The sequence below is a fragment of the Conger conger genome, chromosome 8 (genome assembly GCF_963514075.1).
Source record: "Conger conger chromosome 8, fConCon1.1, whole genome shotgun sequence".
NCBI lineage: Eukaryota > Metazoa > Chordata > Actinopteri > Anguilliformes > Congridae > Conger > Conger conger.
In genome coordinates this window covers 61,293,352-61,410,686 of record NC_083767.1, presented here as the reverse complement: position 1 = coordinate 61,410,686, position 117,335 = coordinate 61,293,352, and the positions used below count along the sequence as shown (strand labels likewise).

The window sequence follows — 117,335 nt, the reverse complement described above, 5'->3', positions numbered from 1 at the left end:
TATTTGTTATTTGTGTGTCATCATTAATTAAACAAAACAACTGAAAGAAATATTAAACAATACAAAAACATACAACAGAAAGGACTTAATCCTTTGACAGAATAACACAATCTTACAATATTGTCTAGTCAGCAACATGGTAGCCTTTCCGGATAGCATGACCCAAATTAATGGGTCAACAAGCAGCTGCCCGACTCTCCTTGTTGGCGTGGTGTAAAGTCTCAAAAGGTCAGTCAAAGACAAACCTGCTAATATTCATACTACTGCTACTGCCACCTTTAAGACGTGGACATGGACGCTGTAAGAACTACACCAGAGATGATCTCTGCCATGATGGCAGAACACATGAGCTTTATGCTAGCTTTATGTCTTTGTACAGAGCAGCCTGTAGGAATTTCCCCACTTAGCACAATGTTTTCATGTTGTAGAAAGTTAGGGGAAATGTGTGTTCTTCTGATGCAAACACATCCTTAACACACTTGCCAGTGGAACATTTTTTATATCGAGGAATGTTGTTTGGGGTGATTTAAAAAAAAGGTTAAAACATAGCTGAAGACTAATATTTGTTTTTACTACAACCTTACTACAACAAGCACATGCAAACTCAGTCATGATCATTGCTATTTGAAGTCACTGGTCACTGTTGCATTTGCACAATTGCCCGTGTAAAATATAAAATTCACTGATTTTCCAACTGCTCCTTAATTACCATTAGGAGTTTAGGAGGCTTTTTGGAATGTTTTTCTTCTAAATCAGTGTTCTAGAACTCCACTGCTTTCAGTTGCCAGTAGCGATTGTTATATCAGCAGTAGAATGTTCAGTTAAGAACCTTCTAATCACATCATTTGAGACCCAACACCTTGAAGGGTTTATTAGCAGACACGTGTGGTCAGAACCATGCGGAGATGAACAGCTCCCACCCCACCCCTACCCCCCCACTCCGGCCGACAGTGTGGGAGCTGTCCAGTGCTGAAGCAGGGTGACAGCTAAAGAGCATTATAGACTACATTACCCAGCAGTCTCCCACTTCCTGATCCCCAGTGCTGACATGCAGGGAAATGGCCAGTCTCTGCCATATACAGAGCTCTCTTGCCCTGTCTCCAGTCCTCTCTCAGACAGGAGCCACTGCTTCAGAGGTGCGAGGTGCCAGATCTGTGGGTGCACCCACTCTCAGTAAAAACCTGAGCTACATGTAGAAAGCAGAACTCCTTTAAAGTGCATAAATAATCATAAACTGCCATAGAAGAGCTACAGGTGTGTTAACCCTGGTCCTGGAGAGCTACTGGGTCTGCTGGTTTTTGTCTTCACCTTAACCTTAACATCAGCACCCTGTTAAGACCCAGGTAACCAGGTGAGGTGAATTAACTGTGTAATCAACTGCTCTAGTTGATTAAGTGCTGAGTTATGCATAGATATTTGATTGCAGAATGCCTGAAGTGTCCAATCAGAATTGAGCATTCAGCAAAGCTGTGTGATCATTTGTGAGGGTTATATGTGATTGGCTGATTACAAATTTTTATTAACAAGCTGGTGTACAGGTGTACCTAATACAGTGGTCACTGAGTGTATTTACATAACCATGTTATGTTGTGTTATAACCAATTAAGAGAAAAATAGTGTTGGTGGAAAATTGCTGAACTTTACAGTACTGTGAAAGGGTGCAGATTCCTTATGTCAGCTGCCTACTGTGGACAAAAGCTCTATTTCACTGTGTGTGTGTGTGTGTGTGTGTCTACTTAACCTCTAGGTGTGGCTCCAAATTGCTTCAAATTTTCAATCCCTTTGAAGTGAACCCTGCCACACAATGTTCCACACAAAAAAGAAAAAAAACAATGGCCAAAACTCAGGATGAAATTGCGCTTAATCGAAAAAATAAAGCTGAGGGCTTATTTTCTGTAAAATAAAGATTCTGTCTGAGTGAGCATTGGGATGGGCGGTCTGCACAATGGACAGTGATGCCACTCTCCAGTCCGCTGTGGAGTCTGCACTGGGTCAGGGGCCACTTGACAAACTCACACACCCAGTCCGCCCAGTCTTTCCTATGCAATACAATACCAGCTGGATAATCTTCTCTGTCTACACAGAGCATGTGGGTTGAGATGATGTAAGTGATAATGGCGTATAGCAGACCCCTGCCGCTGTTATTAATCATGATCTCTAATGGCAGTTTCTGTCAGGGGTGCTCTGTCAGGGGCCCCTGTTAGACTTTCCCCCTTCTTATGGTACATGCCCTTGGGTATGGCACCCCTCTAATGAAAAGACGGACAAACAGACAGACAGACAGACACATGCAGGCAGACAGACAGGCAGGCAGGTTGGCAAACAGGCAGAGAGACAAGTAGGCAGATAGACACAGACAGACAAAACAGACAGACAAACAGATAGACAGACAGACAGGCAGGCAGACACAGACAGGAAGACACAGACAAACAGGCAGACAGTCAGACAAACAAACAGACAGACAGACAGACAGGCAGGCAGAGAGACACACACAGATAGGCAGAGACACACACAGACAGACGCAGGCCAACAGACACACAGACAGACAGACAGACAGACAGACAGACAGATGGACAGGCAGACAGACAGGACACAGACAGACAGACGGACAGACAGATACAGACAGACTGCAGAGCTACAGTAGCTGCTCTGTCCTGGCTAGACTACAGATACACACCAAACAGACATAGGGGCACAGGAAGACCCTCCCTCTAGGGAGGAAGTACCTGCCTCTGCTCAGCCAATAAGGACGGAGTCAGAGAAATGGGAAGGTGAGTGGACGATTGGATGAGAATGTCTCTCTTCTCTCCCCAGAGCCAGTCATATTCTTCTGCTCTCTGGAGCACGAGAGTGGCCTTCTGGACTGTGCTTTAGAGCATCTGGCTCCTTGTGACACCTCATTCCATTGTCTCCTCAAAGACCAACGAGACCTTCAAATGGAAACATCGCATGCATAATGTTGTTTGCATACATTTTATGATCCTATGACATCCTTTCTTTATTGACTTTTTTTTCCTCGTGTAGATGACCTAGAACTTCTGAAAAATGTTAACATGGCAGAAAAGGGTCAGAAAAAAGAGCATGACAGTATTTTATATATAACACATGTTAAGTGATGTATCAGCATTGTAGTAACTGCCAGCCCAATGGCATTGATGGATGGCTGTGTTGTTTTACTTCTATATAAAAATCTAGTGGGCAACTTGTATTCGGTGAAAGAAAATAAAGTTTATTTTTATACAGTGCCACAAGGCATGACAGAATGCTTGAGTCAGAACAAAGCAACTTGCGTCAGCATAGTACAGTGTCCTCCACAGCGCACGGGTTTAAACCAGCGGGGTCTTCTCCAGCGGGGTCTTCTCCAGCGGGGTCTTCTCCAGCGGAGTCTTCTCCAGCGGGGTCTTCTCCAGCGGAGTCTTCTCCAGCGGGGTCTTCTCCAGCGGGGTCTTCTCCAGCGGAGTCTTCTCCAGCGGGGTCTTCTCCAGCGGGGTCTTCTCCAGCGGGGTCTTCTCCAGCGGGGTCTTCTCCAGAGAGCCCTGACTGCACTGCTAATGCTAACCACTTTCAGCCAGATGCTAGCTGCAGCAGACCTGGGTCAAATGCTTAATCGTTTTTCTACACTTGACTGAGCTGGTGTAATACTCTGGTATTTCACTGGTTGCAATACACCTTCTGCTTCTTTTGGTCAGCTCAGTTGCACCAGGAAAGATCAATCGAACACAGAAAAGTATTTGAATCCAAAAAATGTTGAACCCCTTATGTTGAATTATGTTTCAACATATCTTTGTAATATTTTTGATATTTTGATATTGTGCAGGGCATGCCATTCAAACCATCTATTCATTGATTGGTTAAATGGCATGCACATTTAATTTTCTGAATGTGCACTTTTAATAACTCTGCCGAACCAATCAGGCCTGTCAGTAGGTGGCGCTGTGGGACCATGTACGCAGAAAGGGCACACCCTTCAGTTCCCACAGTACAGCGTGTCCATTAACACAGCTCAGAGGAGTACAAACATAAAAGCAGATAACATGTCTTCAAAAAGTCAGAGACAAGTTAATGTAATAGTGCCTGGGCTCTGAAACGACAGCCAAGCAATGAAAATGGTTGGCATTTATATAGCGCCTTTATCCAAAGCGCTGTACAATTGGTGCTTCTCATTCACTCAGTCATACACACACTCACACACCAACGGCGATTGGCCGACCAGCTCGTCAGGAGCATTTGGGGGTTAGGTGTCTTGCTCAGGGACACTTCGACACAGCCCGGGCGGGGGATCGAACTGGCAACCCTCCGACTGCCAGACGACTGCTCTTACTGCCTGAGCCATGTCGCCCCCCTGTGAGGGAAGGGAGCAATCAGCAAAGAGCCCAGCCTGTTAAAGCTCCCTCGGCCTGGGAGCAGGGCTGTTAAAGCTCCCTCTGCCTGGGAACAGGCCTGTTAAAGCTCCCTCTGCCTGCCTGGGAACAGGCCTGTTAAAGCTCCCTCGGCCTGGGAGCAGGGCTGTTAAAGCTCCCTCTGCCTGGGAACAGGCCTGTTAAAGCTCCCTCTGCCTGCCTGGGAACAGGCCTGTTAAAGCTCCCTCTGCCTGCCTGGGAACAGGCCTGTTAAAGCTCCCTCTGCCTGCCTGGGAGCAGGGCTGTTAAAGCTCCCTCTGCCTGGGAGCAGGGCTGTTAAAGCTTCCTCTGCTTGGGAACAGGCCTGTTAAAGCTCCCTCTGCCTGCCTGGGAGCAGGGCTGTTAAAGCTCCCTCTGCCTGGGAGCAGGGCTGTTTAAGCTCTCTCTGCCTGGGAGCAGGGCTGTTAAAACTCTCTCTGCCTGGGAGCAGGGCTGTTAAAGCTCCTTCTGCCTGGGAGCAGGGCTGTTAAAGCTCCCTCTGCCTGGGAACGGGCCTGTTAAAGCTCCCTTTGCCTGGGAGTGAGCCTGTTAAAGCTCCCTCTGCCTGGGAGTGAGCCTGTTAAAGCTCCCTCTGCCTGGGAGTGGGCCTGTTAAAGCTCCCTCTGCCTGGGAGTGAGCCTGTTAAAGCTCCCTCTGCCTGGGAGTGGGCCTGTTAAAGCTCCTTCTGCCTGGGAGTGGGCCTGTTAAAACTCCCTAAAAGCCCCTGAAACATAGACCAGCTGAAACGGCAGCAGTGGAGAGACCAGTGGACTGGTGATGTCAGTGGGTTGTAGAATAGATTGCAGGGTTGTAGAATAGATGCAGTTATAATGTATTTAAGGGCAATGCAACCAAGTATTAGACTGTATTGCTATTCCACTAATGTTCTGGCACCTAAGAGTGCTGTTATTTGACTGCCGAAAAAGGAGATTCTTACCATTTTTCTGACACCTCAGAACCAGGGTCAGTGAAAGCTTGATATCACCCATCCAGAAACCTCTATTTGCTTGCCTTGTGAAAATGCCCTGACGGATGTTGAAAATGGCAATAATATCTTTGGGGACTTTTCTTTCACTGTAGGGAGCAGGGAGCTTGAGGGAGATCAGTGTGCGGACCGCACAGTGTGCAGAGGGAGGTCAGTGTGCAGAGGGAGATCAGTGTGGGGGCCGCACAGTGTGCAGAGGGAGATCAGTGTGGGGACCGCACAGTGTGCAGAGGGAGATCAGTGTGAGGACAGCACAGTGTGCAGAGGGAGATCAGTGTGCAGAGGGAGATCAGTGTGAGGACCGCACAGTGTGCAGAGGGAGATCAGTGTGCAGAGGGAGATCAGTGTGCAGAGGGAGATCAGTGTGCAGAGGGAGATCAGTGTGCAGAGGGAGATCAGTGTGCAGAGGGAGATCAGTGTGAGGACCGCACAGTGTGCAGAGGGAGATCAGTGTGCAGAGGGAGATCAGTGTGGGGACCGCACAGTGTGCAGAGGGAGGGAGATCAGTGTGAGGACCGCACAGTGTGCAGAGGGAGATCAGTGTGAGGACAGCACAGTGTGCAGAGGGAGATCAGTGTGAGGACAGCACAGTGTGCAGAGGGAGATCAGTGTGGGGACCGCACGGTGTGCAGAGGGAGATCAGTGTGGGGACCGCACGGTGTGCAGAGGGAGTTCAGTGTGAGGACCGCACGGTGTGCAGAGGGAGTTCAGTGTGAGGACCGCACGGTGTGCAGAGGGAGTTCAGTGTGAGGACCGCACGGTGTGCAGAGGGAGTTCAGTGTGAGGACCGCACGGTGTGCAGAGGGAGTTCAGTGTGAGGACCGCACGGTGTGCAGAGGGAGATCAGGGGTGGTGCCGTCCGCATGCTAAAGTAAGACACGGGGTACGGTGTTTTGTGTAGGTTTCATTGTTACAAGACCATTGTAAATCTCCTATTATTGAAAACGGCCTCTGCCTGTGTTTATAGTCAATGGCGTTTCAACGTCAGTGCCTTCACAGAGAAAGGGGTGGGATAAACAAGGTTGTGGTTTGAGGGTGTTTGCTGCTGCAATTCCTCTCTTGACCGTCCAAAATTACCCATTGTACCTTTAACTCTGGCACACCTTTCAGATCTGAGGCTATGTAAGAGATGTCACATGATTTGCTGGTGGTGGGGAGTGGGGGGGTCATTCCTTATTGTAGCATCTACAGCTGCAGTTTGAGTCATTTTTTTGAAAGTCAAATGCACTCCTTACACACCCTGTGCAGCCCTGTGGAGAGTGGAGACCTCAGAATGCTGACATGGGCACTCTCTGGTGCCATGCTGATGGATTCACTCGCTGTAGTCCTGGCTGTATGTCACTCACCCTGGAGCACTGAGGGTACTGGGCACTGCACACTGCACACTGCGTACTGTACACTGCATGCTGTACACTGCAAGCTTCTGTGCCGTCTGCCTTTGTCTCTATGACATCATGTGAACTCCAATTTTCACATGTGAAATCAAAACGTGTGACTTTAAATGGCATACGTTAAACTTATAAATGAGATCATTCTTACAGTTCACATACTCTTCACATGTTGGGTGTTCACATGTGGTTTTTGGACATGGGACTGCTTAAGACAGGCCTCTAATTGGCGTTGTTTCCTTCCCTAGTTCTGAGTGTCAGTATTTAGTGCGGGAGGGGAGCAGGCCTGTGGCGCATCCACACAGCTGTCAGTTTGGTTTTGGGGGAATCACAAGCTTGTTAACTGGCATCCATGACTTCAGGACTTTCCTTTCAACTTTCAAGTGCAATTTTTTCAATCATTGCACTGCTCACGTCCATTACACAACGCAACATCTTTCTGTAGCCTTAGAGTACAGCCAATGCTCACTTCCTGCTCAATACATGAACCAATAGCTGGTAAAGACGGGCACCCACAATGCACCAGGTACTATCCACATTCAGTTTGCTACAGTCACCTGCCAGGTGACTGATGGAACTATTTCCTAGCACAGCATGTCAAAAATAACCAGCATGTAATATTCTAATGTGATCCATAAGTGTGCTACCTAACAGCAAAGATATATAAAAGTGTTTCAGTAAAAGTGTTTAAACTAGTCTCTCAGAATGGCCTCCAACAGGACAAAAGCATACAAATGGTTGGCATTTAGATAGCGCCTTTATCCAAAGCGCTGTACAATTGATGCTTCTCATTCACCCATTCATACACACACTCACGGCGATTGGCTGCCATGCAAGACGACGACCAGCTCGTCAGGAGCATTTGGGGGTTAGGTGTCTTGCTCAGGGACACTTCGACACAGCCCTGGCGGGGGATCGAACCGGCAACCCTCCGACTGCCAGACGACTGCTCTTACTGCCTGAGCCATGTCACCCCAGTATGCAGTATGCAGTATGCAGGACACAAGAAAGTAGTGTATGTCTGATTTGGAATAATGGAAAACATAACTGGCACTAAAAGGGAAGTATTGATACGGCTAGGAGGTGGCAGTGGATTAATAATTCAGCGATTTTGCTCGGAGCGGTGTCAGTCAGAGGAAGACACTCACGCTGTATTGTCAGGGGTTTCAACTTTCAAACAATAGACCGAGTGTGGTGGTACTGAAGGATCAAACGCTAACGCCACACAGGTGCTGCGCTGCAGATGGGTCTCCTCAGGACGTAGTGTACAGTAGGGCACGCGAGTACAGTGGGGACAGGTGCTGCGCTGCAGATGGGTCTCCTCAGGACGTAGTGTACAGTAGGGCACGCGAGTACAGTGGGGACAAAGCGACAGAGGGCCTTTCGGCCTGCAGGTACAGCTTTAAGGTGTTAATGAGAGGTGACACCACCACTGTCGCGAGGGCCCGGCACAGATGTGTGTATTCTACCTGCAGGGCTTACCTCTATTTTCTATTTCTCCGATGCGCTTTATTTTCAGAAGGAGTGCCGCCCAGGGCGACAGCCTTGTCTCATATGCACACAAACAGCGCCAGGAACATCTCTTCTTCTTCTTCTTCTGAAGACGCCGCTCGTGTCTGTAGTCAATGCTGAAGACTGCTGTATATCTGCGAAGGCTGCATTAAAAAGCCTGTTCTCCTGTCACACAACTGCCCTTTGGCACAGAAAAGCAGCGCCACTATTTTAAAGATCCGGATGAGGCAATGGATGTGTAAACTATAGTCTGAGATAACAGTTAAAAACATTCATTAAATATGCACACACTGAATTCTGGATTCCAGAAATGACATTTTAAATAGCAGTAAAGGCTAGGCCCACAGTTCCAGTGTTTTGGGGTAGGCTGGAATCGCAGGAGATATTACCAGCAGTGAGTCTGTGTTGTTATTGTCACTGTCCTATTGTCCTTATCTCGTCTTTAGTAGTAGCATGGAGAAAAAAAGAAAGAAAAAAAAACATTGTAAATCAGTAGCCTAAATCAATGTTTTGTGGGATGTAGGTTAACCCTTGTGTTGTTTAGTGAAGGTGGGTCATTTTTTACCTTTAGGACAAGGGGAGTATACAGAATGTTAAGACTACACAAAGGTTAAATAAGCACGGACATAATCCATTCTATTGGCCAATTCGAAATGTCAAATGCAAATGTACTAGGCCCACTACTTCCTAAATAACATGCTATTTGCAAAGGCAGCATTGTATGCAATGCAATAGGCAAGGCATGTGCAATTTTTATAGCACTATGAATATCATTTACATACGTTTGCATTTTAGAAATTTATTCTAATAGCCTGCAAACAATGTTTATAATAAATTAACCGTTGTGCCCATGAAATGCATTTAAGACCAAGACTTTTAAACACATAATACTGGGTGGTTTGCTAAGGCATCACGACCATAGAAGATTTGACTAGTCTTTGCTGGCACAACTATTTTGTTCCGCATGTTTTAAACTTGCAAAATCAATCAAGGAACTACAAATGCATTATGATTAGTATCCATAAATAAATAAGGACAATAAATGTAATTTCTGCACACTCATCAGGGTAGCCTTGTGTTTAACCATGAAACAGTAGCTTAATATATTTCGACAGCTAACATAATAACTTTTTTATTTTTGTTCCAGTTTTCTGGGAAATGTAAAAGCCATCTCGTGTCTGGCTTCCCTTGTCTCTGTGCAATCAGGCGAACTGCAAGGGACGGCCGCGGAGCGAAGAATGAGATAAGCATCTCTCCACTCAGCGAGAATCCGCACAGCAGCTGCACCTCCCTCTCTCTCTCTCTCTCTCTCTCTCGCTCTCTCACTCTCTCTCGCTCACACACAACACACACACACACACACACACGCAACGCAAAGCTACAAGATCCCATTCCAGCCCTCTAATTTTGCTGGAATTTATGGTCGCGAGCAACCGATGTTAACTTCGCGCACACGCTAACGGGGCTCGTCGTGCTACAATGGCGTTACAGCTCCGCCACGTAGCCTAATGAAAGCGGAATAAAATTCGATGCGGATTCACAACGAGGAGCTGTCCACGGTATTCGAGGTGCTGATGCGGGTCTGAGCGACGATAGCTAGCTAGCATGGCTGCCGGGAGACTGCTGCTATACGCCGGCCTCTTCCTCTCTCTGTGCGCCCTTGGGATGCTGGCCGTGGCGATCTGCTCGGACCACTGGTACGAGACGGACGCCCGGCGGTACAGGGACCGGTGTCGGAGCTTCTCCAGCCGCACGAACAAGATCCATCCGGGATTCATCTACATCCCCAACAACAGTCTCCCGTTGCGTGCGAGCAGGTCGAGGCTGGACCGCTGGGAGGAGAAGCTACCGCTCGCCCGGAATCAGCGGCAGCTGTTCGCCATGAGCACGGCGGATGAGTGCAGTCGACGGTATAACTCCACCAACACGGGGCTCTGGAGCACATGCCATCGGCTGGGATTCCACCAGGACATCGAGGACCTCATTCGGAAAGGTACGCGCGAATGATTGCCTTTGATTGATACATCAAAACACCGCTGCACAATAGTTTTTTTTTTTTACGGTTGTTTTTCTCTTCATAAGGTAGGATAAATAGTAAAAAATAAATAAAATAAAAATACGGACGGAAATGAAAATTTTGTGTCTCGTACATTTCGGGCAGTTGCGGATGTGTAGATATGGAATGAAAATGTGTTTTTCTAAAGCAGAGCGGATAGTCCCGGTTATGTAGTTTCCACTTAATTCAGACGAGCAGAGAGGCTGCAGATAGACTGGGATTAGGCTACAGCAATAGCGTGCTATGGCGGAGAATCAAACCACTGGCCGCGGTGGAGACAGCTAGCGTTTCTGTACGTGTACCGCTGTACAGACTGCGCCACGCGGCCTATGCTCTTAAACCTGTTGTAAATATATTTTCGTTTGAAACGTTGATGGGCATCCCCGGGTCCTCTAAGTGAATCGGATGATTTGGACGCGGCTCACCAACAAGAGCCGACTCTCTCGGCTCCCAAACGGCTTTTGGTTCAGTAGCATTTCCGGTTTCTCCTAAATAAGCCCAGCGATAGTTTGACCTATGATCTATCTTTTCGTTGTTGATGCATAAATTAGTATGCGTTTAAATGAATTGTACACGATAAACAGGGTGTATAGATTGAACCGTTCAAAACAAGTCACACATTAAATTAGAACATAATATTGTATGAAGAAAAAAAAATTGGCAATGTGCAAAACTGCAGCATCCAGCTAAATTGTCCACCTTCTTCTCTCCCCCTGTATAACGGAATGAGGATTGTTGCTGTATGGTCCAAAAACTTTATCTGCTGAGCACATCGTGTATCTCTCAGGGTGAAAATGTGTTCTCTGATTGATTGACGGGTTCCTGTATGAATCCATTATGGATTTGTTTTGCTTCATGCATATATATCAGATGAGAACACGTAACAAATAACAACATGTTAGATTTGGTTCCTCGTTGCTATTTATATAGATGTAAATTAGTATTTTTATCATGTCAAAGGATTACACCAACATTTTGGGAAATAAACCTTTTTTTCTGACTTACCCAGATACCTTGTGTAAATAAGACGGCTTCGGAGTTGCTGTAAGGTGTATTCCCTGACTTTGAAGGAGGTAGGCTCCTGACTCCTATAGGCTTCAAGTATTTCTGCTAAGCTAAAACGGGATGCTAAGCTGACATGGAAACTGAGCCGGTGAATGCACAAAGGTGAAAATGAAATTGAACATCTCGGCTGAGTCTGGGTAAGTCGGAAGAAAGGTATATTCCCCAAAGTGTTGGTGTATTCCTTTACAGGTATAAACATATAGAAGAGCACAGGTAAAGGTAATGTAGGACATGCTCAGTGGTATAGGTGTTCCCCATGTCCTGGCCCTGACCTGGATCCCAGGACTTGCAAATAAAATGCAAAACAAAATGCAGGACATGCCGCAGGTTGCTAGGTAGGCCCTTGCTATTATGCAAATACTTGTAAATGGCCCATTGTATTCTGTCTGTAGAACCAAACACCCCAGTCAGTAGTAATATTTGGTTTATATAACACTGTAACCAAGCAACTCAGCATTTTAAGAGTAGGCCTTTAAAAAGCAGAAGCAAAAGTGCTGGAATCGGCCAGTCATGGTACAGTAACGGTCTAATAAGCATAAAATGAACATGCCACTGCACTGCGCTTTGGGATGACTGAAGACGGTTCATTTTCCATCCAAAGCAGCTGATGCTTGGCAACAACTTTACCATACCGACACAACCTGCTGGGTGAGTGCTGAGCACTGCATCATGGGTACTGAGCACTGCATCATGGGTGCAGTGGAGGAGGTGGCTTTCTGCAGAAAGCGTGGCAGTTAAACGGAGAGTGTTCATGTCTGTGCAGTGATGCAGTGGGAGTCCTGCAGTGTGCCTTGTGCAGTTGCTGGTGTGTCTGTGTTCTGATGACTGTGCAGTGATGCAGTGGGAGTCCTGCAGTGTGCCTTGTGCAGTTGCTGGTGTGTCTGTGTTCTGATGACTGTGCAGTGATGCAGTGGGAGTCCTGCAGTGTGCCTTGTGCAGTTGCTGGTGTGTCTGTGTTCTGATGACTGTGCAGTGATGCAGTGGGAGTCCTGCAGTGTGCCTTGTGCAGTTGATCAGAGGCCCTCATCCACAGCAGCCTCTGTTTTACTCCCACCCTTCAGAGCACGACTGCAGTGCCAAGTTAAGGACTCAAGGACATGACCCCTGGCCCTTGTGCCCTTGCTGCCCCCCGGTGGCCAGTGAGGGAATGGCACCACACGCTGCACTTGTGTGAATGTGTGTGTCAGGGGCACGGGATCAGCCGCTGGAGGGCTGGGGGCAGGAGAGAGAGGAAACCTGACCCCCACCATCCCCATCCTGATGGAGGCCCATTAGGCCAACAAGCAGAATGACTTTAAATGCACAGTCTCTGCTACAGTGGGGCGAAGGGCACGTTGGTCTCTGCAGCAGCTTGGCTGAACGTGTAGAGCAGTTAAACGGATGCAGAATTACTCTCCTCTCCTGGGGGCCCTGTCTCCCTGGTGAGGGATAAACCATGCACCGTGGGAGGATGCTTGGAGGTCTTCCGTCTCCGAATCTTCCGTCTCCGAATCTTATGTCTCTGAATCTTATGTCTCTGAATCTTACGTCTCTGAATCTTATGTCTCTGAATCTTACGTCTCCGAATCTTATGTCTCTGAATCTTACGTCATTGAATCTTCCGTCTCTGAATCTTACGTCGCTGAATCTTATGTCTTATGTCTGATAATCTTACGTCTCCATAGCAAACCTCCCTGTGCGACCCATCCCACAGGGAGGTTTGCTACGGAGACATAAGATATATATAAATAATTGTTTCACAAAGCTGACTGTATTTGAATGCATTGCCTTCTGGTTTAGATCCAGATTAATTGACTTTGTTAATACATACAGGACTGAACACTGAGTTCAGATCACGCTGTGGGTTAGACTAGGAAACAGTGATACAGCTAAAATCTGCATGCTTGTGTACCTGGGAGAAATGATAAAAATGTAGAACTTCTTCCATGAGAAAGGGCTTGTGTAGAGATTTTGCGTCGATGGTGGGATTTTAATCCTGGCCTCTCAGGACTCAGGAGTTACCAGTCGGCTAAAGGTGAAATCTCCCCTAGCCAAGGCAATGACCTTATTTTGAATTTCAGGGCTATGTCATCAGGGAGCGTTGTCGCGGTAACCTGCTCGGAGCCTTCACTTTCCCGCACTCCTCTGTGCCTTTAGTAGAGAACTAGAACCAGGCGAGCTGATGCTAACCCTGCTACGCTCAGTCTAGTGCACTCTCAGGATCAAGGTTTGCTGTAGTGTCCGGGATCCTGGCTTGCTTCGGTGTGGTAGATCATAGTGTTGAGGTTGAGCTTTGGTGTGGTCGCGTTGAGGTTGAGCTTTGGTGTGGTAAATTGTGGTGTTGAGGTTCAGCTTTGGTGTGGTAAATCATGGTGTTCAGGTCCAGCTTTGGTGTGGTAAATCGTAGTGTTCAGGTCCAGCTTTGGTGTGGCAAATTGTAGTGTTGAGGTCCAGCTTTGGTGTGGTAAATTGTAGTGTTGAGGTCCAGCTTTGGTGTGGTAAATTGTAGTGTTGAGGTTCAGCTTTGGTGTGGTTAATCGTAGTGTTGAGGTTCACTTTCTCTGCCACTTAACTGCTGCCGGAATGGCACAACACTGTGGGAGGAACATTTCGAGGCATCCTCTGGCAGAGCTGACGAAGGTGCCAACCTGTCTCCACAGATCATTCCGGAAGATAAACAAGCTGCCCACAGCCGCTGATGAGAGTTTCTCCCGTGTCAGCCAATGAGGTGCAGCTCACATCGTGTTTATTAACAACATTGGGGCGACATTGGCTCAGGCGGTAAGAGCAGTTGTCTGGCAGTCGGAGGGTTGCCGGTTCAATCCCGCCCTGGGTGTGTCGAAGTGTCCCTGAGAAAGACACCTAACCCCCAAATGCTCCTGACGAGCCGGTTGGTGCCTTTGCATGGCAGCCAATCACTGTTGGTGTGTGAGTGTGTGTATGAATGGGTGAATGAGAAGCATCAAATGTAGCGCTTTGGATAAAGGTGCTATATAAATGCCAGCCATTTACTATAACGTAGTACACGGTGTTAACTACAATATCACAGAATTGTTCCAGAGCCTCATGATGATATTATCACCAATATTTCACTTGTTGGGAATTACCTTCAGTATGTGCATATATTAATTCATCTCGGAAGATACTGTATGCCATTTGGAAACAAAACTGACATGTCATTGATCTATTTATATCTGTTTCCGACCAGATGGTCTAGATTAGAATTCTGGGCCTGACTGGGCATATTCATATTGTTTTTCCCTTTGTAGTGGGTGTCGACAGTCATTACTGTACACATTGTGTGAACTGTCTCTAAAATACACATTAGTGGGACAAACCTCCAATTTGAAAAAATAAGAAATTGTTCAATTGTGATTCCGCTCACAGTTACTGCACGGGATGAAGCCTCCGTCTGTGCGGTAATAACTGAAATACAGAAACAGTAGCAGGCAGATGGTATCAGTTCATGATGTGAGCTCTATGAAACTCATCATTCATTTATATCATTTATATTCTTAATGCGCAAAATCTTGTCCTGCGACCAGGTGTTTGTTTTTTTAAATGTCCGTTTTTCATTTATATAGCGTGTTATTTGGAAGAATACAACCGTGTACTCAGCCTAATGAAATCAATAAAGCCACCAATGGCAATGAGGGGAAATAACAATAATGTTATTTAAGTGTCCGACAATAAAGAGCCATAATGAAGCATAGCCATCGTGTTTAGGATGGACGCTGATGCAGTCCATCCTCTGCCATCACCTGAGCCTCACAACACAATAATCTTTATGATTATTATCGTTGGCATAATTACTGCAGACGCATTGTGTACTGATTAGCCAGACCACAGTGAGGGGTTCATGGAGAATGAAAGGTTCATGGAGAATGACAGGCTCATGGAGAATGACAGGCTCATGGAGAATGACAGGTTCATGGAGAATGACAGGCTCATGGAGAATGACGGGTTCATGGAGAATGACAGGTTCATGGAGAATGACAGGTTCATGGAGAATGACAGGCTCATGGAGAATGACTGGCTCATGGAGAATGACAGGCTCATGGAGAATGACGGGTTCATGGAGAATGACTGGCTCATGGAGAATGACAGGTTCATGGAGAATGACGGGCTCAGGGAGAATGACGGGTTCATGGAGAATGACTGGCTCATGGAGAATGACGGGTTCATGGAGAATGACGGGAAGCAACATGTGAAATGTAACAGCGTTTGCCTTGGGGGGGAAAAAAGGATTCACTTAAAATTGTGTGGACTGTTTGTTTTTACGGGCGTCACGGTGTAATGAGGTGTGCCTTGTTCATCAGGGCTGACAATGCAGCTGCCATGTGGCCAAGAAGTCACAGAACGTTTTTGTGAAGTCGCCAGTGTGACTTCGGCAGTATACACGCATTGCATGTCATTTGTCAGCTCGAAACGTACGGCGGTGTGCTGGGAGGTCTTGAGCGGTTTCTTACTCTTTAAACCAATGAAGAGCAAAGAGAAGAATGACCCACAGTCACGTCAGTTTCAGAGTCACTATCAGCTGGAGTAACATTGCTGACAGATGGTCTTTTTATGAAATGCAAGTACATACATATATATTTATTTGTTCTTCAATGAAATTTGGCAAGCTCAGCAGAAGCCAAAATGAATGCCCAAGTTAAGTCATTGAATCCAGGTGAGAATCCAGGTGAGAATCCAGGTGAGAATCCAATCATTCCCTCATCCCATCTTCCGACTGTATTTTTGACACTTTATTCCAGCGGGGGAAATGGAGAGGGATACAAATATAGGATGTTTCACCGCCAGAAATGGAATCCCACACAGGGCCACCTGGGAATTCGTACGTGGCTACAAGACATAAGGAAGTATTTTATCACACAGAGAGTGGTCACTGCGTGGAATAGTAGCTTGCCAGGATATTTAGTGGAGGCAGGGGGGATTTCAAGACCAGGCTTGATACGGCTCTATGTACTAATCTCTTTTAGGTAAAATAAGCAGTAGGTACACTTTAGTGGTGGGAAAAGGCGAGCATTGCTGGGCTGAATTACCTTATGTTATGTCAGATAGAGTGGACTGCCCATGGACTGTGACACTGTTTCGCCAATCTGCAGTATTTTCAATGGTTTACCGATCACTAACATAATGCTCACAGCTAGGTTAGTTAGCAGGTACATCCTGTGTTTACTGCTCTGCAGTCTCACTGGAAGATTAGACATTCACTGGTTTTAAATGCACACTGGCTAAAAACCGTGAAATGGCTGCTTTCAATCCCGACCCGATGTTTACCGGTTAACTGAACGCACTGTGGAAGCTATCGTCGACTTCACACAACTGCGAGTTCACTCCACGCCCTATGTTTTGCCTGCTGTCACGATATTATGTCAAAGGACGATGACGTTTCTAAAGATGAGAAGAAGGACGTGAGGTGAGGGTTGGAGAACAGCGGTGATGATCTGAGTACAGACAGGAAAAAGCGCGGGAATATTATCTCAAAGCTCGCGTTAGTTTTATGTAGCCCGCTGTCCATGTTCACACAGAGCAGCCAGCTCTTCAGAACGTACGTAGAGTTTTCCCAGAGGTCAACTGCAAGGAATTACCACCTTCAATCGCCTCCATTCAACCCATCAAAGACTGTCCACTTGTTAAGCCCAGCAAGGACAGAGTGTCCAACTGGCATTTTTTAAAATGGCGGGTGCCTTTGCACAGTGGGGGCTTTGAGAAGCTGGCTACTTACGATTCAGGAAGGCACTAAAATCCCCTGTGGCCAGTTGATGCTGAATGCTTTCATTGACTTAAAATGGACAGAAGTCATTGTGCTCTATTTTATTTGCATTCTGTTACATCTGATGTAGGTTTTAATTTCTTATACCGTCTTATAGTGTCAGTTACATGTAATTAACCATGATCCAGCAAACCTGAAAACATTTAGCTGATTTGGGTATTTATACAAACACCATCCAGTTCAACCCCAAGAACCAAGATATGGTGAAGTAAGTGTGAAATCATCACATGAATGGCCTTTCTGTAAATGCGCCAGTGTTAGCCAGGAAGGCTAATGTTCATCTGTAGTCCTGGGGCTACATGTAGTATTTGGCTGTGGGAGGAAAGCGGAGTACCTGGAGGAAACCCACACAAACACGGGGAGAACATGCTAACACTCCACGGACACGGGGAGAACATGCAAACTCCTTGTAGAGAGCCGGGACTCAAACTCAGAACCTCCTCGCATGGTAACTATGCTAACCATGACCCCACGGTGGCATATAACAGACCCCCTGTACACACAGTGGCATTTAACAGACCCCCTGTACACACAGTGGCATTTAACAGACCCCCTGTGCACACAGTGGCATTTAACAGACCCCCTGTACACACAGTGGCATTTGACAGACCCCCTGTGTACACAGTGGCATTTAACAGACCCCCTGTACACACAGTGGCATTTAACAGACCCCCTATGTACACAGTGGCATTTAACAGACCCCCTGTACACACAGTGACATTTAACAGACCCCCTGTACACACAGTGGCATTTAACAGACCCCCTGTGCACACAGTGGCATTTAACAGACCCCCTGTGCACACAGTGGCATTTAACAGACCCCCTGTGCACACAAGGCACTCTGTGTGATGGAGGCTGTTCTGTGTGATGGAGGCTGTTCTGTGTGATGGAGGCTGTTCTGTGTGATGGAGGCGCTCTGTGTGATGGAGGCTGTTCTGTGTGATGGAGGCTGTTCTGTGTGATGGAGGCTGCTGTGTGTGATGGAGGCTGCTCTGTGTGATGGAGGCTGTTCTGTGTGATGGAGGCTGCTGTGTGTGATGGAGGCTGCTCTGTGTGACAGAGGCTGCTCTGGCCCCCCAGGTGAAGTGTTACTGCTGCAGCTCTCCCTGAAGCAGCCGGTTTGTACAGTCATCGTGCTCAATACTTCGCTTTCATCTTCAGTTTCCAGGGGTTCCTCCATGAAGTGCTGACGTGCCCAACCGAGCTCCATCCATCTGCAGAAAGCTTATTCGTGTTGCCCTGTGTATGCTGGTTCATGAAGTGTGTGTTGCCCTGTGTATGCTGGTTCATGAAGCTTGTGTTGCCCTGTGTATGCTGGTTTATGAAGCGTGTGTTGCCCTGTGTATGCTGGTTTATGAAGCGTGTGTTGCCCTGTGTATGCTGGTTCATGAAGTGTGTGTTGCCCTGTGTATGCTGGTTTATGAAGCGTGCGTTGCCCTGTGTATGCTGGTTTATGAAGTGTGTGTTGCCCTGTGTATGCTGGTTCATGAAGTGTGTGTTGCCCTGTGTATGCTGGTTCATGAAGTGTGTGTTGCCCTGTGTATGCTGGTTCATGAAGTGTGTGTTGCCCTGTGTATGCTAGTTCATGAAGTGTGTGTTGCCCTGTGTATGCTGGTTCATGAAGTGTGTGTTGCCCTGTGTATGCTAGTTCATGAAGTGTGTGTTGCCCTGTGTATGCTGGTTCATGAAGTGTGTGTTGCCCTGTGTATGCTGGTTCATGAAGTGTGTGTTGCCCTGTGTATGCTAGTTTATGAAGTGTGTGTTGCCCTGTGTATGCTGGTTCATGAAGCGTGTGTTGCCTTGTGTATGCTGGTTTATGAAGTGTGTGTTGCCCTGTGTATGCTGGTTCATGAAGTGTGTGTTGCCTTGTGTATGCTGGTTTATGAAGCGTGTGTTGCCCTGTGTATGCTGGTTTATGAGGCCTGTGTTGCCCTGTGTATGCTGGTTTATGAAGCTGGTTATCTGGTGCAGAATCACTTTATTCCCCTCTAAGTGAAGACCCAGAGACGGAAGACGGATTGTGACGTGTCTGTAGTGACAGGGACGTGGAGAGATATGTGGCCTTTAGCGAGGCAGAGCGTGGCTATTCGCCTGCATGTCGTTCGCAGAGTGCCAGAGGTTATGTGTGCACAGCTGAGGCTATTTCCCCCGCGGCAGCTACAGACCTGAGCCTGTTATACGGCTACAAGCAAATGCTACAAGATATTTCTTATTTTTCATTTGAATCATCTGCTAACAAGCAGCTTAACATACTTTAGAATAGCCAAAGGAGGGCACAAACAACAAACAATAACCAAGCACTTATCTGTAACGGTTCAATGTAGGGGTGATCATTGTGCTCTCACCAGCCTCAGACAGTTGTGTAAGGTGAGACCCTCTCCGTTGTTAGGATTGTCAGGATCATGTTTGGATTTTTAGAGCTGTATATATATATATATACACACACAAGCCATACGGTGCATGCTGAGCAAATATGCTGTAAATGGTAAATGGTTGGCATTTATATAGCGCCTTTATCCAAAGCGCAGTACACCCATTCATACACACACACACACCAACGACAATTGGCTGCCATGCAAGGCACCGACCAGCTTGTCAGGAGCATTTGGGGGTTAGGTGTCTTGCTCTGGGACACTTCGACACAGCCCGGGCGGGGGATCGAACCGGCAACCCTCCGACTGCCAGACGACTGCTTTACCTCCTGAGCTAATGTCACTGTAGCTAGCTGGCCGTAGAACTGAGCTTCGCTAACTCTAATGAAAGTGCCAGCAGTCCTGATACTTTATACTCATCTACAGCGAAAAAGAACAATCTCTCTTGCCCTCAGGCAGACGGTATAAGGTATCTAGATGGAAGCTTAACCGGTTTAGATATTCGTTTGTGCCCACTTCCATCAGAATTTTAAATACTGTATAGTAGTGTATTAGATAGTGTCATGTGGGTTTGTCAGATAGTGTCATGTGTATTCAAGAGATGGTGCAATATATGGGATGGTGCAATATAAGGGTTGGTGCAATACAGTATATGGGATGGATGGTGCAATAGAAGGGATGGTGCAATATATGGGATGGTGCAATATATGGGATGGTGCAATACAGTATATGGGATGGATGGTGCAATATAAGGGATGGTGCAATATATGGGATGGTGCAATATGATTAACGTGAATATGCAAGACTGTTGTTTGTGATTGTATGTGTTCTTCTTGTAATTTGTTGTCTGTTATCTTCTTTGTAGAGCCATTGATAAGCTGTATGTAGCCATGAGTCCAAGACAAATTTCCCTAAGGGGCTTTAATAAAGTGTATCGTATCGTATCTTATCGTATCGTATACAGGGAAGGGCAAAAGCAGTTTTCTTTCATTGAGTGCAGGGAGATTTCAGTTTTGTGCTTGCGTGAGTATACAGTATGACAAAATATTTAGCATAACAGAAACAGCAGGTCGTGACAGAGAACAGGACCACTGGCTGTTGTTGAGTTCAAACAAGAGTGAATAAGAGAATCTAAAAGCGGACACACTGAATCAGTGTTATTTTAGAGCATACCTCAATCTCACCCTGAAAACAAAATCCTCAAATTTGTGTGTGCAAGAACAAAAGACAAGTGTGATCACAGAAAAATGAGCATCGACTTCAGTTAGATCTACCAAACCGAAAATATCTTGCTCAGAGCTAACGCATGTATTTATGTTTTTCACAGTTCTGGTTAAGGTTTTCACCCCTCGATGCAGACACGTGCATTTATCTCCAAATATTTCCTTCAGCCCATCTTCAGCGGTCCTGTAGCACTGCACTAGAGTTGTCTAGCAGTGGCAGACAATTACAATTCATAATGGTTTTGGATGGCGGCACGGATGGTGCAGTGGGTAGCACTGCCGCCTCACAGCAAGGAGGTCCTGGGTTCGAATCCCCGTCAGCCGGGGCCTCTCTGTGCGGAGTTTGCATGTTCTCCCCGTGTTTGCGTGGGTTTCCTCCGGGTACTCCGGTTTCCTCCCACAGTCCAAAGACATGCACGTTAGGCTGATTGGAGAGTCTAAATTGCCAGTAGGTATGTGTGAGTGTGTGGTGTGTGTGAGTGAGTGAATGGTGTGTGTGTGAGTGAATGGTGTGTGTGAGTGAGTGAATGGTGTGTGGGTGTGTGTGTGTGAGTGAATGGTGTGAGGGTGTGAGTGAATGGTGTGTGGGTGTGTGTGTGTGAGTGAATGGTGTGAGGGTGTGAGTGAATGGTGTGTGGGTGTGTGTGTGTGAGTGAATGGTGTGAGGGTGTGAGTGAATGGTGTGTGGGTGTGTGAGTGTGTGGGTGTGTGTGTGTGAGTGTGTGAGTGTGTGGTGTGTGTGAGTGTGTGGTGTGTGTGCTGACCCACTGAGGCTGAGCCAGTCAGCTGGCTTGTGTGGTACACTGATATCTCCAGGAGGCCAGAGGAGTGCACAGCCCATTTCAGATGGCTTTTACGCTGTTATGCTGATTTATGCCAAACTGGGATGTTTTTAATTAAAAAGCTCCACGTGTGCAGAGAGTGAGCGGTCACTGTTCGGGCGTTTATAAGACATCCATCTCTCCGCAAATAATTGGATCAGAAACAACGCCTCCCCCCTCCCTCCTGACATCCTGTGAAGCGCTGCACTTCTGCCCTGCCTTACCCATCACCCGGCAACGGCATTTAAAGCACACAGAAGGGAACTAACTCAAATGAGCAAAGATGCCGCCCCTCCATTCAGCAAAGCAAACTGAATGAGATCTGAGGCAATCAAACGTCTTTCAGATTGCACAATGGTGACTTTGAGCTGTGCAGTGAGCAAAAAAAAAAGAAAATAAAGATTTAATATGTTCAATAAGTGTAAAACATTGAATATAATCAGAAGGGGTATGATAAGTAATGTAAAGGTTTGCGTTTTGCCAGACTATTAAAGCAACCAGACTGCTCTGGAGCCTGTGTGTGTGTACTGAGATGAAGGATTGAATCTTGCCAACAATCATCGACCAATAACTCATAAAACACACTACCTCTAGTTTGAGGAAATGTTTTTAGGGCAGCACGATATGAGGAAAATGTGTGATATGCGATAACGTTGTTGAATATCGCCATGACGATATGGCTGGCGGTAAATAAACAAATATTGAAGTGTGCGCAGTTCTAATGTCTTTCTGATTTAGGTGCACTGCTCACCTAGACCCCAGACCATGAATAGCCCATGCTCACTGAATTAAACTAATTTAATACATTATTTCCAACATGCTTTTCCACAGAGCTCCTTCTCCTGCCCCCTCACCCCACTGCCACCATTTTGAGAAACAGCCCCCCTCCCCATTGTCACCGTGTGTTGCCTCTCTGTCTCTTTGCTGAAAACAGCAGAAGGTGTAATCCTCACAAAATGGCCCCTCTTTGAGCACAAGCAGTGCAGGCCTCTCTCAGACACAGTGCTCACATACCTGTAGGTTTGCATAATATCCTCGCTCCATTTGTGTGAGGCGGGCGAGTTATGTTTATGAGTCGTGTAGCCCTGTCACAAGCCTGTGGCAGAACGTAACGCAGGGGATTTTTACTGTGGTCAGCGGAGGATTCAGCTGTGCTGTAAGGAGCTATTTTTCACGTCTTTGTGGAATCTCGCCCAGGTGCTCGTGATCCACAATCTGTGAGCTCTGTCCGACGCCAGCACGGGGAGTTACAAACCATCGATTTAACATGCATCAAAAATCCAGACAGGGCACTGGCCATATGCTAATGTTATTATGGATTGTGTTATGGATTTATCGATTTTTGTGTCGGCGCGTTTGGGGCGTGGAAACTGAACTTGGTTGAACTGCGGCCGCCTCTGGTGATCCTCAGAAGCGTGTGGATCTGGGAAGGGGACGGTGACGGGCCGTGATGGCGGGTCTCCCCCGTCAGACGCGCCTGGTTCCTGCGCAGACTCTGCGCTCCGAGCCGCCTGCCTCTTCCCCGCCTCTGAGTGGAGCGTTCCCCGGCGAATCAGATCACACTTCCCCTTTCTACCGCCCTTATACATTATGAAACAGATTCTTTTACATGAAATAAGTCCATATATATTCTGCACAGCGCCTTCGGTTCAGGCGTGCAGGCGTGCAGGCTGCGTGGTGCGGCTTTATGGACGTGGGATGAAACAGGTGCACAGTCTTTTTTATTTTTTATAGTTTTTTGTCTTCTTTATGGCGACTTAATGAACTAAAATAAAACCAGGAGAGATGAACAAATGAGCCTTTTAAAAATAATTTCCACATTGAAAATCGCTATAAGTGCGCTCTTGAATAATTTATTGAAAATGATTTGTGGTGTGAATCGGCCCAGCGGGGGGGGAGGGAGACGCCGACGTGGCGTTAATGTCACGGGTAACTAACGGTTACGCTGCAGTGATGGACCGGGCGAGAGAAGTCGAGGGAGAAAGTGTCTAAATACTGAATCAACAGCACAGAGGAGCTGAGGCCCTGCTGGACTGAGCCACACTAAAGCAGCGCTACCCACACTGGTATAACCTTTCAGAAGTGGGTGCAGTACTGTGGCACGGGAAGAGAATCATTCACTGAAACGTAAAGCAGGGTGGGGTGGCACGGTGGTGCAGTGGGCGTCACACTGTCCCCTCACTGCGAAGGTTGTGGGTTGTGGGGACCGGGGCCTCTCAGTGTGGAGTCTGCATGTTCTCCACGTGTCTGTGTGGAGTCTGCATGTTCTCCCCGTGTCTGTGTGGAGTCTGCATGTTCTCCCCGTGTCTGTGTGGAGTCTGCATGTTCTCCTCGAGTCTGTGTGGAGTCTGCATGTTCTCCCCGTGCCTGTGTGGAGTCTGCATGTTCTCCCCGTGTCTGTGTGGAGTCTGCATGTTCTCCCCGTGCCTGTGTGGAGTTTCTGCATGTTCTCCCCGTGTCTGTGTGGAGTCTCCATGTTCTCCCCGTGTCTGTGTGGAGTCTGCATGTTCTCCCCGTGTCTGTGTGGAGTCTGCATGTTCTCCCCGTGCCTGTGTGGAGTCTGCATGTTCTCCCCGTGTCTGTGTGGAGTCTGCATGTTCTCCCCGTGCCTGTGTGGAGTCTGCATGTTCTCCCCGTGCCTGTGTGGGTTTCCTCCAGGTGCTCCTGTTTCCTCCCACAGTTTAGACAGAAAGTATTCCTCCCATTTCGCCAACACAATCAATACAAAGCAAAAAAACAACAACAACTTTTAAATGAGTAGACATCTCTCAAGTAAAAGTATTCATGGCCCCTCGAGTCTAAAGATGCTGTCGATCTTTGGCAGCCATTGGAGCTCTGAGTCTTCTTCAGGAGTGACTTTGTTTGGCTCTTTCTCAGAGATGACAGCCACCCCCCCCAAAGAGGCGAGATGGGTAAAAGGCTTTCTCCCATGTCAGCCCGTGACCTCTGACCTCTGACCTCTGACCTCTGCATCTCCGTCAGTGTCACTGGCCTCTTGGCCACTTCTCTGATGATTGGCACTAACTGCTGAATTTTGCTGAGATGGGTTTCAGATATTCTGTACCTTATAGTTGGATCAATCCTCAAGATAATTTAAATTTCAATTGTGGACTTTAAACACTGAAGTCTGAATGTCTGCTCTACTTTTGATTTGTGTTCCACCTCTGTCTCATTCCTCATTCGATGTTTTCAGTGGAGGTTTTGATGTTTTCAGCGGAGGTTTTGTGAACTGTTCTGTTCTGTAACTTTGTGTCCCCCTTGAGGAAGAGCTCTTGATCTCAGGGGGGTTTTTGTGGTTAAATAAATAAAATAAATAAGACTTGCCCAGTTTTTCTGTTTTGTATGATGGCCTGATCTTGGTGGTGTTTAGTATTTTCCCCGTTTTTGCAGAGTGAACAGTATGGTGCTCTGAGGTTGGAAGCTTTGCGAATCTTTTTATAGGCTCCTAATAATTAATGAATAGTTCCTTGGTCATCAAAACAGTATCTGTGTCAGTTGTGAGACATATTTACTCTGCAGTCGTGTAATTGAGAGCGTGCATAATGGAAAACCAACATATAGTAGGTGGACCTTTTAGTATGAGCTCTGACTAAAATGGAATAAACCTGCCTTAATTTAGGTCATTAATATCAATTTGGCTATTTTCAAGTATTTGATTTTAATATTAAATTCTCACAAAGGGGGTAATGGGAAATGTAATCAGGAGCTGGAGGTTGGAATGTTGGAAAGTTCTGGGCCGTTGGAAGCAAGCCTTTTCCTGGAGAAGTAGAGAGTCTGAGTTTTATTTTTAAACCCTGATCCGTGGGTGTAAAAGCATGGCTGTGAAATGCAGTAAATGAGTGAGATACAGCCGTGATACGTTCACACAACACTCTCTGGGGCTTCATTTTCAAATCCATTTTTACCCTGCTCTTTAAATGCTCACCCACGGTTACATAAACACTGTGTGCTGTAAATACACTGCATGGCTGAGCCCTTTCTCCACTGCAGTCTGTAAATACACTGCAGTCTGTAAATACACTGCAGTCTGTAAATACACTGCATGGCTGAGCACTTTCTCCACTGCAGTCTGTAAATACACTGCATGGCTGAGCACTTTCTCCACTGCAGTCTGTAAATACACTGCAGTCTGTAAATACACTGCAGTCTGTAAATACACTGCAGTCTGTGTCCTTAAGTGAAGTGTGTGTGACACACCATCTTTACAAGTGAAGTAGATACTTTCACATCTTATTACTGTGCCATCGTAACGGTCTTTTAAATAATTCATTAATTCATGTATTTATTTATTTCTTTATTTCTTTATTAGTCATTCATTCATTCATTCATTCATTCATTCCAAGGAAACAGCATGGTAATGTTCTGTGTTGAGACATTGTTTCAATAAGAGACTAAAACTCTGTTTAAGAGTTATCTTTATTTATATTGATATTTCTCTTATACTGCATATTTCTGGTTATAAACTATAGGGCAGGTTTCACAGACACAGATTAAGTTTAGCCCTGGACTAAATTGAGTTTTGAATGCAGAATCTCCATTCAACCTGTAGCGTGGTCTAGAACTGGGCTTAATCTTTGTCTGTGAAACTGGCCCATAATCTGTGGCAGGAGATGCGGATGATAAGAGTGTTTTCACCGAGCATCGCTCTCAGTGAGAGGCGTGAATAAAGGGACGCACATTACCTGTGAGCAGGGCCACCTTTTGAACTGCTTGTGTACTTCCATTGCTCATCCATATCAGCTGCATGTCTGAATGTGCCACTGACTTTAAGAGTCCTTTTAAAGGGGCTCTGAGTCACGCTCTGTTTGAATTCTGATTGCATGCACGCACGGTGAACACACTGCTGCAGGTCGTACGGTACCTGTGTGATCAAACAGTTTATTATGTCACCTTGGTGCGTGTAATAATAATCATAATAATAATAACAATTTAGCTGACGCTTTTATCCAAAGCGACTTGCAGTTGATTAGATTAAGCAGGGGGGCAATCCCCCCTGCTGTAGTGTAGGGTTAAGGGCCTTGCTCAAGGGCCCAACGGCTGTGCAGATTTTGTCGTGGCTACACCGGGCCTTGAACCAGCGACCACCCGGGTCCCAGCCCTGTGCCTCAGGCTGCCTGTGACGCTGTGTGTGAGGTAACGGGATTAGCTCTGATTTGTTTTGCAGCACGCAGTTTTGTGTGAAGCTTATGCAGGAGCAGTGAGTCACCCATATAACTGACTGATCTGAACATATTCTTTAGGGTCTTTAGGGTACCTCAGTGGTGCTGTCATTTCAACACTCCACCTTCTGTCTCCCAAGCCTCTTCCTCCTCCTCTCTATCACTCACACTCTTCCTCCTCTCTCTCACTCACACTCTTCCTCTTTGTTGAGCTGTAGTCCTCCTGCGATTACACACTGTTTTTTTATTTTATTATTATTATTTTTTTTTTTTGTAAAGTGTTGTAGTCATTGACATTGGCACACATCATAACATGAACATCCTCTGCTAATTTGAGAGGCTGGAAACTAGGTTTCACACTTTCTCCAAACCACATATTTTTGCTGTTCAGCCTACTGCCGTAAAGTCGATTGCAGGTGCTGGATAGATAAGAGATGCTGGTACTGCGATATGAGGTGGAGGGGGGGGGGTGATGACAATGAACTGAATCCCTCCCCCCCCCCCATGACTGAAACCAATTACCTCTCCTCCCAGATGACAGGCAGGCAGAGCAGGCTGGGGGCTGCATCACTGCACTGAGGCCCTGCCTGCGTCTCTCTCCCAAGTGCAATCCAGAGCAAGGCACTGTCTTTACTGGGGAAAAAAATAACATTGAACCCAAAATGCAGAGAGTGGCGGACGGAGAATATCTCTCATCCTGTCTCCCGGTTTTGTTATTTACGTGCTAAAAAGCGGTTTGTTTATGAACACAGCAGAGGAATGCACTTATGAGACTGCTCTGGCCCCAAAGTGTCAACGCCGTTGACAGTTCTTGGGGCTCTTCCCAATCGCCTATTCTTTTACCTCCTGGCTTTCCTTTCCTTGCATTCGCTCCTCGCCTCACCCACTGGAGGATGGAAGGAAAGGACAGGAGGAAACGAGCGATCGAGGAAAGGTGAATTATGCAGACGGAGCGCCCTCGCGCTCTCAAGCGTCCGTTTAAAGCCACGTCAGCTAGTGAGGCGGCAGTTGGAGGGAAAAGGAAATATTTCCACAAAGGATATGCCTGTGTGTCCTTGCTCAAGCATCCTGTTGAAGCCTCCTAGCTCCTTCAAGGAGCATTCAACGGGTTGGAATCTGCTTAAAGGTGGTGGACCTCGATTGATTTCCGTAGCAGAAGACTACCGACAAAGACAGATCAAATGAGCCCCTGGTGGAACGAGCAACTGGTATCCACGGGCGCATGTTTCACTCCCCGTTCGTTCCGGTCAGGGTTCCATTTTAAGATAAGATGAGAAACGTCATTGCCCCCACAGGGACGTTTGAATGAAGTTGCTGCAACATGAGATGCATAACAAGTATTACATTCAACGGTGCATACTGCACATATACACAGTACATTCATATATATATATATATGTATATATACATACGTACATCTATAGTGGCAGTAGTAAGAAAGTGAACTGGCACACTGCTGTCTTCACACATTGCACGTCCCCTTAAATAATCCTGACACGACGCACCACTTGTACACATGTGTAGTCTCATACAGGTTAAAACTACATCTCCCAGGGATGACCTTGGGGGTCTGAGACGAGTGCGGAACACCAGCGACAGTGCCATCTCTATTAGGTGGGAATCTGCAGTTTACCCTATCTTCCGTTCGCCTCTATTGATTTCCAGATTACACATAATTGAATTTATGATAAGCGAATTACTGAGAAGAAGGGCAATCGGTTACGCACCCCCCCCCCCCCCCACCCTTCCCCCTCGAGGCTACATGAGGAGAATTTAAACCCCAGGTACAGAGAATGCCTGCTCATCACTTATTTGGTTGTCAATCTTCTTTGCTCCGAGGTCCTCGGGTAAGTTAATCGACAGAACAATTAACGCTGAACAATAGCTATCCCCCCCCCCAATGCCCTGCATATAAAGCCTGCTCATTGAATTATGCAGGTCACTGGCTGTTCTGTTGGAACTATAATGGAGTTCTGTTCGCAGTGGAGAAGTACCTGTGTCCGTTTTGTCATTCGAATATATTTGGCGCGATGGAACTGAGTCAGCTAAAGTCCATCCCTGCGACTAGTGCTCCCGCTTCAATTAGGAGTGACCTCATGGACATGAGCTCATGCACTCTATTAGACTGTGCAGTAGGGAGACAGAGAGAGAGAGAGAGAGAGAGAGAGAGAGAGAGAGAGAGAAGAGAGAGAGAGAGAGAGAGAGAGAGAGAGAGAGAGAGAGAGAGAGAGAGAGAGAGAGAGAGAGAGAGAGAGAGAGAGAGAGAGAGAGAGAGAGGGAGAGAGAGAGAGGAGCACACATGAAAATCAGGAGAGATAGAGTTTTGTCTGTATTGATATTACTCGTTGTGTGTTTTTCAATTCATGAATTTGATGTTCGTATTCTACAGAGGACTAGGACCTGCACCAACCACTATAGATGCTGTTGAATTAAAAACAAAATTCTAAATGACAAAAAAAAGATACTTTTGTTTTTGAAAAGATACTCATTCATCTAGGAGAGAGAGAGAGAGAAGAGAGAGAGAGAGAGAGAGAGAGAGAGATGAGAGGGGCAACAGAAAGGGAGCTACCTGTGGTTCCTGGTCAGGTCATGAACATGTGTGGATAATGTGTCCAGCCCTCCCGTATAGTCCTCTCTGAGTCCGGAGGGACATATTAGGCTTCCAGGACAATTGCCCTAAGATGAACGATAACTCAGGCACTACCACCAGCTCATTCATAACGAGCACTGCTCTCCTGCAATGCTTGTGGGGATTTCCCATGATCTGAAATGTAAACATGTGCTATTCGAAGATGACAACTGTGACTCATTGCATCATCTTTATGTTCAAATATGGAGGTGCGGCTGTATTGACTGTAAAGGTTCTGTATTAACTGAATATACTCAACTCCAGTAGTCCACGTAGCTCATGTCATGGTTCAGACACCTAGCTCTGCCTGCTAGTGCAGGTCACCTGCATAAGCTGTTGTTTTCCCCTGCATGGAACATACATATTGGCATGTTTAAATACTTCAACGAGGTGCGTACGCATTTATTTAGGTTTTATTACATTACATTACATTATTGGCATTTGGCAGACGCTCTTATCCAGAGCGACGTACAGTTGATTAGACTAAGCAGGAGACAATCCTCTCCTGGAGCAATGCAGGGTTAAGGGCCTTGCTCAAGGGCCCAACGGCTGTGCGGATCTTATTGTGGCTACACCGGGATTAGAACCACCTGCGTGTCCCAGTCATGTGCCTTAACCACTACGCTACGGGCCGCCCAACCTCAGTAGAAACGGCAAATTACATGTTAGCCGCTTCACCCATGAAGCATTGCAGCTGAGTCTACACCTTTAAGGCTCAGCGGAGTGTGATTATGTCCTCTGTGTGTGTGTGTGTGTGTGTGTGTGTGTGTGTGTGTGTGTGTGTGTGTGTGTGAAATCCTATGTGTGTGTGTGTGTGTATGTTTAACACAGAGGCTATATATACAGTCTCATGCGGTGTGTCACGCCAGGGAAGTGGACAAAGAGAGAAGCAATAAATCCAGTTTTCCACAGATATTTATCCACTTATTATTGCGAGCGAGAGACAGCGCGCTAGGACAGTTTGAAACAAGATACTGAACTTACGCACTCACCCTCACAGGATCCTGGCTAAGATAATAAACTGGAACAACAAAGTAAAAAATAAACCAGAAACAGAATGAAGGCTTTCCAGTAGGGCCTTTCTCTGGGTGTTGGTCTCTCTGGCTCTCTGCAGGGGAGAATCCTGGAGTTTATTCCATTGGATAACTGTGCTGAGTAAAACCCACAAAGCAGGATTACTGAGTTAGCCGGATAACTGCACTGAGTAAAACCCACAAAGCAGGATTACTGATTTAGCCGGATAACTGCACTGAGTAAAACCCACAAAGCAGGATTACTGATTTAGCCAGATAACTGCACTGAGTAAAACTCACAAAGCAGGATTACTGACTTAGCCGGATAACTGCACTGAGTAAAACCCACAAAGCAGGGTTACTGAGTTAGCTGGATAACTGCTCTGAGTAAAACCCACAAAGCAGGGTTACTCAGTTAGCTGGATAACTGCTCTGAGTAAAACCCACAAAGCAGGGTTACTCAGTTAGCTGGATAACTCCACTGAGTAAAACCCACAAAGCAGGATTACTGAGTTAGCTGGATAACTGCTCTGAGTAAAACCCACAAAGCAGGATTACTGAGTTAGCTGGATAACTCCACTGAGTAAAACCCACAAAGCAGGATTACTGAGTTAGCTGGATAACTGCACTGAGTACAACCCACAAAGCAGGATTACTGAGTTAGCTGGATAACTGCACTGAGTACAACCCACAAAGCAGGATTACTGAGTTAGCTGGATAACTGCACTGAGTAAAACCCACAGAGCAGGTTTACTGATTTAGCTGGATAACTGCACTGTGTAAAACTCAGAACAGCTCTTTTTACTTCAGTCCAGGCTCCAGATTTATGCTTTGTGACATGGGCCCCTGGAGTCAGAAAGTACTGTGAAAAGAAGCACTCTTTTAAACCCTTGAACTCATTCGGTCCTCCAGCTCAGGTGTCCAATAACGGTGGCCCCACTTTCCCTCGATTTCCTCTCCTAGACCAAGGCCACACACACACACACACACACACTATCTCTCTCTCACACACACACACACACACTATCTCTCTTGCACACACATACACACACACACACACACTCTCTCTCTCACACACACATGCAGACACACACACACACACTCTCACACACACACACACGTGCACACACACACACACACACACACACACACACTATCTCTCTCTCACACACACACACTATCTCTCTCTCACACACACACACTATCTCTCTCTCACACACATACACACACACACACACACACACTCTCACACACACACAGGTGCACACACACACACACTCTCACACACACACACACATATTTCATACTTTGGTGATATCCGTTGCTCCTGGACGTTGAACTGAACGGCCAGTCATGCAGCGCTTGTAAGATAATGAATTTACATTTTTTAAATCATATTATATTGATATAGTATACACTCCAAAAGGCCTAATGTGACTGTATAAGCACTGGCATAAAGGCAGGATTAAAGCGCCCACGCGCAGACAGAAATGAGATCACAGGAAGTGTTGACACATGGGCATGCTGACCCAAGCTTTCCATGTGTGGCGTACAGATACAGCGCTTCTGAATATTGTTACAGGCAGACCCCACACTATGGCAGGAAGAGAAATAACCTGATTAGATGAATCATGTCATCGCAAAAGGGGAAAGCACGACACTAGAATTATATGGCTGCACCAGACATGTCATTAAAAGTGATGCAAGAATGTGCAACACATGAAAAGTTTTTCATATACAATCGGTGAGCACTTTATTAGGTATTTATTAGACGTATTAAATCTTCTGCTGCTGTAGCCTAACCACTTAGAGGATTGACGCGTTGTGTGTTCAGAGATGCTCTTCTGCACAACACTGTTGTAATGTGTGGTTATCGGCATTGCTGTCACCTTCCTGTCAGCTTTGACCAGGGCTAGAATTGGGGTCAGGATTTCCTTTTTACCCCCCTCTGCTTGTTCTCGCCATCTGCTGTGTTCTTTTCTCTGTGACCGGCTGGCCTTGATTTAGGCGGCCGTGTTTTCTGCCTGTTTGGGCCTCCTGGGATTACCGCTCGGACCTCGGTCGTTCGTCCGAAGCCCCCCCACTCTATTTCAGTTTAGATTTCTCTCCCTCTTTTTCGGGGTTGTTTTTGTGTTGGCAGTTTGCCGGGGAGTATTTTCCTTTTTAGTTTCACTCCATTAACGAGAGGTTACCTCACGGTCCGGGGGTAACTTTTAGATCCCCTTCACGGTCGCACCTGGTCCTCCGACCCCACTCCCTCACAAATAAGTAGGTGTGCAGGTGTTCCTAATAAAGTGCTTAGTGAGTGTACATATTTAAAAACAAATGTTTGGATGTACGTCTGTGTAATTCAAAGCCAATCTGTGAACCTGTGGATTTCTGTGTTTAGATGGATGGTATATCTGTAGGTATGCCTGCACAGCGATGGCAGTAAGGTGTGGAGATGTGACCGGTGGCCCTGGAGGATGGAGGGGGAAGGTAAATCTCACTGTGAGGTGGAGGACAGGAAGCAGCAGCGGGTTTCCCTGGAGACCCGGCTCCAAAAGCAGCCTGCTTTCTGCCAGCCGTTATGGGATTGATTGACCAGTCAAGATCTCTGCTCCAGAAATCTGCAGAAATCTGCCACTGGGTCGATTAATTAGGCCTTGCCTCTGGGTGCACCGGCGTCAGGTCAGTGAGTGTGTCAGTTAGGTCAGTGACTGTGTCAGTTAGGTCAGTGAGTGTGTCAGTTAGGTCAGTGAGTGTGTCAGTGAGTGTGTCAGTTAGGTCAGTGTGTGTGTCAGTTAGGTCAGTGAGTGTGTCAGTTAGGTCAGTGTGTGTGTCAGTGTGTGTGTCAGTTAGGTCAGTGAGTGTGTCAGTTAGGTCAGTGTGTGTGTCAGTGAGTGTGTCAGTTAGGTCAGTGTGTGTGCCATTGCCCCCACCCCCGTGGCGACGTTATAACATTGACGAAACGTTTAAACGCTAAATTAGCGTTATGATAATATTTTTTGTTTGCTGGGCAGTGGCCCTCAATTCAATTAAGTGTTATTTGTACAGCGCTTTTTATAGAAGATCGTCACTGAGACACTTTGCAGAAGGACAGAACGGCGACAAGGAAAAGGGCGAACACCACGCCAGAGCCCCAGAATGTCCCATACATGAGGTAGCCCTGACTTCAGTGTAGGGGTGGGACCATGCGCTTAACTCACGATAGGATACGATATACGATGTTGGTTTCACGATACGACATGGTCACAATATTAATAATGAAGTTCAGATTAAGATAATGTATAATAGAATAAGATTGCTTGTTTATTCCTGAGGCAGAAAATGTACCTCCCATGATGGGATGAAGTAAACTTTCAGTCCGGTTCAGCCATTCTTTGTGTAAACATTGTGCTCCTCGGACATTTACTGCCCCAGGAATAAACAAGTAATCTTGTTCAATTATACATTGTCTTCAACTGAACTTCATTTTATACACTTGATATGTGGTCCAAGCCCGCTTTCGATCTAGAGTTGTTTGTCCTTTGGCTAATTTGAAAATATGTGGTTATGCGGTTATGTGAATTTGTGAGTAGTGAATTCATCGTTTCACAGTACATTTTTAAGCTCCACATTTTCGTATTGCGATATATATTTTGTCGCCACGCCCTACTCCAGCGGATTCAGTAGCACTCCAGCACTTTTCTACCAGGGAAATATTTCGCTGTTTCACGTGAAGGGTGAAAATCACCCCCCCCTCCCCCAATCTAATCTGCAAACGCACTTTTCCTGCAACCGTTTGAAAGCCTTTACCCGTGTGGAAATTGCTTTGCGGAAAGGCGGGCTGAATTTATTGGAGGAATGTCATTAGCCCCCTGACCGGATCCCCCGTTAGCAGGCCTCTGACTGCCTGCCATCAGCCTGCAGCCTGGCCTTTCTGCTCCGCTGCGTTTCCATCACAGACGGGTGTGTCCAGTCGTTTAAATGCAGGGGACTCAGTCACGTTTCCATCACAGACGGGTGTGTCCAGTCGTTTAAATGCAGGGGACTCAGTCACGTTTCCATCACAGACGGATGCGTCCAGTCGTTTAAATGCAGGGGACTCAGTCACGTTTCCATCACAGACGGATGTGTCCAGTCGTTTAAATGCAGGGGACTCAGTCACGTTTCCATCACAGACGGATGCGTCCAGTCGTTTAAATGCAGGGGACTCAGTCACGTTTCCATCACAGACGGATGCGTCCAGTCGTTTAAATGCAGGGGACTCAGTCACGTTTCCATCACAGACGGGTGTGTCCAGTCGTTTAAATGCAGGGGACTCAGTCACGTTTCCATCACAGACGGATGCGTCCAGTCGTTTAAATGCAGGGGACTTAGTCACGTTTCCATCACAGACGGATGTGTCCAGTCGTTTAAATGCAGGGGACTCAGTCACGTTTCCATCACAGACCGATGTGTCCAGTCGTTTAAATGCAGGGGACTCAGTCACGTTTCCATCACAGACGGGTGTGTCCAGTCGTTTAAATGCAGGGGACTCAGTCACGTTTCCATCACAGACGGATGCGTCCAGTCGTTTAAATGCAGGGGACTTAGTCACGTTTCCATCACAGACGGATGTGTCCAGTCGTTTAAATGCAGGGGACTTAGTCACGTTTCCATCACAGACGGATGCGTCCAGTCGTTTAAATGCAGGGGACTCAGTCACGTTTCCATCACAGACGGATGCGTCCAGTCGTTTAAATGCAGGGGACTCAGTCACGTTTCCATCACAGACGGATGTGTCCAGTCGTTTAAATGCAGGGGACTTAGTCACGTTTCCATCACAGACGGATGCGTCCAGTCGTTTAAATGCAGGGGACTTAGTCACGTTTCCATCACAGACGGGTGTGTCCAGTCGTTTAAATGCAGGGGACTTAGTCACGTTTCCATCACAGACGGATGTGTCCAGTCGTTTAAATGCAGGGGACTCAGTCACGTTTCCATCACAGACGGATGCGTCCAGTCGTTTAAATGCAGGGGACTTAGTCACGTTTCCATCACAGACGGATGCGTCCAGTCGTTTAAATGCAGGGGACTTAGTCACGTTTCCATCACAGACGGATGCGTCCAGTCGTTTAAATGCAGGGGACTTAGTCACGTTTCCATCACAGACGGATGTGTCCAGTCGTTTAAATGCAGGGGACTCAGTCACGTTTCCATCACAGACGGATGTGTCCAGTCGTTTAAATGCAGGGGACTTAGTCACGTTTCCATCACAGACGGGTGTGTCCAGTCGTTTAAATGCAGGGGACTCAGTCACGTTTCCATCACAGACGGATGCGTCCAGTCGTTTAAATGCAGGGGACTTAGTCACGTTATCATCACAGACGGATGCGTCCAGTCGTTTAAATGCAGGGGACTTAGTCACGTTTCCATCACAGACGGATGCGTCCAGTCGTTTAAATGCAGGGGACTTAGTCACGTTTCCATCACAGACGGATGCGTCCAGTCGTTTAAATGCAGGGGACTTAGTCACGTTTCCATCACAGACGGATGCGTCCAGTCGTTTAAATGCAGGGGACTTAGTCACGTTTCCATCACAGACGGATGCGTCCAGTCGTTTAAATGCAGGGGACTCAGTCACGTTTCCATCACAGACGGATGTGTCCAGTCGTTTAAATGCAGGGGACTTAGTCACGTTTCCATCACAGACGGATGCGTCCAGTCGTTTAAATGCAGGGGACTTAGTCACGTTTCCATCACAGACGGATGTGTCCAGTCATTTAAATGCAGGGGACTCAGTCACGTTTCCATCACAGACGGATGCGTCCAGTCGTTTAAATGCAGGGGACTCAGTCACGTTTCCATCACAGACGGATGTGTCCAGTCGTTTAAATGCAGGGGACTCAGTCACGTTTCCATCACAGACGGATGTGTCCAGTCGTTTAAATGCAGGGGACTTAGTTACGTTTCCTATCGGGTAAGAGCTGGAAATGAATCTTTCTCCACGGACATGCCTGCTCTCGAAACAAAACCCCTTCCCAAAAAAAGGGCTGAATATAACAGACAGCGCAGGTATGCAAATGAGTCTGGGTAAACCTCATGATGCAGCTGGCCCCTGTGCTGAGGATCGGCCAAATGTGTAAACACGATAAACTGAATCCCCTCATTTCATTTCAAACAATCAGTAGAGCCAAGCTTTATTGGACATAATGAGGATTTAAATAATTATGAATCTTTTTACTGATTAAGAGGGAAGGAATCATGGAAAGTAATAAACTAAATAGTGAACACAATGAAATGAGAACAAGTAAATGATAATTAGGTGTGTATTACACAGCTGGTGTGTTTGTTCTGAAGGGAGACAGTGGTGACAGTTGTGTTGTGGAGTGGGAACGTGTGTCTCAGAACCAAGAGCAAGAGGAGATGAATATTATTCATCCATCCATCCATCCATTACCCTAACCCGCTTATCCTGAATAGGGTCGCAGGGGGCTGGAGCCTATCCCAGCATACATTGGGCAAAAGGCAGGAATACACCCTGGACAGGTCGCCAGTCCATCGCAGGGCACACACACACACACACACACACACACACGCAATTTAGACTCTCCAATCAGCCTAACCTGCATGTCTTTGGACTGTGGGAGGAAACCGGAGTACCCGGAGGAAACCCACACAGACACGGGGAGAACATGCAAACTCCGCACAGAGAGGCCCCGGCCGACAGGGATTCAAACCCAGGACCTCCTTGCTGTGAGGTGGCAGTGCTACCCACTGCACCATCCGTGCCGCCTATAAATATTTATATATTAATATATTTCATCTGAGTTGGGAATAAGTCCCAAGACCTCTGAATTTTGCTGTAGAATCCAAGTCTCAAGACCTCAGAGTACTGAGTCAAGTAACAAGTCCCCAGACCTTGTGCTTTCCCATAAACTGCTGGTGCTGCTGCCAGGTTTGGACTGTGAGATACGCTGTAGGTATGATGCCCAGCACCAAAGCATACGCGTCAGCTTTCCTCTCCACATAAAGAGTCAGGTATTGTCTGGTGGTAGGGTCTTCCCTGTATTCGCACACAAACATTCAGGTTACGGCTTTTGAATATTGGGGGAGTCAGCTAAACTTGTTTGGGAAAAAAAAAAAAAAAAGTGTTTGAAAAAGTGTCAGAGCAAAGTGTGAAAGTTTTATGGCTTTTACAAAAAGAAAATGACAGAACCTTGGAAGGGGGTTAGAGGGTCATATTTTGGTAGCGCTCTGTAAGTGCCTGTGATTGGTCTATCATCCCGCGGGAGGTTCCTGGCTGCCAGGCCGGGGATGTGATTACGGCGCTGGGGCTGTGCCAGCGAGGCTTTTGAGAATCGGGCCGGGTTAGAGGGCAAAACCTTCACAAATTAATTAGTGTTTGATTTCTGTGGGGCTGCAGTAAAAAGCAAGGCTAATGAAAGGCCCATGGGCAATGTGGACAGGCATTATGGGTGACTGGGTTCCCGAGCAGCGAGGCGCGGTGGGGGGTGGATGGACGGATCCGTGGTATCGATTCTGCAGACCGAGCGGTCAATTCCACCTCTCTGCTGCTCAGCCGCTCAGGAGGTCTGGAGGTCTGGCCTTGGAGAGCGGTGAATGGAGGTCTGGAGGCTGTGCCTCGGAGAGCGGTGAATGGAGGCTGTGCCTCGGAGAGCGGTGAATGGAGCCTGGAGGCTGTGCCTCGGAGAGCGGTGAATGGAGCCTGGAGGCTGTGCCTCGGAGAGCGGTGAATGGAGGCTGTGCCTCGGAGAGCGGTGAATGGAGCCTGGAGGCTGTGCCTCGGAGAGCGGTGAATGGAGCCTGGAGGCTGTGCCTCGGAGAGCGGTGAATGGAGGCTGTGCCTCGGAGAGTGGTGAATGGAGCCTGGAGGCTGTGCCTCGGAGAGCGGTGAATGGAGCCTGGAGGCTGTGCCTCGGAGAGCGGTGAATGGAGCCTGGAGGCTGTGCCTCGGAGAGCGGTGAATGGAGGCTGGAGGCCTGGCCTCGGAGAGCGGTGAATGGAGGCTGTGCCTCGGAGAGCGGTGAATGGAGCCTGGAGGCTGTGCCTCGGAGAGCGGTGAATGGAGGCTGGAGGCCTGGCCTCGGAGAGCGGTGAATGGAGGCTGTGCCTCGGAGAGCGGTGAGTGGAGGCTGTGCCTCGGAGAGCGGTGAATGGAGGCTGTGCCTCGGAGAGCGGTGAGTGGAGGCTGTGCCTCGGAGAGCGGTGAATGGAGGCTGGAGGCCTGGCCTCGGAGAGCGGTGAATGGAGGCTGTGCCTCGGAGAGCGGTGAGTGGAGGCTGTGCCTCGGAGAGCGGTGAATGGAGGCTGTGCCTCGGAGAGCGGTGAGTGGAGGCTGTGCCTCGGAGAGCGGTGAGTGGAGGCTGTGCCTCGGAGAGCGGTGAATGGAGGCTGTGCCTCGGAGAGCGGTGAGTGGAGGCTGTGCCTCGGAGAGCGGTGAGTGGAGGCTGTGCCTCGGAGAGCGGTGAGTGGAGGCTGTGCCTCGGAGAGCGGTGAATGGAGGCTGTGCCTCGGAGAGCGGTGAGTGGAGGCTGTGCCTCGGAGAGCGGTGAGTGGAGGCCGGTCTCAGAACGGAGGCGTTGGCCCCTGATTGCGGTTAGACGGCTGTTTAAACGACGCCTGAATTGTTACGGCGGCCTGTGTGCGATGGCGCTCGCCTGTGAGCTGAAGTGATGACCGGTCGGCCGTTTTTGTGCAGGACTCATGTTCTGGAATAATCTTCACTCACGAGAATATAAATTGTTATTTTTCCATACACCCGGTGTTGTGCTACGATACTCCAATGCTACTACGGGATCCAGAGGCTCTCTGATGGTGGAACAGTCTGATCATGCACTACATACTCCTGTACAGTTGCTTTCATTCTACGTTTTTGCATGTCCTCTAATAAATACTTATGTTTTGATGAGTATGGACTGCTTCAACCCTTTGAAAGTAGCTATTTGGAATGTTGTTGGGGTTTTTTTTCAGTGTTCTAGTACTCCATTTCTTTTCATTACAATCATTTAGCCAACACTCTTATCCTGAGCGACGTACAATAGACTGCACATCTGAACCAGGGACAAGTGCATTGAAGACCCTAGAGGAAAGTCCAAGGGTCGCCCATGCTAATGTTGCCCCATGAAAATATCGCCCATGCTAATGCTGCCCCCATGCTAATTCCGCCCCATGCTAATGTCACCCCCATGCTAATGCTGCCCCCTTGCTAATGTCGCCACATGCTAATGTCACCCCCATGCTAATGTCACCCCCATGCTAATGCTGCCCCCTTGCTAATGCCGCCCCATGCTAATGCTGCCCCCATGCTAATGTTGCCTATGCTAATTCTGCCCCCATGCTAATGCCGCCACATGCTAATGTCACCCCCATGCTAATGTCGCCCCATGCTAATGTATTTAAAGAACTATACGGAAGCCATTCAGGAGTGCGTCATGTTTGCCGTGGCTTGGGCGTGTTGTGGAGAGGTTCATTACTGATCTCCCCCAGTATTTCACAATCTCTACATCTGCCTACACTCAGCAGAGGAGTGCCTTCCAGGCAGCAAACAGCGCTGCAAAGCAGAGGGGCGTTGTAACGCGTTCCTGTGTCTCGATAATGCCCCGGGATATGTCCACGAACGCGCAGCTGTGGGAGATTACCCAAAGAGAAAATCACAAACATATCATGCGGGAACTGATTTATGCACTCCAGCACACAATCAATCATTAAGGAAATGAAAACTGAAAAATGCGTGCAGAAATGATCATGCATTTAAAGACAGAACTGGTGCTCGCTCTGTGGTGTGTGGGGGCTACGCTAGATCCATTATAGCTGTACTCCTGCCCTGTCTAGAACAAAGTACTGACAGCCAAACTTTTCACAATATCTCGTAGACCTCCACAACCCAGAAATGTCTTTGGTATTGCACAACACACGAGTAAACGCACCTGCGTTGAGGAAAGTATTAAAGGATTAATTCACGCAGCAGGATCATATGGCAGAGTTGAATAAACCAGATTGGAAACTTGGCCAACAAAAAGTCCCCTTATTTCTCCACGCCGCCACTTCTGTTGCGCTCCAGTCCAAGACTGCTGTGCTCCAGTGGGGTTTTGTTGACGAGACTTGGACATGACCATTGGCTACCCGGGCTTGGCTTTGACTTGAGTTTTTAGAGAACGGGCCGTTCTAGTCCTGTGTCTGTTAGTGTATCACGACTGGAAGTTGGAAAAAGTGTTTATTTCAGCAAGCTACAGCCAGAACTAATGACGTTAGCCAGCTATCTCTCGAGCGGCGCGATTTAGCTGGCTAGTCACATAGCAAACATTCTGATAAAATAAGGTGTCAAAAACAATACCAAGCCTGAAAGATACTGCTTTCATGCTAGGGCGGCCTGTAGCGTAGTGGTTCAGGTAAATGACTGGGAGACGCAAGGTTGGTGGTTCTAATCCTGGTGTAGCCACAATAAGAGCAAGGCCCTTAACCCTAAATTGCTCCGGGGGGTGGGGGATTGTCTCCTGCTTAGTCTAATCAACTGTATGTTGCTCTGGATAAGAGCGTCTGCCAAATTACTATTATACAATACTATTTTAAATTACTATTATACAATAATGTAATGTAATGATTGCTCGATAAAAAGTAATGCTAACTTAGCTAGAGATGCTGTTTTTTTGGCAGGGCATCAACCAGTAAAGACTCAGTAGCCTATAGTTAGTAAGTAGGGCAGCCTGTAGTGTAGTGGTTAAGGTAAATGACTGGGACACGCAAGGTCAGGGGTTCGAATCCTGATGTAGCCACAATAGGATCTGCACAGACCCCCCCCCCCCCGAGCAATGCAGGGTTAAGGGCCCTGCTCAAGGGCCCAATGGCTGCGTGGATCATATCTACACATCGCTACACCTATTTCCCCATGTCCCTGTTGCTTAGGGTCTCAGAGTTATGCAACGCTTGTCCAACATACAATACAATACAAATATTTCCACTACGGTCAATTTTACCATTAGGCGATATCTGTAATGAACACAAAGGGAGTTGATCTTGTGTTGATCCAGGTGATGTTTTACTGACATTAAATGACCTTTCTGCCGTTTAAAAAAAGCAGGCTTATCCTGTTAACACACCGCTCTAGTGGACTGATGAGCCCTGTGGTGTGGTGTGAAGTCTAGACCACGTGAGTGCTTAATGAGGCCAATAGATGTAAACAGTGAGCTTAATTTAGCATTCTCGAGATGTTTTGCTTTGGTTTCATTCATTTGCATTTTACATTTGCCCTTAAACCAGGGGTGGCCAATCTGATCCAAAAAGGGGCCTTTGCGATGCCTGATCCAATTAATTAACTAATCCCGGTCTCAAATCAAGACTTTGATCAGTATAATCCAGGTGTCTTAGTGCCAGGCTAAAACAAAAACCCACTGCACCCACACTGGCTCATTTAGGATAAGATTGGACAATGACTGCCTTAAAGAGACAATGAGCCAGATATCAATCAAAGCTGCCGGTGTGAACTGCCATTCAAAATGGCTAGAACACTCAGTTCAATGTTCTCCACATCACAGAAGAACTCAAACTGTGGGAAAATGGACTGTTGCTATTTCAAGATGACTTTCTATCATCCTGGTAATGCAATAATAAGAATTTAGGAGATAATGAATTGATTTACATTCATTGGTTGCATTTGATTACATCAGAATCACCAGGAGAAGGTCAGCTCTGCTCGCGCCTGTTACAAATATAACTTCATATTTAAATTTATGACGGCTTAAGGACACAGATTTGTATTTGCATTTCATTGCTGCAAATTCTGCAGCTTCATAAGCAGTTTCATTTACTCCCTGCAGTGTTTTTTCGGTGAGGACCAACCTGTATGACATGTAATGTCAGATCAAACCGCATAGTTTTATGTTTTTTATGTTTTTCCTTGTTCAGCAGCTGCCACCATTCGTAACCTTTAATAACCTCTCATTACAGTGGCTGCCCTCGCGCTGGATATGATGTAACAGAATGAAAAATGCATTGGCTTGGTTTGAGAGTGAAAGTGTGTGGTGCTGGTCGTGTGTGATATGTGTGGGTGTTGGTGAAGTATGGGAGCGAAAGCCGTATACTTTGCATACTACTCGAACTTCATCTCAATGAAAATCCACCTGAAATTTAGAACGAGTATGCAGCCAGTATGCAGTTTCAAACACAGCCTTGGAGTCAGGCTGTAGGGTGGCTGACCTTTGACCCCCCCTCTTTCTGAGCTGTGATTCCTCTCTATCACTACACCACCATGCCTATTTATTTATCTTTATTCATTTATTTATCTATATTTATTTACCTATCTGTATTTATTAATTTTTTTATTTACCTATCTTAATTCATTTATTTATCTATCTTTATTTATATATCTTTATTTATTTTTTAATCTATCTCTATTTATTGTTATTGTTTATCTGTATTAATTTATTCATCTTTATTTTTATTTTTATTTTATTTATTCACACATCTTTATTTATTCATATATCTTTATTTCTTTTTTTGACCTATCTTTTTTCATTTATTTATCTTTATTAATCTTTTTATCTATCCCCCTGTTCATGTGGAGGTTCCATGTTCTCCCCGTGTCTATGTGGAGGTTCTATGTTCTCCTTGTGTTCATGTGGAGGTTCCATGTTCTCATCATGTTCATGTGGAGGTTCCATGTTCTCCCTGTGTCTATGTGGAGGTTCCATGTTCTCCCCGTGTCTATGTGGAGGTTTCATGTTCTCCCCGTGTTCATGTGGAGGTTCCATGTTCTCCCCCTGTCTGTGTGGAGGTTCATGTTCTCCCCTTGTTTGTGTGGGTTTACTCTGGTTTCCTCCCACACTCAAAGACATGCGTGTCAGATTAGGTGTGCTCCTTGACCAAGGCACTGGCCTTAGAACTGGAGTTGGCCCTTGGGAACTGCACTGTGGCTGCCCACTGCTCCTAAGTAACTAGGATGTCGTCTTTAAAAAGGGTTTTTTAATGACATTTTGAGCGAGTATGAAAAGTATTTGGCTGCACTCCGCTGTAGGTGTGGAACCCGCAGTAGGTTCCCTTGTTGGGAGGATGCCACTACTGCACTGGTTCGTTGAGATGAACAGAGGAATTCAGACAGAAGATCGAGTCTGCAGTCCAGGTTTATCACAGCTGGAGGGAATTTAAGTGGCTTTTGACCTCTTACCCAAGCCCCCAAATGGAGGGCAGCCACTCTATAAAGAGCCTTTTGGGAAGACTTTCTGGAAAGCCAAGCTGTCCGGTGGTTTGGCATTGTGGCTAATCTGCTGTGTGTTTGCGGCAAAATTGTTATGTCCAGAAAGCAAGATTTCCGCCTCTTCGAAATCCCCTGCTCAGCGCTGACTGAAGTTTGTGTTCTGAAGTGTGGATATGCCCACATGAGTCATGAGCGTGGGGGACACTCATCCGAGTGGGATGCAGCCAATCATCCGGGGTAACTCAGGGTCAAGTCATCCGGGGTTGCTTTGGTTACCGCTGCATCAGTGAAGTCATCCGGGGTTGCTTTGGTTACTGTTGCATCAGTGAAGTCATCTGGGGTTGCTTTGGTTACTGCTGCATTCGTGAAGTCATCCGGGGTTGCTTTGGTTACTGCTGCATTTGTGAAGTCATCCGGGGTTGCTTTGGTTACTGCTGCATTTGTGAAGTCATCCGGGGTTGCTTTGGTTACTGCTGCATTCGTGAAGTCATCCGGGGTTGCTTTGGTTACCGCTGCATTAGTGATGTCATTTGAGGTATCTTTGGTTACGGCTGCATTAGTGACGTCATCCGGGGTTGCTTTGGTTACCGCTGCATTAGTGATGTCATTTGAGGTATGTTGGGTTACGGCTGCATTAGTGATGTCATTCGGGGTTGCTTTGGCTACATGGTGTCATCAGAGAGATGGTCCGGTCCTCCTGCTGGTGTGAGCTGTGTTGTAGTAGCACACGGCCTGCAGAGTGGCTCACAGCCAGTGGCTCCCAGGTGAGCGTACAGGTGAGTGTTGGCCCTCAGAAAACACCAGCTTAACCCAGCTGGTCAAGTTGAACTCCACTGTGTTTTCAACACTTTCAGCTGGTAATCCAGCTCACCAGCCTATATAGTCAGCTCGTCTACCAGTCGACCATCAGCTTACTCTACCAGCTTTGACCCGCTAGAACTGTCAAAAACAGGGTAAACATCTTGAGAAGGATCGTGGTTAACAGCCCCAAATTCAACTGAGAGTGAAAAAACGACATGCCTTCGATCTCTAAATGTCACTTGTGATGCCGATGCACGAGGCATCTCCTTCAGATCGCCCCCTGATTAAGTGTACATTATAACCCTTGTGAATATATTATAATATTATATGCAGATATGGGACAGAGCGCATTGCCGTTTGTTATATGACGGAAAGGAAGTGCCTGACTATGCGGCCTATATCCGGCCCTGTCGCACACTAAACAGCCAACAGCCCTCTTACGCACAGATGCCTGAAATAATATATTCGACATTGTGCATAAATTACACAGATGTACGTGGCAACATCAGTACATCCATCCATCCATCCATCCATTATCTGAACCTGCTTATCCTGATCAGGGTCACAGGGGGGCTGGAGCCTATCCCAGCATACATTGGGTGAAAGGCAGGAATACACCCTGGACAGGTCGCCAGTCCATCGCAGGGCACACGCACCATTTACTCACACACTCATGCCTACGGGCAATTTAGACTCTCCAATCGGCCTAACCTGCATGTCTTTGGACTGTGGGAGGAAACCGGAGTACCCGGGGGAAACCCACGCAGACACGGGGAGAACATGCAAACTCCGCACAGAGAGGCCCCGGCCGACAGGGATTCGAACCCAGGACCTCCTTGCTGTGAGGCGGCAGTGCTACCCACTGCACCATCCGTGCCGCCAGAACATCAGTACATGTTCGAATAATGTAATACATTTTCAGGGAAGACTATTTGAATGCCTTTGGTACAAAGCGTTTGGGCAGTTCTGTAGCTTATCACATTTACTGCTGTAGTGATAGGAAAATCTATTCATATTTTTTCTTCTTTTTTTCTCAGACCGGTTCACTCTGGTTGTTTTATTTAGATGATTCCGGAGGCTTTGCAGTAGGTTATGTGAACTGAATAAGCACTTCTTAAACACAACATTGGCTAAATCTATGGTCTAAAATGGTGTCCAGATGTTTCGTTGAGCGGTGGGGAACCTTCGGGAGCACGTTTCCTTTGCATTAGTGATGAGAGCGAGAATTTCATTATGCCAGTAATGAAACCATGGCAAAAAATAAATGGTTTGCATTCGTAATGAAATGTTTGGTAATTAATGACGGTAATTCAAATGAGTCAAGGTAGAACTTTGTCGAGTCCTGTATATGGAAACAGAGAATACATTAATATTTTTTCATTAATGCCTAAAAATGTGAATGTTTACAAAGGAAGAAGTTTCATACTGTGTTTTTATGTCCACAAAACATTAATTATTCTCATACGGGTGGGGGAGCAGCAGTCTGCCTGCATGAACACACTGCCTGGGGTTTCATATAAAAAGTCTGAACTTCACCCAGAAAACTTTTTTATTTATTGGCTTCAGCTTGGTCTCTGGCTCCATTAGATACACAAGTGGATTTATTATTTAAAGCTTTTTTTCTTTTTTCTGAAGATTAGCTCCAGGCACCGTTTAGGTACACTACGACATTAATAAAAACAAATCAAATCCAACAATAACATCCAACTCAAATTAAAATGTGAAATGACACCAGTGCACTGCAAGGCAAACTAAAATATGGGATGGATCTACCTAAGTGGATTTTTGTGATCATTGTTTGCTAACAGCAAAGGGTGACCAGGAAGTGTAAAAAACAAAACATCCTATTAAACAACTCGATAGCCCCCCGAAGCCGACAGCAATTAAGGAAGGGAATAGAGTTCTGTCTTTTCCGTTTACTCCTCGGAAGAATGTGGGCGCAGTTCGCCATGGGGTTGTTATTGTCTCATAAATCATTTAAATAAATAAATAAATAAATAAAATGAGATCCACAAATATTTCTTGTGTCTTACAAACAGTATTGTATTTGGTTCTCAAATCCTGTATGAGTTTTGCACTCGGAACAGATCTCTCCTGAACAGACGCATCTAAAAATAAATTTTAATTTCTTGACAAATAATTTGGGCGTTCAGCTGACGCCGCCTCGGCGTGCAGTGCGGCTGGCATGCGCGGAATCGCTTGCACTAATTAATGGATTTCTGAGACGTTCCCCACAGCAGGACGTGCACGTTCATCCATAAATAGTCCACCGCAGCCAATCAGATTTAAAGGCTGACTTTCACTGACTCCCACGTTACTCCGACCGAACTGCGAGTGTACACCAGAGAGCCAGACCTCCATTACCATCAATACCCAGTGCAGTATGTTCACCTGCGGCTCTCTGAGCAGGAGAAAAGGACACAGCGTTCCTGGAAGGGACAGAGTGAAGGGCCGGCCAGGTGAAGGCCCGTCTCCTCTGCTGTCACGGGGCTTTAAAGGTACGATAGGTCATTTCAGACTTCTGACAGTCAACAGAGGAATAGCAGCAACAGACACGCTGAAACCACAACACTGTTTATCCCTCCCACTCCTCTGTGAATGCGCTGATGTTGAAACGCCATTGGCTGTAGCGATTTGAACCAATTTTGAACCAATGAGCTTGAATTATTGTACAGCTATGCTGTGTTTTGCTACAGAGTGTCGGGCCGTCAGCCGCATATTTTGAAACCCGAATTTAAGGACTATAAACACAGACAGAGGGTCAGTCAACATGTCAGTGAGCCTTTTTCAGTGATAGGAAAGGATTTAAAATGGTATTGTAACAATATTTTAACGTAAAAATCTTACCTATTGTGCCTTTAATTAAACTCTTATATTCCCCAGACCCAGACACAGCACACAGGGCCTTTAGGCTGTGTTAGCTCGCTCATGGGGGTTATGCTAATGCTAATATTTTATGTCTTCGCATTCAGCGGCAATGCCACACCAACACAATAACAGTGAACAGTCCCTGTTCCCTGACTTTGCCTGTTCGTCATGACTAGTGTTTGGAATTGAACCTGAGCCAGAATCGATTGCTTCTTTATGAAACTTTAACGGACGTCCCACGCGTCGCGTGCCTCCTTGCTGTGATAACGGGCGAGTACGCGTGTGCCTCGCCACTTCAATTACTCATTAATTACTCACAGTGCGTCGTAGTCAGAGACGCACCACAGCATTGTCTACAACACAACATGGGAAGTAAACATCGTTAGTAATAATAAGGAGGAGACAAAAGAAGAATAGTTCTTTTATTTCACGGAGGGCAATCGACATTCATGCATCACAGTTTACTGAGAAATGGAAGATTATTAATAGTAATATAATAGTTGTATTAACAAGCCGGTGTACTGGTCTACCTCGTAAAATAGTCACTGAATATACGTATATCACCTCGCGTGTGCATAAAGAGTATAAATGGTCTAGAATCCCAAATGAAAAAGTTTGCTCTTCATATACACGAGGTATTTCGTTATGCGTTTTTCTGCCGCTGTAGCCCGTCCACTCCGAGGTTCGACACGTCGCGTGCTCGTCTGCATGGCACGGTTGTAACGCTTGATCTGCAACACCGTCGCCTTCCTGTCAGCTTGAACCACGTGACGCCCGCGTAAAACACCTCCACTTTCTTCCAGTAACGCAGCAGGTGAGGGCTTATGACCCCGGGGGACATTTTGTCTCAGCGTTGTCGCTCCTGTAAGACGCGGTGTGACAGGAGCCATTTTCCTGTGATTCGCATGTAATCAGACTGAATCAGAGAGCCTTTTGACTGCAGGAAATGCTGTGTTACGGATTGCTGAGTCACTGGGCCTATTTGAGCAGCCAGTCATGTGCACAGTGTATACACAAGTACATGTAGACACTCAGTGAGCACTTTATTCTGTATTTATTAGACTTTTTTTTAGACTTATTGGTCCTCTGCTGCTGTAGCCCATCCACTTAGGGGCTTGATGTGTTGTGTGTTCAGAGATGCTCTTCTGAATATCACTGTAGTCATTTGCGTTACTGTCACCTTCCTGTCAGCTTTGACCAGTCTGGCCCTTCTCCTCTGACCTCTCTCATTAACAAGGCTTTTCTGTCTGCAGAACTGCTGCTCACTGGATGTTTTTGTTTTTCGCACTATTCTCTGCAAACTCTAGAGACTGTTGTGTGTGAAGATCACAGGAGATCAGCAGTTTCTGAGATACTCAAACCACCTTGTTTGGCACGGTGAACAGCTGAACCTCTTGACCACGTCTGCATGCTTTTATGCATTTAGTTGCATTATTTACATTAACAAGGGGGTGTACAGGTCTACCTAATAACGTGCTCAATGAGTGTATATATGATTAGGTAATGTAATGATTAGGTATACACTCACCAAGCACTTCAGAATTCAGGATTATGAGTTAGCTGGATAACTGCACCACATAAATCCTGGAAGGACCTGTCCATGTTCCGGTTTTACTCAGTGCAGTAATCCTGCTAGCTCAGGAATAGGCCGCTGTGATGAACCAGAAACCGCAGAGAATCAGGAAATATGCAGGATGTAAGAAACGCTGGATGAGACCCAGAACAGCTGTGAGCTGTGACGCTTCATTTTTTAACTCGGATGAACTCAGATTCAGTAAACAGAACGTTTCCAGTAAGCAGAGAAGTACACTGTTGTTGCGTCACATAGAGAAGAGGTCAAAAGCTGGGCTTGTTTGCGAAACAGACGACTCCAAACCATCTTCTCACGGAAGAGTGTGCTTCAAGCACTATTGGTGCTGTCAGACGGAAAACTAAAATAACATCTGTCCTAATGGAAGATGAAGGAGGTGTTTCAGGAGAGAAACGTGATTGGCCAGAGTGACTGGCGCAGCATAATGCCCGCCTTAATCCCACAGATGATCTCGCAATATGGGATTATGCTAATTCTCCACCTCCACACACACAAGAAAGGACGTGAATAATGGAGGACTAATGACGCATTCGAGAAAGGACTCAAACACTAACGCTGAGCTACAGTACTGAAGCAGTGGCTGATGGGTCTGAAGATACAGCAGTGAATGGGGATACAGTAATCTGGAGCGATCCGTGCTGCCAGAGTGACAGATTATGTTTTTGCTCATCTGCCCAGTGCTGACAGTAAAAGCCACTTCATAAGAGTTGTGTAAAGCGTTCAGTCCTGTTAGGCATACAGTACCCAGAGCTTCCCCCGAACAGAACTCCCATCTTCAGCTCGACGACCCATTCCTTCTCGTGGTGGGGGAGGCACTGAATTTAACAGACGTGTGTGGAAGTAACAAAACGCAACACACCTCTTGTTCCATCACATTATTCATATGTGCTGACATTGGTAATATGTGCTAATAATAAATGCAGTAGCATGACTGTACAGCGACCGTTAATCTTTCAACATAAATAATTGAGTGTGCCTCTGTCTATCTATCTATCAAATATCGTATACGATAGATACATACAGATATAAGATATAAGATAGATAGATAGATAGATATAAGATAGATAGATAGATATAAGATCCTATAGTAGAGGATCTTCTCTCACTCCTGGCGGGCTTGATATGAGGAGTCAGCCAATGACGGACACTTTGTAGAAATAGCCAATAAGACTCTCAAAAAAAACTGCCCTCAGGTAGTCTGAGACTACAAGAAGTGACACAAACAGGCATTTGGGGAATTTCGAGGTCTGGCACATGTTGTCAAACAATAAAAAATGAGAGAATGCATTACAACAAAATGGACGCTTTACCCGGACTCCCCTGTAGCTGTGAGAATAGGTTTTCAGATCGTATTGATTGCATCTAAAGCAATGCAGTACACCTTTTAGGGTCAATTATACGGTTCAAGTATTGATCTCAAGAGAATCAAATTTGATCATCAAATAAAGGGCTTCTCTCTCCTGTTTGCATTGTTTTACAGGACTTCTTGGTTGAGAGTCGAAGCAGACCTGCGGTCTGTGTCTGCCTTCAAACCCCAAACATTGGAACTGTGCCTTCTGTGTAAACAGTTGTTCCACAGCACAAGCCCTGGAGTTAGGGAGGCCTTGGTGTAATCCAGGAGTTATGGCCAATCAGGGGAGGCCTTGGTGTAATACAGGAGTTAGGACCAATCAGGGGAGGCCTTGGTGTAATACAGGAGTTAGGGCCAATCAGGGGAGGCCCTGGTGTAGTACAGGAGTTAGGGCCAATCAGGGGAGGCCTTGGTGTAATACAGGAGTTAGGACCAATCAGGGGAGGCCTTGGTGTAATACAGGAGTTAGGGCCAATCAGGCGTGGCCCTGGTGTAATACAGGAGTTAGGGCCAATCAGGCGTGGCCCTGGTGTAATACAGGAGTTAGGACCAATCAGGGTATCATACCATTCTGGTATTTAATGCGCTCTGAAGTCCCTGCAGCGGCGTGAGGAATCCATGTGTGGCACGTCTGGAGGGGTTAAAGTGCACAGCAACATTCAGACAGACTGGGGCACAATGCACAGGTGAAGTGGACCTGAGAAGAGACTGGATGAACTTAGTATAGGGCAGCCTGTGGCCTTGTGGCTGAGGTACACGACTGGGACCCAGAAGGTTGGTGGTTCAAGCCCCGGTGTAGCCACGATGAGATCAGTACAGCTGGTAGGCGTGTGTGTATGCGTGTATGCGTGTGTGTGTGTGTGTGTGTGTGTGTGTAGGGCAGATCTGGGTCAAATATGTAATTGTTTTGGATTCAAATACTTAGCACACTAAATTGGGCTTGTCTGTTGTACTGGAACCTAATACTCTCAAAAAGTGCAGAGTCTGCCTTCTGTGGCCACAGAAAATAATTTGAATCCGAAACAATTATGTGTTTGACTCAGGTCTGGTGTGTGTGTGTGTGTGTGTGTGTGTGTGTGGGAGGGGAGGGGGGGTTGGGGCTGGGTGTCATTATTCTAATGCAATTACTGTGTTCCACCTACAGGATGTGACACAGCAATTCAGTATTTTTATTTTTTATTTTTAAATCAACAAAATTCACGCAATATCTCCGAGGAGCTGAACGTGACGCAGCAGGAGTTGAAAGGCAAATTAAATGAGCTTTGGGTGAATAAAGGGCGAGTTCTCAGCATCTTTCCTAAAAAAAAAAGTGACGGTCACTCCTCGGGGAAATCTAAGCGTGAAGGAAGTATAGCCTCCTGGGTTTCTGGTTGCCGAGCAACGGCGGGGGTGAGGTGAGATGTTTTGGGAGGTGTCAGGCTGACAGGTGGGCTCTGCACTAACACTGACTAATGCAATCACACACGCACACACACACACACACACACACACACACACACACACTGACTAATGCAATCGCACACACACACACACACAGACTAATACAATCTCACACACAAACACACACACACACTGACTAATGCAATCACACAAACACACACACACAGACTAATACAATCACACACGCACGCACGCACACACACACACACTGACTAATACAATCACACACGCACACACTCACCCTCACACACACACACACACACACACTCACTGACTAATGCAATCACACACACTCACACACACACTGACTAATGCAATCACACACACACACACACTGACTAATGCAATCACACACACACACACACACACACACACACACACTGACTAATGCAATCTCACATGCACACACACACACACACACCGACTAATGCAATCACACACACACAGACTAATACAATCACACACACACACACACACACACACAGACTAATACAATCACACACACACACTCACCCTCATACACACACACTCACACTGACTAATGCAATCACACACATTTACACACACACACACACATACTGACTAATGCAATCACATATACACACACACTCACACTGACTAATGCAATCACACACACACACATTCACACACCCACACTGACTAATGCAATCACTCACACACACACTCACACAATCACACTTACTAATGCAATCACACACACACACACACTCACACTGACTAATGCAATCACACACACACACACACACACACACATATACACACACATACACACACGATATTGTACATACCTGTGGTTCTCCCAAACTACCAGGAATTGAATTGAATTGAATTTAATTGAATTGAATTGAATTGAATTGAATTGAATTGAATTGAATTGAATTGAATTGAATTGAATTGAATTGAATTGAATTGTTCAGGCTTACTGAAGCTGAGCTGGCATGTCACCCTGGTGGTGTTTAGGAAACTACTCTGAAAGCATAGTTACCAATTACTTCACACAGAAACTATTTAGCTGAAGTCAAAATTGTATATTTTAAACATATTTGTCATTGGGGAATTAGCCTTGCTGACTTTTTTGACATTGAGTTATGAACTTTGAGAGGGAGAATCAGAGACTATGACAAACCACAACCTTGGTCCAAGGTTTGCCTGGTTGATGCTTCCTTTAACAATCTACCGTATTTTATAGTTTAATTCAAATAAATATGAGAAGATTTATGGCCTTTCATCTATCTCTCCTGTTGTGCCACGTCTCTGGCTCGACGATGTGTATATTCCTTAGAACCTAGAAATTGATGAAGGACAGATTATTTAAGGCAACAACATTCATCATTGTTACAGCTAATTTCATTCAAAATCAAAATCAGGGGGTGCCCAGTGAGCAAAAGCCTGGCTATGTATATTTTGCATTGAAGTGTACGTAATTTCTTTCCTATGCAGGTTCCATTCCTAGATGCTCCTTCATCAAATACCATTACTCCTCGGCAGTGATACCGAAGAATCTGTCCTACAACATCACAAAGACCATCAGACAGGACGAGTGGCACTCCCTCCGTAAGTGCCACTTACTTATTCATTTCCCTTTTCCTTCAGTCACCAAAGAGCCCAGATGTGCCTCATAGCTTGCATCAGATCCAGTCGCTAGCAGACAAGGACATCCCTCAGGACGTCTTCCTGTGAGACCTGAGGGAGGGAGGTCTGTGAGGCTCAGGCCGTCTTCCTGTGAGACCTGAGGGAGGGAGGTCTGTGAGTTCAGGCCGTCTTCCTGTGAGACCTAAGGGAGGGAGGTCTGTGAGTTCAGGACGTCTTCCTGTGAGACCCTGAGGGAGGGAGGTCTGTGAGGCTCAGGTATCCTGGCACACGGCTCTTACCCTGCTGTAAAATCCAGCTCTGCCAGCTTGACCACAAAGCTGGTCTACCTGGGTATGAGCTGGTCAACCAGCTAGTGCTGGTAGCTTGTCTGAGCTGAGTTTCAAAACATAGCTTGAGCTGGTCAAACCATGTCGAGCTGGGACATGGTCTGAACTGGTCAACCAGCAAAACTATGTTGAGCGGGGAGCTAGTCTGAACGGGTCAACCAGCTACCACCTGTTTCAAGACCTAGCTTGAACCGTTTTCTCAGCAGGGTGTGTCAACATCTTTTCCAAGCGCATATGTGTTGGTAAGTTGAGTACGTTTTGAGCACACTAATACACTAATGTTGACGTGCAAAGTATTTTTCCAGTTAACAAATCCTGCTAAAATGGAAGAATCCCAAATGGAATCCCTGCGGACGACAGCTTAGTGATGGCAGAACTGTAGATAAAAATGAGTAACAGACCGTAGGGCAAGCAACTGCTTCTTATTTGTGAATTGGTTGTGCATCGTTGGCCTGTGTGTGTGTGTGTGTGTGTGTGTGTGTGTGTATGTACTTGTCTGTGTGTGTGTGTGTGCGTGTGTGTGTGCATGTCTGTATGTGTGTTTGTGTGTGTATGTGTACGTGTGTGTATGTGTGTGTGTGTATGTGTTTGTGTGTGTGTGTGTATTTGTGTGTGTGTGTGTGTGTGTATGTATGTGTGTGTGTGTGTGTGTGTGTGTATTTGTGTGTGTGAAACACAAACTGTCAAAGTGGCATCTCATCTGTATGACTGAACATGCAAATATAATTGAATTACTCTGTGTTCTTCTTGACATTTTCTATTTTAGTTTCAGGAAATAATATACAGTATATACATTTCTAATATACCTACACATCCAATAAAGAGCTTCAGTACGAATACTGAATCTATAGAAATATGAAAATTCTGCACTACCTGAAGCGGGTATTATGTCCTGCATAAAATATCATGATATTTGCCATGAGCATACATAAATATTATAACCAGCTCATATGAACTGCATTTCATGTAAGATGTGTAAGATGAGGGTCATTTTCATAATGCTTTCATGAAACACTTCTGTTGTAGTGTAATGTAATATAATGCATAGAAAATCTTATTACAAGAGGTTAGGCCATTGGTAACACTCAAAAAAGGTGTAATGAATATCGCGTTGAAATAAAATGTGTTTAGTAACTGTGTAAAACCTCAGGGTCCTCGGTGTTTTTAATTGCTTTCTGCACCTGTAACTGCAATATTTACCCGCGTTTAGTTTCATCAAAAGCAGCCACAGAACACAGAAAGGGTGCTGTTTTCCCCGACGGCAGGCTAGCTGTGCGTCCTGATCTCAGCAACGAGCGCCAGTGTAGCTCAGCGCTTATAAAACAAGCGAGCAAGAGTCGCCCCTGAATAAGATTTAACTTCAAAATAAAGCAGAAATCTGTGCGCTGAGATTAGCGGCCTTGCCAGGATTGCTTCTTTTGAAGCCCGGAGACGGGGAGTTCAGGCTTTCTTTCCCCGGCTCTGGGTCTAATCCCCGCGGCCGGCTCGTCTGCGTTGCCGTTCTTACCGGTACCGCAGGCGTGGAAGTCTTATCCCCACAGTACGAAGAGCGGGGGCCGGCGTCTGAAACCACACACGAGCACACTACCGCTCGCGCTGAATTTCAGGCCGATGCTCATTGGAGCATAGTACGAGTTGTGTGCTAATTATAGGTTTTTTTTTTTTTGCTCTTTCAAAATTCTAAGTGGGTGTCCTAGAACTCCGGCGCTGTCAGTCACTTGTAGTGACTGTTACATCACCATTGGAACGTCCAGCTTGGAATGTTCAGCTTGGAACGTTCAGCTTGGAACGTTCAGCTTGGAACGTTCAGCTTGGAACGTTCAGCTTGGAACGTTCAGCTTGGAACATTCAGCTTGGAACGTTCAGCTTGGAACATTCAGCTTGGAACGTTCAGCTTGGAACGTTCAGCTTGGAACGTTCAGCTTGGAACGTTGCAATGGCATATTTGTCACCTCACCTTAAAGGGTTAAAAGGCATGTTGAACAACAGCCCGACCGCTTTGCGGTCATCAGTAGCTAGCAGGCGGAGATGAAGACACTGGCCGTGTTCGAAACCGCATACTTAGCACACCACTCGTACTACATTTCAATGAACATCCGCCTGAAATTTAGTACAGGTGGTATGTTAGTGTGCGGTTTCAAACACGACCGCTGCCTCCAATACGCTTCAGCAGAGCAAATCGCTTTGAATGCAGGGCTCACAGTAAGCAGAGCGCTAATGCTAACGCTAGTGCTAAATTCTGCGCCCGTGTGAAGCCTCCCGTTCCTTGCTGCTGATTGGCTTGCCACAGTGGATATGCTCAGCCGTCTCTGGGCAGATCAGTACTTGTTTCCCCTGCATGTTAATAAGCTACACGAGGTGCACTGGATTACACCTGTAAGTACGTACGGCTGCACCATATTGTCCAGAAATCATAACTTTTCTCCCCAGCATTTTCAGGCAACCCAACCCTCAGCCTCTGCACGGAGGCCAGACTACAGGATGAGCCCTGCCCCACTAAAACGCACCGCCTGCCCCTGACCTGACAAAGTAGACTGAAGATCGGAGGATGTAGCCCGGCTCACATTCTCAGTCCCCCGCGACTGACATAACCGCTGGAAAGTCCTGTCGAGTCTTTTTTAAAAAAAACCCTTTTCATCGCAGCCTTACGTGAAGAACATACGGTGTGTCCATGCAGGACTCTGGTACTGCAGGAACGGCAGAGCGGGAACGCCGGTGCGTTATTCCCGGGAATGGCGCGGTGGCGCATCACGCCCTCTGATCACGCTTCCCGCCGGAGAGCGCAGCAGACATCGCACTCCTCCACCCGACGTCCGGCCTCCTGACGAGAAACAGAGGAATAATTACAGGCCCGGACATCTCAGTCACAATCGCTGTGAGCTTCTGCTTTCAAACATGCCTCTCCTGCCCCTGCCTATCTACCCCCCCCCCCCCCCTTACCCACCCCCATCTCCTGGGCCTTCTCTGTAAAGACAGGGGTCGGCAGAAATCGAAGAACACAAGGTTATTAACTCAGCGTCATGGTAGTGTTCTTTCAGGGGCATCAGCCGCACTATTCCGTGCGAATTGATTACAGTCCCTGGCTCGTTGTCAGCTGTAGGAGATGGTTTTTGTGCCAACTTTCCTCAAATCAGCCCCATTACGGCAGGGGGGGGCTGGTGTAGGGGCAGGGTTCTGTTCCAAGCAAGCAGTAAAACACCTGATTACTACCAACCAAGGTCCTTAGCAAAGACTCTCGTGGTTGAGTACTGTAGAGTCAGGTGTGTAGCTGCTTGGTTGAGTACTGTAGCAGAGTCAGGTGTGTAGCTGCTTGCTTGAGTACTGTAGAGTCAGGTGTGTAGCTGCTTGGTTGAGTACTGTAGCAGAGTCAGGTGTGTAGCTGCTTGGTTGAGTACTGTAGAGTCAGGTGTGTAGCTGCTTGGTTGAGTACTGTAGCAGAGTCAGGTGTGTAGCTGCTTGGTTGAGTACTGCTTGGTTGGGATGAAAACCTGCTGCCACACCAGCCCTTTCTGGGTAACACTGAGGACCCCTGCATTAAGGTCTGATAAGGAGGGAGCAGGTTTATATGATAGAGTCCCATCTTTAGAGAATGCTCCATTGGAATAGCAGTTACTCAGCTACAATACGTTTTTATATAGCCACTGCAGATCCCAGGGCCATTAATATTGTACATGTGGTCTTCTTTAGCACATTAGAGAAGATTTTACTGGATCACAGTCACAAACAATCAATACATTTCCAGTTCAATAACTGAACTGAACTGGGCATGTGATTTACTCAATGTGTTTCATTATGTTCATGTTCCTCTCTGGTGTGCTGTCTTAACTGGAGCCCGCGCTTTGCTGGCCTTTACCCCACAAATGGCTCAAGCGCATGCGCTCTCCACTGTCCTTACAGCTACCGGACTACAACTACAGTTACAACGACACACTGCTGTAAGGTTGGGGTAGCATATCTCTATCACTCACTACAACACGTAGCCTCGGAAACCGCTGACTCAATCACCCCGCTCAGACCTGGGTTCAGACAGAGTTTGTTTTGGATTCCAATATGTTCCTGTGCTCCATTGATCTTGCCTGGCACATTTGAGCCTGCAAATTGAGGAGCCGATGGGCGGGGTTTACACTTTTGGGATCATTTCACTTGTTCCAATACACCAGGCAAGCTTAGTCAAATGCAGAACAATATTTGAATCCAAAACAAATACTATTTGGACCTAGGTCTGACCGTGTGTACACGCACATTATCATTCCAGTTTTACTTGGAATTGTGCCAGTACCCCGACCACACTGCTCACCATTAGCACAGCTGTGATGTCACTTCCTGTGAGAATCCCTAAGCTGCGATGTCACTTCCTGTGAGAATTCCCAGGCTGACACATAGGGCAGATAGAAACGGAGAAAGCTCTGTCCAGGTTGACCCTGCGCGGAATCTTCCGGATGCCTGCGTGCATTTGCATCCTGGCGATCGGCTGCTTGGCTTGAGATGTGAAACTTCAATTCTCTATGCCCGTCGAGCCGAATCACCTAGAAGAAATTGCACCAGGAAGGGGAGGCAGGCTGGGTAGTAGAGAAATAGCAGAGACCAGCTCCCTGTATGGATAGCTAGGATTTGTGGGCCTAGGAAAGAAAATAAGGTACAACTGTAGTCAGATATGTATCAGAGTATTTGTGATTTAAGCTGTTTGCATTCATGGTGCCTACCCACAGCAGGCATTGCACTGACCCTGTCGATGTTTTGTCATTTTGACGGTTATTTTTGTTTGTTCTGTGTGTGCGGCAGGCTGTCGGGGATGTGAGGGTTCTTTAAAATGTGTTTAAAACCGCAATTCCTCAATCTAGCAGTTGTAATCGTCAACATACTGAATACTGAACACAGGTGTGTAAACAGTTAAAACACCTCACTTAACCAACCTGTAAAATATATTAAAATTGAATTTGGTAATTAAAATTGAATTTGGTAATTATCAGAAATATCAGTTATCAATTAAATCGCCAAATTCTTTGATAGGCAGAGCAACCTGTCGGATCAACCTTCATCAAAATGTACAACTTACAACCATGTTAAAATTAAGTAAAGTTCAAATTTGCATGTCTAATCGTAAGACGTGGTTCATCTACCTTGTACAATGAAGGTTACAGACACAGAAAAGTAACAGTCACAATGGAAATGGATGAATGAAAATACCAAACCCCAGCTTGTTTCCTCCCAAAATGCTCAAGACCCGAAGACAACATTCCAACAAGACCCGTGATGAAAAGTAGAGCCAGACCAAGGTGCTTAGATTGTTAACTTCCAATTCTAAACAAAAAGCAAAAAGCCACGTCTGTTATGAAGTTTGACATCTTACAGCAGGATGTCAGCATGAGGTCTGCTCGACCACCCCCGTTGAGACAGACACACGCACACACACACAGAAACACACACACACATGGCCTGACCCTCCCAGTCCTGTCTCTTTGTTTCTTATCTCTAGACAAGGCCTGCTCTTTTGACGTTCCCTATGGTCCAATGGTGAATTAGGAATTATCTCCCTGATGGCATATGATACAGTGGAATGTATTAGTACAAAGATATGACCCATTCAGTAATAATTTTTAATGTTTATAAGACACCAAGGAAAATAAATGCTATGAGATTAAGTGCTTGCTATTCTGTTGAGATTTCTGAATGAGTTTTGTTTGAGCAGCTCGAGGAGGTGTCAGTTGTTGAAGACCTTGTTGATGATGTCATCAACACGGCTATTTGCATAAAATGGTTTCAGCCAATCGGCAGTGACGGAGTGACAGCTCACTGTAGCTGACAGCAGTAACACACGGATCACTCAATATGCTAACGTGCCAGATGACACACTGCTAGTCCTCACTGTGCCAAAGGGAATGCCCGTCCACTATCTATCCCACTTATTCCCGGGGGGAACTGTAGACTAGCTATGTGTGAAGTGGGCGATCTATCAAAAAATATACATTACATTAATGGCATTTGGCAGACGCTCTTATTCAGAGCGACGTACAACAAAAAATACATTTTGGAAGAATCAGATCTCTAGCCCTCCTATTCAGAAATGTTCCTGTTTTATACAAAAAGGTAATACATTCATGTGGCTACATGTTTGTCCATTCTCTATTGACGTAAGCTTCAAGGAAATGGCTATGGCGTTTAACCAGAGTGGGATGCTTCTGAAATAAGAACGTTTTGTGAATGAAGGTGCTCTTTGGAAAAAACACCATTGAAGGCAAACTGAAGAGAGATACAGCGCACACAAATTCCGAGGCGCTCTTCAAAGAGTACCTTGAAATGTTTGTCTACAGAGGTGACGCAGTTGCGGGGCCCGCTGTGTTGTTGCTTGATTTCCTGATCTCGCCTTGAGATGTCTGCAGATCTCCGGTACACTCTCCCACGGGCCTGCGACTGTTTACTCTTTTTCTGAGTCTGTCTCCGTCGCTCGCCCGTGCCCACCTCTATCGACTTCCTGTCGCGGAATGATGACCTCGACACAAGGGCCCAGAACACAGTCCCGGCCGTCAGGCTCCCCTCGCCGTGGATAAAGAGCGTTATACAGCCCGGAGTAACGCAAATCGCAATGCTGTCCCCGTGTTTTTCGGCCGGAGAACCGTCCGGTGTGACCAGCAGACATCAGTGGGCGATTAGGGGCCTGGCCATCTTAATCCAGGCAGGCTGTGTGGAGGGCGGGGCTTCAGCACGGCAGTATCAAAGCTCCACCCACATGTTTGTGATGTCACAAAGCTTTAAAGGGATAGGTCACTTTTTTTCTTTCTTTTTTTGGCCCAGGTCTGCCATAATCACCAATACTTCCTAATATATGTGTGGAATTTCTGTTTTGCCCCCTCAATCCCCTAACCAAACTCACCCTGAAGAAAGAAAAACAGGACTGTGCGTTTCTCAGGGGTGCACAGACATGCAGCGACGCTTTCTGTCCATGGAGCGGGGGATAGGTCATTTTTTTTATTTTATTTTTTGGCCCAGGTCTGCCATAATCACCAATTATATAATAAATTGAGGACATGTCGGCCTCAACGTACTCGTGCATCTAGTTCACGTAGCTCACTCTCCGTTAGCCGTTAGCTTAGGTAACCAATTAACCTCGATTGTACTGGGGGCTAATAATCACCATCTGACAGCTATTTACTACAAAAGACTTTTGAGCATTATTTAGACCGTGGCTCTGTTTAACGGAGCTGGGCTCATCCCTGCCTGACTCTGGGCTCCTGTGCCGTGTGTGGCTCTAGGCACACGATCGGCACAAACTGCAGATTGCAGTGCGTTTTATTACGCGGAGTTGTGTTCGCTCCGTACTGTAGCTGCCTGCGCTGGAGGCTAGCCTGCTCTGTGTGGGGGGATTCGGAGAGAGAGCCTCCATGTGCTGGTGGCTCCTGTTGCGGCCTGTAGCGTAGTGGTTAAGGTAAATGACTGGGAGATGCAAGGTCGGTGGTTCTAATCCCGGTGTAGCCACAATAAGATCCGCACAGCCGTTGGGCCCTTGAGCAAGGCCCTTAACCCTGCATTGCTCCAGGGGAGGATTGTCTCCTGCTTAGTCTAATCAACTGTACGTCGCTCTGGATAAGAGCATCTGCCAAATGCCAATAATGTAATGTAATCCTGTGTCATTTTCAGCCGTTTGCTCAACAGTCATTGATAACACAGAAAACTGATACCTCCTTCCATATCCAGCGTGATCATAGATCAACTTTTAAAACATGTTATATGTCAAATAAATATCCTTTAACTCTAAATCACCTAACCCTAAATCACAATTAAGAGTGATTTCCAGATGTCCAGACCTTAAGCACAGTGAAAGAACAAAGTTAGTGTGCGTCCATGCTGCATTAGGACTTTGGGTTAAGTGAACTCGACAAGACAAATTAGTGCAAACAGCTTGTCTCCTCGAGTTCACTGAACTTAAAATTCAAGCAGCTCAGACACTCTTCAAATTGAAACAAGAATTTACTTTTTACAGCGTAAACTTTTCCAAAACTGCTGACATCACATTTACATTACATTACTGGCATTTTGGCAGACGCTCTTATCCAGAGTGTCGTACAGTTGATTAGACTAAGCAGGAGACAATCCTCCCCTGGAGCAGTGCAGGGTTAAGGGCCTTGCTCAAGGGCCCAACAGCTATGCGGATCTTATTGTGGCTACACCGGGATTAGAACCACCGACCTTGGGTGTCCCAGTCCTTTACCTTAACCACTACGCTACAGGCCGCCCCACCAATCACCAATGCCCAGAGGGCGTGACTAAACCAGCAGAAATCAAATGAAAGTGTGTTTCTACCCAGAGTACTGTCTATCCATCCAGCATTTTGCTGAGATGCAACACGTTTTCTAGATTTCCCTACGTTTTTAGATGCAGTCCACCGTGACCTCCATAGACCTCGTAGCCACGTCTCTTTTCAAACGCAATGCCACAAACGTCAACAGAGCTCAAGAATGCACATTTTCATCCACGGCTAGTTCACCAGGCCTGTCTGTGGCAGCAGAAGTTAACGCTGTGGCCTCTGATCTGTGTGCTTTTCAGCCCAAACCCTGAGTGGTGCACGTTGAAGAAATACTGAAATGTTCTTCCTAATGAGTCTGTGACTGTTGCATTTTTTGTTGACAGATTCATTAGTTTAGCAGACACTCATACGAGGGCTGCCGGGATACAGTAGCCTACAGTAGCTCATATTCCCACTGTTTCCCCCTCTGGCAGCCGAGCTCAGCCCCATTCTCTGAACACCTGCTGGGAAAGTCCACTGTTTCTCCCCCTGGCAGCCAAGCTCAGCTCCATTCTCTGAACACCTGCTGGGAGAGTGGCCAAATCCTCCCCCGTAATTGAGACATTATTTAAAGTTCATAAATTAATTTCCAAACGACCCCTGGATTCCTGAAGGGTTTGGGTCCCTGAGGTTCTATGGTGTACAGTTTAACCTTTTGAACGGAGGGGCAGATTTTTTCCCCCATTAATCCATGATTATATATTAAAGGACATAAAAAGGTCTGAGGGAGGCTCCAGGATACTGCTGGATTCAGACAGAAGGCAGAACTGCTGAGAGACACTTTAAGAGAGACACCCCCGCCCTCTAAACAGTCAATATCCGGCCTCGCTTATATCAGGTAACATGCTCAGAGACAGCATATCAATTGATTTTTCCTTGTGTAACATATGAACTGGGCATGTATGAGAGGATTATTTGTATGATAAATATAGAGCAACACAGACCAGACTATTAAACCCACACTGGCCTGATTTTTATTAGAATTTCTTCAGACTCCAAATAACATAACATAACATAATGGTGAGAACAGGCTATTCAGCCCAACAATGCTCACCTTTTCCTACCACTAAAGTGTACCTACTGCTTAGTTTACCTAAAGGCTGAATAGTATCTCGCACCGTATCAAGCCTGGTCTTGAAAACCCTACATGTCCTGGCAAGCTATTTCACACAGCGACCAATCTCTGTGTGAAAAAATACTTCCTAATATATGTGTGGAATTTCTGTTTTGCCCCCTCAATCCCGTAACCAAACTCACCCTGAAGAAAGAAAAACAGAGCTGTGCGTTTCTCAGGGGTGCACAGACATGCAGCGAAGCTTTCTGTCCGTGGAGCGGGAGCCTGATCAAATGTTCTGGCTCTCAGGCCACCGAATCGATACGCCTGAAGACGCAGAATCCAAAAACATCTTCAGCTGGGATAAAACGGACAACTTCCCTCAGACAGCATGCATTATGGCTGTAATTAAACTGATTTATGGCGCATCTTTACCAATAAGTCACGATGCGATGTCAATATTATGAAATGTGAGCGATTCTGGTAAGACTTAACGTGACCCCCTGTGCCATAAAGCCTTCATAACACCTGCTTTATGAGGTTCCTCACACACTCACCACTGCCATCCTCTCTCCAGCACTCATTTCAGAATGACTATCACACAGTACTTATATTTTCTTGGGAAGAAGACATACTGTATTCTGAATGCTGTAACACCGTCGTGAAAGTGTAATCTCAGCTTCGTGTGGCTTGTAGTTCAGTTCAGGCATTACCGTTATTCGTAATCTACGAAGAAAATTATGCATTTAAAGCATACAGTGTATGATATAGATATTTTCCATCGTTTTTCGGATGTATATTTTAAGTATACGGATATAATGAATCATAGAAAGTACTCTTTGCTTGTTCGCCAGTGAATGTGTTAAATTGTGCTGTGGGTATTCTGGGAATTGTAGTGCTATCTGGGATAATTTCACAGAGGAAAATCCACAAAGCAGGATTACTGAGTTAGCTGGATAACTGCACTGAGTAAAACCCACAAAGCAGGATTACTGAGTTAGCTGGATAACTCCACTGAATAAAACCCACAAAGCAGGATTACTGAGTTAGCTGGATAACTGCACTGAGTAAAACCCACAACACAGGATTACTGAGTTAGCTGGATAACTGCACTGAGTAAAACCCACAGAGCAGGATTACTGAGTTAGCTGGATAACTGCACTGAGTAAAACCCACAAAGCAGGATTACTGAGTTAGCTGGATAACTGCGCTGAGTAAAACCCACAGAGCAAGATTACTGAGTTAGCTGGATAACTGCGCTGAGTAAAACCCACAGAGCAGGGTTACTGAGTTAGCTGGATAACTGCACTGAGTAAAACCCACAGAGCAAGATTACTGAGTTAGCTGGATAACTGCGCTGAGTAAAACCCACAAAGCAGGATTACTCAGTTAGCTGGATAACTGCACTGAGTAAAACCCACAGAGCAGGATGACTGAGTTAGCTGGATAACTGCGCTGAGTAAAACCCACAGAGCAAGATTACTGAGTTAGCTGGATAACTGCGCTGAGTAAAACCCACAGAGCAGGGTTACTGAGTTAGCTGGATAACTGCACTGAGTAAAACCCACAGAGCAAGATTACTGAGTTAGCTGGATAACTGCGCTGAGTAAAACCCACAGAGCAGGATTACTGAGTTAGCTGGATAACTGCACTGAGTAAAACCCACAGAGCAGGATTACTGAGTTAGCTGGATAACTGCGCTGAGTAAAACCCACAGAGCAGGATGACTGAGTTAGCTGGATAACTGCGCTGAGTAAAACCCTGGAAAGGCTGCAGTGATTTTCCGTGTGAAGATGAAGCCCACACAACGCCCCACTCATGAATGAGCTCAGCTCATTAGCGCTGCATGTGTGATCTGGCGCTCTTGCATCACTGTGCTTAAAATCACTTCTGGCTCCAGCCAGGCCTCCTCATTATAAGTGTGTGCTTAAACACACAGCGCGGAATATTCATCAGAATGACGGGTTCATCATGAAGGGAAATTACAGCGAATGAATTGCAGCTAGTTGAGTTTGAATCAAGCGGTCAGCTTTCGGTGCATACACATATACGATTTATGATTTATGATTAAACGGAAATGAGACAAATCGATGTTTGGATTCGGTCCAAAAAAAACATTTCCTCCATTTTGTGCTGCTGTTTGCAATCTGTGCATATGACTGCAGGGAAGATGAGGGAATCGTGAAACGTGAATCAGGCAGCCTCAGACGTATGTGCGAATGCTTCAGTCGGGATTGATTGCTTTTTCACTGCGATTATTCAGAACTTTAGTCCTGACAGAGGGTACAGTCTGATCAGAGGACGGAGAAGTATGGATTGATTAACAGGAAGCTCTCATTAGCTTCGCTGTGGTCTGCGAAAACCTCCCCCGAAACCAACATGAAATTCTATTTATATTATTATGATTATTATTTTATAATTCAATTATATACGGGCTGATAGGTGTAACAGTGGAAGAGAGCGTTCTGGTCTGACGCAGAACGGAATACATTTTTTAAATTCTGTTTTCACATACAATTCAACTGACACCAGCAACCACAGCCCGTTTGGCCAGGTCTTGAGATATCAGTCTGAGGAGATAAGACACCACAGCTTGCTGACGTGCAGTTCTCCTCCACGGCATCTGCACACTGTACTGCACTGCTGTGGATGACCAAATCCTGTCAGGCTTAATAAATGTCAAATAACGTTTGCTCTGCAACTCATTTTAGTCTTTGAAGGCAGCACTGAACACCTAATTATACGCTTCTGGTTCATGTGTACAGTAGCCAGTGCAGTGTTTAACCCCTTAAGTATCACCCCTTTTCTTGAGACAAGCTTGAAAATGACATTCCCAAAATAGAATGGTTACTATTTTTGAACCCTTTTGACTACTGACATAACCATGGTGTATTCTGAAAGGTAACCCTTTGGGGTTTGTTTTCCAAGAGAGAAAACAACAGAATCGAGAAGATTGTAAACAATAAGTACAATAATCACAATAGTAACATATTGTATGCTAATATATTGATTGGGGTCCACTGATTGAAGTTTTTGTCAAATACACAACCTCCATCAACAAGTCAAACATATTCCACAATCTCACGTTATTTATTATTCAAAAGTAGGCTTGTTCCTTATTCATAAGCATACTGAATAATAGTAAAATATTTTGAAAATATATTTAGATGCTCACTGATATAAAATGGGGTCACATCAATGAAAATGCCCTCTATATTGAGCCAAATGTGTTTTAGTCTAATCTTCCTCAGAAATATTCACTAGAGAATTCTCGAGAGGCTTGAGATTCCTTGGAAGTCCTCCAAAGAAATGCAACCTTTTCCTCACGCAGGCAAAACAAATTCTGTATTATTTTATGCAAGCCAAACATATAGCTAACAGTAGCCAGACCAGTATTTAACATGATTAGTGGGAATGCTAGCAGTAGCCAGATCAGTGTTTCAACGTGATTAGTGGGAATGCTAGCGGTAGCCAGGCTAGTGTTTAATGTGATTATTGGGAATGCTAACAGTAGCCAGACCAGTGTTTAACGTGATTAGTGGGAATGCTAACAGTAGCCAGATCCATGTTTAACGTGATTAATGGGAATGCTAGCAGTAGCCAGACCAGTGTTTAACGTGATAAGTGAGAATGCTAGCAGTAGCTAGATCAGTGTTTAACGTGATTAGTGGGAATACTAACAGTAGCCAGATCAGTGTTTAATGTGATTTGTGGGAATGCTAACCGTAGCCAGATCTGTGTTTAACGTGATTAGTGGGAATGCTAACAGGAGCCAGATCTGTGTTTAACATGATTAGTGGGAATGCTAACAGGAGCCCGATCTGTGTTTAACATGATTAGTGGGAATGCTAACAGAATGTTGGTTTGTTCTATGCATCTCACAACCCAGCGAAATCTCCCTCACGTCACTGGGTCCTGATCCACTGACTGAACTACAGCGGAAAGATATAAAGGCTCAGGGAATGAACCGAACAACAGCGCCATGCAAAGCTACAGACTGTAACACAGATATGTTAAGAGATTAGATTGTGTTGTATTACATTTCTCTGCTGCCAGCGGAGATTTAGGTGACATGAGAAAGATGCTGTGAGTTAAGCACTGCAACGTGAGAGGAGGTGCTGAATGGAGAACACAGTCAGGGCTATAGGGTCAGGGCTATAGGGGCGGTGCTGTGTGGTGAACACGGTCAGGGCTATAGGGTCAGGGCTATAGGGTCAGGGCTATAGGGGCGGTGCTGTATGGTGAACACGGTCAGGGCTATAGGGTCAGGGCTATAGGGGCGGTGCTGTATGGTAAACACGGTCAGGGCTATAGGGTCAGGGCTATAGGGGCGGTGCTGTATGGTGAACACGGTCAGGGCTATAGGGTCAGGGCTATAGGGGCGGTGCTGTGTGGTGAACACGGTCAGGCCTATAGGGTCAGGGCTATAGGGGCGGTGCTGTGTGGTGAACACGGTCAGGGCTATAGGGTCAGGGCTATAGGGGCGGTGCTGTATGGTGAACACAGTCAGGCCTATAGGGTCAGGGCTATAGGGGCGGTGCTGAATGGTGAACACAGTCAGGGCCATAGGGTCAGGGCTATAGGGGCGGTGCTGTATGGTGAACACGGTCAGGGCTATAGGGTCAGGGCTATAGGGGCGGTGCTGTATGGTGAACATGGTCAGGGCTATAGGGTCAGGGCTATAGGGGCGGTGCTGTATGGTGAACACAGTCAGGCCTATAGGGTCAGGGCTATAGGGGCGGTGCTGTATGGTGAACACGATCAGGGCTATAGGGTCAGGGCTATAGGGGCGGTGCTGTTTGGTGAACACGGTCAGGGCTATAGGGTCAGGGCTATAGGGGCGGTGCTGTTTGGTGAACACGGTCAGGGCTATAGGGTCAGGGCTATAGGGGCGGTGCTGTGTGGTGAACACGGTCAAGGCTATAGGGTCAGGGCTATAGGGGCGGTGCTGAATGGTGAACACAGTCAGGGCCATAGGGTCAGGGCTATAGGGGCGGTGCTGTATGGTGAACACGGTCAGGGCTGTAGGGTCAGGGCTATAGGGGCGGTGCTGAATGGTGAACACGGTCAGGGCTATAGGGTCAGGGCTATAGGGGCGGTGCTGTGTGGTGAATAGGGTCAGGGCTATAGGGGCAGTGCTGTATGGTGAACACGGTCAGGGCTATAGGGTCAGGGCTATAGGGGCGGTGCTGTGTGGTGAACACGGTCAGGGCTATAGGGTCAGGGCTATAGGGGCGGTGCTGAATGGTGAACACGGTCAGGGCTATAGGGTCAGGGCTATAGGGGCGGTGCTGTGTGGTGAATAGGGTCAGGGCTATAGGGGCAGTGCTGTATGGTGAACACGGTCAGGGCTATAGGGTCAGGGCTATAGGGGCGGTGCTGTGTGGTGAACACGGTCAGGGCTATAGGGTCAGGGCTATAGGGGCGGTGCTGAATGGTGAACACGGTCAGGGCTATAGGGTCAGGGCTATAGGGGCGGTGCTGTGTGGTGAATAGGGTCAGGGCTATAGGGGCAGTGCTGTATGGTGAACACGGTCAGGGCTATAGGGTCAGGGCTATAGGGGCGGTGCTGTGTGGTGAACACGGTCAGGGCTATAGGGTCAGGGCTATAGGGGCGGTGCTGAATGGTGAACACGGTCAGGGCTATAGGGTCAGGGCTATAGGGGCGGTGCTGTATGGTGAACACAGTCAGGCCTATAGGGTCAGGGCTATAGGGGTGGTGCTGTATGGTGAACACGATCAGGGCTATAGGGTCAGGGCTATAGGGGCGGTGCTGTTTGGTGAACACGGTCAGGGCTATAGGGTCAGGGCTATAGGGGCGGTGCTGTTTGGTGAACACGGTCAGGGCTATAGGGTCAGGGCTATAGGGGCGGTGCTGTGTGGTGAACACGGTCAGGGCTATAGGGTCAGGGCTATAGGGGCGGTGCTGTATGGTGAACACGGTCAGGGCTATAGGGTCAGGGCTATAGGGTCAGGGTTATAGGGGCATTGCTGTATGGTGAACATGGTCAGGGCTATAGGGTCAGGGCTATAGGGGCGGTGCTGTGTGGTGAACACGGTCAAGGCTATAGGGTCAGGGCTATAGGGGCGGTGCTGTATGGTGAACACGGTCAGGGCTATAGGGTCAGGGCTATAGGGGCGGTGCTGTATGGTAAACACGGTCAGGGCTATAGGGTCAGGGCTATAGGGGCGGTGCTGTATGGTGAACACGGTCAGGGCTATAGGGTCAGGGCTATAGGGGCGGTGCTGTGTGGTGAACACGGTCAGGGCTATAGGGTCAGGGCTATAGGGGCGGTGCTGAATGGTGAACACAGTCAGGGCCATAGGGTCAGGGCTATAGGGGCGGTGCTGTATGGTGAACACGGTCAGGGCTATAGGGTCAGGGCTATAGGGGCGGTGCTGTATGGTGAACACGGTCAGGGCTATAGGGTCAGGGCTATAGGGGCGGTGCTGTGTGGTGAACATGGTCAGGGCTATAGGGTCAGGGCTATAGGGGCGGTGCTGTATGGTGAACACAGTCAGGCCTATAGGGTCAGGGCTATAGGGGCGGTGCTGTATGGTGAACACGATCAGGGCTATAGGGTCAGGGCTATAGGGGCGGTGCTGTTTGGTGAACACGGTCAGGGCTATAGGGTCAGGGCTATAGGGGCGGTGCTGTTTGGTGAACACGGTCAAGGCTATAGGGTCAGGGCTATAGGGGCGGTGCTGAATGGTGAACACAGTCAGGGCCATAGGGTCAGGGCTATAGGGGCGGTGCTGTATGGTGAACACGGTCAGGGCTATAGGGTCAGGGCTATAGGGGCGGTGCTGTGTGGTGAACACGGTCAGGGCTATAGGGTCAGGGCTATAGGGGCGGTGCTGAATGGTGAACACGGTCAGGGCTATAGGGTCAGGGCTATAGGGGCGGTGCTGTGTGGTGAATAGGGTCAGGGCTATAGGGGCAGTGCTGTATGGTGAACACGGTCAGGGCTATAGGGTCAGGGCTATAGGGGCGGTGCTGTGTGGTGAACACGGTCAGGGCTATAGGGTCAGGGCTATAGGGGCGGTGCTGAATGGTGAACACGGTCAGGGCTATAGGGTCAGGGCTATAGGGGCGGTGCTGTGTGGTGAATAGGGTCAGGGCTATAGGGGCAGTGCTGTATGGTGAACACGGTCAGGGCTATAGGGTCAGGGCTATAGGGGCGGTGCTGTGTGGTGAACACGGTCAGGGCTATAGGGTCAGGGCTATAGGGGCGGTGCTGAATGGTGAACACAGTCAGGGCCATAGGGTCAGGGCTATAGGGGCGGTGCTGTATGGTGAACACGGTCAGGGCTATAGGGTCAGGGCTATAGGGGCGGTGCTGTATGGTGAACACGATCAGGGCTATAGGGTCAGGGCTATAGGGGCGGTGCTGTTTGGTGAACACGGTCAGGGCTATAGGGTCAGGGCTATAGGGGCGGTGCTGTTTGGTGAACACGGTCAGGGCTATAGGGTCAGGGCTATAGGGGCGGTGCTGTGTGGTGAACACGGTCAGGGCTATAGGGTCAGGGCTATAGGGGCGGTGCTGTATGGTGAACACGGTCAGGGCTATAGGGTCAGGGCTATAGGGTCAGGGTTATAGGGGCATTGCTGTATGGTGAACATGGTCAGGGCTATAGGGTCAGAGCTATAGGGTCAGGGCTATAGGGGCGGTGCTGTATGGTGAACACGGTCAGGGCTATAGGGTCAGGGCTATAAGGGCGGTGCTGTGTGGTGAACACGGTCAGGGCTATAGGGTCAGGGCTATAGGGGCGGTGCTGTATGGTGAACACGGTCAGGCCTATAGGGTCAGGGCTATAGGGGCGGTGCTGTATGGTGAACACGGTCAGGGCTATAGGGTCAGAGCTATAGGGTCAGGGCTATAGGGGCGGTGCTGTGTGGTGAATAGGGTCAGGGCTATAGGGGCGGTGCTGTGTGGTGAATAGGGTCAGGGCTATAGGGGCGGTGCTGTATGGTGAACACGGTCAGGGCTATAGGGTCAGGGCTATAAGGGCGGTGCTGTGTGGTGAACACGGTCAGGGCTATAGGGTCAGGGCTATAGGGGCGGTGCTGTATGGTGAACACGGTCAGGCCTATAGGGTCAGGGCTATAGGGGCGGTGCTGTATGGTGAACACGGTCAGGGCTATAGGGTCAGAGCTATAGGGTCAGGGCTATAGGGGCGGTGCTGTGTGGTGAATAGGGTCAGGGCTATAGGGGCGGTGCTGTGTGGTGAATAGGGTCAGGGCTATAGGGGCGGTGCTGTGTGGTGAACACGGTCAGGGCTATAGGGTCAGGGCTATAGGGGCGGTGCTGTGTGGTGAATAGGGTCAGGGGTATAGGGGAGGTGCTGTGTGGTGAATAGGGTCAGGGCAATAGGGTCAGAGCTATAGGGTCAGGGCTATAGGGGCGGTGCTGTGGTGAACACGGTCAGGGCTATAGGGGCGGTGCTGAGTGGTGAACACGGTCAGGGCTATAGGGGCGGTGCTGAGTGGCGAACACGGTCAGGGCTATAGGGGCGGTGCTGTGTGGTGAATAGGGTCAGGGCTATAGGCTCAGGGCTATAGGGGCGGTGCTGTGTGGTGAATAGGGTCAGGGCTATAGGGTCAGGGCTATAGGGTCAGGGCTATAGGGTCAGGGCTATAGGGGCGGTGCTGTGTGGTGAATAGGGTCAGGGCTATAGGGTCAGGGCTATAGGGGCGGTGCTGTGTGGTGAACAGGGTCAGGCACAGAGGTCAGGCAGTGCCGGGCAGAGCAGGCTGGAGGAAGGAGCCGGGCTATCTCTGAGCTCCGGGACTTCAAGCGGAAGGCCTCAGTGAGAGTGGCTCTGCACGGCACAGAGGGCCGGAGATAATGAGCGGGAGCGGCCGGTGAGTGGAGAGACTCTGGGCGGAATAATTTGCCGGAGGCTCGGATACCTGGGCTGCGGGCAGGCCGTGCTTATCGCCGGGGTGTAAATCCGGGCTTATCGGCCGCGCCGTTCCAGCCGGGGATTGGCAGGCCAGCCGGCCTCCGCGTCCTTATCTGTGTTCCGCACACTCCCGGAATTTTCCCCGCGATCCGGAGGAACGTTCCGGAACCAAGGTCATCTTGTTTACGCCGCCAAGAAGGGAGAGGGCACGAGCTCCTGTTCCGGATGCTGCCGCAACGCAGACGACAACAACTGTGTGTCCGTGTGTGTGTGTGTGTGTGTGTGTGTCTGTCCTGTGTGTGTGGCCGTGTGTGTGTCCGTGTCTGTGTGTGTGTCCGTGTGTGTGTGTGTGTGTGTGTGTGTGTGTGTGTGTGTCTGTCCTGTGTGTGTGTCCGTGTGTGTGTCTGTGTGTGTGTGTGTGTGTCCGTGTGCGTGTGTGTGTATGTGTGTATGTGTGTGTCCGTGTGCGTGTGTGTCTGTGTGTCTGTGTGTGTGTGTGTGTCTGTGTGTGTGCGTGCTAGTATAAGCATGCTGTCTTCCGGTCTTCATTGCTCCCAGTTCATTGTTATATATCTGTGGTTTTGTCCACTGCTCGTAATGAACAGTCCAAAATCCAGTCGATTGCATACGACAGTCATGACCGAAACAGGACACGGTGCTAACCCTGTGTTAGTATGGTACATTGGTACAGCTGTCTAAATAAACAGCTGTGCATTAATAACTGAATTCATGCTGCAGTCGACAGGTTGAGTTCCACACCACGTCACAGAGCCTGGCTATTTCTGCTCATCTTCACAGCTGAAAGGAATCATCATCACCACCGTGAAAGATCATTTCTGGCCTAAATGTTTCGGTTCCTCCTTCTCTGTAAGTGCCATAGGGGAAGGTGACCTTGAAGTTCTGTCAGAATATTTAGCAAGTTGCAAGTGACAATATTTCTTGAGCTATTTTCTATTGCCATCTGCAAGTGAAAGTAAAACAATCTCCTGGTCCACAGTCGCAGAATGGATTTGTGTTTCGGCAATGAAAAGTAGTTTTGTACAGTACGTTATTTTCCTTCTTGTAAAAAGCCTTAAAATTGTATTTATTGGTCATAGAAACAGTCCCTGAGGCCTGGATAGGGCTAGGTTTTAGTACAGCCTGTAAATCACCAAATATCTTTGACCTGGAAATGCACAAAATATGATTTCTGATATAAATCATTCCATGAAGGGCTTTGATTCCAGACATTAGGCAGATAAGCAGACATCTTTAAGGACATCTCTGGTGGCCTGTGTCTTTGCAAGGTCCAACATTTTGACGTAAGTGGTGAAGATATGGACATCAGCGGAAGAATGAAACACTGAGCAAAAGTAAAAAGCCATAAAATGCCTTTTTGAAGTCTGGGAAGTTAATTTTAACCCTGGAAAGGCCTGGGCACTGCCTGCTCAGTGCAGGGATCACGCTTACTGAAACACAGTCTGCGGACGCACAGCCGGTCTCACGTCTGGGTCCAGTAAAGTATTTGGGGTAGAAATTCCAGCCACATTTCATGTGTAACACTGAAACACACTGGGTTTTATGTGCAGTAAAACTTGCCTTCATATACACCCAAGTGTGGCTTATTTATTTTATCCCAGTGGCTTATTTTTGCTCCACTCTTTGGCAGAGTAGCACCAGAACACCTCATTACCGAATAAATTATGGGACCCAGGTCTGGCCCTGAGGGACTATTAACCAATCAGCTTTTATTTATTTATCCTGCTGAATCCCACTGATATAATATACATTTTTCGAGGGAAACCTGTACCAACGGTTCTCTCCTGCCTGTGCACTGGCTGTGCTGCAAAACCAGAGTCTACAAGAAACTGAGTTGTCTTTACTGTTTTTGATCTATCAAACCATCACATTTATTTCAACTGTAGAATTTAAACATCTGTGACTCTCCCTATATTCATAATACGTAGCTAACCCCGTGCGGCAAACATCTGTGGCTGGCACCGCCCCTCTCCTCCCCGAATACACCCTGTATAATACATCAATGCAAAAAGTAAAATGGCCGACATCCTACAGGCCAGCTAAATAAAAATAGGCGCTCAACAGTCAAGACGAATGGACTCTATGAGACTCCAGTCCTGGATCCTGGTGACTCAGATCGGCTCAGAATGGCCAGTGATGGCGATGAGCCAGGCTCTCGTAGCACCATACGGCCATGGGCAGTCCCCGCTCGCTAGCATCAGCTAGCTCCTTTAGCGAGTCACAGACCGCGGCCGTCTGACAGAGCGTCACATTCAGCGCATCGCTGGGGCTTCACCTCCCACCGCGTGCCTCGCCCCGCCTTTAACCCCCGCACTCTATGAATATTAATCGATACATATTGATCAGCCGGCGCACACGGTCTTCATCCCGGACCTGATGTGATGTATCAACTGTGAAAGTGAAATAGTGGGCGGCCCGTAGCCTCGTGGCTAAGGTGCTTGACTGGGACCTGGAAGGTTGGTGGTTCAAGCCCCGGTGTAGTCATGATAAGATCAGCAGTGAGCCCTTAACCCCACATTGCTCCAGGGGGGGATTGGCCCCTGCTTAGTCTGATCAACTATACTGTAAGTCCCTTTGGATAAAAGTGTCTGATAAATAACTGTAAAAGAAAAAAATAGACCTCTTGTTTTTTTATTCAGTAGAGTCCTAGACACTTTCTGATCCTAGACACATTTCCCTCTGGAGACAATAAAGTTTACCTTTTCCATTTAGAGGCTGACATTCTGTTGAACGAGGCTGTATTCTGCCCGCGCGCTATCCCACTATCCCTCGTGTATCGACCCTTTTGTTAAACTTTATAAAAAAAGGCACACATACAGCCAGAGTTAGACACAAATCAAAAAACAACTAGAAAACCGATGCCAAATAAAACGTGTCGTTGGGCATCGCATTTGTCCAACTGCAAGCTTTATTTGGCTTTACTTCTCCAGCCGTTGTTGGCAGGGATATTAAAAACTTATTTTAAGCCGCCATTAGCCAGAAATGTAAATTAACAGTAGCAGGGTAATGTCAGCTTATTAGTCAGCGAAATAGCATGCATTAAGAGCGCTAAGCCTCCACAACACAAAGGCTACAAACACGCGAATGTCTTCGTGTTATTAGGAGCAGAAATGCGCTGCCTCCGCACCAGACAGCGTTCGCACTCTTCTCTACGCTAATCCAGAGTCGGCGTGAGTTCTGTGGCGCTGGCCCGGCCTGCCAAAGCCAGGTAAACACCCGTCATTTAATCTTCCCCGTCAAACTGACAGTACAAAGCTCCCGGTTCTCTCGCTGCACCCTTCTTCCACAGTGAGATCCACACAGCACAGGGGGAGCCGCTGTGGATTAGCCTAGCGCTAAGCGTCGCGCTGCAGAAATATAATTAAGCGCTAAGAGCATTAGCATGCGGGCATTCATCAAAAGATTTCACTCCCACTTGTGTGAAAAAACAAGAAGCAACGGGTGTACAGTTGGAGTTAGATCACACATGCTCTTTTTATGGAATTATCTTGTCATGCCCATGTCATAAACCCCAATTAAGGACAATTGACAGTGACGGACAGTTAGAGATGTTGAGCTTATTCCCATAAAACCTCGTCATATTTAAAAGAATACACCGCAAAAAAATAAAAAAGTCTGGTAATGAGACTGAAAAATGCTTTTTTTTTTTTTCTTTCTTAGAGTGGAACATATTAGCTTGTTTTATGTTACCGCTTGCTTGAAAAGTGAGATTAAAAAAATATATATAAATCCAAATATAAAATGAAAATACCTTTTGAGACTGACTTAATTTAACTTGAGTTTATAGAGCAGTGTCACACAGTAGTTCCACTGCATTGTGTCTGTGGGGCCTCTTTAAATCGAGGCGGGTGGAAGCTGTTAAATCTTATCTGATTTGGAACCAGACTGCACTTCTTACATTTCAAGGAGGCAGGTCATTCCAATCGCTTATTTTTCTCCTCTCCTTGCACCTGACCCAGAAATCGATCGATCCACCATCTTTAAAAAAAAAATTCCAACCCCTTAAACGTAGAAGTCAGGAACTCCCAATCTTTCCTTCGAGCAAGAAAACATCAGCATATGCTTTGTGGAAGTATTTTGTTTTGGAAAGCCTGACATATGAATGATCGACCTGACGATCCAACTCTCCCCATCTGCCACACGTCCGCGACCATTTGTCTAATTCATGTTTTCTTGATTTCTTAATTTCGTTTTCTTGCTACTTAGCCTCTCCCGATGGGTGGAGTCAGGAGTAGATAAGAAAGTGGGAAGAGACGGGACCAGTAAGCGATTGGATTGGGCGCGTTATCTCCGTCACACACTGTAGCTTCCACTGTGTGAGCGTCTGCATCATACAGTGTTCTCCGTGATTCCGCAACACGGACACACGATTAAACAACGGGGAGCTGTTTCTAACAACCAGTCTGAAGTGTTACAGTCCGTCCATCGTATGTACTTGGGGAAACTCTAACTGGCTTTGACCTGCTGTGCGGGGTACCATTCATCCACATGTGCTGATTTTACATCCACCCCTGCAGACACGGCGATGGGGTGCAGGAGGTACCCTCCCAATCTGTTATGGATGCAAAGCGTGCCCGTTGCCGCGATTCTCGCCGTTTGCGTCACTGATAATTATAATAGGCTGCCAGCGCTCTGTTCTCTGCAGTACCGTAAGGAGTACTGGTATAACTGGTGTCTTTAAAAAGATTCATCCTGTGGTGTTTTTAAAATAAATCCCCATTAGGGCTTAGCTCCTTGCTAAATCACGCCGCATTAATTGCAGCACGCACTCTCCTCCACAGTCACTGACAGCGTCGGAGAGGCACAAGTGTATTCTCCAAATTACTATGAGAAATAGCAGCAGGCCCGGCTAACAACGTCCCTGGAGCAGCGGGGATGTCTGGGTGTGGGATCTGGGGAAGGAATTCAGGCCACGGCTTCTGCCTTTCTCAGCATATCCATCAAGTCCAAGAAGCTGTGTATATATATATATATATATATATATATATATATATATATATATATATATATATATATATAAAATCCTCTCAAAGCAACTGTGCATGTTGAAAGAGATGTGGAAATTATATAGAAATAAAAGCATGTTAAAAAAAACAACAACAACTCCATATGTCCAATTGATCCCCCCGTTTTGCAGTCTTCTACTTGATATATAATATCAATACGCAAATCATCTCATGACAGTGGTGAGGAATGAGTGTATGGATCTTCGTCCTCGGAAGAGAGCCGCGCCGCGAAGCGCTCTCTCTGCGAGGCCGGGAGCGACCGTAAAGAGATCCAAGTTCCCCCGTCTCGTGTTTCAGCTGTGGGGCCTGCGGCGGTTTGCAGGCTTGACCTTCTCTCAGTGACACGTGACCTCCAGTCTCAACAGAGGAGCGCTGTGGGCCAATACAGGAGCCCCATACTGTGGGCCAATACAGGAGCTCCATACTGTGGGCCAATACAGGAGCCCATACTGTGGGCCAATACAGGAGCCCCATACTGCGGGGTCAGCAGTGCTGTGGGCCAATACAGGAGCCCCATACTGTGGGCCAATACAGGAGCTCCATACTGTGGGCCAATACAGGAGCCCCATACTGTGGGCCAATACAGGAGCCCCATACTGCGGGGTCAGCAGTGCTGTGGGCCAATACAGGAGCCCCATACTGTGGGCCAATACAGGAGCCCCATACTGTGGGCCAATACAGGAGCCCCATACTGTGCGCCAATACAGGAGCCCCATACTGTGCGCCAATACAGGAGCCCCATACTGTGGGCCAATACAGGAGCCCCATACTGTGCGCCAATACAGGAGCTCCATACTGTGGGCCAATACAGGAGCTCCATACTGTGGGCCAATACAGGAGCCCCATACTGCGGGGTCAGCAGCAGTCTTGGCCGTCTGAAGGCCCATGTTTCCAGGGTTAGTGAACATCGCTCTCTGGCCTCCGCGGACGGACAGGGGCACAACCCTGACCCGGTGATGAATGATATTTGGGTTTTTATATTGATCTCAGATCCCTGTAGTGTGCTTGGGTTAAAGAATGACCAGACTCTCCACATAAAAACCCTCTGAAGGACTGCTTTTAAAAGCCTGTTATACAGGGACTTTACTGTTATTGATATGCCTAAGATGCTACTTTAAACAGGAGGGATTTTCTCTGATCCACACTGATTATTATCTCACAGTAATAATCTCATAACATAAAACAAGACCTCACAGTCTTGAGGTCTTCATTACCTGGCCTATCTGCCCTCAAAGGTAGAAATGTGCATACATTACAGATTATGCACCTTACTGCTACAATGCTGCCCTGGATAGACCCGTAACTCTGATACACTATAGTCAACAGCATCCTCAAATCCACTGTGGTTAAATCATTTAAAAAAGCATCAAAATCCATAACTCGTACACTGAAGCAGTCCATCTAACAAACTAGATTAGCTTGGTCCTGTATACATCAATATTGTACATAATTTTATTGTAAATTAAGCTAGCTAGGTAATAAAATAGCTGTGTGTGTGTGTGTGTGTGTGTGTGTGTGTTTGTGTCTGTATGTGCGTGTGTGGGCCCAAACGAATCTACCAGCAATCTAAATGTTTTGAACAGAAGAAAACACACTTCGACGAAACGTACACCTCTCCCCCCTCCAAAACCCCGGCATGCCGCAGGCTTCAGACTTCTCCAGCCGAAACCGAGATCGCCGCGGTATTCAATTTGCAATTTACAGTCCTGCGCGGGCAAATGAACGGAGTTGAGTTGGGAAAGCGCCAGCGCAGGGCATTCTGGGCCGGGAGCCGTAAGCCAGCAGCCTAACGGAGACGCGCCGCTTGACAAATTAATATGTCGCAATATCGCCACGGCTAATCTTGAACGGTGACCTCGGGCTGCTCACAGATTACTTCGCAATTATCATTTAGCATGTGTCTCCAATTACAGCTCAAAGCCAGGCCTTATATTTACCGAAAGGAATGTGCCGTAGGCGTAGGTTTTGGACCTAGGCAACACAAGGGAGGTCTTCAGGCCAGTTTATAGTCCAGTGACAGAGCATCGCTTCAAGAATGTTCACGAACGTTTGGCCGTCGCCTGCGGTCACTGTCTTTCGCAAAAAGTCTCCCGGAGTGTGAACGAAAAGTCCCCGCGACCTGTCGCTTCTATCGCACGCTGCGGGTCTCAGGGACACTCTGTCGCGGGACGATAAACCGGCCTTGAGTTTGGCCCAGCGATACCTTGACTTCAGTCCAACACAGCTGATTTACAGAAGCAAGGAGTATCCGACCTGACACAACCTGTTACTGAAAGGAGGACGATAAGGCAGAATCACTCGGTGTGCAGGTCGACGCCCGTCCTGTGCGGTCGCACGCTGAGTTTGGACGTTCCCCCGTCACTGCAGACAGGCTGATCGTCGTTTTTCATGATGGCAGTCTCATCTGTCAGTTGTCTACATCTCTAACCCCATTCCTGCCGCCTCCCTCAGGGAGAGAGCTGATTGGCTGGTTGCTGTCATTTGGCCCTCCTCTGACCCTATCCTTGAGGGTCTCCCTTGTGTGACCTCCTCCCCACCAACCAACCTTGATTCCGGGCTGTTTCATTTAACCCTTTGAGGAGTAGGTGGTGTTCTGGGAATGGTTATTCGCAGTTCTAGAACTTTTCAGTTGCCAGTGGCGACTGCTGCATCAGCTGAGAACATTCTAATCACATCTTACACCTTACAGGGTTAAAGTTCACCGTGTCCCATGCAGAATGCACTCCCCTGAGAGACTGTACTGATGTAAGAGAACCGGAAAATATGAATTCATCAAGATGAATAACTAAAGCGGAAACCCACTTGGAGCCATCCATCCTAGATTTTATTCTTTCGGGCAAAATATTAGCATACGCTGAGTGTGCTGAGGTGAATAAAACAAGTGAATTTGCATCAGGAAATTGTGTTCATGAATTAAGTTTTCTTTAAATAATGATCAGTGAACAAGGATGTGCTTGCTTTAAAAACAAAATAATATACAGCAGTTATACAATGTAGTATAATACATACTCAACAGTGACTAAAACTTTGGCAGTTCATACATTTTTGGGGGAATCTTAACTGTACAAACCATGCCACTGCACTGCAAAAAACAAGTCAATCTCAACAAGAATTTTTGTTTTTTATTTATAATTAATTCTTTATGTCTGTTACTTCCTAAATATTTCAATATTGCCAATGGAATAAGAACATTTCACTTGTCAGACAAACAGTGACATGCTAATATGTTCTACTTCAGAGAAGGAAAAATATGATCTTAATACTTATTACCAGATTAAAACGTTTTTTGCCTTGTGAACTACAGCAGAATGCATTGCCCTTGTAGTTGTGTCTGCAACAAACTAGGTAAGAGAATAAAGATATGAATTACAATTCCTTTTGTTTGCACATTTATTATGCTGAACAAGGGATGATATGTTATCATGTGGCATTAATAGAATGTGCATTGTATGAATATTTAATTCACGGTAAAATCATTCTTAGTGTGCAAAATAGCTACATGTAATCCCTTGAGTAGACCACTACATCTGGGTAATTCCAATATTTACCCAATGGTATATTGCATGGTATGGCAGGTTGCATTTACCAAGTGTGGCACTTTTTATGCAGGTGACTATGAAAAAGGCAATTTAATAGAGTACCACGTTCTAATGTGTACAATTTCAACAATGGATAAATAAACAAAACCAAATCAAAGCTTGCCGTCATGCTGTAAGACGATCTGTCATCCTTCGCGTTTACGCGTTCAGCCCGCGTGGCAGGATTGCGCGCATTCTGACAGAAAACACCAACCGCGAACGTGAGTGAAAAATGGCATCGCTTTTATAAACACGTCAGTAATGAAAAAAGCAGACAGCCGCTCTCATCCTACAGTGGACGACGTTATTAGAACTCTTCTGCAGCTGAAACTACCTCCTTTCTGTAATTAAGAAAATGGCTGATGTTAGCTGAGGAGGAAGATTTAAAGCCATAGCCAAAGCCAAATAATTATTTTTCGTCTCTTTTTTTGCTTTCCACTGGCAGCGTTCGCTTTCAACCCATGACAGTGATCGACAGCGCGCTTAAACGACCGCTTGATAAAAATAAAAAAAAACCCAAGCTTAAGTGCTCCTCTCTCTCACACACGACTAGGATAGCCAAGGAAGGATTCATTTCATGTAACAAAATGCCGACACAGCCATCCGTATTGAATTCACTGCATTGATTCCACATTATACATAAATTACTGTTAGACGTTCAGTGTAGTTACATGTGTGTGTGCTTAATTATTTCTCCTAACTCATTTTACAAAGTCACCCCTGACCCTTGACCCTCTTCTTTCTGTTAGTCTTGTCCAGGGTCATCCGGAGTTTGGCACTACAACGCTTTTTATTTTCCTGTTACAAAGAACCTGACAGCTCCATCTGCATTTTTAATCAGCCAGCGGACTGTGTCTCAGAGGAATTGCCTATCTAATTTATAATTCTAATAATAAATATGAATAATAATAATCGTAATATCTTACTAAATTTGAGCTTCAGTAGCATATTCAGTGCACATCCTGTCCTGTTGGGTTTCTAATGGGGGGGGTGGGGGGGGGGGGGTGGTTGCAGTTCCTGTCCTGGAGGGGGAGGGCTGGTTTTGGTTTCCACCAATTACCCTGGCTAAGTGAGCTAATTAGCTGTACACACCAACACCAATTTGCTTGTAGATTACATCACAGGTAAATATCATAATATCAATTCATATAGGGTCTATTCTGCTGTCAGTCGTGTGTGTGTGTGTGTGTGTGTGTGTGTGAGAGAGAGCGAGATAGAGAGAGCGTGCATGCCTGTGTGTGTGACTGCGTGTGTGGGAGAGAGAGTGGATGTGAGTGTGAGAGTGTGTGTGAGCAAGAGAGAGTGCGCATACCTATGTGTGCGTGTGTGTGTGCGTGTGCGTGCGTGTGCGTGCGTGTGCGTGCGCGTGTGTGAGAGAGAGTGCGCATACCTATGTGTGCGTGTGTGTGCGTGCGTGTGTGAGAGAGAGTGCGCATACCTATGTGTGCGTGTGTGTGTGCGTGTGTGTATGTGTGCGTGTGCGTGCGCGTGTGTGTGCGTGTGTGAGAGAGAGAGTGTGCATACCTATGTGTGCGTGTGTGAGAGAGAGTCAAATTCAAAGACAAAGGAAGTGGTACCAAGCCAAACCTGCAGCGTTTTAATATGTTTGAGGTAAACTATGAAAGAACTTAGCAACCTAGGATATAAGTAAGTGATGCAGAGGCTATAAAAAAATAAAAATAAAAAGAACAGCCTGCCCAGGGATCCCCAGGGACAAGTTTGAGAACATTTAAAAAATGTGTGTTCCTAAATTATTTTCTACCCTATTTGGAATGCTTTCCATGTGAACCAGGCTTGGTGTTCAGGGTACTGTATGTGAGTTGTGCCTTATCTGACCTGTGTTCTGTAGCCTTGTGCAATATGCCTTTGGTGTGCAGACATTGCAGAGGGCTTTGGGTCAAAGCTTCCGCTGGATAGAATGTGACATTATGCATAATCAGCTGTGGCTCTGATGTCGCCACGGTAACGCCCGTGTCCCATACATGGAGTGTTGCGGCTGCAGCGTGCGCATGCACTCGACCCCACACCCCACACCCCACACCCCACACCCCACACCACACCCCACACCCCACACCCCACACCACACCCCACACCCCACACCACACCCCACACCACACACCCCACACCACACCACACACCCCACACCCCACACCCCACACCACACCCCACACCACACACCCCACACCACACCACACACCCCACACCCCACACCACACCCCACACCCCACACCACACACCCCACACCCCACCCCACACCACACACCCCACACCCCCACACACCACACACCACACCACACACCCCACACCCCACACCACACACCCCACACCACACACCCCACACCCCCACACCCCACACACACACCCCACACCACACACCCCACACCCCCACACCACACACCACACACCCCCACACACCACATCCCACACCACACACCCCACACCCCACACACACACCCCACACCCCACACACCACACCCCACACCACACACCCCACACCCCCACACCCCACACACCACACCCCACCCCACACCCCACAACCTACACCCCACACCCCACACCACACCCCACACCACACACCACACCCCACACCCCACCCCACACCCCACCCCACACCACACCCCACACCCCCACACCACACACCCCACAACCTACACCCCACACCACACACCCCACACCCCACACCCCCACACCACACACCCCACAACCTACACCCCACACCACACACCCCACACCACACACCCCACACCCCACAACCTACACCCCCACACCACACACCCCACACCACACACCACACACCCCACACCACACACCCCACACCCCACACCACACACCCCACACCCCACACCACACACCACACACCCCACACCACACACCCCACACCCCACACCCTACACCCCACACCACACACCCCACACCACACACCCCACACCCCACAACCTACACCCCCACACCACACACCCCCACACCACACACCCCACACCCCACACCGCACACCCCACACACCCCCACACCCCACACCACACACCCCACAACCTACACCCCCACACCCCCACACCCCACACCACACACCCCACACCCCACACACACACCCCACACCACACAACCCTCACCCCACACCCCACACACACACCCCACACCCCACACCACACAACCCCACAGGCCACACCATACAGCTCCACACCCCACAACCCACACCACACAGGCCACACCATACAGCTCCACACCCCACACCACACAGCTCCACAACCCCACACCACACAGCTGAGTAAAACCCACAAAGCAGGATTACTGAGTTAGCTGGATAACTGCACTGAGTAAATCCCACAAAGCAGGATTACTGAGTTAGCTGGATAACTGCACTGAGTAAATCCCACAAAGCAGGATTACTGAGTTAGCTGGATAACTGCACTGAGTAAATCCCACAAAGCAGGATTACTGAGTTAGCTGGATAACTGCACTGAGTAAAACCCACAAAGCAGGATTACTGAGTTAGCTGGATAACTGCACTGAGTAAATCCCACAAAGCAGGATTACTGAGTTAGCTGGATAACTGCACTGAGTAAATCCCACAAAGCAGGATTACTGAGTTAGCTGGATAACTGCACTGAGTAAATCCCACAAAGCAGGATTACTGAGTTAGCTGGATAACTGCACTGAGTAAATCCCACAAAGCAGGATTACTGAGTTAGCTGGATAACTGCACTGAGTAAAACCCACAAAGCAGGATTACTGAGTTAGCTGGATAACTGCACTGAGTAAATCCCACAAAGCAGGATTACTGAGTTAGCTGGATAACTGCACTGAGTAAATCCCACAAAGCAGGATTACTGAGTTAGCTGGATAACTGCACTGAGTAAATCCCACAAAGCAGGATTACTGAGTTAGCTGGATAACTGCACTGAGTAAAACCCACAAAGCAGGATTACTGAGTTAGCTGGATAACTGCACTGAGTAAATCCCACAAAGCAGGATTACTGAGTTAGCTGGATAACTGCATTTAGTAAATCCCACAAAGCAGGATTACTGAGTTAGCTGGATAACTGCACTGAGTAAATCCCACAAAGCAGGATTACTGAGTTAGCTGGATGACTGCACTGAGTAAATCCCACAAAGCAGGATTACTGAGTTAGCTGGATAACTGCACTGAGTAAATCCCACAAAGCAGGATTACTGAGTTAGCTGGATAACTGCACTGAGTAAATCCCACAAAGCAGGATTACTGAGTTAGCTGGATAACTGCACTGAGTAAATCCCACAAAGTAGGATTACTGAGTTAGCTGGATAACTGCACTGAGTAAATCCCACAAAGCAGGGTTACTGAGTTAGCTGGATAACTGCACTGAGTAAATCCCACAAAGCAGGATTACTGAGTTAGCTGGATAACTGCACTGAGGAAAGATAGTCTGATAGTGTATAGAATGAATGCAGTGTGGATCTGTGTGAGCTAGTCCACTCCAGTGTGTACACCGTACAGCAGTGACGTCATCACGGTCACACAACGTCACTCCAGACAGACGTAACTGAAGACCCACACAGACGTGGCAGAGCATCATGACAGACATCGTCCTCAGAATAAGGGCTTTTTGGACCCCTATGCCAACGCCACCTGATCTGCTCCAGGCCCCTTTTCTGGAAGATTCCACACAGCAGAAAGAGAAGAACCGGAGAAGGACCGGGAGAAGCTCTGGGATACGGGCGACTAAACGGGTTGTACTCCTGAGCCAACACTTCAGACCCAGAATCACACTGCAGCTTTCCAGCTCAATGTAATCCAGTGTGAGATCTGATGCATGCAGGCATTACAGCGAGTATGCCTGCCTCATCTCTTCTTCTTCTTCTTCAGTTCTCGACGGATCTCACTGTATCCAGGCAATATCGAGGAGACTGTCGGAAAAGAGCAAATCGCTTTTAAATGACCTGCTGAATTCACAGAACAGTCAGAGCTCATCACACAGCGAGAGACGGAGTGACAGCTACAAGCCTCAAAGGAGGGAGATGAAGTCAGCGTCAGACGCCTTCCCACAATGCAGCGGGAAGACGAGAGACTGGCGGAGTGTTTTTCAGACAGATAATAATAAAAATATATGAAAATTTAAAATATATATATATATATATTTCTTCATGGTAGTGCAGTCTTTGATCTCATTCATTTTATAATGTATGTAGGATCAGCACCCAGTTCCATTAAAGATATTGAATTGAGTGTGTTTCTTTCCATACTGTCAGACAGGTAATTGCCTGTCTACACGGTGCACTCACAGTGAAAGAGTCCTGAGCCATCCTTAACCCTGGGTCACAAATATTCCATTAGAATTTTCTGAACCGAACATTCTGGTGCTGATGTAACAAACGCTGCTGGTGACTGAAAGCACTGGAGTTCTAGAACACTGACTCAGAATGTTCCAGAGAACGTTCTGCACAAAACATGCCAGAAACTCTACTCTTCAATGGGTTAAAGACAGAGCTATTTTTGTCCTGAAAAAAACCCCCCAAAAAAACCTGACTCTTGATTGGCTGTGACCGTAATGGGCATGCCTACCCAGCCAAGCAAGTGCTGAAATTATCTCTCCGTGAAGACGGCGAGGAATGACTCACACACAGGAATGTTCCTTCTGCTTGGTCCTGGGCTGAATTTCTGACAGATGGGGGAGAGATTGTAGTTTTAGCGAGAACATGAATTTTTTAAGGCAATGAGGTGAAACAAACGCAATAACCTCGTTTTTTTTTTGAGAGAGAGAGAGCGAGAGAGAGAGAGAGAGAGAGAGAGCGAGAGAGAGAGAGAGAGGAATTCCGCTCCATGGTGTCGCATTGCTGAAGTATTTCACTGCCTTATTAACTTAACTCCACTGCTCTCTTTTTACCAATAAACGCCTTTTCATCTTTTAACATACTCCATCTTCACTGGCCGCCAGACGCGGCTCCCTGCCTCTCCCTGCGTCTGCGTTTGATCCGCGGGAAGGTTCAGGCGAGGCCGGCAGCCGGGGAACGGAGCGGCAGAGAGGCGTCTTTGAACCGGAGACGCGCCGTCGTGTTCTCGTTCAGCCCGACACCGCTCGCCTGAGCCTCCCCCCGCGGATCACACTCGGCTGCGCGGACGAGTGGAACGCCGCGCCGGAACACGGCGGTGTGTCGGAGTTCAAAGGGCACGCGCCGGCGGCTCTGGGGGCGACAGCACGCTTCAGCTGTCTGTTCGCTGAGGCGGAAGCAGTCCCTCAAAGTTAAAGTCCTCCCCGGTGTTTTGTTCCGTTGCCTGGATTTTCCAATTAGCACAATTCTTCAGCCAAGAAGTAAGACTAATTACTGCCATTACTAATCAGCTGGCTGAGTGCACAGTGGTAGAAGCACAGAGCAGGACTTCCACCTCTGGTATTTGTGCCTCCTTTACCAATGCAGATTTTAAACGCTGTATTTTAATTTAGGTTGCTTATAGTTTCCAGTTCAAGCTGATATTTTATGGGGTACCTGCTATAGAGAATGATTTCAGGTTTAAGGTGAGGCGAGGGGCGTAATGAGCCAGGGCGTCTCCCATGGACTGGTGCGTTCGGGCCGCCGACTGCTTATTTATCACTCCTCCGGTCCACAATCTCCTCTCGTCCACAGTCTCCACAATCTGTAACCTACCTTACCCGGCAGCTTGCAGACTGCATAGCAGACGTGGTGAATGGAATATTGTTACTAGCCCTGTTTTCCAGAGAACAAACCAGCATGTCCTTCATTTGCCTCCTTTCTTTTTTTGAGTTAGAAGCTTTAAATCTCTATGAATCGTTCCCAGTGTATTCTGATCCCTGCTACAAGATCCAGCTACGCCTGCTTCAACATTGAGCTGGTCAAGCTGGTCATAAGCTGGTCTAGCTGGGTATGAGCTGCTCAACCAGCCTAGTGCTGGTAGCTTTGAAACTTTTCAGCCTGGGAGCTGGTCTACACTAGTCAACCAGCTGCCAGCTGTTTCAAAAACCTAGCTTGAGCTGTTTTTTTTCCAGCAGGGCGTTATTCGCCGCTCACTAACACTTCACAGAGTGTAGTGTATCGCTGAAACAGAGGTGCAGTGTCACTGTTGTCATCAGAAGTGTGAGAGAGCTGGGAGCCGCTAGCGGGCGAGTTTATAGCAAAGTAAACGTATTTCCCTGGGTCTCTCGCACAGATACCCCTGCGGTGACTAATGAGACAGCAGGGGATCTGTTGTTGATACCTGGAGCCCAACAGCTCTTTCCCCTCCAGTGACTTAACCATTCATGACATGGTCAGACATTTCAATTAGCGGCCTCCATTTTGTTTTCAGTGCTCCTGAGAACCGAAGGCCTTTCCCCCAGACACCTCTATTCTCCGTCTCTGAAACGACAAAATGAGCAGCCTGCCTTCCCTGGGTACAAGAAAATACCCATGTTGTTTTTTTATTTTTCTTCTCTTGTTTGTCATTACATTACATTACTTTACAAGGCATTTAGCAGACACTCTTATCCAGTGCGACGTACAACAAAGTGCAGATCAAACACAAGTACAAGTGTGAAGAGGACATGAGAGGACAGTACGGTTCCAAGTTCTAGCGTGACCATACAGAAACCGTTGGAACCCTTGAAGAATACATCAACTTAGAGTACAACAATACAATATCTAATACAATACAACAATATCTATATATAACTATATATAAATATACAAGGCTAATCATGGTGGTGAGGTAGGGGGGGGGAAAGGTGCAACCAGAAGAGATGAGTCTTCAGTCTGTGTTTGAAAGTGGTCAGAGACTCTGCTGTTCTGAGAGGTCCACAGGGAGGTAATTCCACCACCGTGGGGCCAGAACAGACCGCAGTCGTGACCGAGAAGTGCAGGTGCGGCGAGGGGGAGGTGTCAGGCGTCCCGAAGTAGCGGAAAGGAGGGCTCTTGCTGGTGTATATGTCTTGATAAGTGATTGAATATAGACAGGGGCTGATCCCTTAACTGCCTGGTATGCGAGCTCCAACGTCTTAAATTTGATGCGAGTCATAACAGGCAGCCAGTGGAGGTCGCTGAGCAGGGGGGTGACATGTGAATGTCTGGGAACATTGAATACCAGACGGGCTGTGGCATTCTGGATCAGTTGTAGGGGTCTGATGCTGGAAGGCCAGCCAGCTGGGAATTGCAATAGTTCAGGCAGGCAGGACCATTGCTTGTACAAGGAGCTGAGTGGAGTTGGTGGTGAGGAAGGGTTTATGTCTGTCTGGTCACCTCTTTTGTTCACACACACACACATACTCATGGACATATTGAGATATGTAGTTAAGGTTTAAGGTTTCCCACAACCACTGGGTTTCTTTCCACAAGTCAAAGACATTCAAGTTAAGCTAACTGGAGACTTTTAATTGCCCCTCGCTAGTTATGAGTGCGTGAGTGAATGTTGTGTAGCTATGAGTGTGTGAGTGAATGTTGTGTAGCCCCAGTGTGTGAGTGAATGTTGTGTGTGTGTGTGCCCTGCAATAGACTGGCAACTGGTCCAGGGTGTATTCCTGCCTCTCACCCAATGCATGCTGGGATGGGCTCCAGCCTCCCATAATCTACAGCAGGGATGAGCAGATTAGATCGGATGGATGGACATTAACAACAAACATTAAAGGTACAATAGGTCATTTCGGACTTCTAACGGTCAAGAGAGAAATTGCAGCAACAAACACCTTCAAACCACAATACTGTTTATCCCTCCCCCTTCTCTGTGAACGTGCTGACGTTGACGTTGATGGTGAAGCGCCTAATTAGTCACTATAACGGAGCGAGGACGTCTGACACAGACCTGGAAGCAAAAGCCTCCCGACCCTGGCCCCTGTCAATCAGAGCAAGAGGGTCTTCCGACGCCTCTCTGATTAGCGCCGTCTCGTGAGCGTGGAGCTGGGAAGCCCCGTGGTAATCTGCCGCACACCGTCAGCGCGAGTGCAAAAGGGATTTACTGGGTCTTTTCGTGTGCTAAAGCAAACCACTTCTTCTTAAAGTCACAGAATAATTGGCGGTGAGAAAAGAAAGCCTCAGTCCAGCGTCCATCAGAAGCTATTTCACAGGGGCTGAATTGATGGCTGTCGAAGCCCAAGTGAAATTGCTTTCCAGAGCTGACTGAGTTCATAATCCCAAAATGTGTTCAGAGGCCAACCAAGTAACGCCAGCAAAATATGGACTAAAGAGAAGACTGCAAAATGAAACAGCTTTTTAAGCTTGGAGTCTGAGATATATGACCTGCAGGAAGTTTGTCAAAATCATTATTTTTCTGCACAAAATGTGAAAGCCAGGTAAAAAAATAAATAAAAGCAAGTTTGTTTTGAAGATTTTGGCCCAGGCCCAGGACAGACTGACAGCTGTTGTGTGTTTTCTCTGATGTTCTCTGATGGGCTGGGGTTGTGTTGATGATGTTGTGTAGATACAGTTAGGGACTGATGTTGTGTAGATGCTCTTAGGGGCTGATGTTGTGTAGATGATATTGTGTACATGCAGTTGATGGATTCTCTCCTTGTTTTCCATCACTGCAGAGACCCTGGGTGGGGGTGGGGGGGGGGCGCACTCTGGGATTGAGAAGGCTTGAATGCTCATTTGATATGACTCAGAAAAACACAATATAATCTTACTACTGCTCCAGACTTCCTTATTGCAGAGTAACACTTTACATTTTATTCATAATGGCCATAGAGCAGGATCTATAAATATGTACTCCTAACATATACTTAGTAAATTAATGTGCATTGTGCAATAATAATCATCACCCATTTGATTCAGTTACTTATGTGTGCCAGTTTTATATGAGAAAGCAATCAGATTTTTCACATTAGATTCACCACTGAAAAACAAATGTAATGCAATTCTCATGCAATGGGAAGGGCACAATTTTGTGCATTTATTTGAAGCAGAATGTGTAAATGAAATCCACTCCTATGGGCTATTGCTTATTTAGAATAATTGCACACTGACATTTTGACCCAACATGCAGTTGAACATGGAGTGTAATTAATGCATGAATAAATACAAACCTGGCGTAGAGGATGTGAAAGGTCAGCGTGCTTTGACTGCTCTGGCTGAGGCTCAAACACACTGCAGTATGCGCCTGCACCTTTTCTAATGCATACATACATAGACTGTGGCTATTTACTATAACATCCATATTGTCATCGTCCATTTCTTGTATAAAAAGAGACCCTAATAAGTTGTCCTTCTCAGTTCCTTTTCCGGTTCATCTGGAATCAACACAAACTCAACCCCACGGGATGCACTGCTTTCACAACGAGCCAAGTGGGAAACGGGAGGAGCTTTTCCGTGGATGTATCCGCCTCCTCATAGTGTTCCCGACATCCCCTCCGCACTGGGGCTCATAGTGTTCCCGACATCCCCTCCGCACTGGGGCTCATAGTGTTCCCGACATTCCCTCCGCACTGGGGCTCATAGTGTTCCCGACATTCCCTCCGCACTGGGGCTCATAGTGTTCCTGACGTTCCCTCCGCACTGGGGCTCATAGTGTTCCCGACATTCCCTCCGCACTGGGGCTCATAGTGTTCCCAACATTCCCTCCGCACTGGGGCTCATAGTGTTCCCGACATTCTGTCCGCACTGGGGCTCATAGTGTTGCCGACGTTCCCTCCTCTCTTTGCCCTCCCTCTCCCTCTGCTCCAGGACGGCAGGTGCAGTGTCTCTGCCGCTGCGGGATCCGGACTTCCCCAAGGCTCCCGTTGTGCCTCCGTGTCTGCCCGACTCGTCATGTAGATCTCAGTTCTGTCAGCTTGAGATGAATCAAATCCCGACGGCGCCTGTTCCAGCGGTCCCACCGGCCCACCAATGCAGCCGGGAATGCCAAACAGGGTGGAGGGCTGACTTTAAAAACTGTTTTAAAAAATGAAATGAGACAGACATCAGAACAGGCACACGGGACTGGGACGGGGGCGTGGGGATGGTGGGGGCGGTACGAGGGCCGGTCCCCGCAGAGCTGAGCAGTGACAGCCTCCTGACGAGCAGCCCCCCCGGGCTGCTCCTCCTCCTCCTCCTCCTCTCCTTGTGGAGCTCCCATCACTGTCACTCACCTCATCAGAAACGCTCCTCAGCCCGTCAGAGAAGAGCCGCACCGTGTCTGACAAACCCACATGCTGATCTCTCTGGACAGGAGAGAGACAAACCCACACGCTGATCTCTCTGGACAGGAGAGAGACAAACCCACACGCTGATCTCTCTTGGACAGCAGAGACAAACCCACACGCTGATCTCTCTGGACAGCAGAGAGACAAACCCACACGCTGATCTCTCTGGACAGGAGAGAGACAAACCCACATGCTGATCTCTCTGGACAGGAGAGAGACAAACCCACATGCTGTTCTCTCTGGACAGCAGAGAGACAAACCCACACGCTGATCTCTCTGGACAGCAGAGAGACAAACCCACACGCTGATCTCTCTGGACAGCAGAGAGACAAACCCACACGCTAATCTCTCTGGACAGGAGAGAGACAAACCCACATGCTGATCTCTCTGGACAGCAGAGAGACAAACCCACACGCTGATCTCTCTGGACAGCAGAGAGAAACCCACATGCTGATCTCTCTGGACAGCAGAGAGACAAACCCACACGCTGATCTCTCTGGACAGCAGAGAGACAAACCCACATGCTGATCTCTCTGGACAGCAGAGAGACAAACCGACACGCTGATCTCTCTGGACAGGAGAGAGACAAACCCACACGCTGATCTCTCTGGACAGCAGAGAGACAAACCCACGCGCTGATCTCTCAGGACAGGAGAGAGACAAACCCACACGCTGATCTCTCTGGACAGCAGAGAGACAAACCCACACGCTGATCTCTCTGGACAGCAGAGAGACAAACCCACACGCTGATCTCTCTGGACAGCAGAGAGACAAACCCACACGCTGATCTCTCTGGACAGCAGAGAGACAAACCCACGCGCTGATCTCTCAGGACAGGAGAGAGACAAACCCACACGCTGATCTCTCAGGACGGGAGAGACGTTATCTGTCAGGAGATTTAGAGCTCTGACGCCCAGTGTAAACACGGCATGACATATCAGACTACGCAATGCGCCATATCAGTGTGACTCCAAGCACACGCGTGGCCTCCAGACACACGCGTGTGTGTCCAGCCATCAGACACTGAAGCCCTCATGGTTCCAGTCGGTTCCGGGTAAAAATCACAACGCTTCATATATATACTTTTTTTTAACCTTTTAACCATGTCTTTACATTACATTACATTATTGGCATTTGGCAGATGCTCTTATCCAGAGCGACGTACAGTTGATTAGCAGGTGACAATCCTCCCCTGGAGCAATGCAAGGGCCTTGCTCATCTTACTGTGCGGATCTTATTGTGGCTTCACCGGGATTAGAACCCCCCGCCCCCTGTCTTTGCTCCTTACTTTGGTCCAGCCAGCAGTCTTTTCCTGGACCGACTGAAGAAATGAAATGTGATTCTGGCAACAGCCAGACAGCCCCGGCTGTAAGTGGTTTCCCACCAAAGTTTCCCGAAATCACCCACAATACAGAAACCAGGTCAGATAAGGTTCAGTTCTCATAGAGAATCGTTTATCCACAGCCATGAGCGTCAAGTCTGGTTCACACAGTGAACATTGGCTGGGTCAGTAAAGTTATGGCTAGACATAAGCTAGAAGTGAGGTATGATTACAGGCAGATCTGGGTCAAATACGTAATTGTTTTGGATTCAAATACTTTTCTGTGCTCGATCAATCTTGCCTGGTGCAACTGAGCCAACCAAGAGGACCAGAAGGCAGGGTTTGCACTTTTTGAGAGTATTTCATCGGTTCCAAAACACCATACCAGCTCAGTGAAGCGTAGATAAGCATTTGAATCCAAAACTAAAATTTGACCCAGGTCTGATTACAGGAGGTACAATAGAGAGCTACAAGATGAAGATACCAGTGCGTATGTTACGTTGCGTAACCATGCCCCCCCCCCGCCCCCCCCCCCCCAAAGTTGCTGCCGCTCCTGTGACTGACAGGTCCGTCTCAGAGGATGTACCCATGATGCTTTGCTGATGGCGCTCCGTTCGCGGCGCCAGTCGACAGCACCTTCGCGCCTAGCTGAACTGCTAATTAAGCTCGGCTCGCTCAAAATAAATTAAAAATCTTTATTAACTCCTGACAGGGCTGCTCCAGGAGGCTGCCCGCTGGCTGGCTGATGAGTCTGTGTGGTCTCTCTCTCCCTCTCTCTCTCTCCTCTCTCTCTCTCACCCTCTCTCTCTCTCCCTCCTCCTCTCTCACCCTCTCTCTCTCCCTCTCTCTCTCTCCTCTCTCTGTTCAGCATCAGACAGTCTATGTGTAGTCTTTCTCTCTCCTCTCTCTCTCTTTCTCTCTCCTCTCTCTGTTCAGCATCAGACACAGTCTGTATGCAGTCTCTCTCTCACTCTCTGTTCAGCATCAGACAGTCTGTGTGTAGTCTTTCTCTCTCCTCTCTCTCTCTCTCTGTTCAGCATCACAGTCTGTGTGCAGTCCCTCTCTCTCTCTCTCTGTTCAGCATCAGACACAGTCTGTGTGCTCTCTCTCTCTCTCTCTCTCTCTCTCTGTTCAGCATCAGACACAGTCTGTGCTCTCTCTCTCTCTCTCTCTGTACAGCATCAGACACAGGGCCACAGACAGGCCCACAGACACAGGGTCACAGACAGGGTTACAGACACAGGTATCACACAGGGCTGTGGGAGCTGAGAGCAGCTGTGCTTTCAGTGTTCAGGGTCACAGTGCTGCTGATGCCTCTATGGGACATGCATTTGCTACTGTCTGTGCTCTTTCAATGCACAAAGGTGGAACACTTGTTTTGCTTCAGAAAGTAAATCTGTATTGGTCATTTTCTTGTACTTAGTATTTATTATGAATCTTTTATTAATCAAAACTTTTTATTTCATTTATTAAAAACCATGGCAAAATGTAATTCGCTGTCGTTACTGAAAAATAATTCGGATTTTATGGAAAGCATATTGAGCTGCAATTGTGTGAAATGTGTTAATAACATTTGAATGATTGATTCTACTTTACAGTGCTTAGAGTGTCAGCCTTCCTGAGTTTGGCTGTTAGGTTGACGCTGTGAGCTGACTGGCTGTTGTTGTGGCTGTTTGATTGACGCTGTGGGCTGACTGGCTGTTGTTGTGGCTGTTTGATTGACGCTGTGGGCTGACTGGCTGTTGTTGTGGCTGTTTGATTGACGCTGTGGGCTGACTGGCTGTTGTTGTGGCTGTTTGATTGACGCTGTGGGCTGACTGGCTGTTGTTGTGGCTGTTTGATTGACGCTGTGGGCTGACTGGCTGTTGTTGTGGCTGTTTGATTGACGCTGTGGGCTGACTGGCTGTTGTTGTGGCTGTTTGATTGACGCTGTGAGCTGATTGGCTGTTGTTCTGCCCTCCCCAGACCTGCGGCGAATGACGGCTGGCTTCATGGGCATGGCGGTGGCCATCGTGCTGTTCGGCTGGGCGGTCGGGGCCCTGGGGGGCTGCTGGGACCGGGGGCTCATGCAGTACGTGGCTGGCCTCCTCTTCCTCATGGGGGGTGAGTTTACACTTTCGGTAACCCCCCTATTTTACAGCCTGTTAGTTACCCAGAGTTCACTGGGAAATTGAGCTACTTGTGTTTTGATTTCAGAGGCAGCTAAGTGCTGCAAAGTCAGTAAGTCCAGCACCATGAAACAGACCTTTACAGTTACAGTTACAGTTTAGTACTTACTCTGAAATCAAAATGGCTTCCTGACAATTACACAAAAGCAGCTGGTGTTCTCCCAGTAAATAAACGAACACTGGATACGCTGTCTACATTTCATTAAGCAATACTAATGTATGCAACACTCGTAACTAAATCAATCGTAAAATAAAGGGTTATCAATCCTTCCCATTTCTTCACGGTGTATCTTCCCTGTTCTCCACACACATACACACATTTTATTTACCCAGTTTCCTGGATATTTATTCCTGGAGAAATCAACAGAGGCTGTACGGATTGTACGGGGCCCGGTAAACTTCATCTTTGACCTGTACTCGTGAAACCTCACAGTGACATTCATTAATATTTCCCCATAACACAAGTACACAAATATAACACAAGCACGTTAGCCATCACATACCTAACACACTTCAGGCAGCCGTGTCTGTTATCTGACTCAGACACACACCAGTGCTGGCATTGCTACCGAACTGCACAGTTAAACAAGACCAAGATGTACCTGGCTGCTCCACTTCACAAAATGGCAGCAACTGCAGAAACTAGAGAACAGACTGTGAAAAATACACTTTCTTTTTAAACTTTTCACTGAAAGTTGGGCTTGTCGCTTGCCACTCAGAAGATGAGAGAGAATAAGACCTTCTACCCTGCAGATACGCTGATGGGTCATATTATCGGAACACGATAAACAAACATCCTCTGAAATATGACTGCATCAAACACAAGGCTGCTTCCCCACCAGCACAACACAGCAATTATTTAGTCACCTGTGACAACTGCCATCGGCCTGCAACAACTAATTGAGCGGGTTTACACTTTTACAGCCACGGACCCAGAGAGCTCTTTTCAAGCGCAGGGCCATTTCCTCAGTCTATAATTTTGTCTCTCACCTAAAGTTTAAATCGAAACTTTTAGCAACTCATCACTGTCACAAATGTTTCACAAATGATCTAAAATGATCTGACAGTTTTTAAGCAAGGGAAGATTATTGTGAATTCCTGTTTGGGGGGGGGGGGGGGGGGGGGTGTATATGGAAGAGCATGTCAGTTAATATGCCTTAATGTTTTTTATCTCTTTATATTTGTATATTTATTCTGATGTATTTCCTAGGATTGCCACCCGTCCTGGATTCTCCGGGACTGTCCCGGATTTTTGTTGTCCGTCCTGGAAAAAATAATGAAACGAAATGAAGTATTTTCGAGTGTTGCATACATTCGTATTGCTTAATGAAATGTAGACAGCGTATCCAGTGTTCGTTCCAAAATGAAATGTTACAAATGGTGCAGAGACGTTATTAACCTTCACGAATGACACTCTTTATTTTTGTAATGAAAGAGGAATTGGCACCAAGCACAAGGTAGTTGCGCACCACATTCCTTCAGGCTCACGCACCCTCAAGAGCGATTGACAGTCCTGCTTACTCAGTTTGCCAGCTTCGCATGTGTCCAGGACTTTTTACAGGACTGAGGTGGCAACCCTAGTATTTCCAGGCAATATCCTTTGTCGTAATATGTTTTGTCTTTCATGATTATGTGGAACTGACTCAAGACAAATTTACATTTCTCAGCAATCAAAAACAAAGTGTAATCGTATCGTACGATAACGTAAGCGGTGTTGATCATCTCTGCCGTTGCAGGCACGTTCTGCATCATCTCCCTGTGCACGTGCGTGGCGGGGATAAACTTCGAGCTGTCGCGCTACCCGCGCTCCCTGTACGGGCTGCCCGACGACATCGGCCACGGCTACGGCTGGTCCATGTTCTGCGCCTGGGGCGGCCTGGGGCTCACGCTGATCGCCGGCTTCTTCTGCACGCTGGCCCCCTCCGTCCAGCCCCTGCCGCGCTCCGCCTGCCCCAAAACACGGCCCGAGAACGGCACGGTGTGCTAAGGGAAGCTGCAGCGACGCCTCCCCCGCGCCACCAGGGGGCGAACTGACCTGCATTAGGAACCTGGCAGGGACTCCAGCCTGTGCAGAGTGACAGAGGAAGACTAAACATGCCTACCGTACATCCAGAATCACTTCCAATCTGTCTTGGATATTATGGATACAGACGTTAATATTTTTATTGTGTGTGCGTGTGTGTGTGTGTGTGTGAATAAAATGGGCCCCTTGCTGAGCTCTCTTCAATAGACTTTAGAAATCTGTGGCAAATGTAAACAAAAGGGAACAACAAACAAAAAACTAACAAAACAAAAAAAAACAACTGATGAAAGAAATCAGTAAATCTTTTAGGTCATACTGGTGCTGAAATCATGCCGTGAGGCTGTTTTAACCTGTGGACTCTGATTTACACCACAGTGGAATAATTGACTTTTCCCTGAAAAAAAACAAAAAAAAAAAACAAGAGAGCAGGTAAAAACAAGGGGAAGGTCTGGGGGAAATGATGAAAACAGCTTGTTTTTGAAAACCAACCGCTCACCAGGAAAGAGGCTGCAGAACGGACAGCATGGTGTCCCTGGAGTGAGAGGGACTATTTGTGGGCTGCGGGTGATGGGTGTCAGCAATGTATGGACGGTCCAAAGAGCTCGGTAGTGGCAGACGCTCCTGGAACGGGAGGCCCCGGCGTGTGCGAGAAAAGACAGAGAAAAGCCATGAATGAGTCGGGCGGAAGGCTACCCCCGCCCACACGCGGGAGCTGAGCTCACAGTGGTGACTCCGTCAGTCCACGATGCATCACAGGGGGGGGGGGGCAGTCACAACACCCGCCGGGTTCCACCGTGTACAGAACTGTAAAAAAAAAAAATTAACCGAAAACCATGTCGGGGGCGTTTTCATTTCGCAAAAACATTCCATTCTTCCTGGTTCTTGCCCAGGGTTCCGCCCATTAAAATAGGGGGTTGGGCCAGACTGTGAAGAGCTGCGTTCCGATTGGGTGACTCGTTGCGAATGTTCGTGAACGGGGCGTGGTTGAAGGTTGAACAGCCGTAGCTGGCAGAACAGTGCGCACAGCCCCAGAATGTCCCGATACAAACTAGAACAGCCTAGATGAGGAAGTTTGGAGGACAGGGGTACGCAGGGTCTCAGATTGTGTACTTAGTACTATTCCTTCTCTTTCCACCACTTTTCCACCACGCAGATTTAGGCATGCCCTGCTGTCAAATCCAGGTATGCCAGCTTGATCAGCTTGAAAATTGAAAAACTGAACTGGACAGCCAGCTGAACCATGTTGAGCAAGGAGCCGGTCGGAACCGGTGAACCAGCTATCAGCTTTTTCAAAACCTAGCTTGAGCTATTTTTCAGCAGGGTAGTGTGGTAAAATGTTTCATACTTATAGTCATGGATGGCCTACAAAAAATAGCCAAAAAATGTAGAGGGAATAACTGGGTACTATTCTGTTAATCCAGCGTATATTTGTGCTGGAAAAGGGGACTGGTTTGACATAACGCACGCTGCACTGGTAGAGTGGAGACAGTGCAGTGGTGTAAAACCTCTCAACGTTCAAACGCCACACGACGCAGAACACAGCAGACGAGCCCAAGAGACTTCCAGCTAAGAATAATTCCCCAGTATGGATGTTTTGTACACTGCTCGCAATTCTCATAAGACCGATAAATGTTATAAAATCATCCGTGAGCCTGTGTGCTGCACGCTCATGAGGTCAGTTGGAGTCGTAGTCAGTGCCCAGTCTGAGACATGAGGTCAGTTGGAGTCGTAGTCAGTGCCCAGTCTGAGACATGAGGTCAGTTGGAGTCGTAGTCAGTGCCCAGTCTGAGACATGAGGTCAGTTGGAGTCGTAGTCAGTGCCCAGTCTGAGACATCGTTATCGACTTACATTTGTTCTGGTGGCATGAATGTGACACAGTTTGGCTTAACGTCTATTTGAATGGCCCTTGCGTGCGCGCGCGTGTGTGTGTGTGTGCGTGTGTTTACTTCACTGTGTTTTTGTTGGAGTCGGTCCCAGGCTGTCTGCTTGAGAAGGGGTGTATTGTCCAAAACGCCATTTTTTTTTTTTTTTTTCAATCTACCATCGTCGTAGATACAGTATAAGTACACCATGGGTGTTTCACAATCTCTGTACAAAAAAAGAAAAATGTAAAAAATCAGTTGTAATTATAATAATGACAGTGAAATCAGACACCTGCCGTTGGCAGGGTGTTTGGCGATCAGACAGAGAAAGATGCAGTATCCTGTTTAAGTGACTGGCCTAGTGTAGTTGTGCTGGCCTCCATCATTTAGCATTTAGCATATATTTCGCAGTCTTGTGGAAAAAACTCTTCCATTGTCCAATCAGAGGCCGTCCTTCCTCTCTTCTTGGGATCAGCATGCAGAAAAAATCTCATGTTTTTGTTTTCCGCAGCGACTGTGCTAGCGTATGACATCACGTTTGAAGACACCTTCTCTAAAAATAAGAGGGACGTGAACTAAGTGGTTGGACGTCAAGCATTAAATTTATTTTATTTTTAAGCGTCTATATCTGCTTTTTAAAGGTTGTATTTGGTTCTTTGTGATACATGTGATATGTGACTTGTGTTTCTGGAAATGTTACTCAGATACGATTTCATTTGTTGGGTTTTTTTTTTTACTTTTTTTGTTATTCTAATTTAACAAGCTGGGGCTTTTGTTTGCAGATACAATGGATCGAGGTTCTTCAGGATTGTTTGGATTTGTCTGGCTTTCCTCAGCTGTTTCTGAAGAGATGTTCACTGTGCTCTGTATCCATGGAGCAATGGAACAGTCACTGATTCTCATTTGAGTTTGTACCGCAGGACCTGAGCAGAAATAATGAAGGAGATGGCCCCTTACTTGGTGCAAAGATCAATGCAGAGAAATTAACATTAACTTTGGAAAACAATGAACTGTATATCCCTAGATAGAGGGCTCATCCCAATCGCTTATTTTTATTGATTTTTTAAGAACATTGCAACCATTTAAATGTTCCTTCTTGGAGCTTGAAGTAGAAGCCAGGCACTCCTCGCCTTTCTTTTGAGCAAGAAAACATCGGCACATCCTTCGCGGATGCATTTTCCCGGAGAGCCTGACGTATAAATGATCGACCTGTTGATCCACCTCTCCCCGTCTGCCACGTCTGTAACTGACGTTTGAAGGCGCGAGGGCATTCCAACTCACGTGTTCTCGATTGCCTCGTCTTTACTTCTTTTTCTTTCATCTTTTCCTCGCCTCTACCGACCAATGGGAGAAAAGGAATAAGAAAAAGAGAAAAATAAGGGATTGAAATGAGCCCAAAGAGTCAACCCCCCTCGAGAGAGAGAGAGCCAGAAATCCCAAGGTGCATTGCTCTTTGTGTTAATAAACACAGGCCCCAGCACTCGCATATCCAAATGAGATATTCTTAACTAACGTCTGCATTTTCAGATAGTATTCTTTATCTTAGAAGTTCCCAAGGAAAGTATCTATATTAAACTAAATGTTTCCTGATAACTGCTTTCGTTTATGCCAGGGCTTCTTGAACTGTGTCCTTGGACCTTCCTGTGTACGTTGGTTTTCATTCGAGACAAATTTGCGAGCCATTGACGGGTTTGTAACGGTGATGTTCATTGGTTTAAATGAGGCACTTTTAATGTCTATTCTCGGATGATTCTTAAAGCAACATTATGACATAAATAGCAATGCATTGCATCATTTCACACGTTCCATATCCATATCCCAGTCAGATCGAATAATGCCTCTTTTTTATGTGGCACCAACCACACAATCACATTTCAGAAGGTTTTGTGAAATCACAATCATCCACCACTGGGGTGGTGAAGAGCGGTGACTCAAGAACCGTAAAGAAGGCCAAAACTACCGCCAAAGAAATGTGAGCATGTAGACATATTCCCGAGCGTTCAGAGACTGCTGTTGTCCAAACGCATGGGTCGGCGACGCCGGTCCCGGAGAGCCGCAGGGTGTGCTGGCTTTTGTTGTTAGCACTTTAAAGGTGAAAATGAAAACGAGCACACAATACGGCTCTCCAGGACCAAGAGTCTCCGACCGCTGTCCTACCCGGACTAACATTTTATGTCTGATGACGCATTTCGATGTTCTGCCTTTTGAGCAGATTTCTGTGGTTTGAGACTCAAGATAAAAAAACGATATGTGAATATTATCAAAGTGGGAAAATTGTTCAGTTATGTAAGATTCCCCTTGATGCCAGCGCCCTAACATGATCTCCAAATTAAATTAGGCATAAATGAGCGGCCATAATAGCCATGTGATTAAGCGTGATCACAGAGCACTTACATTTCCGATGTCCCTCGGCATCGCATTCTCGTCTTCAGCAGTCATTTGGTCGCCTGTATGACCTTTCTTATTCCACAGTCAGTGACGTTTGAAGTTTGCCGTTTTTTTTAAACATTTTTATGGAACTTTTTTCTTTTCTTTTTTTGATCTTACGACGTAAACGCTGACAGAGCCGATGCCCTCGATTCCGCCTCTGCTGAAACAGCAGCTTGGCTAGCGTTTTGCGTGAGTGATGTCAGGAGTATAACGAGGCTCCCGTGACCCGCGCAATCATACGGGACAGGTTGTGATGTCACAGACATTCAAAGTGATCTGCTATGCAGGCTTCATGCAAATATATTTTCCGTGCAGAGATTTCTACTCTCATAAAAATTCCACCCACCACCCAATAAACTCCACTTACAGTCATGCGATTAAATGTGGGCTTTATTGACTGGCCTTGAAGTTACACGTCTTTATCTGTAGTTGCAACTACGTACTTGTTAACTCTAAATCCCAGAGTAACACCTAGGCTACAACCTATAGATATTGATATCAGCGTGAGTAGTAAATAGAGTGAATATAGAGGGTACTTTAATCATTTGTGTCATCCTCGTTTGCACTTCGTGGCTTGGACATTAAAATGATGATTTCAGTGCACGAAAATGGTGGTTAGGTAGGAAAGTCTAACTCAAGTGGACACAGTTCACCTACCATTATTATTTTTCGCCCTCTTCCTCAAAGCCACCACGGAAGATGAAAGCTGGCTTAGTCCTTCGGAAATGTTTTCAGCAAAGATATCCGCTAATAAAAATGGTAAATTTCATTCAGCACACCAAGACTTCTTTTGGTGTATCTTTCCTTGGCACACATGCAAAATTATTATTATTTGAAATATTATTTATGTTTGACAAGTAACATGTATTTACAATATTTTTAATGTTGTGTTTATATTTACGATACACCAAACAGTTCCGATGGTTCCGTACTGAAAGTAGGCTAAATTCAGGAATGAATTCACTTCAAAAGAAAATGTGTTCTTTTTTTGCATAGGACCCTTTAAACTTTTTGATAAAGGCCTTCGCACCATCTTCAGGTGCGTTATGAAAGCAATGCATCAGAATCTCCCCCCTAAAGAATCTATGTCATTCATCTGCTCATCACGCAAACATGGTTGTAAAATATGTCAAATAAATGATTGGTAAGTCTCTCATGAATTGGAGGTACGACTGAGAATATGCTATCTGCATAGGAAATGTAGCCTACTGTATAGCTTATGTGTGTATTTTTTTTTCCCCTTACGATGTAAAATAGTATTCAAGGTCCGTAGAAAACAGAGATACTGCAACTTTCATTTTAACAAACATAAAAAAAATAAAAAATAAACTGTCAACCCTTTACATCAGTAATCTGTACCTATCTGTTGAGTAAGACCACTAAAAAATTAATCATGGCGATGTCCAACTGTGGAATGTAAAACCATACAAAATAAAAGCTCATTTGTGTGCCTGCTCGTCGTGTCTGCTGCTTTAATGATGTACAGCCCGGTTTATTCTTGGCTCTTATTTCTTATTCATGGTTGTTCTGGGAGCTGAAAACACCAAGCGTCGGAGCAGACTGCTGAAAGATCGAGGCGCCGTATAACGGTTGGAGACTAATCGCAGCGAGGGTGACCCATTAATTTGGGTAATGAATGCTTTTTGGCGAGTGCTTTCCGGGACCAGTGGCAGTGTTTTGTGTAACAGACACGAAAGGCAAAGCAAACGGAGAGGTCGGCAAAAGCTGTCACCGTGGCAACAAATGCACAACAATTAAAATGGAATTAACCTGCTCATTGAGACTAGGAGGTAGGCGAGGGAGCGTTTGCACAGCTCCGTTTGATCAAATCAAAGGGAATATTAACCGTGTTCATTTTGGAGGTGGAGGAAATCTGCGTTGTTCCACTTAAAGCCCTTAAAGCTGTTCAGAGATCCCACAATGCCAAAATGACTGATTTCAAGATCTGAAAAGGCAGGGCCAGATATCGCAACAATAGCATACTATTCGTAGCTCCGTGCGTGTCGAAGTGCCCCTGAGCTGAGCAAGACGCTGAACCCCCAATAGCTCCCGACGAGCTGGTGTGTGTGTGTGTGTGTGTGTGTGTGTGTGTGTGTGTGTGTGTGTGTTGAGAGGGAGGGAGGGAGGGAGGGAGATTGAATGGGTGAATGAGAGCCATTCATTGTAAAGTGCTTTGGATAAAAAAAGCAGTCCGTTCTTCAATTAAATGAAGAAACCCGTGTGCACATCAGCCTAAAACTACAGCTTTTCACAGATGTTTCAGGAATATGACATGATTGTACCATTTCGGGGACGTGACCTAAACAAAACTTCGTAATGCCCAAAGCTTGATGGCATTTGGGAACGGATTGGGGGAATTCAATGCAAGGCGAAAGGTAGCCTACAGGGCCGGTCCATTATGTATTGCCTAAGGAGCCGTCTGTCCAGGGGGGGAACCCGTAGCGAACCAACGAAGAACACCATAAGTAATAACGGATAAACAGCTGGTAGCCTATCTTATTACAGTTTTGCACAATTAACTTTCTATCCTGCTGTTCGTATTCCACGTTATCACGAATACAGGGCAGCCTGTAGCTCCAGGGGAGGATTTTCTCCTGCTTAGTCTAATCAACTGGACGCCGCTCTGGATAAGAGCGTCTGCCAAGTTCCATTAATATAATGTAATGTAACATGAGAATCTGCTAAATTAAGAAACGTAATTATCCCTTTGTCGAAGAGAAGGAACATACATTATGGTTAAAAACTTTGTATCTGCTGTAAAATATTTTACTTTAATAATGATAAAGGCCCTCCCACACCAATTACAGCCTTCTTATTTGGTTAATACATCAAAGAATACCGTGGACAATGGGTGAATTAGGTGATAACATTTTTCTAAGACAATCTAGAGATTAGAACAATATAATGTAGGCCTACCTGTTTGCAGTGAAACACTCACTATCTCTCTGACTGAAGGGACAGCGATGCGAGAACATTTTGGATCAAACCTTTTTTTATATGGCAGCCATGTTGTATTCAATTAAAAAGTAACATGACCAGCCCCATCTTAGAGTACACAGCGTAGCGTTCATCTGGGATGTCCAAGTAAAACTCCATTATAGGCAATTACAGTGACACAGCGAGTCAACACCGACAGCAACAGAAACAGTGAAACCACTCGCACATCCAGGCCCAATATGATAAATGTGTAAACGCAGGTGTACTTTTTATGTTTTCCAATTAACACAGCGCGAGCGCGATTATTCCGGGGGAAGCTCAATAATGGCGCCACAGAACGTCTCGGAAAGGAGGAGTCGGCACGGCTCTCGGTGAGATTTTAATTTGATGTTGACATCATTCGTGAGACACCTTCCTTTTGCCCCGTGTAAAGGTTAATTGGCCTACACCGATATCAGCTGAAGCCAGACGCGCGTTCAAGACAGCGAACGTTTGCGGTGAACTGTTTGCAGAAAAGTTACTAGCCCATTTTCCGTTAAATACTTATATTGGTACAACTTGATGCGGATCAGTAGGTTACTGCGATAACTATAATGTGTAAAAAAATAAAATAAAAAAAGGCTACCGTTCCATTTAGTACGTGCGATTGTGCGATTTATTTTTAAATCGCTAAGAACTAATATAATACACTTTAATCAAAACAGCCAAATAACGAACTTTTGTTCTCTTGCGCGTTTTCGCCACGATTAGCCATTTTTGTTCACCGCGCACTACCCTTTCAAACGGTTAGTCAATGTTCTTGGCGAATAGAAAAGGTTTGAATATGTTGGCGAACCCAAGCGAACGTTGGCGGTCTGGAACGCACGTCTGGTTTTGAATTACTTTCGGTGAACACAGGTGCATTTACCCACAAAATTACAGCACCTAGAAGACATTCCTAATCAAAGCAAAGATGTTATAGTCTGGTGAATATTGTTGTACAAGTGTTAATAACATTGTAATATATAAAATCTGGACGAAACCTGTCAAACCCTAATTGTTTTGGTTTCAAATACTGTTTTGTGCTCGATTGATCTTACCTGGCGCTGCCGAACCATCCAGACAAAGAAGGTGGGATTTGTACTTTTTGGGAGTATTTCTTCGGTTCCAATACACCGGACAAGTTCAGTAAAGTGTAGAAAGGTATTTTCACCCAAAATAATTACGTATTTGACCCAGGTCTGAGGTTATGGATTTAGCAGGATTATACCAGTGCTTCAACCAACCTGGCGTGTGTATGTAAAGACAGGATTGTTCAGAACAGGTGGAGCGTTGAAAAAAAAGAAACAAGCCTCAAGTGTTTTCTCTTTTATTTAAGATTTAGTTCCTTTCCAGACCTGCAGAGGGAAGTACAATTCCTTCAGCTCTTCATTTTAACTTTGTATTTTTAGCATGGTGTATAAACCAGGGTTAACTGCGCCGGTAGGTACGTTTTCTTCTCTTGAATACTGATGAGTGCTGAGCGATTGCCTACGCAGCGGATGATGAATTAAGACCATTAAATGAAAAGAAAGATGGGGAAAGAAAAAAAAAAAAAAAAAAAACATGACCGTAAAAGGCCCCAGTTTAAGCTCTGGGTGACCGGGTGGAGCTGCTATCCCAGCATGCACTTGGATGCCTACAGCTCTGGTGCTGAAGACAAGGAAACCCTAAATGCCAACTATAATCAAGTAGCCCAACATTAAAAAAAAAAAAACTTAAAAAAACAACCTAATTGAATATCTCTGTTTCAAACAAATGATTGATTTGAACCGATCAAACCACAATTTTAAATTTTCCTAATTGAACACTGATGCGTCTATTCCCAAATGGACGAAAGCCGCCGCCCTTCCCCTGCGAACGCCAGTAACTGCTTTTGCGGCACTTGCGAAGAAAGACATTCAACGAGCAGAGTGGAGCTGGACGCTGGAAGAGGTGAACGCTGTGTGTGCGGTAGACTCTGCCACCTCGCGCCTCTCGTTTTCGGGAAAAGGGGCGCGTGTCACTCGGGGGCGGAGGGGCCCGTCGCTGAGAACCTCCCAAAGGGAGAAGCTGATTGGCCGTCGGTCTTGGCGTCGCACTCTACGAGCGAGGCAACAGCAGCCGCCCCGCGCGCTGGGGGCTTTTCGGGCGCAGACCGCGCCCCTGTACTCGACCGCGTGCCTAACGTGTGCCGTCCCCTCTGGGATCGCGCGCCCCGCAAACCCTTCCCCCCTGCCCCGGGCCCCTCTGATACAGAGGTTCCGCGGCTCATCCTAGCGAAGAGGGGAGGGGGGGTAAGGCTGTCGCTACAGGCAGCCCCCGCCCCAGAGTTAGAGGTACAGCTCAGAGAGGGGGGGGGGGGCACAGCTTTTAAACACCCCTCCCTGCCCCCCCCCACCTACCCCCTGCACCCCACCTACCCCCTGTGCCAGCGCTGGAGAAGAACCAGCAAGTTCAAGAGTGTCACAAATACCCAAGGGCAGCGAGAGATGCCTGCAGCCAAAACCCAGTCATCTGGTAAAAACTGACATTTAATAAAGCACAGTGCCCTCAGTCAAAGAATACAAAGCTCATATTCCAGGACCTGCACCCAAATCTCTATTTGGCACTTTGAGCTGGCGGGGAGCAGTTCTACCCAAGACAGGTAGGGGGTGCTAAAGAGCGATTTTTGGCATATCTTTATAAAGGCAGCAAGTCTTGTTACTAGTTTCTCTTTCCGTCTTGATTACATATAAACCCCATAATTACATATACTCTGTTTTAGTGCATCTACTCAAGACGCCAAACCCTTTTCCCCATTCTACACGTCTTCTCTCTGGTCCTACTCAATGGCTTTCAGAAATATCAAATATGAAGGTGTTCTTCCCCGTCACGCTGAGCTATGATTAAAATTAAGCACAGACTTCCTGTTTTTATCTCCCGCTCCTCACGGCGCCCAGAGGAAACGCATCGTTAAGAGGAGTGACAGGGGACTGAGTGGCGTTCCAGAGGGGGGGGCGGAGGGGGGAGTGAAGCTGGGATAGTCCAAAAAAAAAAAAAAAAAAAAAACATAAGATAAGGAGGAAAAAAAATGATATATAATCTTGTTATTATTGTGTTAATAGTCTGTGTGATCTGATTGGATGTTGTGTCTGTGGTTTGGGGCCCGGCTCACAGCCCCCCCTCCCCCCCCCCTAGTGGCGCTCCATGGCGGCACTCTGTAGCAGGTCCGTGGGGGCGGGGGGCACGTGACCGGGGGCTCTGAAGGCGGGCTGGAAGCCTGGCGGGGGGGAGTGGAAGTGGCTGACGGAGGCGGGCGGGGGCTGGGCGTAGGGCGCCCAGCTGGGTCTGTGCAGGGGCGGGGGGATGTGCGTGTGGGGGTGGGCGTGGGCGTGGGGGTGCCCCGGGGGGGGCCCTGCGGCCCCCGGCGCCTCCATCTCCGTCAGGGCCTGCAGCGACTTCAGCCAGTGCGGCGGGTTGGAGTCCTCGTGCAGGGAGTCCAGGCTGTTGGCTGAGGATGCTGGGATACCTGCGGAGAGGAGGGGGGGGGGGGGGGGGCGCCCCGTTTCACTGAAACCGTCCCGTCAAGTTCCCGCCCGCAACAATTAAACATTAAACGCTCCGCTGGATACAGCGGGCTTAACCAGGGCCCAATCCGAAAGCAATTAATTTCAACAAGCGCTCTCTCTCTCAACCTAATGCTGTTCTCTTGATGGGACCAAAAAATAAAAAAATAAAAAACTCAACAGCTTAGAAAATCTAGCATACTTCGACAGAAAACCCAGGGCAAATCCACAATTCACCCAAATCAGGCTTGAGAGCCGGGGTCTGCAGTCTTATCTGAAAATGGCCAGCATGGGTGCAGGTTTGTGCTCTCGCCAAGCACTAACACTACACTAACACAAACACTACCCTAACACTACCCTAACACAAACACTACCCTAACACTACCCTAACACTACACTAACACTACACTAACACTACACTAACACAAACACTACACTAACACTACCCTAACACTACACTAACACAAACACTACCCTAACACTACCCTAACACAAACACTACCCTAACACTACCCTAACACTACACTAACACTACACTAACACAAACACTACACTAACACTACCCTAACACTACACTAACACAAACACTACCCTAACACTACCCTAACACTACACTAACACTACACTAACACAAACACTACACTAACACTACCCTAACACTACACTAACACAAACACTACCCTAACACTACACTAACACAAACACTACACTAACACTACCCTAACACTACCCTAACACAAACACTACCCTAACACTACACTAACACAAACACTACACTAACACTACACTAACACAAACACTACACTAACACTACCCTAACACTACACTAACACAAACACAACCCTAACACTACACTAACACAAACACTACACTAACACTACCCTAACACTACACTAACACAAACACTACCCTAACACTACACTAACACAAACACTACACTAACACTACCCTAACACTACCCTAACACAAACACTACCCTAACACTACACTAACACAAACACAACCCTAACACTACACTAACACTACACTAACACAAACACTACCCTAACACTACCCTAACACTACACTAACACAAACACAACCCTAACACTACACTAACACAAACACTACACTAACACTACCCTAACACTACCCTAACACTACACTAACACAAACACTACCCTAACACTACACTAACACAAACACTACACTAACACTACCCTAACACTACCCTAACACAAACACTACCCTAACACTACACTAACACAAACACTACACTAACACTACACTAACACAAACACTACACTAACACAAACACTACACTAACACTACACTAACACAAACACTACCCTAACACTACCCTAACACTACACTAACACAAACACAACCCTAACACTACCCTAACACTACACTAACACAAACACAACCCTAACACTACACTAACACAAACACTACCCTAACACTACACTAACACAAACACTACACTAACACTACACTAACACAAACACTACCCTAACACTACACTAACACAAACACTACCCTAACACTACACTAACACAAACACAACCCTAACACTACCCTAACACAAACACTACCCTAACACTACCCTAACACAAACACTACCCTAACACTACCCTAACACAAACACTACCCTAACACTACACTAACACTACACTAACACAAACACAACCCTAACACTACACTAACACAAACACTACCATAACACTACACTAACACAAACACTACCCTAACACTACACTAACACAAACACAACCCTAACACTACACTAACACAAACACAACCCTAACACTACACTAACACAAACACTACCCTAACACTACACTAACACAAACACTACCCTAACACTACACTAACACTACACTAACACAAACACTACCCTAACACTACACTAACACAAACACTACCCTAACACTACACTAACACAAACACAACCCTAACACTACACTAACACAAACACTACCCTAACACTACACTAACACAAACACTACCCTAACACTACCCTAACACAAACACTACCCTAACACTACACTAACACAAACACTACACTAACACTACACTAACACTACACTAACACAAACACTACCCTAACACTACCCTAACACAAACACTACCCTAACACTACACTAACACAAACACTACCCTAACACTACCCTAACACTACACTAACACTACACTAACACAAACACTACCCTAACACTACACTAACACAAACACTACCCTAACACTACACTAACACAAACACAACCCTAACACTACACTAACACAAACACTACCCTAACACTACACTAACACAAACACTACCCTAACACTACACTAACACAAACACTACACTAACACTACCCTAACACTACCCTAACACTACACTAACACAAACACTACCCCAACACTACACTAACACAAACACAACCCTAACACTACACTAACACAAACACTACCCTAACACTACACTAACACAAACACTACCCTAACACTACACTAACACAAACACTACACTAACACTACCCTAACACTACACTAACACAAACACTACCAGTGGTCTGGAGGCTGGCCCAGGCAACCGCTGCACACAGCTACACCCTACAGAACCAGGCTGAAGTTCACCAGACACAGCTACACCCTACAGAACCAGGCTGAAGTTCACCAGACACGGCTACACCCTACAGAACCAGGCTGAAGTTCACCAGACACAGCTACAACCTACAGAACCAGGCTGAAGTTCACCAGACACAGCTACACCCTACAGAACCAGGCTGAAGTTCACCAGACACAGCTACACCCTACAGAACCAGGCTGAAGTTCACCAGACACAGCTACACCCTACAGAACCAGGCTGAAGTTCACCAGACACAGCTACACCCTACAGAACCAGGCTGAAGTTCACCAGACACAGCTACACCCTACAGAACCAGGCTGAAGTTCACCAGACACAGCTACACCCTACAGAACCAGGCTGAAGTTCACCAGACACAGCTACACCCTACAGAACCAGGCTGAAGTTCACCAGACACAGCTACAACCTACAGAACCAGGCTGAAGTTCACCAGACACAGCTACAACCTACAGAACCAGGCTGAAGTTCACCAGACACAGCTACACCCTACAGAACCAGGCTGAAGTTCACCAGACACAGCTACACCCTACAGAACCAGGCTGAAGTTCACCAGACACAGCTACACCCTACAGAACCAGGCTGAAGTTCACCAGACACAGCTACACCCTACAGAACCAGGCTGAAGTTCACCAGACACAGCTACACCCTACAGAACCAGGCTGAAGTTCACCAGACACAGCTACACCCTACAGAACCAGGCTGAAGTTCACCAGACACAGCTACACCCTACAGAACCAGGCTGAAGTTCACCAGACACAGCTACAACCTACAGAACCAGGCTGAAGTTCACCAGACACAGCTACAACCTACAGAACCAGGCTGAAGTTCACCAGACACAGCTACACCCTACAGAACCAGGCTGAAGTTCACCAGACACAGCTACACCCTACAGAACCAGGCTGAAGTTCACCAGACACAGCTACACCCTACACAACCAGGCTGAAGTTCACCACATACTCTGGTCGTGCTTCAATTTCAGAGTTTACACGAGCTTAAAAAGCACATTTACTATGGGAATGTGTCCAGAAGGACTGCAGTTTGAATCTGCATAGCGTGCGTGTGCTTTCCTCCACAAGCCAAGCTACAGCACTCGCACCTCATTGGCTGTTCACTGAAACACTCTCCCGCCATAGAGGAGGAACCGCGGCTCAATGAAGATTTAAACACACACAGCTCCCGCTGCTCGCCACAGAGAACAGGGCCGCCCAGGCTGGTGCTCGGCAGCGCAGAATAATGCGGTTAACATTTTAAACAATGAAATAAAAATGTAATGATTACATCAGGCTTATATCTTTAGGCCTATTCAAGTTCACCCAGCTTTGACGGAGTAAAAATGGGCTTTCATAAGCGGCTACTTTAAAGGCCTGCCCCGGTCTCTCGTCGAGCGAGGCAGCAGCAGAGACGCCCAGACCCACGTCACGCGGCGGCCATTTTGATGATCCCGTCATCCTCTCTCCACGTTAAAACGCTCAAGTCAAAGTCTTCACTCTCACAGTCTCCCTTTCTCCTGCCACAGGGCCACTCTACCCGCAACAGGGCCAGAGCAAAATGCTGACTGGCTGCTGGCCAGATATGCCATTTCTTTCATAAATGAAAAATAAAAATAAACCTGATCTATCTCTTCACTCCGCATCTCGAGCACCCTGATCCAATGTTTAGCCCCTACTTGCGCTTTAGTCTGGCTGCAGTTGTATCCGTATTCATATTACTTTCGCATTTGTATTTCTTGGTACTGTAGTTAGTCCTAATTCCTGACTTGGCCTGTTTGCCATGCGTACTGGTAATGATGTTCACGGTTTCTTGATAAACCTAGAGCTTATCCCATCTGCTCTGCACGTTCCAACGACCTCGACACGCACTCCTTCGCATGACGCTCGGGGGGGAGAAAGCGTAAAGTAAAGTAAAGTGTATTTACCCTTGAAGTGGTTACCTGTGATGATGGCAGGGTCCATCCAGCTGGCCGTGCTGTCCCAGCTCAGGCTGTGCGAGAGGGCCCCTGGGGGCCCCGGGGCCCCGGCGTGGTTCACACTGGAGGAGGAGGACGAGGACGAGGAGGAGGAGGAGGAGTTGGGCAAACCGCCGAAGTTGATGTTGATGTTGGGCAAGAGCGCTCTGAGGCCATCCTGCCATTCTTTCACATTTATACTCTCTGCTGAAGAGCTGCTTTCTACAGAGAGAGAGAGGGGGGGAGAGAGACACACATTTATACTCTGCTGAAGAGCTGCTTTCTACAGAGAGAGAGAGAGAGAGAGAGAGAGAGACATTTATACTCTGCTGAAGAGCTGCTTTCTACAGAGAGAGAGAGAGAGAGGGAGAGAGAGAGAGGGAGAGACACACACATTTATACTCTCTGCTGAAGAGCTGCTTTCTACAGAGAGAGAGAGAGAGAGAGAGAGAGAGACACACACATTTATACTCTCTGCTGAAGAGCTGCTTTCTACAGAGAGAGAGAGAGAGAGGGAGAGAGAGACATTTATACTCTGCTGAAGAGCTGCTTTCTACAGAGAGAGAGACACATTTATACTCTGCTGAAGAGCTGCTTTCTACAGAGAGAGACATTAATACTCTGCTGAAAAGCTTCTTTCTACAGAGACATTTATACTCTGCTGAAGAGCTGCTTTTCTACAGAGAGAGAGAGAGAGAGAGAGAGAGAGACGGAGGGGGAGAGAGAGAGAGAGAGAGAGAGAGGAGGATAGAAATGGGACAGACAGGGAGATCACAATCTAACGCTTTCAGGTGCCAGGTCTCACCCCTTGATTCCTAACTCCTCCCAGGCCATCGTGTTTCTGACAACCAGATTCTGACGGTCCAACAAACTCAAGCCAAACAGCTTCACTAAAAAGGCTGAATTACTGCAATACTAACAACAAAACTACCTACAATCTTAAGTAAAAATGTTTGATAAAATCCGTTTTTTTTGCCACGGTTACGTAATGAATTCAGCCTGAAAACAGCAGACAGCCTGGCAGACAGTGAAGGCCTCAGCACTCTACAACCTCAGAGGAAACACGCTACAGCTTTCATTTCCTCCAGCGCCCTTTCATGTCTGTCTGAAGAGGTCTGTACGGTACAGAGGGCCTGGGTCTGTCCTGCAGGAACAATACTCAGACACAGACACACACAAAACACCGGCAGAATTACACTTCATGCTCTGGCTGGGTAATGTTCAGGCTGGGTAATGCGACCGGTAGCAACCAGCCTGTTCAGTGTGCTAGAGCAGCGCAGCAACTGTGGCCACCACTGAAACGATTATTAAAGTTTATTTGGTTTATTTACAACTGCCTATTTATGTCATCATCAATAGGTAAAATTTACAAATGAGATGATGCATCTTGGACAAAGTATTTTACAAAATTCTTACAATACTTACAAAAACAAAGTAACAAGCCGAACGGATCGACACTGACAGTTCAGGATTACAGTTTGTATAATTACCCAGAATGTCTGTACCCAGAATGCAGTGCGATTCGAGCCCAGGACCTTCACCTGTGCATGATTATTCATGAAACTGATAGGTGCGCTGCAAAATCACCCACAACACAATCTCAGCATTGTTACAACTGGCATCTGAAAATCACCCACAACACAATCTCAGCATAATCACAACTGGCTTCTGCTGAAAATCACCCACAACACAATCTCAGCATAGTTACAACTGGCTTCTGAAAATCACCCACGACACAATCTCAGCATAATCACAACTGGCTTCTGCTGAAAATCACCCACAACACAATCTCAGCATAGTTACAACTGGCTTCTGAAAATCACCCACGACACAATCTCAGCATAATCACAACTGGCTTCTGAAAATCACCCACAAGACAATCTCAGCAGAATCACAACACAAGGCTCTCACACTCATCCCTGTCTCATTCACACAGCACCAAATGCCCTCACACTCAATTAGCAGCACCGTTATTTAAAATGGAGGGTTAATTACAGCTTTTAATTCATTTCAACCCTCCCAGAAAACAGCATTTGAAAATACTTAAACGAGAGTATAACAACGGCAACACACACTGATGTATCACACTAAAGCAAGGCCAAAGCCCCACAGACCCTGGATTAGCACAATAAGCTGAATAATCAGGCAATTACTGCTCAATTATAAACCGCATAAGACATTTCTTCCCCACATTTGGAAAGGAAGGAAAGTAAACATGGAAAGTAAAAAGGTATACTGCACACAGACAGGCCCAATATATTCCATACCACTCACCGTTTATCCATTCACACACACAAAACAAACAACAGATCAACATCTACAATTAAAAAGTCCAACAGACCAAAAGCAAGGGGAATGATGGGTAATCAAGACACAACAGATCATTGGGCAGTGGACAGATGTGAATGGCCAATCGACAGATTATTTTTGACTGCCAACATTCCACAAGACAATCTGGAAATGCCCCGAATGACAATCTGGAAATTCCCCAAATGACAATCTGGAAATGCCTCAAATGAAGTGAATTTCCCGAGAAGCATTTAAAAGCAACAGCAGGGGAATCCCGCTGGCCCAACAGCTGAAGCGGGAGCTGGAGCCACAGGAAGATGAGGCACAGAGAGGGGGAATGTGAAGGAACTGGGCGCACCGGCTGACGAAACGTCCGCGCTCACAGACTTAACAGATGGAACAATTAGGTTTTTGGGACATTCGGTTTCGCAAGCACAAAACAATGACATCAGATTCTAAATGAGCGGTGCGGTGCAGAACTTACCGTACGACTGAGCACCTTAAAGAGGGATTATGAAAGACTGACTCCGGAGGCACACTGCAGTCAAAACAAGCAGCAGCCAGTGCCTGAGAGCAGTCCGTCAGAGGAAACTGATGGCAGAACGACAGGCCCCACTCCTAAAACAAACCCTCACACTCCTGGAGTCACGTCTGAGCTTTTCACCCAAAGCCAGTCTTGCACACGCCACAACTCCTGACCCCATTCCAGGGTCCCACGTCCACGTCCACTCTCAGCTGATCAATTACGAACGACGTTCCCAGGAATCCAACTCGTAACGAGACCGCGGAGGTCTGGGACGGACGCAAGAAGAACTTTCCAAATGTTCTGCAGAGAGGGGAACTTTATAATCGTCTCAGACACGCTCACACCGAGCACGCCGAAGCCCCGCCAGACAGCTAGAAACCGGCTGATTAAATTGGAATCTCAAACTATATACCCGCGCTCCATTACATTTAATTTCACTTCATCAGTTTTAATCCATTTCATTTTTTTTTTTTTTTTTTTTGCCTATTCGCTGCAAATCATTTCATTATTTTGAATTGATTTCCACGTATGAGGCAACACCACTGTAAACATACGCGACTGCCTCTTACCCGCGGCTCCGATAGCCACAGCGTGTGCTGCATAACGGGGGGGCGTTGCTGATTATCATCACCAAGAGGCAGCAGCTGGCGCATCAGCAGAGATCTGGGTAATAAGTGACTACTGTGTGAGCTGCCGCCCCCATGCTGTGGGAAGACTGAACTGCAGGTGAGATCACTGCTCTGGAAAAAACTGGAGATCCTATCAGAGGCGGTAGGTAGAAGCAGGAGGGCCCTGTCCCGTGTGTGTGTGTCCATGTTTAAATAGTCAGCGAGAGTGAGAAGATAAGGACACAGAAATGACAGCAAATGTGTTGCTGGTTAAAACTCAATGTTAAGACCAAGGAATTGATCACCCAGTCAGTATGTGCCTGGAAACTTCTGAAGGTGCCTTTAAATGCAGTATTTCAGTGATTATCATAATACGATTTAAACTGAGAATCCCGAGGCACTTTAGTTCTGACTCTCGCCAACACAAGCAAGCGATTATAAACACTCTCACAAAGACACAATCTTACTGGATCCTATTTAAACACTCTGACAAAGACACAATCTTACTGGATCCTATTTAAACACTCTCACAAAGACACAATCTTACTGGATCCTATTTAAACACTCTCACAAAGACACAGTCTTACTGGATCCTATTTAAACACTCTCACAAAGACACAATCTTACTGGATCCTATTTAAACACTCTCGCCAAAGATACAATCTTACTGGATCCTATTTAAACACTCTCACAAAGACACAATCTTACTGGATCCTATTTAAACACTCTCGCCAAAGATACAATCTTACTGGATCCTATTTAAACACTCTCACAAAGACACAGTCTTACTGGATCCTATTTAAACACTCTCACAAAGACACAATCTTACTGGATCCTATTTAAACACTCTCGCCAAAGATACAATCTTACTGGATCCTATTTAAACACTCTCACAAAGACACAATCTTACTGGATCCTATTTAAACACTCTCGCCAAAGATACAATCTTACTGGATCCTATTCTCAGAAGGAACACGACCAGACGCCCTTTAAAGCGCTTTGTTTTCATATGAGGTGAACTGAGAGAAAATTATGTGTTTCAAGTCTTCCAACTCCAGGATTTGCTGATTTCAGGCTGGTGTGTCGTTACAAGAGCAAAAAGTTAAATGAAAAGAAATAGAAAAACAACATTGTCTGACATCACAACTGACATCAGCTTCAGCGGGCAGCAGACCAGAAAACACGACAAGCGTTTTTCAAAAAATACAAATGAAAACACTAATTTAACAGCTAATGCTTAAGCTCAATAACATTTCATTTCACAAGGTGTAAAATTGACCATGAGTTGCGTCTGGTTGCATTGCCAGATTCAATGGCCGAGTGTTTTTGCGGACTGGGCAGGTTTGATGGCGATTGGCTGGAGCCGGAAACACACCACTCAAGAGTTCTGGACCAGGAGCATCTGCTACAAACACCTGAACAACACCGTTTACCTTCTATAAGAGTCTACAATATCTCCTGCACTCTCTCACACGCTCGCTAAATTCTGAGAATACTCAGTCAAGTACGTAGGCCACGAGGCTTGAGAAAGGCACAGGTTTCCTTAATCTAACGCATTCGAGCAGCAGGACAACGCACCAGAGATGAAGCAGATTTCAAGGAAAACTACAAATTCAATGAGAATCATCTTTCAAAGAAAT

The 117,335-nt window shown here is 46.8% G+C and overlaps 2 protein-coding genes and 1 long non-coding RNA gene across 3 annotated transcripts in view; 1 reads left to right on the top strand and 2 right to left on the bottom strand.

Moving 5' to 3' along the window:
* Positions 1-9,677: 9,677 nt before the first annotated feature.
* LOC133134584 (transmembrane protein 178B-like) lies at positions 9,678-97,105 on the top strand. The gene is made up of 4 exons (XM_061250787.1): positions 9,678-10,257; positions 53,029-53,142; positions 94,716-94,853; positions 96,655-97,105. The coding sequence occupies exons 1-4, from the start codon at positions 9,870-9,872 to the stop codon at positions 96,903-96,905; spliced, it is 891 nt and encodes a 296-aa protein (XP_061106771.1). The 5' UTR covers positions 9,678-9,869; the 3' UTR covers positions 96,906-97,105.
* Positions 53,268-57,936, bottom strand: LOC133134635 (uncharacterized). The gene is made up of 3 exons (XR_009709314.1): positions 57,805-57,936; positions 56,157-56,328; positions 53,268-53,408 (listed from the first exon to the last, which is right to left on the bottom strand). It is a non-coding gene; the product is annotated as an uncharacterized LOC133134635 (long non-coding RNA).
* An 8,398-nt stretch (positions 97,106-105,503) lies between the features above and the next one.
* LOC133135814 (CCR4-NOT transcription complex subunit 4-like) overlaps positions 105,504-117,335 on the bottom strand; it is a 39,498-nt gene continuing 27,666 nt past the window's right edge. The window contains 2 exon segments of the mRNA XM_061253095.1: positions 105,504-107,679; positions 112,258-112,494. Of these exon segments, the coding sequence (XP_061109079.1) occupies positions 107,345-107,679; positions 112,258-112,494 (572 nt within the window). The 3' untranslated portion in view covers positions 105,504-107,344.

Coding starts and splice junctions, on each gene's coding strand:
- LOC133134584 (XM_061250787.1), top strand. CDS start 9,870: ATGGCTGCCGGGAGACTGCTGCTATACGCCGGCCTCTTCCTCTCTCTG. Junction 10,258..53,028: donor CGAGGACCTCATTCGGAAAG/GTACGCGCGAAT, acceptor TTTCCTATGCAG/GTTCCATTCCTAGATGCTCC. Junction 94,854..96,654: donor CCTCCTCTTCCTCATGGGGG/GTGAGTTTACAC, acceptor CTGCCGTTGCAG/GCACGTTCTGCATCATCTCC.